General features: G+C 39.3%; 3 protein-coding genes across 3 annotated transcripts; 2 read left to right on the top strand and 1 right to left on the bottom strand.

Moving 5' to 3' along the window:
- Positions 1-1893: 1893 nt before the first annotated feature.
- Positions 1894-18231, bottom strand: CPAP (centrosome assembly and centriole elongation protein). The gene is made up of 16 exons (XM_074148183.1): positions 17721-18231; positions 15582-15705; positions 14524-14757; positions 13200-13344; positions 11563-11668; positions 9803-11444; positions 8259-8391; positions 7270-7435; positions 6241-6480; positions 5517-5616; positions 4140-4237; positions 3318-3416; positions 3077-3217; positions 2896-2980; positions 2678-2798; positions 1894-2086 (listed from the first exon to the last, which is right to left on the bottom strand). Exons 1-16 carry the CDS (start codon positions 18144-18146, stop codon positions 1894-1896), a joined length of 4053 nt encoding a protein of 1350 aa, XP_074004284.1. The 5' UTR covers positions 18147-18231.
- A 7872-nt stretch (positions 18232-26103) lies between these two features.
- PARP4 (poly(ADP-ribose) polymerase family member 4) lies at positions 26104-70160 on the top strand. Its single transcript, XM_074151136.1, is given in 34 exon segments — positions 26104-26229; positions 27493-27697; positions 28501-28624; positions 29729-29807; positions 30376-30489; positions 31236-31382; positions 32444-32581; positions 33510-33683; positions 35770-35930; positions 39036-39173; positions 40449-40547; positions 40759-40942; positions 41709-41871; positions 42405-42529; positions 43762-43893; positions 44060-44146; positions 44634-44798; positions 45599-45645; positions 47762-47843; positions 48263-48400; positions 50069-50264; positions 50517-50587; positions 52108-52295; positions 54765-54864; positions 56141-56311; positions 56716-56796; positions 58711-58791; positions 60173-60268; positions 62736-62879; positions 64467-65525; positions 66663-66764; positions 67609-67711; positions 68460-68592; positions 69559-70160. Coding segments are annotated over 34 exon segments (5304 nt in total). The 3' UTR covers positions 69710-70160.
- Positions 70161-72775: 2615 nt separating this feature from the next.
- On the top strand, positions 72776-98674 carry MPHOSPH8 (M-phase phosphoprotein 8). The gene is given in 16 exon segments (XM_074160233.1): positions 72776-73049; positions 77279-77434; positions 78361-79215; positions 82240-82336; positions 83453-83573; positions 83575-83706; positions 84032-84036; positions 84149-84274; positions 84362-84450; positions 85567-85707; positions 86503-86589; positions 88532-88686; positions 93101-93255; positions 94497-94624; positions 95346-95429; positions 96319-98674. Coding segments are annotated over 16 exon segments (2628 nt in total). The 5' UTR covers positions 72776-72794; the 3' UTR covers positions 96361-98674.
- The last annotated feature ends 11584 nt before the right edge of the window (positions 98675-110258 follow it).

Raw genomic sequence — 110258 nt, 5'->3', positions numbered from 1 at the left:
GGTTCTCAGACAGATCCATGATAACACCTGGATGTCCATACATCTAGTCAAACATGCAGTATTTTAAATGAAAAGCGTTACAGTATGGGTTATCTACAGAGAATACTGGAGACATGTTAAGTAGTCCCTTTCCCTCCCATTTCATGTGTTCTTTGAATGTTTTTACAGATAATGTTCCCAACACTTGGATCTTGAAATAGTGAAACTATATTCTCATGTCTCAATCTCCTTTGACCTTACAGCCTGAAGTATTGTTCTGTGATACCCTTTTCATAAGAGTAGATGGAATTAATGTCTAGTAGTAAAGAAATGGAGAAAAAGCTGTTCTAGCAAGATACTATAAGACTTGGAAGGTGATAGTTGTGTTACTGTGATATAACTCTTGTTTATCTTTCAAGTGTATTTGGTGACAGACTTCTCCAGGACCAGAGTCTGGAACATGGAGTGAACAGTTGGGGGTGGGGGAATGTTACTGTCCTTGTTGTGGAACATGTTTGCATTGCTGCTGTGTTCACTGTTTTCAGTCATGAGGAGATGGATGTGTTTTGGGTGTCCTTGCACCTCCTTCCTACTCCTGGAGCTGCAGTGTTCATTTGAAAGTGTTGGAATAAAGAGGAGCTTGTTTTCCTTTACTGCTATAGTATGTAAGGTTTCTTTGGATGTCTCTTTATTGTACTAGTGTAGTATATCCTTTAAATTCTAAAGCTCAGCCCCTTTCAGTCTCCTCATGGAGAATTTTGTCTACATTATCAAAAAAACCATATGTGATGAAGACTACACAACCTCTCTGGGCAACGGTCACTCTCAGAGTTTCAGTACGTATTCTGGTATTAATCAGATGTGTGATAACATGCTGTTGCAAATACCCTGTAGAGCTGTTATGTGCTTATCTTCAAAATATGTTTCTTTCCTTATTTTAATTTTAAAAAATAAGTTGTTTATCAACCATCTTGAAAGGGATTATACCTGATTACATAAGAACTGCTGTTTAAGACTGCCAGGACCTGCCTATCCACCCAACCAAGCAACTTCTAGGTGTGAGTGAGCATAGCTCTTAACTACTGCAAGCTGATTTACACCTTGAGTAAAAAAGGGCACAAGATTTCACTGAGGAGAAAGGGCAGAGGGGAAAAAAGTGAGTATCGTCTACTGTGCAAGAGACTGAAACAAATTTTTCAGCAGCTGCTAGAGTGGCAGTACCACTTTGCTTTGTAGATACTGCACGGTTTTAAAAGACAAGTCAGTTTATAAATGCCTGTTAAGTGGAGAATTGGACGAGATGACCTTTGTTGATTTCTGTTTCCTCCCCCATGCCTGAGTAATCTGTCCCACAGTCTCACTTGTCCTGGCTTTTGGAATATAGATAAGCAGTTAATAGAACGCTTTGGGCTCTGCTAATGCTGTTGCCTTCTAACTGTGAGATGAAGAATAAATAAGATTATGAAGAAAGAATAGCCTATGGCTAACTGGAAAGGAATGTTGCCATTCATTTATGCCTTTAAGTCAAGCAATGAGTAAACTGATACCCAGACTCTTACATCTGGGTGCCTGCTGTATTTCACCACAGCAGGGGTTCCAATAGCACTTTTTACCTTGAATTGAGTCGTCTTCTCTTAGATGTCTAAAGTAAAATAATCTACAGCTGATCTAAAAAGCACCCTTTAAACCACACATGAACAGAATACTGAATCATTAAACTGCTGCTTAAAAGTAGAAATGGGAAAAAGTTAAGAAAAAGCTCAGATGTAGTAACATCCACTGAAAAATAAATTTATTTTGCGAAAACTATAAACAATATATACACAATAAGCTTGAAGGGGTTTTACTTCTTGTTTACAGGAATGTACATTATTTTTGCAGATGTATTAACACTTCCTACAGTTTTGACATTGCCTACAACTTAGTGTCCATGATAATATTACCATCTTTGTCCTTCACTCTTACCCTCCCAGAGACGTACTTCGTTTCCTGTTGTCCATTCATGTACACAGTCTTGACAGTACCATCTGGGTATTCCCGTCTCTTGAACTCTGATGTGTGTAGTTCTCTCTGGCCATTATTGAATTCTATAGTTTTGCTTCCATCTCTATATTAAATAAATGCATATAAGTATTTAAAAAAAAAACCCTCGCACACATTAATCTTAAGCCTATGTTTAGTCCTTACAGTCTCAGAACAAACTTTAAATATGCAAGCCTAAGTGAAGAAAGAACTAAAAAAATTACAGTATTTGTGAAAAGCCTGTTTTTAAGATGTCACTCCAGCTGGTTAGTACTCAAAAACCTGTTTCTGCAAAACTGACATGACTTCTTTATACTTCAGAGCCTCTCCTGCACTTTCTCTGCACTAAATCTATTGCTGCAACAGTCCAAGAAGTTTAAAGCTTAATGTTCTGAGCGCTCTCAGTTACCAGCTGTTGGCCAGACCTGCTGCTCCCCCCATCTAGGTTCTCACGCATTCGCTAGAATTGTGCACAAATCAGAAAAGTCTCTAGGTTAAGGAGGCATTCAATCTCTGTCTCCTCCAAGCTACAAAAAAAAAAAATATTAAATTTCAAACAGTAAATACATGTTCACAGTACATTCAAATGCAAACTTTAGAAACAGGCCTCTGTCAGTGCGCCCTGGCTGCTACTGTCCCAGCAGCAGGTGGGGGTACCTGAAAAGAGAAAACTTACCTCTGAATACGAACAATAGTACCATCTGGAAAGATACTTTCTTCTTGCCCATCCGTAAATAAATTTTTAATAGTTTGATCAGGGAAGGTAATTTCTTTCTTGCCATCAGGATAATGCTTCTCTGAAATGTATTTTGAGACAATATGCTTATTACATAAATGCAGGTTTATATATGGACAGCAATTTTGAGTGTTGGTTGAGCGGGATGATTTCTTTACCTATTTGTCCGTTTGAAAATTGCAAGACCTCTAAGCCATCAGAATATGTAGTATGTGTAGTCTTAGCATCGGCATAGTAATAAATCTGCAGAAAACAGATTTAACATAACTAGTGAGAAGTTTTGTGTATGTGTACATTGCACATAAGTATAGAAAAATGCAGAAGATGCAAGGTACATACCACTGTTTGATCAGGCATAACCTGCTTCACATCCCCATTGAAGAAGGTTACAGTTACGGTCTTCCCATCAGAACCCACTTTTTTCCATGTCCCATTGGGGAAAAATATGAGGTGACAGCCGTTTTTCAAGACCTTTTCAACCTAATCAATACAATAGAGGTCAGTATTGAACCAACACACAGCTCCTTCCTCTTTCACAACAGCTGTTGTGGAATTTCAGGGTGCCAAGCTCTCATTTTACCTTTCCATCAGGATAAGCAGTTTCTCTCTCTATCTCTTCACTGTCTGTAGATGCAGGTGCAGATTGTAGTGACACATGAGCTTCTTGAGGAGAGCTGTCCTGAAATGACAACAATAATCTAAGCATAAACTCAAATCAAGTCTTGCCTTTATGCATGTTTTTTTTCCTAGGCTGACAGGTATTTTAGGATAGAAGAAGGAGCATCAGGGGACTAAGACAAGTATAGGAAGGCATAAACACAATCTGGGTTCTATGTAAGTCCTAGGTATAATTCAAGTGGTAAAAGAGACCGAGACTCAGCAATAATTGGTTGTCTGTAGTCAGCTGTAGTCTGGACTGAAGTGGAATTCAGTGATGTGTTGTAGCATGGTACACAACTGTGCTTTAAGTCAATCATATCAAGGTACTCAAGCATGAAGTCTCAAACCTAAATGCTATCTACAACAATTAATGTAAGAATTAATCCAACTATTTACAAGATTCTTGCATGGTTTCCCTACATGGAACATATCCATCTTTTTCCCCCTCCCTCAAAAGGTAAAACATTTTGCAAAATTCAAGGGAGCGGGAAAATATTATTTCATTTCATTTCCTCAGCCGAAGAATGTTGCAACTACTAGACACACGTAAAACATTCTGCATTGACTACTACATGGCCATTTTCTGTCATAACAATAAAATTGCAGTTGAAGAACATATCAGTTGAGTCAACAGCTTCACCAGTCACTTCCAGATACTCATTTAAGTACAAGTAACTATTGTTTTATTTTGGGTTTCCCCTCTCCCCTTAAAAATCAAATCAAATAAAAGTTGAGGACTTACTACCATAAAAGTCTTAGAGGAATCTTCTAGTGCCGTCATGGTCTCAGAGTTGGTTCTGTCACTAGCAGGTGCCGATGGAGGTGTTCTAGAAAGCCTTCCTACTCAGATACATGTAATAAAGTTAATTTGGACAGTAAAATTAAAGTACAGTTTTAAGTGTTACATAGGAGGTCAAGTTGTACCAGACACCTACATTTAAGTGCAGTAAAAACGGAAAGCAGCATATTTTATGAAAAGAATCAGCATAAGCCAACTCGCTCAGGTACGTCATTGAAGAGTCACTGCAATAGGTGGAATGCTTGCACTTCCCTATTTCATTTCTGAAGATTTACAAAGGAATTTTTTCCCACCCCTAGGGACCCAGACAACATTATTAGTTATGCCTTATAATGAATAAAGGAAGACTAATGTAACCTTTTAACAGGAACTGACTGGCAGACTTTTCCTGTGTCTCTCCTAGCGCACCAGACCGATCACCAAAATAAAACCAGCAAGGGCTTCAATTCTGGAACATATTCCCCTAACGGATAACGTAGCGGTTGTTTGAGCTGTCAGAGGTGTCAAAAAAGCACCCTCCAGGTACTTTCTGTATGTGATTATAGAATCATAGAATGGTTTGGGTTGGAAGGGACCTTAAAGATCATCTAGTTCCAACCCCCCTGCCATGGGCAGGGACACCTCCACTAGAACAGGTTGCTCAAAGCCCCATCCAGCCTGGCCTTGAACACCTCCAGGGATGGAGCATCCACAGCTTCTCTGGGCAACCTGTTCCAATGTCTCACCACCCTCACAGTGAACAATCCCTTCCTAATATCTAATCTAAATCTCCTCCCTTTCAGTTTAAAACAATTCCCCCTCGTCCTATCACTATGCTCCCTGATAAAGAGTCCCTCCCCATCTCTCCTGTAGGCCCCCTTTAGGTACTGGAAGACTGCTATAACTATGCATTAGGAAGGGGTGGAGCAGCCAACAGCGTTTGCTCCTAACCATGAACAAGGAACACCCTGCAGCATTGCCCGTGTGATTACAGACCCTGCTAACAGAAGATTCTGAAGAGACACAGCAGTTCCACTGACATCAACATAGTCATCTAGTCAACATCCATGGCTTGAAGAACGTCAATGATGAATGCCATTTTGGATTACAGAACGCAGCTTCTGGTATGCTCCAGAGCACCAAACATGACCAGAATGGTCTCATCACAGCTTTTGCCAGAATCTTACCCTGCAAGGTATTTATCCATATGCTCAACGAGTCCATTACAACCTATTCTCTACCTACTTCTAAGGTGGTGATGCGCTCTTTCTAATAAAAGCAAAAATCCACATGTTCTTTTAAAAAATTATCAGAATTCTCTGATTAGACAAACATTTATACCTTTTGCTTGTGAATAACTTTTGCCATTTATCTTGCTGCCCTTCTGTACTGGAGGAAGCAGAGATGCAGTTTGACTTTTTGGGCCTCTATTTGGTAGACACTAAAAGAAAGAAAGAAAGTTATTTGTGGTTTACGTGACATTTAACAATAACTCTTCATGCAGCGGCAAAAACTTTATACACCACACGACATGAAATTTACTGGGAGCTTTCTGCACAAACTACGTTTTTGAGATTCAGTCGGCAGAAAGGTTTATGTGAGGTAGCCCAAGCTGTACTTTGGAACTCTTCCTCTGTCTGCTGCCTCACTACCAGCAACGGCAGAATGTTAGTTTGGTGCAAGCAATCCAGAATAATTCTTACAAAATTTAGTTTCGAAACTAAATACAGCTGCTGTAGACAATGGTGAGCAGCCTGGTTTGCCTGGCTGATCCCTGAGGTGCAGGGGTTCACAGGTTAGATCCAATCTATGATTTTTCTCTTACAATCACATCATTTTGAATTTCTAAGATGAGTTCCTCAACAGAATGAATGCTGCATGTTGTGAACACTCACATTTGGAGAGAATGTGACGTTAACAAAATTCTGTGTCACCACTACTGGAGGCCCAAGATCAGTAAATGAAAAGTAAACATCTAGGTTGTAGCTACTGGATTCCGAGTTTATGATCCAAAACTCAGCATATTCACACAGATGAAATTAAGACACCAACATTAATAACTTACAGATTCTGCTTTTTTTAAAGTTATCCCAGAATGTTCTGTTTTCCTCTTGTTTGCAGCAGCTTCTACTTTCTTCCAGGCTTCTAGACGAAACCTCTCCATAATTTTGACTTCCTCTTTTAGCTCCATATTCTCATTTACTAAAGCTTCTATTTGATCTTTCAGGCGTCGATGAGTGGTTGACCATTTTGCCTCTTTTCGTTTTAAATCCTCCTGTAGCTCTGCAACCTGCTGTTTTAAAGCCTTAGAAAAATGCATGTTTATAAATTTCATTTTTTAATATATTAAAATATTTTAACGTTCTAATAGAAATACAAGCATATTTAAAATAAAAAGCACAAGAGTGGCAAAAAACCATGATCAGCTTAATGGGGCAGAGAAGGAGGAGGGTGGTTTTTTTCGCTGAAAGAGATATTATTTACTTTACCAACTTCATAAGCTCAGCTTCAATCACAAATGAAGTTGTTAGGAAAATTTGTAGGGAAGGAGGAGGGAAATCCATGTGATGTTTAATACAACTTGTCTGTGCACCTCGTGTACCATACATCCTGACAATGAAGAAAAATCTTGTTTCTTAGATCTCTGATACCTCTAGACCTATGAGTAATAACAAAATGTGACTTTGAAAATTGCAGAAGATTGCTACATTTACTGTACAAGTTATAGACAGAATAAAACTCAAGGACAGTTCTAGTTCGCACTTTGATCCACTACCACGAATAAAAACTTACAACTTAATATTAACTACAGTAGTTTTGTATCAAAGTTGAAGATAATTCTGCCATAGACATGAGCAGGTTTTAGTATGGAAATGTGAAAAAAAATATTTGCTCAGCAGGGGGGTTTGCCATAAAACCATCAAACAACATTGTGAAGACTGTAGTTCCTTCCTCAATTAGGCCTTGTCTACTAACCGTTCCCATCTTAAAATCACTTACAACCTTTCAATTAACGTAGAATTTGGTACTCAATTGCCTTTAAATGAATTTAAGTCTTCCTGTGTGGACTAGAAGAATAACATAGTTTTTATACCTGAATTTCATCACGTTCTTTTTTATCTGGAATTGCTCTAGCTTCTGTGGTATATTTTTCAAAAACTTTACGCTCCTTTTGCAGTTTTTTTATTTCCTTTTTTTTGTATTCTTCTATTTCAGCCAGTTCTTGAGCTTTCTGCTGTTGAAAGTCTGCAATTTCTTTCCTATAATTACGAAACAAAATTGTTGTTTTAGGTCAAAACTACTTCAAATCTGGATTTTAAGGAAGAAAATGAAAACTCTGTGGTCACTGATTCCAAGCCAGCATCTGTTACCTGCAGGAAGACATAACTATAAATGATACTACTAATTCAAGGAGTCAGAATTGTCATACAGCTAGCATTCTAAATCCAATAATTTCTATTTTTATATCTTCCAGTCATAAAAGTTATCCCAAATTTAACAAAGCTTTGGCCAAGATCTTCCAACACTCTTCAAAGCAGTAGAACAGTGTTCCCCCAAAATTAGTGGGGAAAGAGAATGTACTAACAGCAGGAGGTCACAAATTAAATATTAGCCAACAACACGATGCTGTTTCCAAACAAAACTAAAGTGACTTTGGTAGGAACAGGTGTGCCACATTTGAGTCAACAGAGATAATTATTCTGCTCTATGTGTCACTTATAATTCCCCCCAGTTCAAATGAAAATATTCTCCAATCCAAAGGTAGAGCATCAATCATGCTAGCATGAAGATCAGCTTTGCAAGACCAATTTAGGACTTGGAACAAAAATATACTAGTTCTCCCATTTATAGCCTTTAAGGGCATGGTATGGAACTAGCAGGGGTTCTTAATATTATAATTTGTGTGTGAGTAATAATTACAGTTCAGTATATACCTAGAGCAACAACCAGTTTCTTGACCTATGTCTCCACTGTAATTGAAACACAGCAATTATTTACCCGTGCTGTTGGTAACTGGACATTATGATAGTCTGGAACATACTACGTGGGTGAATACACCAAAACATTTCAATTAAAAATTACCTGATATTTGCCAAGGCATGCTCTCTTTCTTCACGAAGTTTACTTAGAGTTGAGTTTTCAGCTCTGAATTTCGCTATTTCAGTTTCCAGTTCAGTGAGTGTATCTCTCAGTACCTGGGATGGAACAGTGTTTCCTGCCAAAGAACAGCCAGGTACAAGTTATCTGAGCAGCATCCATCAGACTGAAGTAAACAATTATCACATACCAGTTAAAAAAAAAATGAAAAAAAAAAAATAAAAATCAAGTGATACTATTTTAGAGATAGTAGTAGTATTGCAAAAAAAATATACTATTCAAATAACAGAGAAGTGACATGTTTAAAGCACTCTGCACTATTTACTCAAATACCTCAAATATTGAGTATATCATCTTTGTAGAACTAAATCTATATTAGTAATTGGAATGTGAAGGGCTTCACATCAAACTAAAGAAATTAAATGAAGATATAAGGGCCAAGAATCAAACAGGGAAGTTTACGGCTGAAGTTTTTCCAAGTTTTATTCACAACAAAGTCTGTTCACACCCATCACAAATGTGAAATGTATTACAGAGGCCAATAATAAGATTTGTGGGCTTTTTTGCCATCCCAGTTTCCTGTTCAGTCACTACTTAATACTCCCAGGGTTTTAATAATCTGCTTCTGAGTATGCAAGGCAAGGGCCTAAATACTGATGTAGCAGTTGCCTCATTGACCCTTAAGTGCTCCAAGTTTCAGTAAAAAGCCCCTACCTCTCTTCCTACAAACAGCATCTAGCAGGCATCTCCAGATAAATCAATTCTCCACAAAACAATAAGCAGAAATAGCAGCTTTCATAGGAACTTCTCATAAAAACCTAAAGAAAATCCTAAACGTTCACTGGAGCAGAGTTTGAAACCAAGATCTCCCCACCTTACAGAGAAGAGATTTAAATGCTAGGCTATGCCATTGTGCTTTTCACTGAACAATTGCATTTTTAATGATCTCACATAAATGCAACAGCTTCAGCAGGAGCTATTAGGAGCAGTCTTTCCCCAGACTATAACCATGTGGTCGAAATCAACTTGGGTGAAGCAGAAAAATTAATCCATGATTCCCATATTCCACATGAATTCTCTAGATACTATACTACTGTCAGAAAATATGAACAGGGGTGCCACATCCTTATATTTTATAAGGAGAACAAGGTAACCTAACAGTCCATAGCACTACCCTACTGTGGTGTAAATGCACGCTGTCATTGGAAAGGGAGGTACCACCTCATTTTTGGCATGCCTTTGACACTTTGCTAGATTTGAAAACAGTGATCAAGCAGCTCCAGATTGTTAATTCAATGATCTGGTCTGACAGAAATCTAGCCTCCAGGGAAAAAAAATAAATAAAAAATAAAAAAAAAGGTTTCACTCATTGTACTCATTCTGCAAGTTGCAAAATTGTTAGATCTGACACCAGATGCAAGCTGAGAACGGGGCCATTCCCTGCAGCACCCTTTGGTATATATATCAGGTTGCAGCTTAAGTGTTAGAAGGTAAGACTTGTAATAGATGTCCTCTTCAACATTTCCTACCAGTTGCTGTTCTTTCAGCTGCTGGCTCCTGTTCCACGTTTGATTTGATGTCGGGCTCTGAGTGACAGCCTGCCTTGTGTTTCGGTTTCAGTGAAGGAAACAGTTTCATCATCAGGTTTGATACAGGAGGTCCATTTGAGTCACTGTCCACTGCAGACTCTTTGGACATTCCATCTCCCCTCTTTGAGGCAACTTTTCTCTTTATTGCTTTATCTGGGACAGTTGTATCATTCTTACTGGAAAAGTCCAGCTGTAAAGGTATTTTAGTATATTTTTCAGGTAAATCACTGTTTACATAATTTTCATCAAGATCGCTCCATGTTCTTTCATCGTCAAACTCAAACTTACTCCTACTTATATAACACATGCTTCTCTGGTGGTCTGAAGCTTTTCTGATCTTTTGCTTTGACAATGCACTGCAACCTTTGTCTGACAAGCCAAGGTCAGCATCTCCATTTTTGCTTTCTTTGCTGATGTCTGTAATAGAACTTCCATCATCAAAAAATTCTGGATCACTTTCTCTATGGCTCATAAAGGATGTCTTGACATTATCATTTTCATGCTTTAGTGTGGTCTCAGATTCACTCTCCGAATCTGTAGTAGTATCATCATCGCCCTCACCCTTATCTTCATTTACAGTCCATTGATTACTTTTTAAAGCAGGAGCTGCTGTCATGGAAGAAGCTGAAAACATTACACTGTCCATTTTATCCAATGAATCCTTCATTCTAAAAGCTGTTCCAGAATTTGAGACTGTATGCATAACTGCTCTATCATTTGTATTTCCCTGTGTCATACAGTCTGCCTTTTGATTTTTCCTATTTAGAAGTTCAACAGCCAGTGCCTTTACTTGCTGCTCTTTTGCCTTGATAGGGGTAGAAGACATTCTACGGCCTTTTAAAGTCTGCTGATCTTGATCTAAGATCCTTTGCACAAATGAGGAATTACTTGAGAAAGATATTTCATCTGCAGCTTGTTCTAGAAACAGAAATTCATCTAATTCCAGATTCTCTTTTTCTTTTTCTTTTTCCCAGTTTTCCAGTTTATGCTGAAATGAAACTTCAAAAGACAGTTCTGGGTCTTTTACAGAGTGACCTACAGGACATTTAGAATTAGAAAAGGCACTGGCCAGCTCGTGAGACAACTGAGGCTTTTCTGTGCCAGGTAATTTGTTTCCAATTTTTCCAGTGTTAGACTTAGCAAGTTCTTCTACATTCTCTTTATTTTCTATTTTGTTGTTAATTTCTGATGGGAAAGAATCTCTCGCCTGTCCATCACGATTTTTTCCCAGTTGCACTCTTGTTTCTAATGGTGAGATATTTTTTCCATTGTGACTCCCGAGTACCAGGGTCTTCTGAATAGGACAATGTTTTGCTTTATGAAGGTTGTTATACTTTTTACACGGTACAAAAGGCTTCTCAGAAACCAGTTCTTTGCCAGGAGCCATGGTTTTCTTCTGCATTTGTGATCTGTCCACTTTAATAACATTTCTGTCATCTGAAGCTCTTTGTTGAAGTTTTGGGGTGTTTTCTCCAAGTTTTGTAATTTTAGATTTGGCATTAGTGAATCTTGTTAAGCCTTCTCCTCTCTTCAGGAAAGGTCGTTTGACCACTGGTTTTTGAATGGCTGATCCATTTGTCTCCTGAAAACGGGTAAGAAAAAGTAAAAAGTTAAAGAGCCCCTTACACAGCTTGAAGATTTCCCACATGTGAGCAGGAATTTATATAGTGAACAATAAAGTTTAAAAAAAAAAAAAAAACCTGTAACTTCTGGTTTTGCTCCAGACGCTGCTCTTCTAGTTGTATCTGTTCTTCCAGGAATTCTTCAAATGTCTGTTTCTTCTCCTGAATCGCAGCTTTAATAGGTCTAGTGTAATTTTAAAAAAATCAAGTCTTACATTTCTGTATAAAATAACTGTGTTTAATGTCACTTCTATTCAAAGACTTGGGATGTAATTACATAAAAGATGACAAATTATGCAGTAATTTGGTCATTAAGTATCAGTTAATCTGAGAAATGCATTATAACACCTAGCTGTTTATCATTTGAGAAATGGTTTATCAAATCCCTGCTATAATTAATATACATATCTAAAAGATACTGTATGCAGGTTTTGCTGTTTCTTCTTTCACTGCTTTTCTCGGTGACCCTTTCTTCTGCCCAGACCACCAAACTTTCACTCATATTTTAGCCATATTGCCAACTTCTACAGTATTACCTTCCCACTTGGTAATGCTACTGAGATCGTGTTCCTTACCTCTCTCCCATTGATTCTCCTTCCTCCTTCACAGCCTTGTACTGGGTCTGGCTGGGAAGGAGTGAGCTTTCCTCACAGCAGCCCATATGGTGCTGAGTTTTGGATTTTTGACTACAACAGTGTTGATAACACACCAATGTTTTAACTATTACGCTGTGTTTCATTTTTCATGCTGCTCCCTCACACCCAGCAAGGTAGGCTGGGGGTGCGCAAGAGGCTGAGAGGGGACACAGGCAGAACAGGTGACCCAAACTGAGCAAAACAATATTTTATGCCATATAACATCATGTTCAGCAGTAAAAACGGGGAGCTTGGTCTTCCAAAAGTAGCTATTGCTCAGAGACCAAGTGGGCATCAGTCGGCCTGTGAGAGGTGGAGAGTGACAGCATTTGCATCATTTGGGGTTCCCCTCCCCCACCTTTCCTCTACTTTTATCTCAACCCAGAAGTTCTCTTGAGTTTGCTCTGCTGATACCCTCCCATTCTGCTCTGGGGGACAACGTGAGCAAGCGACTGGGTGGGTGTTTTGTTGCCAAGCTGGGCTCAACCCACCACAGCCTGAAATAAGTATTTTTTGTTTTTGTGATGACCTGGCAGACAAGGCAGAGCTTTAAAACAATGCCAACCACTACTTTTCTTCTACCAACTCTATAAAAAAAGCTTTTACCATACATGAGAAGGCTTCTACCACAAGCACTATTATTACTACTTAGGCATGAAGGGATGTTTAAGCAAACATAACTCCTGGTAATAAACTAAAAAGCCACAGCCTTACACTCCTCCTTCACATTACTACTTACACCACATAACAGTGGATAGGAGGTTGTAATAAATCTAATTGGGGAACAGTAATTATAACTGCTTAGATACTAAGCCTATACTAAAATGTGCTTTTAAATTATTATTACCCCCGGTCATACACACCTCTTCAGCCAATACACAACATCCCATCTTTCACAGCATAAGCAATTTCAAGCCAGAGCCTCTATTAACTACAGGTCTCCACGTTACCTAGCAAAATGGAATACTTGGTTGAGGTTACACAGCTTGAGAATATCAGACTCTTTCAAACAGGACTCAGAATTCAACCAAACTCATATTATCTATTTGATAAAAACTGCATGATAATGGCCCGAATTACCTTTCCTCTGTATTAGTCCATAAATCTTTTCCTCCGCTGGAGTTTTCAGAGAGATCTGCACTTTCCGCACATAAAGGATTGATGTGATGATCTTCACTCTCCATTAATATTTCCATCTTTTGTTCTGGACACCCCATGTTTTTCCCTATGAAATTAAAAGAATTTATTTTTTTTCCCCTCCCGAACAGCAAATCAGTTTTCAGCTCATACTTTAGGCAGGATTCAGGTCAGATTAAAACCAGAAGGGAGGTTCATGGTAATGCAGTCTGAATTCCTACATAAAATAGTCCAAAGATTTCCCCAAATTAATTCTTATTTGAGCATTCTTTTTAAAGGAACATCCAATTATGTATTAAATATTTTCCACAGACCTTAAATAAGCCATTCTGATTGTTAATTTATGGCTTAAAAATAAAACAACTGAACAAATTTCAATGCCTGCTCTGCTGAAGAGCTCTCATTGAGCTTCTGTTTCCCATGTATGCATATATAAATTAAGATCAATTTATACTTTCACATCCTCTTAGACCAAGCCATCTGATTAAAAGCTTTAAAGCTGGTATGAAGTATGATGAAATGCAATCTCATACCTTTTCCCAAAAACCTCTACAGATTTTCAGCAACCTTATTAAACTGCTGGATTAAAACCCAAACCACTATTCCAATCACAGCAGCATAGCAGTCATGTGGGTGCCAATGGTAAAACTGAGGAGGAAAAATAAACAACTCCAGTGAATTGCTTCTGATGTACAAATAATTTTTAGTCATATGACGGGATCTCTTTGTCAACCCATTTTGACTCCTAATTCCTGTTCAGTTACTAATCCTCACAACAGAGCTGATCTGAAGACGTTCCATATCCCTGGATAGATTGTTATTTTCCATTTGGCATGTGAAAACGTGGGTACAGTTCAGCCCAAACAATTCAGCTATCCAATAATTGTCATTATTTGCTATTTTCCCAGTATTTAACATATATAAGATTTAGCAGTAAAGATTATTTTTTTTCCAAAAACGGACAAGCATTTCATACTAACAGAAGAACTTTATTTTTTCCTCATGCTGCTTTTAACAAAATTCACACGGACATCAACAGGAACACTGAGGTCTGTAAGCTGTCAGTAAAGCAACCAACAAATTAAGCAAACCAACACTTGTATAAAATCTTCCTAATAAGTAAAAGAAAATTATGCTCAGTAACTACAAAGGGGAAAAAGAAATAATCACCACACACAAAGTTATCCTTCTATAAATGACTAAACAATAATATATTTGTCCTCCTCGTTTTTCACACAATTCTGCATTTTCAGAGGCACATACATACCTTGTTTCCCACAGGCAGACACTTCTGAAGGACTGCTCTTCAAAGTTGAGGTGCGTTCTTTGTTGTTTAACTTTTGTAAGAGATCACTGTCTTGTGTATGTGGAGAAATAATCGGAGCATAAGCTCTGTCTTCAAAGTGATTCTGATATCCAGATGACCCCAACTGGTGTACAGTTGTTGAGCCCACTGAATGCCCAGGTCTTAGCTTTTGACTTTCAGCCATTACAGTATGGCCTTGAAATTAAAAAAAAAAAAAAAAAAAAAGGCTGTGTTATTGTATTTGCATGACAGCATCAGCGTTCCACAGGAGAAAAGAAATGGTACTGAAGGGCAAGATTGATCATCCAGTCCCCACCCTTATGTTACTGAGCAAGAATAAGTGATATGGCAATCTGGATTTCGTTCTCCTAATGCTAAACCCTAAATTCATTTTTCTCAGATAGGCAGAGTAAAAGAAAGATATTCACTTAAGTCAGGTTGGACTGAGACTGCCAACAAAAGAAAATACTCCTGCTCAACTCTGAAAGCTTTTTCCAGCCCAGCACTGGCCCCTCCCTTTGGACACAGCAAACAAGGCTGGAAAACTGATACAGGTTATAAGTGTTTGGTTTTCAATACAGATCAGCTCCCAGTCTAGTCCAGTTCACCACCTGAACAAATTTGTGCTGTGTGAGCACAAACAAGGAGGGACCACTTCCTTTGGATAGAATAACAGCTTAAAGCAATCAAAAGTGTGAGAAACAGCTAATCAGAAAGGAGAGCAACTGTTTCTTTTACACTGTCTATTTATATTTAAAATATGTTCTTCGAAACAAGGGCTCCCATCATAGCACATATTAATCAAGTTACAATTACAGTTAGCATTTTATAAAAACAAAATAGTATTCCTTCTACAGTAGCACTCAACTTTCAGGCTCTGAAGTGATGCAGCAGTTTTTAACTAATCAAGTAGTCTTAAGATGAAGAACACTGAATACACTTTCAGATTTTAACTGGAAAATGAGATTAAATTCTTCAGTTTACTCAAAGTGCCTCATATACCTTCTTTCTCAACTTACCAAGAACTGCTGTCTGGCCAGCTACCATGCTAAGTAGCTTCTGCTGCTCTTCCATTAGCCTTTGAAGTTGCTCCATCTGTTGTTTCTTTAGCTGTTCCTGTTTCTGTTGTTGCAATTCCTTCAGCTTTTCAAACAAAAAAAAAAAAATGTATTAGAGGTTAGGTTTACTTAAAATGTACCACAAGATTAGAGTCATCAAGACAACTGGTATTTCTTGTTTTAAAGATGTTCCATTAGGTAAGTGTAATGTGAAGGAAATTAAGAATTTTCTGGCTATGAATGCACATGCAATTTCCAGTTTGGTCAATCAACAGTTCCACTAGTCTTTAATTGACCAATCTGTAAACAATAGGAATCAGAACACTCATTTCTACTGCATGGGAAAAATATTCAAATTCTGCTCTTTTAACATTAACTTCTACTATGACATGTTTTTATTAAAATGTGAAACACTTCATAATAATTAAAGCTTTAGAAAAAGTGTGGAGTTTTTTTTCTCTCCAAGATCTCACAGTGAACAGTACTGATACAAAGGACCAAGAGAGGGGAAAAAGAGCATCACAGAACATTAAGACTCATGAAGCTGCCAGAAAAAAAGAATTAAAATACTTAAATGCAGTAATCCAGTTTTCATTTTCTTGTGTAGCAGGAGTCCCTGACACTGCCTCAAGACCAGCCTTGAGGGCTATATGAAGGCAGGACACTCCACACCCTACCAAACCACCGCAATGGGCGGTGGGCCTCCATGTCCATCTCTGTCACCAACACATACATATCTACTAGATTCAGCTCCTCCAAAAGACAGACAGGAGGCCTGATGAAATCCTTCCACAGATGAACAACTGGACCACAGCTGTCATCCAACAGGAAAGAAAAAAATTCCCTTGTAGTTCCTTAAAATTCCAGTGAAAACACAAGTAAGGCACTATGCAAGTAGAAGCTATGAGCTAATGATCAAGATCCAAAGATCACCTAAGTCTCATCTCCAACCCCTTCATTTAATTAAATGAATCATGCTTCTACCTGTTCCTATAATAATATCCTCAGAAAACCAAATTGAAAACAAAATCTCATACATCCAGAACTACATTCGACATTACAAACATCAGATTCATTTTTCAGTAACACATTAGATTGTCAATAACTTTCTAAGACAGGAGACTTAAGAATTCCTCTTAAGATACTGTTAAACCAGCTGATATCAGTCATTTAGCCACGGTTTGATACTGCTAACAATACTGAAAAAGTGATTAAATATTTTCCTATCATGTAAAATAGAGGAGAAAACTTTTATAGCACCAGGTAAGTTGTGGAATTCTATGCTAGGGACTCACACACCCCCCACTTGAGTGAACAGACATAGGGATTTGTGCTGAGGTAGCTCTCAGCAGAGTGGACAGGGAGGTGAGCGAGTTCTTAATCCTTAACAGCAAGATCTATTAAAGTGCCTCTGAACACCTTCAGCTTACGCAGTGTGTATATAGCAATTGGGAAGAGGTACGAGCAAACATCTAGCCAGTAACATTGGGTTAACTGACATGCTTGCACTGGAAAAAAAAAAACCAAAACAATTAACAACGTTACAGCGTTGGAATTCCAGGACCTTTTTGTCCCAATGTCTTGGGTACTTCATCACATTCAACACTAACATCTCTCTTCCTCCAAAGAGAACCAGGTATATGGGTGTACATACCTACTTTGAGAACTAACAGAAGATGTTGCTATAGATACAAGAACATACAACTCCACCATGTTGTGAATATCTGTGGTGAAGATATTCCACTGCAACGACCAGCACCCCGTTTCCACAGCTTGAAGTGAAGAAATAATGGAACATTGTAAAACTGTGGGTACCTTCCCAGGTAAAAAGATTTTGAGAACAAGTACACTGCTACTGAATACCATTTCATTTTAAACTGGAACCTGTGCCAGCTGGAAATAACAGAAGTTAAGGCTCTCAGTAACTGCATATCATGAGGAGACCAATTTTTATACACACATAACTATGATGTAGGACTTGCTTTTTAAGCTTGACGTGTTCTGTAAGTTGCAAAGAGTTTGCTTACTCCCGGGTATGACAAATCATATGCAGAAACAAAATCTTAATCGATGTATGTCAAGGAATTCTAGAACTTATACCTTTTCAAGCTTTTGTAAGAGTCTATCGCTGTGATCAGATTTATTCTGACCATCCACTTCACCATGGACAAAGTCTGTTTCAGAAGCTTCTGCGTTATATGCTGCTGCTGGAAAAGATGTTTCAGTGGGATATTGCCGAAGTGTACAAGTGCTGCCTGACTCTTCCTCACACAAGGAGTCCTCACTTACAGAACAGCTCTCTGAAAGACGCGACACTTCAGCAGGGAAAGCTGTGATGTTTTCAGGTCCAGATAATACATTTACTTTGTTGATTTTCAAACCAGTAAAATTGGGATCTAATAAGACTCCAGCACGGGAACAGTCGGACATCCAATGTGCGATGAAGTTTTGTTCACTACTCGCATCTTCAACAGTTGGCATCTTGTAAATTGTATTCCAATTTATGTGCTGATATAGCATTAACATAACAATATCACATTATGTAGCGTTAGGACAGTAAAACTTTCAAAGTTCCAGGTATTTGGTACGGATGGTTACTGACTTTTAGTACCTAGATAGTAAGCAGATAAACAAAATAAGAAAATTATAATAACAGATTTCCAGTAAAAGATAGTTACTCTCTTAAAACCAACATAGAGTATTTATAAAAATAAGTCACAATCTACATTTCCCTAGGCAATAGGAACAATTTAGACAATTAGTAACGAAGACTTTCTGTGCAGGAAGCCAACATAAATAAACAGTAAGATTAAAAGTTGGATTGAGTGCAGCTAATATTATATCAAATTATGAAGCTGTGTATAATATTCTCTTCAGTAGTACAGTGAGGGATTCAGAGTTTTTCTTTTAAAGTCCCTGCAACAAAAGAAGAGCGGTGATTTGAGGAGTTGAAAGACAGACTTCCCGCCCAGGACCTTCATATTAATGCAAAGTTATGCAAATGCATATGTCCATCTACATACAAACGTTCCACTGCACATATTTCAATGCAGTACTTGTCATTTTTGTGTCTTCCTTAGTTTCTCATCGAAACTCTACAATCATACTGCCCATTAGCTTCTTCCTCCCAACAAACTTTTTTTGGGGATGGACTTAAAAGAAGCTGGACAACCGCAACAGTTTCAGTGATAACCAAATTCCTACAAGTGTCATAAAACATGAATGAATTCACATAGATGGGAGACCTAAAGTGATTTCCTCACTGAGGAAGAAAAAGAGATAGAACTGCTACCGATGATGATGTGGCAGCAAGAGCCTGACCACTCAGCCCCGCTACCTCAGACTAGTCCCGGGGCAATTAACCCTCTGCCTGTGCAAATGGGGTGTCATGGACAGACAATCGCAGCGGCCCAGGCTCCTGCTGCTCAGGGAATAATTTCTTAAAGCTTCCTTGTTCCCAAGAGATCAGTTCATACCAGCTCTCACTCAATATTCCTGCTGTAACGGGGCTTACACTTTCAATCAAAGTTTGAAACCATGACTGGGAGAAACAGAGAAATTCCCTTAGGGAAAGGTTTCTCAGCTGCCTTCTGTTTTTAGACACCAGCGGGAGTTTCCCAGCGAGGTACAGGTTCCTGCACTGGCAAATCCAAGCCTACAGGGCTCACACGCGATTTCTCCTGTCACCTTTGGAGACCCTTTGGAGGCCGCCCGCCGAGTGTAAAGCTGCCCCTGCAGCCCAAGGGCAGCAGCGCCTCCGCGCCAGCCGAAACAACCGGCGAGGGCTGAAGCTGACCCGTCCCGGGAAGACGAGGAGGGACGAAGGAATCCCCCCCGAAGGCCGCCGGTAGGGAGAAGAGTACAGCCACACTCTCCGGTCGAACCGAGGGGCCGGGCCCGGCGCCTCCCCTTCCCCACAGGCGCTGTCACCGCCACAGCCCGCGGCACCGCGACGCCCTCACGGAGACCGCCGCTTCCCCGGCCCCGAAGCACCCACACCGTGACAGCTCCGACTCACGGCCCCTCACAGGTGCCGGGGCGGCAACACCCCGCCGTCGCTCCTCAGACCGCTCCGCTCTGGCCGCCGCCGCCACCCCTCTCTTTCGATTACAAACCTGCCGCCATCCCGCAGCCTCCCGGCGCCACCGGCCGGGTACCGCCCCGGCGCTGGGCATGCTGGGAGTTGTAGTCCCAAGCGCTGCCTTCCCCGCCCAGCGGCGAGGCGGCACTCCGGCCCTCGAACTACATCTCCCGAGAGACTCGGCGGCGAAAAGGCCGTTGACGAGCACCAACAGGGAAGTAGCTGCCACTACCCCGGTTCCTGCCCGGGGCTGCCAGGGGCGGGAAGAGGCGGCGGGGATCGAGGCGGAGGGGTGTTTCTCCGGTGGCTGGGCCTGCCCCGCCCTCCCTTCCGCAGTTGGAGGTTGGCTCCGGGGCCCTTTCTGCGTCGCGTCCGGTGGCCCTTCGGAGAGACGGGGTTTCTCTTCGGGCAGGGCCGTTCCTGACGAGGCGGAAGGCTGTAACTCCGCAGAGTTCTCCAGCGGCCGTCCCGGCGCGGTGTGTGAGGAGATTCCTCTCTAGTGAGTTGTCACCAAGCCTCGCAGGGTGTGGGGGTTTATGCAGGGGTGGTGCTTCGGACTTTTACCGTGCTTTTATTGGGGCTAGTTACACCCTTTTAAGCTTTAAATAGCTGCAGTAAGGGAGGAACGGAGAGATAAATGAGTAAAAAGCATCCCCTGGCTTTCTGACATTTTGTGCTTTAGGCATGCTCTGTCTTCCCCAGCGAAGTTAGCGTTTTCCTCTGAACTCTACTGGGCGGCAGAGTGTCACCCTCCAGGACACTTGTGGTACTTCGCAGGCTGTGACCGTTTTTTGCAGCTTTTCTGGGCAGGTGCAAACCCGGGCTCCAGGCTGTATAAACCCAGGGAACCCTTTCCGTTGCCCACTACTAGTTTTATTTTCCGCTGTTAACTTTCTGTAGTTCCACGGGGCTCTTTCTGCTAAACTTCCCATTATCTTTCCTGCACTTTGATTTTGGCGGTTATGAATATGTTGTCTACGTGATGTCCTCAGGCTGGATTCTGCTTTAACAGTGGGAAGCTACTGTGATAGAAAATACAAGGATTTGAACTCGTGCTCTTTTAAAGCACAGCATCACATTTAGTCCCTTTCACATCTTTAATAGGAAAATACAGCAGAGGTTTGTTTTCAGTTCACTTGCACACTGAAGGCCTTGCAGGACTACAGATAGTTCATGGTCTGTTGTTGGACAATAAAAAAATATTTTTGGCTCCCTCTCTACTAAAAATATAATCCATTGCTAACAATAGTATTGTTACTACAACCCACATTTGTGGGTTGATCATGGAGTACAAGTTTCTGTGCTCTTGTCAAATCCTTGTGAGGCTATTGGGGCCTTACGGATTCCCACCAACATAAATTAAAATTGTAAGAATAAAAGCAGTGGTAGTTGTCAGCAGCTCCATTTTGTATCACTTCCTTATCTGGTGCTGCAACAACACAGTACTTCAGCTATAAAAGTGTTTCATCAGTAGTTAATTAATTCTCAACACACAGATTAAATACAATAGTTTTCTATTCTGATTTTGAATTTTGGAAAGTTGAAACTGTTAAAATGCCTTAAGAAGTTTGGTTCTCTAGGGAAGTAGGGGAAGAGAGGCTACTATTCAGTGGTAGCATTCATCAACAATGAAGGAGAATAAAACCTTCACTCAAGGGGGAGAAAAACTGCCGGGGATAGACTTTGAGCAGGTTTTAACCCAATTTCCTGCTCTCTGTCAGGTATTCCAAAGTTCAGTTCGGCTTTAACAGTGGCAATTTCCTTCTCCTTCCAAGCGCAGCAAGGGTTACTGCTCCTTATTGTGCAGTAGACTGCACTTTGCTTGGTTTTTTTATTTGACTGGGTTGCTGTCCCTTTGGGCATTTTTACAGGGAGGTATGGGTGTCTTCTAGCCCTTCCTACCTACAACACTTGGGCTCTCCAGTTGTACCTCACGCTGTTGAGGAAGCAGGAAGATCCTTCAGGGAGGGCAGCTGCCTGAGCGGGTGAGTGTAAATGATTTGGCCCCCTCAAAATCTAAAAAGAGGATTGGGATCAGGGGTCATTTCATACCTTGTGCTGGAAACAGAGAAGGGGGCGGGGAGGCTTTGCAGACAGACTTGCAGGAAATGAATCCCTCAAGTTTACACATTCCTTTCTGGTTACTGGCTGACCTACAGTTTATTTACAGATCAGTTCTTGCAATATTTTTTTTTCTCAGTTCTTAGCAGCTTCGCTTTCATAAGTGAATGTAACATAAAATACTTTGTGGAGTTTTGCACCACATGTAATTACCAATTTCAGTTGCTTCCGGTGTTTTTTGGTGTGAGATATGGATGTACAAGCAGGGCTGATGCTTGCAATAGGTTGCGTGTATTTCATTGACTTCTAATAAACTTTTTGTTTCGGCTGTACAAATAGAGTTCATTATTTCTTGAGGAGACAACTTCTGGTGATACTTCAGCAGTATCCAGAATCTGCTTCAGAGAATATATTGGGAAAACTAGTGCACGTAGAGCTCTAGTGAAAAGGGAGGCAGTGTCCAGATCTGTACAGTGGTTGTTATACGAAGCGTTTGGCACATTTGGCCTTAGATATCAAATTAATCTATCTTGTTCATGACCAGATTCAAAATAAAGTTGATAAAAGTAGCTTAAAATAAGACTTTATACCACAAAGTAAAGCTTCTTAAAGGTACAGTTTCCCACAGAGCTTAGTTAGAATAAGGCTGCATTGTAAAAGATTTTTATCGCCTCAGATAACAGTATTTTGTGAACTCTTAGTTAAAATATGGAGTTGTGGGGTTTTTGTGTGAGCAGAGAGTACTTGTATGCCAAAAGCACTGCTAATGCCATAAAAACAAAAATGAGCCACAAAATATAGGTATATGATGATCTCACATGCCCTTTGATCTGCTGTCTGCCTGACCTAAATGCACATATTATCATTACGGAGTTGCCAGTTCTATCGGATGTATAGTGTGGTAGATGGTTTGGGCCCTTCCTATAGATTACCTTTGTGAGATAAAATTCGACAGATGTGTTTAAAATTGTGTCTCATAGTGTTGATTTCCCAGGTTTTCATGAAACCCCAAATTCAAGTGAATTATGTTGCTCTCATAATTTAAGTTATTCTGTGGCCATCTGATTTCTTTTTTATTGCACTGAAGAACAACTTTACTTGCATACACTGAAAATCTAATAGGCCATAACAAGTAACATACTCTAAATCCCACCCCAACATTACCTCAAGCTACTGTGTTTTGGTTGTTTGTTTTTTTTTTAAAAATGAAACCTAATCCTAATCCTCTCCTCTGGATTTGGGTCCTTGAAAAATTAATCAAACAATAATCTTATATTAGATTGTGAAGTGCTGTTGTCAGTGCCTTTTCAACATTTCCTCTGCATTGTTAACTGTCTTTTGGTTTATTCACGCTCCACACTACAGTGGAATCTTTCTGCAGGGTTCATGTAAATATTTTGTTGACCTTGTAAATGCTTTGGTGCAATTTGACCAATGCTAATTTTTAAGCCAGGAGAACCTATTGGGTAATTAAATTCTTTATTTTTAGTCCTAAGGAACTAGTAAAGAAGCTATTGTACTAATAAATGTTTCTTCATTTGTACAAACATAGTGCATTAAAATGCGAAGTGGTAAATGAACACAAGTAGTTCAGACAGTGTCTACTTTTGGTTTTGAAGTCTTTGATGGGGGTTGTTTATTTATACAAGTAGGAGGCTAGAAGCTTAATCAGAATTTGCAGTCTATGTGGGATCTCTCAGTAAGTTGGAGAAAAGTCATTTTTTCTCCAAATGGCCTCCCCAAGGTAGAGGACACTGAATATCAGGTGTTTTTGGCTAACACAAGAACTGCTTTCCTTTCAAAGAAGCAATTTCTTATTTGTTCTACCTCATCCTGTGAGTCCGGGATGAATTTGGAGAGGCCAAGTATTCTGCTTGGCCAGAGTGTCATTTTTGTCCAGTTATCTCACAAATAAAATTATTTGGCCTTAAGTCACTGTGGAAAATTTACATCATCAAGTTGCTTTTCCAGAAATACAAATAGTTAGAGTAAAAACAAAGTCTTTATCACTGATGCTGATACTAACCTTCTGGATGAGATATGGACACTGAGTACTGGGATCCAAAGAATCATTGGTAAAAAGAATTTATGACCTGAATATTCTGTTTCATAAGCACATGTTCTCTTCTTGCTAGTTACTGTCCCGTTAGCAGTGCATCTGCATTAGCAGTTTGGCTTGGAACAGCAATGCAATTTTAAGCCAAATCTTTTGGTTGTCAAGAGCTGCCTTATGGTAGGTTCTCAAAGTGGTTTTGAGGTGTGCCATCTGAATGCCTTTCAGAGAAAACTAAACTGGGCAACCTGCTTCAAATAAGCTTAGTCCCAGGGGTGTTGGTTTTGGCTTCTGTCTGAACCAACCCACTCATAAGGCCCTCAGGCTCCTGCTTAACACTCATTTACTGCTGAAGGGCTTGGAAACCCTAAAAAGTCCATGACATGCTGAGGAGCTCATGTGCTATGTAAAGAGCTGGGTGCTCTGTATAGTGAATCATAGAATCATCTAGATTGGAAGAGACCCTTGGGATCATCGAGTCCAACCATCTACCCTACTCTACAAAGTTCTCCCCTATACCATATCCCCCAACACCACATCTAAATGACTCTTAAACACATCCAGGGATGGTGACTCAACCACCTCCCTGGGCAGCCTATTCCAATGCCCGACCACTCTTTCTGTGAAAAATTCTTTCCTAATGTTCAGTCTAAACCTACCCTGTTGGAGCTTGAAGCCATTCCCTCTCATTCTGTCATTAATTACCTGTGCAAAGAGACCAGCACCAACCTCTCTACAGTGTCCTTTCAAGTAGTTGTAGAGAGTGATGAGGTCTCCCCTCAGCCTCCTCTTCCTCATACTAAACAGTCCCAGCTCCTTCAACCGCTCTTCATATGATTTGTTTTCCAGGCCCTTCACCAGCTTCGTTGCCCTCCTCTGCACTCGCTCCAGCACCTCGATATCTCTCTTGTATTGAGGTGCCCAAAACTGGACACAGTACTCGAGGTGTGGCCTCACCAGTGCTGAGTACAGGGGGACAATCACCTCCCTACTTCTGCTGGTCATGCTATTTCTAATACAAGCCAGGATGCCGTTGGCTTTCTTGGCCACCTGGGCACACTGCCAGCTCATATTCAGCCACTTGTCAATTAGAACCCCCAGGTCTCTTTCTTCCAGGCAGCTTTCCAGCCACATTTCCCCAAGCCTGTAGCGCTGCTTGGGGTTACTGTGGCCCAAGTGCAGAACCTGGCACTTGCCCTTGTTGAAACTCATGCCATTGATTTTGGCCCAATGGTCCAATCTATCTAAGTCTCTCTGTAGAGCTTCCCTATCCTCCTGGGAATCAACACTCCTGCTTAGCTTGGTGTCATCTGCGAACTTGCTGATTTGTTCTCATTTACACTACATTTATCATTCTCATCAGCTTTTAAATTAACTTTACGCTCATAGGCATCCAGGAAAATAAATGCACGTTGATGATATATTCTAATAACTTAAACCAGATGCTGACTTTGTAATTTGTTGTCATAAATTCTACTCCTGTTTAAAAAAGACTTTCTCAGTCTCTCATATCTTAATGTAATCACAAGTGACACGCAGCTGATTTTCATTCAAGTTGTTTTACAGACAATTTAGGTTGACACCACTGAGAAAAGAAGCGGTCCCCCTACTTCCATCTCTCCCCTACCTCTCCATCACTTCCCCTGCTACACTATTCCTTTTTGTAAATATTTGCTGTAAGCCAGAGGGTGAATTCAATCAGAAAACAGATCTGGATTAAAACTAGCTTCTTAGTTTTGGGCTTTTTATTGTCATCAGGGTTTGGGTTTTTTTTTTTTTTGCTGTGTTAGGTTTTATCTGGATCAGCTTTCTGAAGTTCTTCTTAAATGTCGGGGGTTTTTTTATGTTTGCAGATTATAAATCAGTGAGTGGAAACATGAAAAGCTGTTTACACTCTTGAAAAATAGAGTTATTTTATGATATTGTGTGAACGGGGAAGTCAAAGAGAGGTTGTTCCAGTCTAAATTAAGATACTTTCACATTACTAACACTGTGTATTAGCAGCAAGAGATCAAGACAAGAGTTTGGCACTTAGTTCAAGCCATGTCTTTACTGAAAATGTAGGTCACACTAAATTTTCTGCATAATTTAAAAAAAAATAAATCCACTGATTAAGAGATGTTCTGGGTGGATTTGATTGCCATGCTAATAAAATGGGATTCATTTTGGAACTTTGTAGAGTTGCAAACAATGTATTTGGTGAGATACTACTTCCTTAAGTAGATAGTGAGAATGAAACTTTTCTCAGCCCAAAATAAAAATTTCTTTTCTCTTTTAACAGGAGGGGAATGGCAATCTTTGCAGACTGTGTGTTCTTTGTTAAAATTAAATACTTACCCGTTCAGGAGAAGAGCAGGCTGAAAGCATGCATACAAGAAAATGGTGGAGTAGTCAATTATGTGCTTAATCACAAGGTAAGTTCCAGATTTATTTCTGAGATCTTGGTAGGAAAATATGAAGTGGTGCAAATGTTGTAGAGTATTAATCTTGCCACATGTAGAGAAATAAGAAACACAGAGATTATGTCTTTGGTAAATATTTAAATGGAAATACTCAGTTTACATTTTTAATGCATCTGGCTTTGTAGTACTGAAATGTCACATAAAAGATGAAAAGCAATATCCTCCCTCCACAAAAGAACCAGGGAAGTATTTTTCCTGGATAAAATTGCCATGCTGTTTTAGTTCTCTCATCATCAGAGAGGGGAAACTCTGAATAAGGAGGCGCATCACTGATATTTCAATACCTAAAATGTGTGAGCTCTAAGATGCTGAGAACAGCAAGAAGTGGCCAACCTGTTTAGGGTAAATCTTACCCAAGCTTCAGAAGTTATGTTACGATTAAAAAGCGTCTCCTCTATCTCCAAATGGGAACGTCAGAACAGATCTGGACTCGGCACTGCTGGTTTTTTAAACTGCACTTTTGTCATATAGGGCAAATAAAAGTACATGCATTTATCATCCTGTTTCCAAGTAGAGTAGATCTAATTTCATTCTGGTGTAATAATCTTTAAGCATGCAAGAACTGAGGGACATGGAAAAATTAATGTTTACTGTTTGAGGTACAAAATTCACTGCCTCGTACTTATGACCATTTTATTTGATATGACTTCTGTAAATGGTTTTATTTTTCCTAACTATGCAGAAAGTTTTAATTTTCAGCATATATATGATTCCAGTAAAACAATGTATGATTCTTTATAAGGCTACCAAAGCTGCTTATGGTTATTCAGCATTCTGCCCAGCTTTTTTTTTCTTTTTTTAAAACACTCTTACTTAGCTTTGGGTTTGTACCGTGTTTGCCACAATTGAACTTGGCCCATTATTGGATCTCCTATGTGCTGCTAAAAGCTCTGCAGAACATGAGGCACCTGGTCACCTTCATATCTTCATAATAATTGCAGAAAAGTGAACACTCTAAAGATACACATATTTTAGTTGAACTGAACTGTCACCTGAAAAAGTCCTGCTCTCTCTGCTGTCTGTGGATGAAGTGCAGAGGTACCATGTTTCTAAACTGGAAGTTTTGATTCAAATATGGTCCAGAAAGGTTGTATGTTTTTCAGATGTTTCCTCTGGACTCTAGGATTGTACCAGTATGAATTGCAAATGCACAGTGTTTGGATTAATACTGTAGTTATGTGTGCAGAGCAACTGTAATTGTAACCTGTCTTTCAGAGTACACATGTTCTTGTGGATACTGCTGATGTCCTCAGCTGTCGTGATCGAAAAAATATTCAAAAGTATCAGCTACCTGTTTTATGTGCAGATTTCATTTGGAAATCAGCTGAAAAGGGGAAGCTTTTACAGATCAATGCATTTAAGGTTAATATATCACAAGATGACACTTCTGACCAAAGGCAGGGTAGGTGTATTTGACATTGTTTATTCCTCCCTCAGTTACTTCGGAAAATTATGTTTTAGAAGATGAATATTTAGAAACAGCTTTTAAGAAATAAGCAACCATAGAAACTGGCAATAAAGTTGATTTTAAAAAAAAAAAAGAATTTTGGGGGAAAGGAATATTAGTTCCATTCAGTGGGCTTTTTTCTTTAGAAATGTCAATAAAATACTAAAAATAACAAAAAATCTTCTCCAATTACTGCCTTTATTTGACTCCACTGGAAAAAAAATGCCAGTAACCTGGAATTTTTAGTTAATTTCAGCAGAATGCAGTGGGGTTGCAGTGTCTGCATGAGGAAGTGCTATGTTTTGAAGTCAAAATTATGAGAAAATAAGATAGCTAGTGAAAAGGTTAACATGGGCTAGAAATATTTAATGCAACTCAATTAAAATAGAAGAACTTCAAGGATTCCAATGCGTAACATGGTTCAGATGCAAACAACTATAACACTGTGTAGAAGGAAATAAGAAAAACATTCATTTTAATGCTGTGAAACAAGTGAAAGGACATCAGAAAGAGATGAGAAAGATAATTCTATTTAATGTGTACATTAAATAGAATTTAATGCCAGTGGGGCAGCTGGGGCAGTTGCCCTTCCATACTTGACTCCATATCCTGCCAGTTATACGGCTGAATAAAATGTGACCTTAGAAGCTGTTAACTTTTTTCAACGTGTAAAATATTTATGAATATTAAGTAGTAGTATTGTTTTTATTAATTATTCATAAATTAAATTAGAGAAAACAGAAATTATACCAGGTAAATAAATGTTTTGATTGCAGATGTGAAAAACCTGTCATCTCCTGAAAATAAAAATGCCACAAAGAAAAATGAAAATGACTATTCCAGCCTTACTGGTACTGAAGACAGTGAGAGAAGAATTGAATCCAAAGTGGGGACTCTTAGGTAAAATAAAACAAAACTAAAGATATATTTTGATATATCTATGTTGATATTTCTGTAAATTGAAAAAACCCAACAAACAAAAAAACCCCACTTCCCAGTCTGGTTCAGTGACTTCTGGAGATGGCTTGCATTATCTTAATGATGTAGTGGAAGATAAAATTATTCTTTCTTTGTTTTCTATATTCTGTGTGTATGAATTTGTAATGGCTTGTTTTTCTTTTTTTTTGACCTTCTGACCTTTTGACTGGAAATTTATTCTACGTTTTTCCATCTCAGTGGACACCTACAATCCAGCTCCCTAATATATGCAAAGCTTCTACCAACTCCTCAGGCATTAATATGGCTCATGCTTTATCGTTTTCTGATTGGTGCTCTGTTTATTATCACAATTTTTTTCTTTTCTTGGTTCACATAGGTTTTTCCAATCTGGTCCAATTCACTGTTTTTAGAAGCGCTGAGCATGTCTTTCTCCCATGAAAATTCTTGGGAGAAAATCAAGATACCTGAGACTGCTCTTAGTTGATAGGGAGGCAGTATTGTTATAATTGTTTCTAATTATTGAGTTAAAGCAACAAAACCAGCTCCAGCACTCTTAAATCTATTAACAAAACACAGCTTTTAATTTTAGAGACTGCTGTTCAGTCATAGAGAAGTTATTTAGTTACTTTGTGGGAACATACTAGAAGGTACACTTGGTCTACAAGTCCTGATGCGAAGAATATGACTACATGTATATATCCTGATGTAAAAGTCAAGAATAAGGGAGGAATTAGCCTCAGACAGCACAGGTAGCTGACCAAGCTATTAAGAAATTAACAAGTAACCAGGCAATGAAAATACATTTATTGTGCTGCTTCCATAGTTTTTCTAAAGAATGAAGATTGAAATCTAGTCTTCGGGTTTACACTAGACGTTCTGGCCTGTTAGCGCAGCAGCTTGTCCATGTGGGATTTTGTTTGACAACACTTTTGTTGTTGTTATTTTACTGCTGAAAAGTAGATTTATCTTCTTGCACTAGTTCTTACTTTAGTATGACATTGCAGCCTTTTACAGTACAGTATTTACTGGGCATATGTGATTTTAATTATTCCAATTCCATTCCAGATTTTACAGTCAAAATGATCAAGATACTCCTTTTTTCCCCCAAGATTTTGAAGTTGCAAAATACAGTGTCCTTGAAAAAGTAAGCCTTTCTGATATTGTGGGAGAATGCAGGAGGATCAGTAGATGAACAAAACATTTATAGTTTTAGATACATCAACAGTAACTCTTCTGTTATCATGTACAGCAATTCAAAGAGGAGTATTAAAAAGTACTTTAGCGCTTTCTGTCTTTCATTGCAGCATAATTGTACCCAAATAAAACTTTTCTATTACTGCTGTAGTGTTCTTGCCAAAGAAATGCAGTAGAATAGTATGTTTGCTTCTGACAAGATGTATGTTATCATGGCTTTTATGTGTTTAATCTGATTTAAATTTTGAACTTTCTGTATTTAAAAAATCTTTCAAAACACAAAAAAGATGCAAATATACAGCAGTCAGTACAGTGAAGCCCTGAGAGGAGCTTCTACTTGTTGCTGTGATACAAATAATGAATAATTCTGCTTCTGTTTTTTTACCAGTCATAGTGGTGCTAAATCAGGTGAAAAAATAAATAGGACAAGGGGAAGTACGTGGTGCAGTATCATGTGAATGAAACGTACTTCAGTGATAAATTGGGAATTGGGCAGCTTTATTTCTCTTTCCATTTAGGTCAACTCCAAGGAAAGCAAAGATTTTGTAGTTGTTGAATTACAGTGTTCCCAAGAGCATTGCAAGTTCCTGTTTCGACTATATGCAAATTTCAGTACATCAGATGGAACAAAGGTATGAACCACTCATTGACATTACCTGTTTGTCTCTTTATGCACGTTGAACCTACCTGTTCTAGAGACCTTCAGATGCTTTTCATTCTTACTTGTAGGCTCATCCTTAGATATAGATAATAGGAGGTCATTCTGTTAAGATTTATCATAAAAAATGTGATTTATAGTTGGCTCCTCTAGTCTGTGTATTATCTTACATGTTGCTCAAAAGAACTGTTTTGGGACTTGACAGCAGCACAGCATGGTCCTGGATGCACCTGCATCGTACTCACATAGATTTTCCTGTCGATATCTAAACTTATAAGGACTTGACTTTACATGCTGAAATGCTATAGCGAGTGATATTCTTGACATACTATTGAGAGACAGAAAAGCTTGTCCTGAGGCCAGCCTAAATGTATTTCTTGGTATACAAGTTATGGATGCACTCTGGTACACCATGTACAGTCTGTGTCATTGTAACAACACTAGATTCTAGTCAAAAGAGCTGCATCAGGGATGAATTTTGAATGGTTCGATTGATAAAACAAGTTATTCCAGCACACATTTAGATGAACCTATCTTATCGCTGTGGGGTGGTTTGTACATGGAGCCCATGAAGCCTCACAAAAGCTTTGCCTTGCCGGAAGCCTGTTAAATCACAACCCAGAACTTAAATGTGTCAGCTGTTAGAACAGTGTCTGGTAAAATTGATTCTTTATGTCTCTATATGGTTTCTTTGACTAACTTTACTCTTTCAATTTACAGAATAATAAACAATTCGTAACTAATACTGCTGAAGAAATAAGAAAAAAGTACGAGACTTTTATTGCAGACTTGAAGAGCCAGGATTTCCTGCTCAGAGAAACTTTTCCACCAGAAGCAGAATATTTAGCTTCTACAAAATTGCAACAGGCTTGTACAACTTGCATGTTTACACTTTTCTGTCCTTAATGATTTGCTTTAGTTTCCAATTTTCTGAATGGGGTAAAAATTGTCTAGATTACAGTGGTAACAGCTGTAGGTTAAGGGAAACTGTTTATATGTAAACATTTTAAAATTATTGGAATATTGAGTGAATATTCCCTGTACTTAAATACTAAAAGCAATTGTAGTCATGTTCATTATAGAGTTTTCTTTTCCCTCAGTAAATGCATTATCAACTAATGTGATACCTAAAAAGTGATGTGCTAATATAGACATAGATTATATCCAGCAATATTGAAAGGCCCACATATGTCCTCTAGTGATCTCAGAAGCTGTGTGGTTGACTCCATGTAAGCAAGTACTGTAGAATGTCCAAACCTGTGTGAGAATTATTTAATGGCATCAAGTTTAATGGCAGCTTCTGGTATTGTAGAACAGTGAGAAAAAGCTCAAGTAAATGCTTTAATAATGTTCCTCAGAAGAACATGAGAAGATCTGTTTTCACAACTCTTTTTGATGTATGAATTGCACCGATTTTCATGGCTTCTCTCTTCTCCTGTAGCTTTGCTGCTCCAATTTTTTTATTTTCACAAGAGTAATGTCTTTCCCACCAGAGCTTTCTGAACTAGACATCTAGTGTCATCTGTTTGAGATGTTATAAAACACTGGCCATTTTGAACTATGTGTTCTTTTACCAGCTGTGCAAAAAAGGAAGTGGCTGGGGTCTGCAGACTATTATGTCCATGTACCTGCTAGTACAATGTACTGATAAAGATACCAAACAAATCAACTTCCGTCTTCTCCAGGACTTTATGTCTCAGTTTTGAAGAGAGGTCATGGCCATCTGGCCTTCCATACCACTTGAAAGAATTTATAAAAGCAAACCTTCCCTTCAGTTCGATGGGACTGAAGAAATTATACCAAGCATAAGTGAGCATTGTGCACTGTGTTGTTTATGGGAATAGGAATGTTTAATTATTCGTGTAGGGACTTCACTGCCATGACTTGCTTCTTTGTCTTTTTACTGAATTGTGTTTATTTTACTACAGTTACATCTAGAAGAAGCCATCCATTCAAGTGCTATATGTCAGGAAGTTAGTGATTTTGTGGAACTGATCTGGGCAGAAGCTATTGGCCACCTGGATAGTTTACTACTTGAATCAGTAAACAACATAAGTTTAAATGATGTAAGTTAATTCTTGTTACTCTGTGAGGATGAATATGTAAATGCTGTTAGAATATTTTTTTTTTCCCAGCAAACATGTATGCTGTGTTTCAGATAGGGATTGGTAATTACACTTTTGATGCTCCTGCACTTCAAGAACTCCAGATTTTTGAAACACAGTAATTAAGTGGATTGCTGTTCAGTTATATTAACCCTCCATTTTTCTCCCAAAGGCATTTGTGAGACAGAGACCAGTCTTGGATCAGTATTGAACTGCAGTAAGATATTGCTATGCAGCCTCTAATGTCAACATTTTACTAGATGTTGCCTTTGGTTAATGTAAATTAAAAAGCATTTTGCCTTTCTCCTCCTCCTGCCTTGAAAAGGCAAAATAATATACAGTATTCTGTGAAAAATTTCCAATTGAGAAGGAATATACAGATAAATCTATCTTCTGTCTGTCTGGGCAAACTGTCTAAAATTAATCATTACTTTTATTTTATCTGTAAACTGCACTTTATAAATAGGACTTCTGCTCTGCTTTGTGTATTTTAGGATGAACAGACATTTAGTAAGAAATTTATTATCCTCTACTTTCTGTTATTTCATCAATGCATTAAAGCTGACGATATGAATCGACAAGATGTTAAGGGATGTTATCATTCAATCTGATTTATATTCCATTTTCTTTCAGGGAGGTTATTTTACTGTCTCTTAGCTCTGCTTGAGGTGCTTTGCAAGAAGCCCAGTACAAGGGCAGAATAATATCCAATTTTTAAGTACTGTTTTTATATCCTAGCTGCAAGAAATTATTTTGTGGATATTGCACTAACAACAGTTAAAGTTTTATTTCAGTGTGGAATTTAATGATTCATTTTCAGTATTTATTGCTTTGCGCTCTTTCTGCAATTTTGACATAGATTTCAGGTTAATAATCTCTTCCTTTAAAGGTGAGCAAAGCAGAAGGTATTTTACTCCAAGTAAAGAATGCACTGGATGAAGGAGCTGGCGAGATGGCACTACAAGAGATGATGATGGAATTCTATCAAGTTATACGTCACAAAACTGAAATAGACTATAAAGTTTCCAAAAAGCTGTTATCTAAAAAACAGGACCTGTGTCAGGTAACTTTTCCAGATTGCTCGTGAGCCCTGATCTGCACTGTGCTATGCTGGTTTTGAATATGCTCACTAGATAAATTGACAGGATGCTTTGCACAGCTAGTCACAGGCTGTCAGTTTTTAAAAAAAAATAATTAATTGGAATCTAAGGAATAGAGTAATGCTTATGGGGGGAATTCACTGTTTTGAACAAGAAGACCCGTTGCTGTCCAGGTCGTGAAGGGAGTTTCCATTGCAGTCATTGTTCTGGTGACATCTTCAGCTGGATCAAATGAGAATCACGGAACTGTTATCAACCAGCTTACATAGCTAGCCACTACTCCCGCATATATATAATCATTTTCTATTGATTATCTTAAAATATATGCAAAACACATCTAAGCCGTTTTAACTATATGCAAAGACCATTCTGTGTACCCTTTCCTGTATATGCAGGAACAGTTTCTAGAGACTATTTAAAATTAGCAGTCTGCGTACAGCTTGGTCTGCTTCTACTTTTGCAGCACAAACTGCCCGAGGGACTTCCTTGGGCTGTCTGGATTGTTAGTGCAAGAAAGGAGTCAGCACATCTAAACAGATAACATCTTTCAGTCAGTCTAAGCATAGCTGACCTGCCCAGGGGAATCTCCAAGGATCTGTCTCTCCCATAGCTCTCCCCATAGCTCTCCCCACAGCTCTTGCGTTACTTAGTCAGCTCCTTCATTTTTAGGCTGGCTGGGCGTTCAGTCAATCGGGAGTTCTGTTATTCCGCTGCAAGTCAGTACGTTGTCTCATCTTTGCAGGAACCAGCTGAGAAATTCTCAGCCTGTGGGGGCATTGCCAACGAGGTGTGCTGAGTGTGCGTGCAGATCCAGCCCTGGCACCCAGGAGCAAGGGTGGGTGGATGGGGCTTGGGGTGAAAGTGAGCAAGGTTGGGACAGTACACCACCGGCAGCGGCTCCAGTCCCATGGTATCCTAACAGGAAGAGCAGAGCAGGTGACAGTGACTGCTGGTGATAGTAGCCAGAGTCAGTCCGGATCGCCTCTTCATTATGGCTCGTCTGGCAGGTCCAAGGTCAAACCGGGAACTTGAGTCCACAGGATGTGGGTCAGGAGCAGGGAGGCTGGATGCAGGCTCAAAAGGAACATAGCTCAGCCGAGAGACCACGGGCAAGAGCCAAAGCTCAAAGGCATCTCTTGAGCAAAGGAGGGACAGGAGTCTGCTGAGTGTTCTCACAGCTCTCTTTCAAGGCTCCACAGCTGCACTGTCAAAGCTGACAGCTGAGCCCAAGCAGACAGGCTTTCTGGAGAGGCGAGAGGCAGTCAGAGATCTGACGGCTTCATCACTCTTTTAGCTACAGAGCAAACTCAGATTTCCTCCTTGTGTTGCAATTATAATGTAAAATCCATGGATTCTGCCAGAGATACCTTTTTTGGTAAAAAATATCCAGAAGTCAGTCTTCTGTAAGTTACAAAATGTAAAAGGGGAGAGGTAAAGGGAAGGAGGCTCCTTACTGTTTTAAAATTAAGAACAAATATTAATAGTGCCTTTAACCTTGGAAATCTTTTGACAATTAAAACCTTTTGAGATTTTTTTATATAAAAAAAATTATTATGCCTCATAAAGCTTTCCATGGTTTAGTGAAGTGTAGCATTACAATCTTTTCAAAGTTAGATGTCCTTCTTTCTCCTGATAAGAGAAAAATACATGTGTACCTTGGGCTATTGCCCTAGCTGGATAGTGGCCAAAAGCCCAAAAAGACAGATTCTAACACGTAAGAATTGCCTAATGAGCAAAATCAAAATGGTAACCAAGCACAAATACTGGTTTGTGGAGCTGTTATGAGCAAGCTCCATCCAAAGCTTGGTTTGGAGTTGTACAGAAGCAGTTTATCGCTATTTTTCATATACCTTGTTCTTCAGAATTGCTTTCATGGGATTCTACAACTGTTTGCTCTTGTTCCAGACTGTATCTAACAAGTGGAAATGTTCTTTTGAGTATTCCATTTCATTGTTACTACGCTGTAACTTCATATAATTTAGTCTGGTTTGCAAGTTTCCTTAATTAAAACGTAGCAAGTATTCACAGATTGCCGTCTGCATTTTCTAGCTAATCAGAGACATGCTTAATATACGTGAAACGAATATCTCCTGCCCAAACCCATCATCTTTGGCCAAATACCAGGCTCTGAGGTGCAAGATTGAAGCTGTTGACTCAAGGAGTTCTGAATTTCGCAATGTTGAACAACAAGTGTTAAAAAACAATTACAGGTAAGTTTTTAATAGCTATGCAATGATTCCAGTAAAATTCAAGGTATAGTGCACTAAATACCTCTAAAGAGAACTGAATGATCAGGTACTGTTACTGTGCAATGTTGATTGTGCTCATTGGATTGTAGGGCTGGCATATTTACCATAATCTATAGAGAACAAAATGGAGGTAAATATAAAAAAACCTGAAAATTATAATATTGTCAGTTTTGGTGGGGTTGTTTTTTTTTCTTAATTGTGAAGAGCTGTCTATTTATACGAGCTATTAAAGTAAGATATATGGAGTCTAGACTTCTTTACTCTGTTTCTCAGTATTTATTTCCAGGCATTTTATACAATAACTGAAAAGAAAATATAAAAGTAAAATTTTGGTTTCTGCCGAGTAAAACAAGTAATTTTTTTCTGTGTGAATAAACTTGGTGGGGGCAGGAGAGAATACCTGGTCACTTTTTGATGATGTACAGAGCTTGCCATCCCTTTCTAGTTAGCTTTCAGTTGTGTGAGAAAGACGTATTTCTGGGAATTTATTCTGCAGATTTGCCTGTAATTCTGTTTAATGTTTTTGACATTGGCTTCTAACTGGGCACCCTGTCTCTGTGGTTAATAAAATTTAAAAATAGGTAAATATGGAAAAATTAAAGAGAAGATTGTTCTAGAAATGTGATAATCAATGGTTAGATCATTAATACAGGGAATAATTAAGTGGGCTTCAATTATATATATATATTTACATATATATAGTCACTCCAAGTTTGTTTTTACTGAGTAAATATGCTCTTAAGCAGCTAAGGTCTAAGTCTCCCTAGCAACTACAGGTTACTAAGTGATTATACCCAAATATATACTGCTTGAGTACGGAAGGAGCACTGTGCTTGGAACACGCAAACTTCTGTTTGACTTCAGCAAAGTTCAGTAGTTGACTTTTACTTGACATTTTGTCTGAATTTTTAAGTCATTTAAAATTAATAGAACAATAGTTTGTGATTCAGTTCCACCTTTTAGTGCTTTGTGACAGAAACAATTAAATTTTGGGGAATTTGCTGTTACCTGAACCGAGGGGACTGCTCTTTGTAGCTAGCAGTTATCTGTGTTAGGGCCTGTATACTAATTCATAAACTAACTAATTATAGGGACAGGATTTTCCAGCAAAACTTTGACACTACTCTTACACAATAGGTAAGTGTAATGACATTGCAAGAATTGGAGCATATTTATTCCCTTTCAGTCTCTGCATTTGCAATCTTAGTTTTTAATCTAAAAACAATTTAGAAAAACCTCAACTGCAGTAGAAGAATGCTGAAGCATCAGAGTTCACATACAGTTCTTAAAAAGAAACAAAAAAACCCAAACAAACAAAACAAAACAAAAACCCACTTCATATAAGTTCATATAGCAGCTTCATAAATTAGGACATAATATATCTCTAATCCTCAACAAAAGAAACCACACTTCGTCAAGGTGACGGACTGTCACTCGGACTCGAGTAAAGTGTTCATAATTACAAAAGCAGCTAGGTCCTATTTGCCAATATTATTTTAGGATTTAGGAACTCAAAACTTGACTGAAGCTCAATGAATCTTGAAAGCATGAAGGTTTGATTTCTAAACAGAGCTGTATGCTTTTACTTTGCAGGTACTACCTACTTTAGGTACCAATCCGAAATTGTGATTCTTTAAGTCCTCTTCTCGATTACTTTGTAAATCCAGAGGTTCCTCACTGTGTGACTGTTAGGAATCCTAGAATCCTAAAATTGTCTTCTCGGTATTTCATAGGGTATCACTGTCTTTATACCACTAAGCAACACAGTACTTAGTCCAGAGTCGGTCATTTGAGGAGGTATATTCTGAGCATGTGTAGTGGGCAGCAGACTGCAGAGAGAAGGTGGTAGGCACACTGTTCTCCACTCAGATCTTTACATGATAGCTCAGTAGAGCATTCAGCTGGAAAGGATAAGAGTAAGAAGCAGTAAAGAGAGAATCTGAATCTTTTGGTTTGTGTAAACACAACTAGGGAGGAACAAGAATCTTGGTGACAGCTCTGTCCTGTAACTATTGCATGTAAAATTCATAACTCTTGCTGGAGGTGGGATTGCAACCCAAGTTTTCCTCCTCTCAAGTGTATTTCTTAATTGGGAGTTACTACCTCCAGGTAGCCTGAACTGCGATGCTAAGGTATTTGTAGTTCAGCCAAGACAGTGAAGTCCCTGAGTACATGTCCCTGGGCATGTTTAGTTTGGAGAAGAGGAGGCTGAGGGGGGACCTCATTGCCCTCTACAACTACCTGAAAGGAGGTTGTAGAGAGGTGGGTGTTGGCCTCTTCTCCCAAATGAATAATGACAGGACCAGAGAAAATGGTCTAAAGTTGTGGCAGGGGAGGATTAGATTAGATATTAGGAAGAATTACTTTACTGAGAGAGTGGTCAGGCACTGGAACAGCCTGCCCAGGGAGGTGGTGGAGTCGCCATCCCTGGAGGTATTTAAGAAACTTGTAGACATGGCACTTCAGGGCATGCTCTAGTGCTCGAGATTGTTGGTTTGTGTCTGTTTGTGGGTGGGTGTGGTGTGTGGTTGTGGGTGTTTGTTTTGTGTGTGGTTTTTTGTTTTTGTTTGTTTTTTGTGTTTGGGTTTGTTGGGTTTTTTTGTGGTTGGACTCGATGATCTCAAAGTCCCTTCCAACCAAGAAGATTCTGTGATTCTATGCTCAGTAAAAGAGTTTTTAGTACAAGATAGGTTTCCTGGCAATAATTTATATACTTACAGACTCAGAGCTGTATAGAGTTGTCTGGGGTGTTCTATATCACATCTTCGAATTTAGATCCCAAAATGTCAAATAAGATAATTTCATATGACTTTCAGCATGAAAACACATTTTCAGTTTCTCCCTAAAAGTCTAAATAGGTCTTGAACTTAGTCGTTTAGTTTTTAGTATGACGGGTGATTGCTCTCTTAAGCTATTTTTTTCTTTAATAATTGCCACCCAAATTGGTAACAAAAAGTTGAATGTTACTTTGAGATTTAGAATAAGGCTTTATCTTTTAACAGTGTAACATCTTAAATGCACTCTCTACATCATGAAATCTCAAAGATAATTTCAAATTTCTTGCAGTAACTGTCCAGTGAGAATTTTACAAGTGTATAGGGTTGGCAGAATAACTGAAACAGCAGAATTTCTGAGCGGTCTTGGAAACATTCGATCCTTATTCCATGCATCGTCTGTGCGCAACTTCATGGGAATTCTTTCCAGGTAAAAATTTGTGACATTGAATCCTTTTTTGTGACATTGAATCAGGCTTAACTATATTCTTAAATGTATTTTGACTTTTTTTTTAACCTCTTTTGCATTATGTTTAACCTAGTTTTTGTTATGTATGAATATCCTTATACTTCTACAGACGTCTGGAACGAAAATCAATCTTTTGTAGTAATAAATTTAATTACTTTCCAGCTAGATTAGATTTGAGATGTAGCTATTTGGTTATGATGAGGAGTGTGGTTTAAGTCCATGTGAAAGATGACAAAATGGAGAGTAATGGCTGTGTGGAAAATGTATTCTGTTTTAGGAAAGAATTGCATTGACAATGTCCTTCCACTTCTATGCAATGTTTCCCCATGACTGTTTATTTGGCATATTTGTAGATTATGATAATTTCCTGGAATAACAGAATATCTAGTTCTATGACTGAATACCATGGATTCACTCAGATGTGGTAATAATGCTAAAATACTATAACCTCTAGTAGCCTGATATATTTAAATTCTCATCATGGTATGTATGCAGTGAATACCAGCCACTGAAAATTTAAGGATATTTCAAAAAACATATCTGATACATAAAGCCATCAAAATTCAAATACCTCAAAAGTCATATTAGCATTCTGTTTTCCTCATACTGCAGATTTTAATTGTAAGTTACAAAACTGTTGAACTTATTTAAACATTTTGTCTTATTACATTCTTTATACATAAAATCTTTTCTGTGGGCATTAATCGGTAGTAAATGAAATGTCTCAAACGGTCTAAGAATGGTATCTTTACACTTAATAGGTTTGCAAATCAAACATTGGAAACGTTTCCAATTATCCATTCCACAGCATTCTGCCTTTAAAACTCATACTTTCTCTTTCTTAGATACAAAAATTTCATACAGTTTTGAATTGAATTGAACAGAAATTGAATACAGCACTGTTGCTAGAAATGTAGAAGTACTCATCTAATAACCAAAAAATTATTTTGAATGTTTGGCAATGAATCTGGAAAATGCATTGGGTTTCTGCTTAATGAAGAAAAGCTAACAGTCTTTATTGCTTATGTAATCGGTGTCTTGGTGATTAATATGACTTTGAGATTTATTTTTTTTATGAATAGACTTTATTTTCCTTGAGTGTCTATGGATGGTTACTCTAAAGTGTATTTTGTTTTAATCCTCTGTGCTTCATGACTGCACAATGTGTACTAGCCTACATGCTACATGCAAAAGTATTTTGTACTTCATTCATTGTGTGACCTTCTTTTTCTCTAGAGGGCTGCTATTGCCGAAAGTGGTTGTTGAAGATCACGGCCTGGAAAGAACTGACATTGGGAATCTGGGCAGTGGCATTTACTTCAGTGATTCTGTTAGGTCTGAATAATGACACTATTTCTTTATCCTTTGTGTATTCTTTTTACTTTTAAAATTAAGTAGATATAATTCTTAATGCTTTTAAGGTAATTTAATGATAAAGTTTATTCCTGTTCATCTGTTCAGAAGTACTTGTGTATCCTTAAACTCCTATGATGTTTACATTTATATAAATTATAGTAAAATGTGTCTGATCTTTCTTTACATATAGTGCCAGTATTAAGTATTCTTCACCCAGTGAAATGGATGGGACCCGGCTCCTGGCAGTTTGTGACGTGGCACTTGGATCCTGCTTAGATCTGTATGAGCGTGATTATTCATTAAATAATGCACCATCAGGTTTTGACAGTGTGCATGGAGTCCGTAAAACAGGAGACATCTCTTCAGACTTTGAGGTACTGATCCTGCAGTATTGGGCACTTGAAAAGGCACCAAATTTTGGATTTATTATACCATTGATAGATAATAAAATAAACGTAACCTGCATTTCGGTTCAGACACTAAATCACTAGACAGTAATGCATAAAATCACTTTTGTCTGTCTTGCAGCCTATAAAGTGCGTTTAAAAATTCTAAGCCTCTAAAGTGCTGTTTGTAAAGAATTCTTGCAAGAAAACACTACTTAAAAGACAGATGTAAATACTACATTTTATTATAACTGAATCATTGTATAAATATCCGTTCTGTGATATTTAAATTGTTAATTGGGAGCGATATTCTACTTTGTATGGAATAAGAAATCACTACCATGGAAGGTTCATTATTTTGTAAATGAATCCAGCTGATCAAAATCCCTGTCCTTATAGGTTGGTACTCTAAGGCAGGCATGAGAGCTGTAGTGGCGCACTAACAGATAACAGTTGCTCTCTACGTATCCACCAGGTTTTTTTGCTTTTCCTGTTCTTAGTTATTTTGAGGAATGATTGTGCTTTACGGAGAAGAGGAGATATAAGAAATGTGGAGAATACAAAGTAAGAAGACAAGAGATGCAACTGGTAGTGATACAGAGAGATTAGGGGAGTGAAAATAAACTGACAGATTCTTATCATATTTCAAGAAATGATGTGTCATTTAGGTACACCTCTTAATCAGTTTGCATTGTTTTAGATATTAACTACAGCTTTGTTTTTGTTGTAAAATACTTTTCTTTGTTTTTACCAGGATGATGAATTTGTTGTGTATGAGACCCGCCAGATTAAAATTAGATACGTTGTTAAGTTTTGCCTTGCTGAAGATCAAATAAAACAATTTCAGCCTGCAGTTGGGGTGGAACTGGAGCAAGATAACAGTGAGCCAGAGTCGCAATGTCATTTACAGAATGAGAGTAAGAAGTGTTTTCTGTTTGTATATTGAGTTGCTTCCAGAGTTTCCTAAATGCCTGTCAGAACCCTTTTTAGAGTACATGTATGAAGATAACATAATAAAAAATGATTTGTAGTTTTTTTGCGGATGTAACCAAATTAGTGATTATGGTGTGGCATCTGTGTAGCATCTGTTTTGAACACATTTCCTATAGGCATAATTACCACCAGCAGTTGCAACTCCTCCTGTGACAGTGTGTTTCAAGAGAAGCACAGGAAGCACTTTTGCATGAATCATCAGATGGTCTTTAAATAATTCAAATGCAAGACTCTAAACAAAGACCTTGTAAGACCTTCAAGAACTATCATGAACTCATGATTGCTCAGACAGGCAGCCTACAGCTCGGCAATTCAACTCCAGTATTCATAACAGAAACTGAGTGTTACTTGTGTGATGTGAATTGCATAAATAAACATGGGCCATTGATATAGGATTAGTTTCAGAATGTATATTTCAAAAAATATCTTTTTAATCTTTCGTAAACTCTTTGTTTAGGCTATGAATTACCAAATGCAAATCTTTCAAATTCTGTAAAAACTGGTCTTCAGGACAGATTGGGAAATCCTGTCCCTCTGGAAGGTATTTACATCAAAGCGAGGATAATAGACTTTGTAGCACAGGTAGAGTATGCTATTTATTGTCCTTTTCCATAACTCAGCCCTGAAAAATTAATCCATTTGTTAAATAGTGTTTTAGACAAAATGCTATTTAATGTTTAGTTAATTAAAAAAAAAAAAAAAAAAAAAAAAAAAGAGGGAGGGGGCAAGTCAGTCTCTAAATGAAAGTCCTGAAACTGAGTGGAAACAGTTTTCATTCTTAGAGACATATAGTCAAATAAATGCCAAAAGCTCAAAAACTCTTTGGACAGTGAAAAGCTTGGCTTTATTTTTAAGTCTGTTTTCTGCCTATGTGTAATCAAAGCCTTGAAAAAGAAAGCAGGGGAGAACAGGAGAGAAAATGGTTTGAAACAATTGACTGCAAGTGAGTCTGTGCTTAAGCTATTTGGACACTCAAAACTGTTGTCTGATCAGTTTCATTCCTTTGAACAACTGTTCTTCTCATGAGGGATTGGGGTTGTTCTGTTTGGTTTTGAGTTTGTATTGGTTTGGGTTCTGTCTGGTTTCTTATGGAATGAATTACTATCCAGTGGCATCTGTTCTGTGTCCCAGTCCATCAAAGCAGAAAACAGTCTATAAGGCTGAGGTACAGAGCATAAACCAGAAATGATCAGATGCCAAGGGGCAATAAGAGTGGCAGCAAAGGAGAATGAGGAATTGCCAGAATTTTGTTATGACACATGGGAAGTAAACAGAAGAGCAGATGTGAGAAGAAAGTCAGATGCAATCTGACACCTCAGAGACAGAAATTCTGTCATTACAAGATGGATACTATACTTATAGAAGGAAAAATGGGCTTTTCTAAACATCCCTTTTAGTATATTGTACAAATAGACCAATTTTTTTGTGGAGGTTTATTCTTCCTTCTTGTTTAGTCCTTACTGGCTTGAAACTGTTATTGCAGTGGTGAATTCTGTAGGCAATAGCTTGACAGCTCCAGCTCTCCAGTATATTAGATAACCTTTAGAAGGTGGTGGTCTACTTTTTTCTGGAAGAGATTTAATTACTGATTTAGAGATTTAAAGTTCTACAGCTCCTTGCATGTTTCTGAAGATGCTTATTTGTCAAGCACTGATGAATGTTATACCTTAATTTCTAAGGTACAAATGGAGGTTCCAGTGGTGGCATACCTATTGATGTTTTGTGGTGCAAAGCAGTTATGCTGTTATACTTACAGTATTGATGTTTTAATCACATTTTAACATCACAGTTACACAAAAAAATATTCATTTCAGGTAGTAATGTTTCAGACCTACACCAATCAAAACAGTAAACCGATTGAAGCTAAATATGTCTTTCCTTTGGATGATAAAGCTGCTGTTTGTGGGTTTGAAGCTTTTGTCAATGGAAAACACGTCATTGGAGAGGTAAAATGTTATTGCACTTTGCCTTTGATGTAGTTCCTTCAATCTGAAGATCCTTTGTTGTTACCACTTGCCTGGATTTCAAGGTAGTCATGTCATTTAGGAGACTATTGGTTAAGTTTTCTGTCTATAGAGATGAAATGACTTATTTTGGAACAATTTTTCATAGGTTAAAGAAAAGAAACAAGCACATAGGGAATATCGGAAAGCTATCAGTCAGGGTGATGGAGCTTATCTAATGGACCAAGATGCACCGGTATGTTGAATATCGTGGTTTAGTACCTACTTGGAAATTTTGCAGTTGTCCAATTATAGATTTGGTGCTGAATCGTGCCTTTGTTGGGAAACTCATTTTTACTATTTGGACCTTATTTGGACCATACATTTGATCATTTTTAAAAACAGCTATTGTTTCTTTAAATGTGTGCTATGGCTTACATAAAACAGCTATGTCTCTCCCAGGTAGTTTCCTTTCTCTTTTTTTTTTTTTTTTTTTTTTAAAGATTAATTTACTTAATTACTATTGATCAGTTTTTTGCCAGAAATTAAGGAATTATTGAAAGTTTGACATTTCATATCATAGTCCCATTTTTCCTTAAACTTCACCAAAACAAAATAATAGTTTCTGTGTTAGCATTTGGTTTCAGTTTTAATTAAATTATTGTTTTGGAAAGCATAGGCTTTAATGATGTCATTAAAGCTAGTTTGTGCATTGTGTTGTTGTTGTTTGGTGTTTTTTTTAGGATGTTTTTGTAATAAGTGTTGGAAACTTACCTCCAAATTCTACAGTTGTGATCAAAATCACCTATATCACTGAACTGAGTTTTCGGCATGGTTGCATCACCTTTCATCTGCCTGCTTCTGTGTCACCATGGCAACAGGACAAAGCATTAAATGAAAAGACACAGGTTTGTTAAAATACAATCTTAAAACAGCATCTTCTTGCTTTGAAGCAAAAGTTCTGTGCTTGGGGGATTGAAGTTACACAAAAGGCTTCAGTAAGTTTGTTTTAATTTCTTCTCTTTTGTTAGAAGGTAACTGGTTATATCTATTCTTGTCATAGAGCAACGTGAACACAAACAGGAATGCTGTGCTTGGTAGAAAGCCTCTATCTATCTCTGAGGATGTATTTGCTCCTGCAGGACTTAGAAAGTTGTCTTGAGCTGGCACATGTTAGATCTTGTATTTTGAGTCACCTGCTGTTTCTGTGCTGCTGTTCCTGCTTTGGCTTGCAAAGACATTGTATTATCTCCAGCTGAGCATCTGCTGAACACTGCTATTATCCTTCTCTGCTTCAGGGACAAGGTTGCCCATACGTTTCTTTGGATGCCTTTGATGGCTCCTGAATTCTCCAGGTGGGAGGGGAGGTCAGTTCTGTGTTAAAATGCTAGCAAAGAGCCAGAAATGGTCCTTGTGGTCCTAGTCCTGTGAGATCATATAGCTGTATTGTATGTCTGACTGTTCAACAATCATGCCTTTGAACCTGTATTACACTGAGTTCTGAAGTTCACTGTCTTTGGGAGAGAAACATCATACATTCGTCTTAATTTTAGCTGCTATGATGCTCAGATTACAAATCTATACGATTAAATAAAGAGGGTTCCATGCAATCCTAACTTAGTAATAAAATAAGAGAAAGGAGCTCCAGGGTGATAAGTGTCAGGAATTTCATAACTGGTGCAGGTAAATATTTTTTTTTCCTTTATAGGATACAATAAAAAAGGTTTGTGTTAAACGAGTAAAACCACAGAAAAAGTAAGTTACTTTCATTAATATTATCTGCTTTATTTTATCAATAACTTACATGATTAAGTTAAAACATCAAATGTATTGTTTTTCTATTTATATGGAATATTTGATGGTAAGATGCATTATCAAGAAACTAGTTCAGTTTCACCTTTCACTCTAATCTGCTGTTATCCTTAGATGGGTAATATCATAGTGGAATAACTTTTACTTATTACACTCTTTTTCTTCACTAAAAGAAACTTCCTTTTGTTTCAGAAACATTTCTGTTACTAAGGATTATATATAAATTCTTAAGTCACAAAACTTAATAAGACCATGATCTACATTTTTTTCAATATCACTGCACTTAATATTTTATCCTTCTTTGCATTTGCATTTTAAATAAAACAATTACAATTATCTGAAACTGTGATGTTGCTGGTAAAGTAAAACTTCTTGGAAACTAAGTGTTATAATTTTATTCCCAGTAACATTTCTGTATATGGCTGTTCTCAACCTGAATAACAAGCAATGCAGGTAGTAGTAGCAGTAAATGTGTTAAAACTTAGTGCTCTTCATATTTCCATATTAAAAACCGTGAAAAGTGCTTTTATGGGCATGTCCTAGTTTCTTCTCTTTCTGTCATCAAAGCTGGCACAATCCCACATCTGTTATAATGTTTTTAAAGTTATATTTAATCTTGAAATCGTGTTTCCTGTTATTAACTTGCTTTTATTCAGTACAGTTACTACTGATTAGTAAAAATACTGTATTGATCAGCTAAAGATTTGATTGCTTTGTCTGCCATATATGAGGAAATATGAATAAAAATTGGGAAGCACTTAAGAATAGTTTTTGTGTGAGAATGGAGATCAGGAATCTCTATCTCACTCTTTCCAGCTTCAGGTTCTAGAGGCAGCAGCACAAAGACATCCAAGTTAGCTGCAAACTTATTAATGTTATATCAATAACATAATGTTCTGGCTGCAGGCTGGTTCTCTCTGCAGATACTTTGAGGCTGTCCATATGTATTGTATCCACAGTCATCTTAAGGATGGTGGAAATGTGGCTGTAAATAGAAAATAGAAAATAATTGCCCATATGATATGCAGAAGATGATACATTAAGAATAATTGAGGTTAGGACTCAGAATAGTCAAGAATATTAAAATGGGCCCATGTAACAAAAATGCTGTAAAACTGAAAAATGCAAGGCTACACACAGATGAAATGATTGCGGCCCTACGCATCTACATCTTGGGAGATTATATCCTGGAATGCAGTGCCTACCAATAACCCAGGGTTTATTACTCACCCAGTAAGTCAACAACCTGGAATGAACAACCACTGTGAGCATTATGGCAGAAATGGCTAATACATCCCCAAAATATACAAAATGTGAAATAGTGAAGAGATTATTTTACTTGTTCAGGCAAGACTGACTGAAATTGGCAAAATGCCAATCTGAAGACCTTAAAAAAATAAAAAGTAAACCAAAACATAAAAACCACAAAACCCAACAACAACAAAAATGAGAAAAAAACCAACAGCCTCAAGGCCACAGACATTGACCTCTGTCTGCATAATGAGAGGTGATTCCATGACATTGTATGGTATCTTGTGTCTTCTGTGTATCTTGGATTGTATCATTGCACCTATCAAATAATGTCGTTACAGAAATAAATTAAGAAGCAAAGACTAGAAATTACAGCTGAAAAAAAGACATGTAGTTTTAGCAGTGAGGTTTTGAACAGTTAGCCAGGGAAAATAATGAACTTGCCTTCTCTGAAATCCAGTTTGGCTGTCTGGTATGAAGCTTTGCTTTAGAAAATAGAATATTAGGTTAAATGAAGAGATAACTGGCTAAAATGTTAAGTAATGTGTTACAGAGGAGATCACGTCAAATGGCCTCTTGATCCCTTCTAACCTTTTAAACTATGAATAACCATTGTGAATCAGCATGGATATTCTTTGGGTATCCTGGGGACAGAAACATGTCTAACTACTTCAGTGTTCTCCACTTTCATCCAAAGAGTTAAAAAAGGCAGGAAATATAGCTCCTTCTCATGGAGATGTCATGGTAGGCAGATTAAACATCATCTTCCTTGTAGTGCCATTCCAGTTTTTTTTTTCTCTTTTTTTAGTGGATTTTCCGTGGATATGTCTATTGAGATGCCATCTAGTATTGAACGTATACATAGTTGGACACATGAACTTAAAATAAAGGTAAATTAATTTCACTGTAACTATGTCTCTGCCTTGGCAGTTTTGCTGTGTATTTAAAATGGAACTTTTATCCTAGAAGACTCTTGTGCCAGATCCATCTGGCTTTGTGTGCTGCTCATTCTGCAAACAGCTTGGTCCTCAGTTTCTCTTGGATAAAAATTTCTGTTGTGCTTGAAGCCTTTCTGGTTTGGTTCTCTTCTTATTTAAAAGTACATCCAGGAAAGAGAATGATGTTGTAAAGAATGTCATATGTAAATAGAAACTGTACCTTGTAAAATTTCTATACACTTTTTGGCAAAAAGGTTTGGGACTACTCCTGTTAAATCTGCTGTCATCATTCCCTGTTCCCATAAAGTAAATTATGTTCATGGTATTGTTATTAAATAAATATTTAAATGCATATTTTTCTCCTCTTCTAGAAAACAGACTGCAAGGCTGTAATTAAGACTGTGGAGAACAGCTCTTTGGACGTTAGTGGCTTTGGTCTAGATATCTGGATTTCTCAGGTCTACCTACCTCGAATGTGGGTAGAGAAGCATCCCAACAAAATGAGTGAGGTACTGAATAGCTTGTACTGTTCATGAGGTAATACTGAATATGCTTAAACATCATAAATAGAAACAGTTTGGTTTTGATGGATAAAAGATGAAGAAAAATTTCACACCATGGACGGTGGTCAATTTGATCTGTTTTATTAAGCTGAGTATTCTCCAGAAATTAGTTTTCCTTTCAGTTGCACAGAATCTTGTTGCTTTTGTTTTATCCTCTGCCTTGTAAGAGAGTAACTGTGTTTCAACACAGTGTCCAATCATTTCTGTTAAAACACTTTGTGCTGCTGTTTGTATTTCATAGAACGTCACTACAGTTTTTCAGAGGGGTGTTGCATTTGCAGCAGTGGAAGTGAACAAATAAGTCATGGCTGGGGCTGGAATCAAAATTTTTACTGATTAAAAATAAGTAACATTTTAAACCATTAAATTTGTAGGGCTGTATTTACATCTTACACACAAATATTTATAGAATCTGTCAGTGTTTTATTTTAAGGCATCTGGCCTTCCTAGAAGATCTTACATTCTGTTGTAGTTATTACTGCTGCAGTGATTATTCTCAAAGCTATTTGAATCTTTCACTTTTAAGTAAAAAAGAAAAAAGACATAGCTAGCACTTCTAGCACTCTGGGATCACTCAGAAACAGAATCCAGCTATGGCTGTGTCACAGAAGAGCTCATTGTCACCACTGGAAAACATTAATAAAAGGTTAGGTGAGAAAGGAAGGATCAGTTCAACCCTTTTTACCTTCACCCACAGTAACTCCTTGCCTGAGAAATACATTTGAAACTTAAATACGTGATTCCAGGTTATTAGAAACTGTTTCATTCTCCCACAGTTTTTATGAGAGTTACATTTTTAGTTATATTCAGCTCCTTTTTATATTTTCTTTTTCTTAAATAAGGTAAAATGCTGCAGAGGTGAAACGTAAAGTATTGGTGTTACCAGTCTGTCAATCCAATGGTGAAATTGATTAAAAGAAGTAAAATGACAGATAAGATTGTTTTCCTTCTGACAATGATGTCTTCTATTTTTCTTCCTTTTGATCAGAGTTGGTTAGCTTAAATGTATTAGTTTAGGGATTTCTTTCTGATGACTGCAATAATACTGCTATTCCCCTAAGGAAAGAAGAAACAATAGAGATTCCTATTTGAGTTTCCAAACTGCAAACCTTTCCTTCTCTATAGGAAACACTTTCACTCCTTCAAGCATTTCATTGTTCCGCTTTTCAAAGCTTTTGTTTTTTATAGCATCACTGTTCACAGCGAGGACAGTATGCACTTCTGGTTTACATATTTTTTTAATTCTAGCACTTCTTGCAAACTGATGGTGGTGGCAGTGATAATTGTAAAAAATTCTATCAGTGATTTTTTTATTGTTTTTTTTTTAACTCTTAGAAAAGAATCCAGTGCTGTTTGCAGAAGAGTGAATCAGATAAAACATGAAACCACAAAATTCCTTTTTCAGTTTTTCGTGTGATACCTGGCATATAGATAAAGGACAGGGCAGTTGCACTTTTCAGGCATTAAGAGTAAATGGCATATGTTTGTTAAAATTTTGAAATATGGCTATATTCTGCTCTTATTCAATAATAAGAAAAATGAAGCTATTTGGGTACACTTCTAATGAAGTAGTATTTGTCCACTGTGATGATGACTTTGTTTCTCCCTCTATAGGCCTGCATGCTTGTATTCCAACCAGAGTTTGAAACAGCACTTGAAGAAGAGCACCTGTGCAGTGAATTTATTATTTTATTAGATTGCTCGAATTCTATGGCAGGTCCAGCTCTACACCAAGCAAAGCAGATTGCTTTACGTGTTTTGGAACTGCTTGGTTTCAGACAAAGAGTGAATGTAGTCAAATTTGGCACAAGTGAGTTTCTTTATTTCCTTTTTACCTGTGAGGCACCTTTTGCCTTCTTGTCATGGCTTAATTTTATGCACATCATTATTATCCAACCAGCACTGAACATAATACACCAGGAATGTGGCGCAGTATGGAGTACTGCTATAGTGTGGAATACTGCTACTCTGATATTCCAGTCCTAAAACTTAAACTTATGTTTCCGTATTGTTGCTACGTGCTTCATATTTTAATGTTCTGAATATCAATCTTTATTCACAGATTTCATAGAATTTTCTTCTTTTTCAATGAATATCATAAATGATGTGGAATCACTGAAGAAGTTTATTACAGTAAGTAAATGAGTTTGGTTGTATTGTAAAGAATACTTCTTTGTATAGGATGCTTATCGTTGCAAAACTCTGTTATGCAACTTTTCGTCTTTTTTCTTTTTCTTTAGGCCAGCTTCTAAGATTTTTCTGTAACTTGGTTTGTTTGAAGTCTGTTTTCCCTAGTAACAAGCCCAGCCACATCTGAATACTAATTCCAGTTTGGTTTTAAGTGATTGCTTAAGTGGAGCTGAGCAGCTATCAGTGTTAGGAAATTTTTCAGTGTTTCCCCCTAAATTTATCTTTTGGAGTCTCATACCTCTCATTGCGTGCTCACAGCAAAAAGAGAGGAAATTATTTACTTCCTTCTGGAAATCTATAATTTGTAAGCAAAGGCACCACTTTACTTACGCAGTCCATTCATTGAAGGGACTTTCAGTAAAAAGGAAAATGCTTTTGGCACCAAAAGATCAGAGGTAGACTATTCAGGACAGCAGGTTTTGGTTAGTACCATATTTTGTCAGTGCCAGATGCAGGCTTCTCAGCTGTAACTAAAGCTCCTTGATGATAGCATAATGCTTAAGATACTAATATAATGGATGTCTTGAAAATGGGATGGTAAGATGCAAATGGCGATCAATGCAGAGTAACACAAAGAGGAAAACAACACTAACTAAACCTGTACAATATTGGGGTTTAACCCAGAAAAGAGGTACTGGAGCCATTGTTAATAATCCGTTTTAAATGGTAGCCCAGTGTTCAGCAGTCAGAAAGGTAAACACTTAGGTAGCTGTATAAAGCTGTATTGCTACAGCATCTTGAATATTGTACGCTTTTCTGGTCACTGCCATCTCAAATTGAAGAGCTAGGGAGACAGAAAATAAAGTCGGCCAGATACATGGAAGACCTGCTGTACAAGGAGAGGACTCATCCTGATTTATTTTTTTTAGAAGCTGTTGAATCCTAACAGAGTAATAATCTCTTTTTCCAGGATAAACAGAGGAAAAGGGGAATAGGGTTACTTGCTGTTTCTCACCTCTTAAAGATCACAGGATGCCTAGCAAAATGATGAATCAGCAGATTTAAAACAAAAAACAAACAGTCCTTTTCTTGCATAATAAATAGTGCAACTTCTTGCCATGCTTGATGATGAGGCTAAACTGTAATTCAATTCAGAAAGCGGATTAGACAAATTAAATGTAACGACTGTAAAAGCTTTTAGATGCAATAGTCTGGATGAACACTCCAGTTCAAGAAGTCCCCAAACCACTGACTACTGAAAGCTCTGAAAACAATGTAGGAATAGGATTTACCATTTTTCTTATTTATTTTGCCTAAGACAGAGAAGATACAGGACAAGATGGACCTTTAGCTCTATCTCTAATAGTAATTATAGAAGAACAGGAACAAATAAAACTAAGAATTAATTTTTTATATTTGGAAACCAGGAGTCATGTATAATGAAATAAAGATTAAGTTATACATTATATGTTATTTTAGGAAAAAATAAATTCAAACTAAAATTGTAATATTTTACTTTTCAGTCTGCTACTGCAACATTGGGAAACACTGATTTATGGAAGACCTTACGTTACTTAAGTCTGCTGTTTCCTTCTCAAGGACACCGGAACATTCTTCTTATATCAGATGGGCACATTCAGAATGAGAGTGTGACCATCCAGATTGTGAAAGATAATGTCAAACATACAAGGTTATTTACATGTGGCGTTGGGTAAGTACAAAGTTAGTTAGCTAGCAATTGCATTTGTTTAAAATCACTGATCATTTATTTGAAGTGAGAGGTTAATAAGCTGAGAACTGTCTGATGCCTGATTGTACTGTCTTAAATATATATGTATGTTTAGATTAAATGCAGAAATGTTTGCCTACCTTTAATAATGGAATGGAAAATCTGTAAGGAATGTAAGATGCCTACAATAACGTTAATTGTTTGTCCAGGTCTTACCTATTCATATCTTTGTTCATTAAAATCATAGAATCATAGAATGGTTAGAGTTGGAAGGGACCTTAAAGATCATCGAGTTCCAACCCCCCTGCCATGAGCAGGGACACCTCCACTAGAGCAGGTTGCTCAAAGCCCCATCCAGCCTGGCCTTGAACACTTCCAGGGATGGGGCATCCACAACCTCCCTGGACAACCTGTTCCAGTGCCTCACCACCCTCACAGTAAAGAATTTCTTTCTGGTATCTAACTTAAATCTACCCTCTTCCAATTTAAAACCATTACCCCTTGTCCTGTCACTACATTTCCTGACAAAGAGTCCCTCTCCGGCTCTCCTATAGGCTCCCCTCAGATATTGGAAGGATGCTATGAGGTCTCCCCGGAGCCTTCTCTTCTCCAGACTGAACAACCCCAGCTCTCTCAGCCTGTCACTATATAACAAAATAACTATACTATTTAAGAATATAATTGGAAAATACTAGAGTTAACATTTTGACACGTTGCATTTTACGTTTTGGTATAGTCTTATTTTAATAGTGCAATTTCATTGCAATGCTAGTAATCGTATAATTTTATTATTTAATATTAATTTGTAAGGTAATTACTTAAAGACAAAGTAAGCACTAGACTTCTCAATGATCAGAGGAACAGGCAAAACCTCACTGAAATTCATTGCAATGTAGTTTGACTGTTTTCAGTCAGTTCAAAAACAAAACAAAACTGGGTTACAGCTACATAGTTTAGATTGCGAGGCATAAATGGGAAAGGGTAAGAGAGGTGTTAGGTTCTTACCATGTCCTGGGAAGGTTGGCAAGAAGACATCAAAATAAAGACCAGTGGTGATGGTCTTGTTCTTCTAGGACTGTTTTTTTTAATGACACCTTCACCATAGCTCAGGCAACATTCCCCAGATCTCAGGGCTGTGGCCCGTCTCCCAGCACTTGGGCAAGAACACCCTTCGGGCCATGTACCAGACATCCCAGAGCTCTTCCAGAGTAGTCATCTGTTCTGACTATAATAGAATTTGCATCAACGCACAAGGCACTGACACCATTTTCAATATATTTACATTCCTGTTATGTTCATGTTCAGCATATTTACATTCATTGATTAGTGGTTATTGATACTATGGAACTAGGCCTGGCGATGGATAACCTCCTCTGGGAGGGCATGGCTTTTAATGGTTCCTCTATACCACTAACATGAATGTGCTAATGTGCAACAATCTGCTCTCAGTAGGCAGGATCTGTATCTCATGTGTTACATTGGTAAAGTAGTAGTGGTGAAGAGGTGTAAAAGAGAAGTTTACTCTGGTTTATACTCTTGTGTAGACAAAGGGAGTGTTTTTGTTGAAGGCTGAATTAATACATCTGTTTTATCTGTGATAATTCTGTGCGAGTAAATGAAAAAATATTTTTGAATAGTGCAAGATTTGTACTTTACAGAGTTGTACAAGGCAGCAAAATCTATAAAAGGACTTTTAAAGGAGCAGTAAACCTTAAACCCAAGATGTTACATGTTCTTAGCATAGATGCAATTGTACTATTTAATTCTACCTTGAGGGGTTTTGGTGAGGATACACTAGGTCACTAAGACAGTGGTATTGTCCTGTTGAGGAATGAGTCTACTTTCTGTCCGACGAAGATTCAGGATATACTGTGCTGTTTCTCTCCCAAAAGAATTCTCATCTGCTTAATTGTTCTCCTTTAATCCTCTATAAAGCTCTCATTTGTGCTTATACCTATGAAATATCTTCATAGCAGTCAGACGGTGAGCAGAGCCTGATGTTCTGTCAGGCTAATAAGCGATACCATATTGGTTATATCCGTGTTGTTCAGACAATAACATTCCCTTGCTGACACTGGATTTAGCTGTAAGATAGCTATGTCCATGCTAAATAGCTCTACTGAGATTGAGGTTAATTAGTTCAACATCGGGATGGTTTTGATGCAGTCTTATTGGTGTTTGAACCTAAATTAATTTCTCTGCACAGCTCTGCACTGTGACACGTAAAAATTTGTGTTCCATATAATCTCCTCAAATGTTGTTAGGAAATTTCTAATAGAGCAGCACATTCATTGGCTCCATTGCTTTCAGTTGGTCTGTCCCCTGAAAAAGGGATAGAATTTTAAAAATTCAGGTTTAGAAAGCTTGCAGTACTAATTAAAAAAAAATATTTAGAAATAGTATCAGATAAACAATTGAATCCAATAATTACATAAAGAACTTTTTTGTTAGTTCCACAGCAAATCGACACATGCTGAGATCTTTGTCCCAATATGGTGCTGGAGCATTTGAATACTTCGACCTGAAATCAAAGTGTAACTGGGAGACAAAGGTACATTTATAAATCTTGACCGTGTTCACTCTGTCATCGTCTGCTATATCAGTATCTGCTACTGCATAGCTTCAGTATCTCAAAATGGAAATTACTACTTTTCATAGTATCCTGTGGCTTTGCTATTTCAATAAGATAGTTAAGAAACATTTGATAGAAGGTGGAAGAATAAATGCCTGTTAAGCCTTCTTTTATTTTAAATATAAATTGATACTAAGTGAGAAAGAGAAGTCTTTAGTTTGAGTATTACAAAGGTGCCTTATTTTCAGCCGGAACACATGTGCTATAGGAAGGGATATGTGTCCTGTGGAAACCCCCTCAGTTCTTTGATCAGGGAGGGAATTTGTCACTGTAGTTGCCCTACCTTCTCATTCAGATTGGTCACTGAATGTGTAAAAGAAAACAAGAAAGCCATGACTTGTTTTATTTTTTTTCTATTATTTTTGAGAGAGCTCTGGTACTTTCCTTGCTAAGTGCAATAACACCAACTTGGAAAAAGTTTTAAAAAATGTCAAGCTGTATAAATAATTGTCCCTGAATGGAAAAACATGGCTTTACTTCTGTCAGAGGCCACAGTCCATCTACGTTGTCCTTACTATAGTGATGAAGCCTGTAGCAATTGTATTCTGTAACTTTTGACTGTTGGTGCATCTAGAAGTTTCAGGCAATCTAGGACCCAATATGCAGTGCTTTTCAGTTTCCCTTGATAGTTACGTGTCTACAGCACTATCCTATGCCTTGAATCTCGTCCCTCCTGGAACAGTGACAGTAGAAAAGGTGCTGCAGTAAGGCTGGTATCTGGCACATTTTTGCCCAGGGGAATGGATGAAAGCTTAAGATTTCTCCTCTTGCTGTTCTGGCTGTCATTTGAGTGCAGAACTGTCCAGAGCAGGCCATGGAGATGTGCCGAACTGTTTGCGTATCCAGAGTTCACATGTAGGAGATGGTGCTAAGTTTAGCAGGCTGTATTCCCTAGCCTGTTTGGCAACGCTGATGGATAAAAACTTTATTTTCAAATTTCAGCTTTTACTTAAAAGAAGTCTCATTATTCCAGAAGCCAGTAAAATAATATCTGAGTGATTCTCCTTAGTACCTCCAAACATTAGACTCATTTTTATCAGTAATAGTATGTGGCTTGTTTTAGTTGTTTAAAAAAAAAAGAAAAATAAATTAGTTCCATTCACATGGGAAATATGTTATTTTCTATTGAGAGATTATGTTTTCTTTTGAAAGCCTGCTAACAAACAGAGCTAATTTCTTTTGCTTCTTTGTACAGATACAGAGCCAGGTCTCTAGAATACTGTCTCCAGGATGCAGTTCAGTTTCTATTAAATGGCAACAGTTTGATACAGGTGCACCAGAGCCAATGCAGGCTCCTGCTCAAATACAGTCTTTATTTAACAATGAGAGACTTCTTGTCTATGGATTCATCCCTCACTGTACTCAGGTAAAGACTGGAATGCACATGCACTACTGGATAGAAATTCATATGTAAAACAATCTCAAAGGAATCTCAAACACATTATATTGTATTATATATTCTCTGTACAGCATGCACTTAGCTCCTTTTTCATTGCTAAATGTAATTAACTTACTCTTTAATTGTCATTATTAATCTTCCCTCTAAGAAGTAGAGAGTTACCTAATTTAATATTCCTATCATTGTGCTTTGGTAAATACAGGATTCCTTTACTTGTGACTGTCCCCTTGTTGTAAGGGGAAATATTTATAAACCTAGACATACAAAGACTTAAGGATTTGAGTTATATTCGGGAAACAGAACAGCATGCGTGTGTGCTGATAACATAGCTTGAGAGAGAAGGAAACAGTATTACTTTTTTTTCCTTTTAGGCCACCTTAAGTGCAATAATAAATGATCAAGAACTACAGACTGTGGTGTCAACTACTGAACTGCAGAAGACGACAGGAACAGTGAGTTTGGCCAACATTGTACATGCCATAGTGAGACAAGCTGCTTGAAACAACTACATGCTGCTTCATGCTCTTTTGAAGGAATTGAAAATCCTGTTTTCAGCAGCTCTTGCACTTACACTTAGGCTTCTGATGTTTTAAAACAGACCTTCAGTTTTCAGACTTTTAAATGGAAACTGTTTTACATAGAAGTTGTCACCTTTCTCTGTGCTTTCTAACATAAACCTGAAGCTTCTCAGAATACAAAGTGCTGCTTCTTATTTTGGCAGCCTGTTTGGGCTCTAGCTTTATATTTGGGTTGGCTGTTCTTCAGGTTATTTCTGTGAAGAAGCTGCTGCAGGGTTCTCTTTTGTGTTGTAAATTGTTGCTATGTGGAACATCTCATCACTAGTCTGTCATCTCTAGGAATGTATGGAAAAAGAGACAGTAGAGTGTTACTGGCCTTTTCTCTGCTTCAGTAACAATCAAGTAAGGAGTGTTTAGGCAGAGGGAAGCACAGCACCCATTTTGAAGAGGAAAACAAGCTAAAAGAACCATTTATTAAATCTAACAGGTGTCTACACTTGAAAAAAAAATCAAAAGAATAGTCAACCTGCAGTAATAGTTCTGATATGACTGTCACCTCTTCCCTGTTAAGGGAAGCTGATTTGTTTTCAAATGGAAATGATACTGTTCCCTATTTAGTGTAATCTGCTTTGAAAGCTACTATTATGGTTGGTTTCGATGGACATGTTGTTTGTGTTGGTTTCTGTAAGGACAGTTGGTTTCCTCAAGGACAGTTGGTTTCCAGGGATGTGCCCCCTACAGGCAAATAAAATTGGCAAGCAGAAGCAATGTGTTTGCTTGCCATAATGAATTTTTGCTTTTAGAAAAATACCTCTACTAAAAATTCCAGTTGCAGCTAAAAAAAGAAAGTTTTGAAAGGTGTAAACTGAAATGGCTAAATGATAAAAAACAAGGTCAAAATTGGAAAAAAAATGTTAATTCTTGAGAATTCCTACCTGTTTCTTTTGCCAATCTACCTTAGCTCAAAAAACAACTACTTGCTTAAGAGATTTTCTTCAGAAATGGCTCTCTTTGACATCTATCATATTCCCCCAAAAATGAGCCAGTGGGAATGTTTTGGCAGTTGGAACAGGAGTACAGCTGGACTTTACCACATTGCCCCCACAAAGCTCACTCTCTTTGTTAGCTTTAGCATACTGAAGAGACCAAAATTGTTTTTCTTTTCTATGGAAGAATGGTTTGATTCAAAAAAGTAATTACTGGTTAGTACAGTTCAGTATTTCCCTTTTCTTTGTACAGCCCCTTGGGTCAAAAATTACTCGATTATGGTAAACCTAATGATTTTTTTAAAGTTGAACACTCTAGACTCACTTTTCTCCAAAATTCTGTATTTTTATGGACAGGATTAATTTGCCTAACTTAAAACTGTATAGATATTTTTGGTTAAATTTTTGGTTAAATTGGTATAGATATATAAAACCTATATAGATATTTTGGCAAGGTAGTTGCCAGGCTCTGTGTACAGCCGCTGGAGAAAAATGCGTACATCCAGAAGGGGCATTCTTCCTACCTGTTTTAGTTAGCAGTTTCAAGTTGGGATTAATTGCCTGGTGAAGTTTTTGTTTGTTTACATGCCTGCTTTTCTTTCCTTACCCTTGACTCTAGAGAGAATGTGCACAACAAGTGAAGATCTGCATATTTTTGAATTTGCTGAAATTAAGTGAAATGAAAATGTACCATAGGAGCAGGTTGTTCCTGCTTTTCAAATGGAAAATTAGCTTGACCCTTCCTTAGAGAATGGGATTCTGTGTAAATGTGGAAGCTAATTGCCTGAAGCTGGACCTCATAAATGAAGAATTAAAAAAAAAAAAAGCTACTGCTCTTATCATCAGTTTATTTTCTTTGTAGGTTCTGCACAAACTCGCAGCAAGAGCTTTCATTAGTGACTATGAAGATGGGATTCTTCATGAGAATGAAACAGAACATGAGGTTTGATAACCTGAAATAAAAATTACACGATTAAAATGCTAAATATCAAACATTTCAGTGGGATAGAGAAGATACTCTTGCTTTGTTAAACTGAACTAGAAGGTTGCAATTCTAATATCATTTTAAGGTTAAAGTCACCATATAGTAATGTTGTGGTTTAATCCCAACTAGTGATTAGAACCATATAGCCGCTTGCTCCACCTCCCCCACCTCCCCGAGTTTGGATGGGGGAGAGAATCAGAAAAGTGAGAAACTCGTGGGTTGAGATAAAGAGAATTTAGTAAGTTAAAGAAAAAGCCACACACACAAGCAAAGCAAAGCAAGGAATTCGTTCACTACTTCCCCTGGGCAGGCAGGTGTTCAGCCGTCTCCAGGAAAGCAGGGCGCCATCCTGGGTAACAGCTTTCAGGAAGAGAAACTCTGAATGTCCCCCCCTTCCTCCTTCTTCCCCCAGCTCTATATAGTGAGCATGATGTCTCATGGTATGGATTATCACTTTGGTGAGTTGGGGTCAGCTGTCCCGGCTGTGTCTCCTCCCAGCCTGCTTGCTGCGTCCCCTCTTGTGCCCCCCAGCCTGCTCACTGGTGGGGCAGTGTGAGGAGAAAAGGCCTTGAATGCTGAGCAACAACTGAAAACACCAGTGTGCCATCAAATCTATTTCTCATCCCAAATCCAAAACATAGCACTACACCAGCTGCTAAAAAAAAGTTAACTCCATCCCAGCTGGAACCAGGACAAGTTATGTCCTCCCAGATAAGATTTGGAAAACTTCTAGGACAGTCTCTTCTTCTTCCCCAGGGTAAGAATGTCCTCTATTGGCATAATGTGTGCATATTTTTCCTAATCTATACTCTTGTCATTGTAGGCTGTTGGTGATTCTTCTTTTTCTGTGACATACAACATTTTAGTTTTGTGTAGATCAATACGTATCAGTCCAGCTACAAAAAAGTAGCTTTTGTGTAGGATATGGTGGAAGATAGACCTGTGTTTAAAGATAAACAGACTTAACGATCTGTTAAAAAAATGGCTTTTAGCTACTTAAAAACTTACTGTATTGCCATCTTGGCTTATTTAAGACTTCAGACTAATTCTTCTTATAAAATACAGCTGCTTCTTACACTACCAGAAGGATAGAACCTAAAGAAGTCTAACTAGAGGAAATGCGTATCCTTGCCCAATGTTGAGTGAAGGAGTAGAAAAAGTTAGAAAGGAGTAGACAGTTAGGCAGGCCAATATATTCACATGAGCTCTTCCTTTTACATGTCCCTACTTAGAGCGCGTAAGTGTGTTTATAGGTATGTGTTCAGTTTTGACATCAATGTACCTTTTAGCTGATTGTGGTTTTTCTACCTGTTCCTTTTGTTTATACTTAACAATATAGATGAAGAAACAAACCCTGAAAGACATGATTGTTCAGCTCAGCTTGGAGAACTCAATTATAAGCCAGTTTACAAGCTTTGTTGCGGTTGAGAAAAGGGTATGTTTTCTATATGATACCTTGTTTCCACTCGCTTCTCTATTAAAAGACTCTAAATTCTGTAACTTTGTACATATCAAAACCAATCTTCCTTTTGCTGAACAATGGCTATTCTTTTCCAGTAGAGCTAAAACTATTATTTTGACATTATTTTGATTTCTTCTGCATTATAGCAAGTTATTTTCCATTTCTGTCTCTTATATTCCTTGTCCCTACTTTACAATCAAAGTTTGTCAATCTGTGTGTTCCTGTTGTGATTTGATACAAGGGCTACAATTCCAGATAGTGCTGTAGGAGCCAGACAGGTCGAAGGACAAGGCCAGATGAAGAATCCTGTTGTGATTTGATACAAGGGCTACAATTCCAGATAGCGCTGTAGGAGCCAGACAGGTCGAAGGACAAGGCCAGATGAAGAATACTCTTCAATCCTTGGTACCTAAGCCACAGAACCCTTTCTCATAAAGAGTAAGGATGCCAAACTATAGCAAATGGGCCACTCTAGCCATGGATTGCTGAAATAATGGATTTTGTATTGGCAAAAGTTGTTCTAGGGAAGTCTCAGGTGGGAGTCACAAGGAAAGCAAAGCTTGAAAAATCTCCCTTTAATATTGCAGTAAACTATGGAACTTTTTCATTTGTTTTCAGTGTTAGAACAGTAGTAGGAGAAGCAAAAGCTTTGCAGCAAACGGAAGGTAATACATATAAACAGCAACCTTGAAATTCAAGGGTTAGTAAGAAGAGTTTTCGAACAGAAAGCTGTATTGTGATAAGCAAGATGATATCAGTTGGGTTAAGTATTATATGGAGCACAGAGACTGGAAATTCATCTGACCAAATACATGTGTGTACATTTAGCAATAGATCAGTCACATTTGCCTTCCTCTCATGGTAATGGAAATAAATAGATTTTTCTAGAGCTTGATTCATCTCATCCTAAAGTTAAATACCTAAAGCAGTTCAGATTAATTTTCTCAAGATGTCTGTTTCTGAGAACTGATTATAGGGGTTACTTGTAGTCACTATTCCAGATTCAAGGATCACTTCCTCCAGGCTCGAGAGCAGACTATCCCAATGAAAGGAAGCCAGGCAAAAATGCCAGGAGGCCAGGCATGTACATGGAAGAACAAGGAACTCTTGAAAAAATTCTAAGATAGAAAGGAAGTATACTGACAGTGGAAGCAGGGACAAATAACCTAGAAGGAATATAGAGCACATATCTGAGCATGCAGAGGCATCATTAGGACAGCCAAAGTCCACATGATTTTCTTTTACTTCAAACTAGGACAGATGTTAATATAAATAAAAGTCAGCCTGAATGAAGAAATCAGTGGAAATGCTGGATAAAACAAGGATACCTTCTTCTGTTTTTACTTTTTTGTCTTGATGTCTATGTTAGTATGAAAGAACCAATACCAGTAGCATATGTACATTATAAGAGTCGGATTTTTCTGGAACTGCTGCTTTCCTGAGTAACAACTCCAACATTTGCAATTAAAAATCAAAAGACAGGCATGCGTTCCAAAAAACATCTCATTAAAAGCAACTATAAAATACAACACTGTGAAGTTATTAGCTATTCCAAGGTCAAGGACTACTTTTCAAAATAAGATAACTCAACTGAGTCAATTTAAATATCTCTGTAACGCACCTGAATATTCCATCTGGTACGTAACAGAAACAATATTCAGAAGAAAAAATGTGTTGCAGATTAGCAAGGATCACCTGTGTGATTTAATGAACTAGTTGCTTACAAAGGGTGTTCAACAAATTATTATCTGTCATTCTGATTTTTCTGTATCTGGTATTGCAATTCTGCAAAAGATTCAGTTTACACGTGTCAATATGATATCTCCCAAGAAACAGACTTCTAGAAGGTTATGTTTTAATTATGTCTGTAAATATAATAGCTTTAATCTCATTTCTAGTCTAGGATGACTTTTTTGTCCCACTGGAACAAAAGATTGCAGACATCTTAAGGCAAAAACACCTGCACCACACAATGCAGAAATATCCAAACTAGCCCACTCAGCTTGTCACTGTATTATGCTACCTAATTTGTCTTCTTAATGTGATTTTGCACAATGCAAAGTAATTTAAGCACATCTATAATAATGCTTACGTTTGCTTTGCTTTAAAGGGTAGCAGTAGGATTCTGAGAAAAAGAACTGCACAAGACTTGGATTTTATTTCAATTATGGGGATTTGAACAAATTACACATACAAATATATACTGTCCACCTTTATATTTCATGTGAATCTAATTACTGGCAATACGTTGCCCCTTAATATAGTAAAAAATGTGAAGTTACGTTTTCTGGTTTTTCTTGTATATACTGAGTTTTTTAATGTACTGCATTGTCTGCTTATTCCCTGTTTTCAACACCTTTAAAACTCCCAAAGAAAAACGCACTGCCTCTATAATGCCAGAGAATTTTCAGCTTCGTAACTGTGATGCATTTTAATTTAGGATGCTAATGAAACTTGTTCTGCTGATGCTCCAAACATCCTGGAAATTATAGCTCGAGAAGATGTAGATTTTTTACCTTACATGGACTGGGACCAAAAGACAATGGAATGTGACTCCTTAATTGGAGGCCTTGCCTTTGCCTCGGTAACTACATTTATTTTATGTTCTTTTTGCTAACATTTTTGGTATATTATCCAGTTGTGGTGCTGTATTGTATGTGTAAACATCTAGTAATTGTTCATGAATTGTTCAACTTTTAAGTATTTTGAATATAATTAATGCTACACAAGTACTGTGTGGAATTTTACTACACATGAAAATTTGGAGGAACCTGTCCCAAAAAATAAAGTTATACTTAAAACTATCATGAGCAGAAGTTTTGAGAGACAATATGATAATACAGACTTTTTCTTCCTTCCAGAAGAAACTAACACATTAAAGAGTTCTTCCATAAGAATATGCTAGCATAGGTGAAGTCTTAAATGCAACTCTAAGAAACACGGGGAGGAAGGAGGAGTTTCAAGGAAAATCAAGGTGTTGATCCTTAACTAAGTCTCCACTAGCAGAGAGGTACAGCCAAAGCGGAGAGACCACTGGGAATGGGGATAAGCATGACTGGAAGAAGAGAGCATATTGCTAGTGTGCAATGGGACAATCTCTGGGATGAGGGAGGAGCAATGAGAGAAACTTGAACTAGGGAAATGGGATGTTTGCTAGTTATGGTAGCTCTCTCTTGACTTTGGAAACTACAGGAGATGCCTGCATCAGTTAAGTCAGCAGGTATAATTGTGTCAGCCCGTAAAGTCTTAACAGGTTAAAGCTTTACATCTCCAAATTGTGTAGGGGATTCAAGAAAATTACTATCTGTCTATTAAATTATGTCATGCATGACCATGATGTGCATTTAATACAGCTTCAGAGCATCATCTCAGCCTGTAGTCTGTAATGTATTAAGATTGTGAGCTATTGACAACAGTATCTGGGTGTGTGTTCTGTAACTTAGGTCAGCTCCTATAAAGCCATTTTCCTGATCCTTTGGCCCAAGAATTCCTAGGCAGAAGAGTACCAAACATCTGCGTTGGTGTATGGTGGCAGTATAGCCTTGGCTCTCTAGCTTGCATGCAGCAGCTACTGGACCTCAACTGGTACATGTCCAGAACTGTAACACAGGCAGGATCTACGCTTCACTTTGTGTAGATCTGTCTTCTCTGTATGTACAACAGTGTTGTACAGTGGAACTTCCTTGGCTCATAATCATCATCATGCTGATCATCACATCTTTACTGTGAGGGTGGCGAGGCACTGGAGCAGGTTGCCCAGAGAAGTTGTGGATGCCCCATCCCTGGAAGTGTTTAAGTCCAGGCTGGATGGGGCTTTGAGCAACCTGCTCTAGTGGGAGGGGTCCCTGCCCCTGGCAGGGGGGTTGGAACTCGATAATTTAAGGTACCTTCCAACTCTAACCATTCTATGATTCTATGATCATATGAATCATTTTTATCTTAATAATGCTCATATTTTGTCACAGTCAAATTTTCCTCTGAATTTGCCCAGCGTAGGGTAGAATAGGGTAAGAAATTTTTAGTTTAGCTGATATATTACTTTCATTTTGGACATATGAATGACAGTATGATACTGCACACAGTATAAGAAGAAATACTGTTTTGATTAAAAAGATAGAGGTATCTTGCTAATTCTGGAGTTATTTTGTTTCCTTGCAATTTTACGAAACAGGCATGTTTCACACAAGCAGACGTTAATTCATCTGTTTGCCTAAGTGAGAAAGATGAACCTGAAAGCTTGCAATTGCAATCAGAAGAAGTTCCTGTTAGTCAAAAGAGCGTGTCACCAAAAAACATGGCACAGGACTCTGTAAATATTCCTGAACTTGAAAGTAATATTTGCAGTCTCCAATCAAATTTCAGTTTTGATAGAGATATCACAACGAAGAGAACATCGTTGGGAACAACATCACCTTCACCCCAAGAGCTTTGTCTGCTCAAAGTTGCTAAACCTTTCAAGTCATTTGGTTTTAAACCTAAGCCAGGAGGAGGAATTAATCTGACTCAACAAAAATCACTTCGGTCACCTGCACTTAAAAAATCAGATATTCGTCTGGATTCTCTTCAACATGCTAGTATTCCTCCTCCTCCTCCCCTTCCTGGTGGTTGTCAGATATTAGTGACAGGCATGAAACAAGCTGATTTTTCTGGTGCTGCTCCGATGCAGGGTTTTGGACTTGGTTCAGCTCCCTGTCCTCCTCCTCCTCCTCCGATGCCGAGTGCTTCGTTTGGTTCAGCTCCCCCTTGTGCTGCTCCGATGCAGGGTTTTGGACTTGGTTCAGCTCCCTGTCCTCCTCCTCCGATGCCGAGTTCTTCGTTTGGTTCAGCTCCCCCTTGTGCTGCTCCGATGCAGGGTTTTGGACTTGGTTCAGCTCCCTGTCCTCCTCCTCCGATGCCGAGTTCTTCGTTTGGTTCAGCTCCCCCTTGTGCTGCTCCGAAGCAGGATTCTGTATTGAGTTCAGCTCCCCCTTGTGCTGCTCCGAAGCAGGATTCTGTATTGGGTTCAGCTCCCCCTTGTGCTGCTCCGAAGCAGGATTCTCCATTTGGCTCAACTATCCCTGTATGCACAGATCCTGGAAAGACTAAGAAACGAGTTGCTCTCAAAGTTCCTTTTACTCAAGCTAATATAAAAGAATCATTGCACCAGAAGACACGCTGTAGGCAAAAGGCACTATGTCAGCATGACGTTATGGCTCCTGAAGAAGAATCTACTGAGGATTTTAAGGTTGTGGTAAGTTTTCCATCAGTAATCATTCATATAGAGCATGCTACACATGTCACTTTGAAATACAAGCTGAATTCAGCTAATGAAAGCTGCCTTAAATTATTTGCATTTCAAGGTTCATGGATGTACAGCCAAAAAAGAACATGGTACAGCCACATGACAGTGCTCTCCAATTCAAGAAATATGAAACTGAAATGCAGAAAGCATGTTTTTTGTTTGGTTGGGTTTCAGTTATTATTTTTCAAAGTGATAAATCTTATACTCTGAATTCTGCAACTTTTTCCTTACTGCTCTAATAGGCGACTTTTAAATGGAATTACTTTGTATCATGAGTAGTAGCTATATGGGTAATGGTGGTATAATAAGATTCTTAATGGACATTACTCTGTTCAGGAACAATCTTGCTGTTTTATGCCCACGCAGAAGATTCAGCAAAACCTTCTGTTCAGTTCAGTAAATAGGAATGAAGTTCTTGAGCTCCAAAATGGAGGGCAGTGCCCATCCTGTATTCACGCATTACCTAAAAGTAAGATATGAGTAGAAGGAAAACTTATCTTCAGCCCTGCCCTGAGGTTAACATTTTAGAAATTATTTTGTTTTCTTTGCTTTATAAACTGATTTTATAAAGAGCATGATGACATGAAAGTCATGCTATTTTTTGTCCCTTTCATGGGCAATCCATTATGCTTAAGAAGCAGTATAGAATCAGAGCCAGCAAGTGGTGATAATACCTCCAGAGTCAAATCTTACTGTGGATTTGGCCAGTGTAAGGAAGAACAGGGTAAGAAATTTTTATTTTAAAAAACACATTTTTATTTTCATTTTGAACATAGAAATGACAGTATAGTGATAATGTGCATAACACAAGACAGTCTTGATTAAAAAGAAAGTCTCACTAACTCTGGAATTATTTCATTCCTTGTAATTTTGCTAAACAGGAACTTTCTCCAGCTGTAGCTGATGTTTGTGCAAATGCTTTCCTAAGTGGGAGAGAATGAACCTTTTTCAACCAGAAAAAAAAAGATGTTTCTTTTTAAAAAGAGGAGTGGTTTTTAAGCTTTTAAATGCAATTACTTTGTATGATGATGTAGTAGCTGCATGGGTAACTGCGGTAAGATTCCTAGTGAATATTATTCTCTCCAGGAACAATCAAGGTTCTTTAAAACGACAGAGAAAGACAAGATTCAACAGAGAAATGAGTTGACTTCTGCAAACTGGAAAGAAATTTTTGCGCTCCAAAATCAGGTACAGCACCCATAATCTATTTGTGCATTACTTAAAAATAAAATATAAGTAGAAGGAAAAAATATTTTTACTTTAGTCGTGTCCTGAGATAAAGTAAAATACATTTGTAAAATCTGTTTAAAAATATTTTATAAGGGTATGATGACATCAGTCTTGCTATGTTTCGTTGCTTTCATGGGTAACTCGGCAGGGGATATGTAAGGAACCAGTATAAAATCAGGGCCAACAGGTAGTAATACACCTCTAGAACTTGTTTGCAGCTTGCAGACTTCCTGGGACAAGTATAAAAACATATAGGGGAAGCTAAGTGGAAGAAGTGGATGCAAATAATGCACGTTATGCGAGAAAATAAAAAGTAGTTGGGTTTTAGAGGATTGGACTGAGAGATGTTGCAGCAGGAATTTCCCCTGGGTAGTCAGATGGATTGCTGGGGAAGCTAAATGAAACGGTACTGTCCTGCAGGCAGGAGTTTAGCTTTGTTGTTTTGGTATGTCCCTTGTGGTGGGAGAAGTCCCTGTTCTGCATAACCCATCACCAGTTCGGTAAGCTTACCAGATTAAGGGGTGAAGTCGTGATCAACAGTGAGATATTGTGGGTCACAACAGTCAGTATCTTAGTAATTAACAAAAGCAGGTTTTCAGGAGTATTACATGACCCAAGGGAAGAAGCCACCGTGGGATGCCCTCAGAGGAGACTCCTGTCTTATATGGATTTCAGTTTTTGTGTTTATGTAAGCTTTTAAAAAAACATTTGAAGTAATTCCCCTCTGTCTATTTTGTTTTTACCAAATACATTTTCAGTGTCCTGAATCTTTGGCTTATCCATATCTTTGTTTATCCCATAGGATGGCTCTTGGAATCTCAGTCTACAGTTGGGAAAAATCTTGAAATTTGACGCTGATGATTTAATTAACAATTTCCTTATTAAAAAAGGCATTCAGTCACTTGGTAAATACTTTTCTGTCATTAAAAAGCAGTACATTGTATTATATTTCCTATTTGTATGTGTTATTATTCAATATGTCTAGTGTAACTCTCAATAAGATATGCTCAAAATTTAAATGGATCTCTTAATTTGAAGTTTTCAAAAGTGCCTGATTTTAATAATATGGTTTCTTCTCAGCTTCTCTCACAATACAGTGTCCTGATTGCTAAGGACAATTCCTGGAGAAATAATGTGGAGGATGTGAGAGATATTTGGAGTAGCAACAGAGGTTCTTTTAGCTCAATTATTGTATGTGCTATATTAATATCTACTGAAAATAAGGGAAGAAAAGTCTCTCCTAGGAGGGAGGCAGAGATCACTTCTGCTTTTCACATTTCAAATAATATGAATAATATTTATACAGTTCTTCCCTCCTCCCCCCACTGTCTTCTGCAGCATTCAGTACACACTCCGCCTGTACACACTTTGCTGTTCGATTCTGTCAATTGGTGCTCTTTGCTGGCAGCAGACCAGAAAACTTGGGGCGGGGAAAAGGCAATTCCTTCTTTCTAAATTATTAGAGGGCACAATGCTTTATCAAAGGACAAAAATCTTACAAGTTTCCCATTATTGCATGTATTATAATCAAAGTAGATTAGAACCCAAGAAAACACAAACTGCAGAAATTCTAACAAAGCATTACCAAGTTTAAGTTTAAAAGTCAAGAAATCATTTAAATTGTAATACTGCTTCCCTTTTCTTCTTCCTTAGGCCCAAATGGAAAAGAAAAGCTACTGCAGTTGATCGCTACTCTTCTTGTGCTACAGTTCATACGCTGCAGAAAGGAACTTAAAGGGATAGTTTTCAAAACTCTGATGAAACTGGATGATTCATCTAATTCAAGGTGTGCTTTTAAATAAAATCTTGTCATTTAATGTAGCAATATAAATGTCAACATATGGAAGATTAATTTCATTATGGAGAGTCAATGACTACTACAGGATATGGCTGTAGAAAAGGGAATGGAAGGTATTAATCATATTGGTGGCATGTGGTTTCTTTTAAGAGGATGGATGGAGGAAGGAATACTTTGCAAAATGTGATACAATATATGAAAATACGATACATCCCATGGTATAGAATATCTCTTTGGTCAGTTGGGGTCAGCTGTCCAGACTGTGTCTCTTCCCAGATTCTTGTGTCCCCCCAAGCCTACTCACTGGTGGGACACTGTGAGGAGCAGAAAAGGCCTTGAGTGCTGAGCAACAACACAGGATCATGGAATTGTAGGGTTTGGAAGGGACCTTTGGAGATCACCTAGTCCAACCCACTGTGCCAAAGCAGGTTCACCCTGAGCAGGTTGCACAGGAACACATCCAGGAGGGTTTTGAATATCTCCAGAGACAGGACAAAGAAACAGTAAGGAGAGCCCTGGAAATCCTCATCCCTCTTTCGAAACTCCTCGACAGAGGGAAAAATTGATTGTATACTGTTAGGTACTGTAGGCAGAAATACAAATAGAATTGCCTTGACTTGCTGGATGAAAGCAATTCTAACACGTGAACGTAAAAAGGAGTCCAGTTTGCCTTTATGAAATGCATAGTACTTCACCGCAGTGATTGGAATAGCGTAAATAAATGCAAGTAATGATTAAGGGTCAAAACGCTTCCCATGTGGAAGATTCTAAAAAGATAGGGCAGCTCAGATGATGATGTTTTCTGCATCAGATAATATTTTATACAGGCTGGATCATCGTACTATAGAAAATGTTCTCTTTCAAATAATTATCGTTAGAAGAAATTATTTTCTTCTTGCTCCTATGGTGGCTTTGAAAGATTTTATTATAATAAAACTTTATTTCTACACACAGTGGTGTTCATTGGGCTTGTGACTCAATCAAGAAGGCAGTCGAGTGGGTAAGAAGAGCTGAAAGGCGATTTCCATCTATTTGTTATCGACTTGAACTTGGGAAAGACTGGGATTCTGCCACCAAGAAGATACTGGGTATCAAGTTTATCTAACATCAATTCTCTTTCTACTGAAAATATTTAATCACATAATTCTTTAAGATAATACCAGAGTTAGCTTTATTTGCAGTTTTACATAGGATGTTTAAATTGAGAACATTTGTTCTTATATTATTACTGAATAATAATTCTCATAGTCACAGATGAAAGTATAGAAATGAGTCTTATAGTTAATAAGTCTTGATTTTACAAATATGTAGTATTTTAGTTGTAACTGTTAAAAATACCTTAATATTTCAATTTTTTACAGTAGTCTCTTCGGTTCATTGCACATTATAAGAAGTCCTTTTATAATATCTTTGTTTTAATTTCTCCTAAAATCTTATGTACTTCTTTAATGGCACAGTAAAGAAAGCATAATGTAGTAATTCAGTTAAATATGGCAGATGTTTTGACAGATACAAGAATGTGATAAACAAAGAACTAATAAATATTATCATAACATATCAGTGTTTTCCCTTGGATGGTTTTGTACAGTGTGCCTTGAAATGCAAACAGCAGAACAGTTATTTTTCTCCTGCACTGCTTTTCTTATCAGTCATAGGTCAATTACACAGAATCATAAAATGGTTCAGGTTGGAAGGGACCATAAAGATCATTGAGTTCCAACCCCCCTGCCGTGGGCAGGGACACCTCCACTAGAGCAGGTTGCTCAAAGCCCCATCCAGCCTGGCCTTGAACACTTCCTTGGGCAACCTGCTCCTGTGGCTCACCACCCTCACAGTAAAGAATTTCTTCCTGGTATCTAATCTAAATCTCCCCTCTTCCAATTTACAACCATTACCCCTCATCCTATCGCTACACTGCTTGATAAAGAGTTGCTCTCCATCTCTCCTGTAAGCCCCCTTCAGGTACTGGAAGGCCATTATAAGGTCTCCCTTTTTGTATTTTTAGGTATTTGTGAATAGATAGGTCAGTTTTGTTAGGAGGAATGAGTTCACTTTTTCTTTTTTTTTTTTTTTTTCTGCTGTTACTTTGTATTCTGTTTTTATTCTGGTGAAAAACTGATGAGTTTTATTTTATACCAGACCAAACACCAAAGCTTAGTAACAAAACCAGACTCAAAGTTATTTATTTTAATTTAATGGGCTTTTCACAGGTGTTTGGGTGAACACATTACCTCTTCTAAATTAAGGAGCTGCACAGAATCACACTTTGTGATCTGAGGAAATGTAATTAGAGACTTAGTACAACTGCTTGCACTGGGGCGGGATCAAGCGTGTACAGAACATACTCTACACTTGTTTGTCCAACCATTGAAAATATTCAGAAGCAGGAGATTCCACAGCCACCATAGGTGATCTGCTGCACTGCCCTGCCAAACAGAGGATGCTACTGAGCAGTAATACCAAAGTGTTGTAAGAGGCTACTAAGGAAAACTGTGGAATCTCTTTCATAGTAGTTTTCCGGACGATTTAAGCAAAGATCTGCCAAGAATGGAGCGTACACCCTTGGTCTTGTAGAGGAGGTTGCCAAGAGGGATATCCTGAGGTCCTTCTGTTTCTAAGGTGGTCTGAATCCTTGTTTTCATATGTGTAAGATAGTCTCTTTTTAGTAAACAATATAAAGGAAAGATTTGTATGACACTTTCTATTTGAGAAGAACTAGGATGTGGGTTTCTTAAGATCTAGAAAGACTCCTTAATGTGGACAATGATAAACTCACTTCTGAATCTGCTGTTAAATCTTTGTATGGTCAATTGCTGCATTACTAGAGTTACTTTTGAAAGTGCTGGCAAAATCATAAATAAAAGAAATATAATTTTTTTTCCTTCACTGCAGTTAATTATTCAAATAGTTTGGTGTTCACTTCCAGTTCACTGTTGCAACAATACATCCCGTACAGGTATGTACAAAAAGTATACGCTCACTCTAAAGCCTGAGTTTCATTTCAGTTTCATTTCTGAGATACAACATATTAACACATTGGCTCTAGCAAGGGTAGTTGAATAAGCAAATAGGGTGTGGTTTATTTGCTTTTTCTTACAAGACTGTCTTTTTTTTTTCCTCCTGCATGTTACATTTAAAAAAAAAAAAAAAAAAAGCTGTGCTATTATTTTCATAAAATCATAGAATGGTTAGAGTTGGAAGGGACCTTAAAGATCATCGAGTTCCAACCCCCCTGCCATGGGCAGGGACACCTCCACTAGAGCAGGTTGCTCAAAGCCCCATCCAGCCTGGTCTTGCCAGGGATGGGGCATCCACAAGTTCCCTGGGCAACCTGTTCCAGTGTCTCACCACCCTCACAGTAAGGAATTTCTTTCTGGTATCTAATCTAAATCTCCCCTCTTCCAATTTAAAACCATTACACCTTGTCCTGTCACTACTCTGCCTGACAAAGAGTCCCTCCCCATCTCTCCCGTAGGCTCCCTTCAGATACTGGAAGGTTGCTATGAGGTCTCCCCGGAGCCTTCTCTTCTCCAGGCTGAACAACCCCAACTCTCTCAGCATTTTAACATGCAAAATACTCTGACAATTAAAAGGTTATTTTCTCCTAGAGAGAAACCCCATTCCCCAACAGGACCTTGTCACGAGGTGTCCATCTACATCTTTCCTGTGCATTTCCCCAAAACTTCATCCAGCCGAGGGCAAGGAACACCTCTGGATCGGACACTCCGCATACTCCTGTCTTTTTATTCGCACAAGCCAGGTCCCCCCGGCCACCGCACCTCCCGCCAGGCAGGTCAGCAGCGCCAACGTGCCCTCCGGCGCCACCGGGAACCGCCTCCCTTCTCCAGAGCGGGGCTGTGAGCCCGGCAGCGAGACCTGACGCGGGGCCCCGGTCAGGCTTCGGAGGCAGGGGGTCCCGGGAGACCCCTCGCTGACAGGACCGGGGCTCCCCGCCGGGCCCAGGGCCAGAGGGCAGCCCGCCCCGGGGCTGGCCCAGCGGGATCCCGCCGCCCCGGCGGGGCCTCCCGTCGCCGCTGAGAGCAGGGAGGCCTTCGGGCTGGGGGCCCCGCCCCTGCGCGTCACGGGCTGGCGGGGCGCTGATTGGCTGGGGCCGCTGCCTCGCTCCCTCCTGGCCCGGCGGTGGATGTCGCAGCCGCTTTTCACCGTTGTCGTTTGAAATTCGGCCCAAAATGGCGGCGGCAGCGGCCGGGAGCGGGGCTGAGGCGGCGGCGGCCAGGCTGGAGGGGGCGGAGGAAGAGGAGGAGACGGCAGCCGCGGCAGAGGATGAGGAGGATGGGGATGAGGAGGAAGACGGCAGCGAGGCTGGCAAGGCGGCGGGAGCGGCGGCAGCAGCCGGCGGCGGGGAGGCCAGCGGCGGCGGCGAGAGCGAGGAGGAGGAGGACGTGTTCGAGGTGGAGAAGATCCTCGACGTGAAAACTGAGGGGGTGAGTGTGCGGCGGTGGCGGAGGGTCCCTCAGGGAGGCCGCGGCGGTGGGGCTGGTGGGCGGCCCGGCCGCCCCCTGAGGGGACCCGGCGGCTGCCCGGGGGGTCGGGTTTCGGCGGCTCCCCGGGGAGGTGGCCTGGAGCAGCAGGGTGGCCCTGGGTCCTCTCCCCTGGCTTTCCTTGCGGGCAGGCAGCGCGGGCTGCCCGGGCAGGGAGATTTTCCTGGACCTACCACACCAAAATAGTAGTTCCGTTATAATTGTGACTTAAAACATGTTGTGCGTAATTTTGCAAGGAAGCTTTTTGTATCTTATAGCTTTGGCTAAAGAGGCTAAACCTGTGGTATCTTTACTGTTTCGTTTGTTTGTTTGCATTGTTAAACTACTCTTTGCTCTTCTGGCTAAATTGCAGTAGTGTTTTGATGTAAAGTGAGTGCAGAAATGGGCAAGATTGAATATAATGGAGAGCTTGGAGGTGGTTTCAGGGTACGTTTAGTGAGACTGTTTGCTGGCTTATAAAATGTGTGAATACCTCTTAAAAGAAGAAGGATTTCTTCCAATTAAAATAACTAGCTGTAGTGGCCTTTGCTCCATTTATACAGAAATACTGTACCTTTTCTTTCTTTGAAAGCAGCTTAGACTGACTGAAGTTCTTCTAAAATTTCCTAAACCTCAAATACAAAAAATAATAAACAGCTTTTTTTAAAAAAAAAAAAAGTGACTGAAAATTTTTTATTTTAATTAATTCATAGTTGTTATTTTAGGCTTCAGTCAGGTACATGACAGTATAGAATTCTGTCTGTTTAGTGTAAAATGTCTGGATTTTGAAACCCTTAGGTTGGAGAACCTTCAGATCAAGAATTCTGAAGATATTTGTGGTGCTATCATGATTAGGTTGCATCTTGGCCAATATATCTTGATGGCTTACAAATGTTACACTTTTGCGGTAATAAGGTATTTACAGCTTTGCCTGTATCAAGTGTTGGTCAAAATAATCAATCAGGCTGAAGGCAAGAGGACTCCTTTTTTTCTTTTTTTCTCCCTCTTCTGGCGGTGGAGCCTAAAATCTCTATGCTTGTGGGAGCAGGAGGGGAGTCATACCGTTCCACCCACTTCTAAAGAGTACCAGAATACATCAAGTACCGGCTCTTAAAAATGTCGTTTGCATGTGCTGGTAAAAAGGTATTTTGCATCCCCTCTTTCTGTCGTCATCCTCCTCCAAGCAGTCCATTTTACAGCAGGTTCTTTGCTGTCTGCACTTGACGTTTCCAGGCTCGGTCAGTGTAATTAGCTTTACTTTCTTCATGTGCCTTACCTCGTACACATTGGTTGTACCTCTGTAGCATGGGCTCCAATCACATCAGCTCACCTTTCTGTTGCTCTTCAGTGGGGGCTGTGCTCCCGTACTTCACAAATACAGGGCGAGACAGATACCGGCACCCAGTCACAGCTGCTGAAATGGCTGGAAAAAGCTGTGTGTTCCATCAGTGGAGTATATTTTATGCAGTCTGCTTTAGACTAGTGGTTCCCAGCTTGCAGATTCCCAAGTCTGATACAAAGTCCAGGCAGATACAGGGAGTTGGCCACTGTCCGGCGCAGCGTAAGTCCAGTTGGTGTGTTCTTGGGTCACAGGTGCAGAAGCAGCAGAGCTGGAGAAGCTCTTGTCATTTGCAGTCCTGGTGTTGCTGGAGTTGGTAGTAGTGGTAGGATGAGAGACAGCGCTCCTGGGATGGGTCTGGGCTGGGGTGTGAGACTTACTGATAAGTGAAACATTGTGTCCTACTTAAGAAAACAAGCAATAAAAGGTTGTAAATATTTCCTCTGAATATATCTAGAGAGCCTTTCATACTGCACTACAGTTATACTGAAACAACAGGCTCGTGACATTCCCCAGGGGAAATGGGTAACCTTAACTGCTCTTTAATGACATGGTGATACTCCTTTCCATAGGAATTGGTTCTAGCCCATCACTAGTTCTTGTAGAAGCTACATGAGTGTAAAAATGCTTGAAAGTGTTCTATTCTGTAAGTGATACAGAGGAAAGAAATAACAATGTTGAGTAAAATAATGTTGAAAGGTTAATGTGTGTATGTGTACACACATACATATGCTGTCTGTGTAGGCTGTGCATGTATCTTTAGTATGATGATCAATCTTCTGTCTTCACTTGAGCTACATTTTTGTGTCACTCTCTATGTACTGGATGTAGAGCCGTTAAAACAGCCAAATACTCTTACATTTGCATTAGAATTTATTTTATCCAGGTCTCTCAATTAATTAAAAAAGGACTTCTAACTCATTTTGTACCTGAATTACAAGGGTGTAATGGTGATTCCACAGGGAAGTCCTGCCTCTGATGTGGCAGAGCCCTGTACCAGCAGAACACAGATGAGAGCCCGCTGGCTGGGAAGCAGATGTGAGGGAAAGGAGCTGGCAGTGCTCACAGACGTGAACACAAGTCAGCGGTTCTTGCAGCAAAGAAGACACACACCCGAGATCGTGGCCAGCAGATGGAGGGAGATGCTTCATCCTCTCTTCTCGGCACTGCTGAGATGCACCCGGAGTATTGTGTCAAGTTCTGAGCTCCCTGGACAGAAGAGACATGGACGTGTGGAGTGGAGGATTATGAAAACAGTTCAGGGAGCTGGAGTACAGGAGGCTGAGAGAGCTGGATTTGCTCTGCCAAAAGAAGAGAAGAATCAGGAGTGATTGTAGGGGTATCTGTATCTGCTGAATGGGAGGATGTAGAGAGGACGTTCAGATCCTTCTCAGAGGTGCACAGTGAAAGGGTGAGAGAGACAGTGGACACAAGCTGGGACACAGGGAAATGAGTAGATATGCTTGACCGGGCAGGTTTCTGAGCAGCCTGATATAGTTGGTCGTGCTTTGAGCAGGGCATTGAGGTCGCTTATAACCTCAGTTATTCTATGACTGTAATAAGAAAGTCACTGGTCGTTTATTTCATGAGTACATCGATTAGAAGAAAGACAGACAAGTGAACATGATTTTGAAAACTAGTTCCTAAATCAAGAGTGTATGGTTAAGCTAAATTGTAAGGGGAGAAGTATTACACTAATGTATCTGATTATAGGCTATTTTTATGTCTGTGAAGCAAAATACAGAAGATTGCAAGTCGAGTTGATTGCTAAAGTTTAATGGCATATATACGCTTGGTCAAAGGTTAATGGTGCTCAGGCAAAAACAGAAATTTATGGATATAAATAGATTCAATATTAAGTGTCAAATGACAGTTCTTTTGAAGCTTTCCTTCTCCGGGCTTGGTGCAGGAGGCCCTGAGTTGCCACTTGTCTGGCTTTATCAGCAACATGCTGAGTCCAAGCTAATAAGCCTGGCGTCTCAGCAAGAAAAGGAGTCCCATCTTGAGAAGCTTTCAGACTTCTTGAAGACTTCAGAAGCTTTCAGACTACTTAATTTACTTAGGAGAAAGGCAAGAGATAATTTGGTGGAACACTTTTTTTTTTTTTTTTTAATGGTAAAAACCTTCCTTATCTAGTGAGAAAACAAGATGGAGACTAAAAGGTGCAATTTCATCCTACGGTGAAGTTAAATGCTGTTGAAACAATTGGTCTAGAACTTTCGTATGTGATCTTTTACCAAAATTTTTGTAGCTAACTCCACTGAGATGTGCACACTCAGATTTTGTCTAGGTTTAACTTAATCTCATTGGTGGGTTTGTGGGTTTTTTTTCTAATAGTTGGTATTTCAGTTTATCAAAAGTGCCATTGGTTACTAATTTAACATAAGTTAACAAATTCCAATATAAAACTAAGTGAATGGTGTTAATGCATTATCAATCTTAAGGTTTTATATCAGCTTCTTCAGCAAAGAGAAGCAATTCAATCTTGAATTTTTTATAGCAGAAATACTAGAACTTAGGCAAAAAAAGTCTTGTAACTGTCAGAAGATCTATTTTAGTAAGATGACCGTGAATTTATTATTTGTACATTGTAGCTGTGATTCTGAGCAAATTTTAAATATTACAAATATTTTGGATAAAACCACTCCAACTACTGAATCATTTTACAACCTACTTAGTTCAGTACGTGTTGCAGATGGAAGTAATTCTGGGAATTCTTATGTCAACATTGGGTTGAACTGTTATATTCATTTCTATATACACGAAATGATATATCCACTGAGATCCCCAAGAATTGAGCAGATGATGCAATACTATGCTGTGTAGTATTAAATGTTGGGTTTTTTTCTTACAGGGTAAAATTCTCTACAAAGTACGGTGGAAAGGATATACCTCTGATGATGATACCTGGGAGCCAGAAGTTCATTTGGAAGACTGCAAAGAAGTGCTGCTTGAATTCAGAAAAAAAATTGTGGACAATAAGCCTAAACCTGTTAAAAAAGACATACAGGTGTGTTTCACCTTTTAATGTCTTCTGCTGAAGACATATTCCCTATCTAGGCCCTGCTAATGGGAGGAGAGAGAAGGGAAGACATTTGGGATATGCAATTAAGAAGACTTAAAGAATCTCTTTGATCCATAAGTGTTTTGTTTCATGTGAAACTGAATATTGTTGCTGCTTTCTGGTTAGGGATTTTTTTTTTTTTTATTAATTGACAAGTTTGCTTGTAGACTCTAAATCCTTCTAAACCTTATTTCACTTTTTAATGGGACTTTATAAATGATGTATGGTGATTTTAGTTTGTTTTTGACAACATAAACAACCCCCTTTCCCTACCCACATGTACAGTGTCTTGTCTGTGAAGCTGGGCACTGCTCGATTCACTCTCCTGTGTTGTGTAGCAGATTGGTGAGTTTTGGTTATGTGAACCATTAAACTTGCTAGTATAGGAACACAGAAAAATTAATTGCAAGAAAGCAGCATCTGGCATTTTCTTTTCTTTTCTTTTTTTAACTGCTCAGTCAGTTTGAAAATGAAGCCTGAGAGTCTTTTTTTTTTTTGAAAACTGGTACCCTACTTCTGGGAAACCTGGAGGTAAATTTTACAAAATCAGGTTAATTGTTTTTGATGTAAAATAGTTCAGATTTTGTTCTGTTCTGGAATATGATTGTTGGATCTCTGATAGGTTTCCTTGACTTGTTTATGTTATTGATGCTCATCCAAGCAGGTAGTAATGTAATTTAGGTAAGTGAGCTAGAATTGTATTTAGAAATTTTATGATTTGGCAATGAAGAATGATGTTTGCAGTGACAAAAAGATTGAAGTGCTTAAAAATTTACTTTTAAGCACCACCACTACCATTTTTGTATAGTTTACACCAAGATGATACACCTTAATGGAGAAAGAAATCTTTTCTTTTTTTTGTTACCTTTTAGAAACTGTCTCTAAATGATGATGTATTTGAAGCAGAATCTGACAGTGACTGGCAAAGTGAAACAAAAGATGATGTTTCACCAAAGAAAAAAAAAAAGAAATCAAAAGATGGAGAGGATAGAAGTCCAGATGATCTGAAGAAGAAAAAGTCCAAGTCTTCAAAACTCAAAGAAAAAGCCAGAACAGAATGTGGTAATTCCTCAGATACTTTTGTTTCAGATTCAAAACCAAAAAAAAGGACTTCAGAATCCAAGGAGGATTCAAAGGACCCAAAGAAGCAAAGGAAGGAAGATACTAAAGAAATCAAGAAAAAGAAGGGAGAAGTTAAAGATTTAAAAATAAAATCTAAAGAAGATTCTAAAGAAAATAAAAAGTCACGGAAGGAGAAGCATGGAGATGTTCAGTTTGACTCAGAATCAAGTACTCTAGATGATATATTTTCTCAAGGAACTGATAATGAAAATTCAGACTTAAATTCTGAAAATAAAGATGAGAAGCAAAAGATAGTAAGTGGAGAAGAGAGATTGGAACAAGAAATCACTGAAAAAGATTCCATTGCTGATAAGCATCTTGATGGATCAGCAAGTAATGAAGATGATAGTATTGATGTTAAGGTTAAAAGAAAGAAGAAAAAAATTCAGAAAGCTGAAGATTATAAAGAGGAAGGTAGAAAAGTGGAAACTCAAGATACCTATTTAGAGAAGAAAAGCATGCACAAAAAGCAAAAAGGTCAAGAAAAAGTAAAAATGGTACCAGGAGAGTTGGAGAAAGTGTCGCCTGCTCCTTCAGCAGTGCGGAAGGGTTTGAAATTGAGCGCTGATGAAAGAGGATGCAAGTGCACTGATTCGGCTGGGGAGGTAAGCAATGCTGAGGCTTGGGGTTAAATTAAACTCCAAGGGTTTAATTTTACCCCTTGGGGTTAAATTAAACCAGGCAAGGGTGGGGGCTTGGGGTTAAATTAAACCTTTAAGGTACAGATACCTCAAAAGGCTTCTGTTCATGGTGGCAAAGAGGAAAACATAAATTGGAGAGTTTAATGAGTTGAATTCTGCTAAAGAAAGCCCATTGCATAATGTAGAGGAGAGACTGAAAAAATTCTGGATTCTGAACGCTCTAAAGAAAGGAACACTTTAGGGGAGAAGGGTGCCTTTAAATATGAAAGTATGAATTTCTCCTTTTTGTTAGGTATACTTACTTAGAATGAAATTTATTGTTCCTCCAAAGCATGCTGTCGCTTTTAGCTTTATTCTCCCCACCTTTAACAGTTGCCACAGTTTGACTTTTTTCTACTTGTCTAGTAAGACACTGAGTCTTGAGCAACTGTCCATCCAACGTGGCACAATGAAGTGCACTTTTGAGCTAAAACACACACTTGATCTCTGTCAAAAGGCAGCCGCTCCATTATACTGTACTTGTGTTAGCTCTTACCTGAGAATTGCTGAAATCGCTTCTAAACCCAAGTCTCCCAGATAATTGTACTGCTGGCTTGTCTTGTTGTAATTCCTGGGGTGCTTATAGAAAATGCTTAGTTGCATGACGTGGTTTGATATTAATTACAAATGCTGTACCTGCTCTAAGAAATGAGGTAAGCAAACACCGGAATATTTATTTTTCTTATTTAATACAGTAGTGTTTTAAGAAAAGCGGGATGGTAGGGGTAAAAGAAAAAAAATAGAAAAAAAACCGCCAGTATTTCTCAAATGTTTCTGAGAATATAATTTCTTTCAGCTGCTTCAAACTGTTCTAATACAGTTTGCAGTTTGTAAAACTTGGGCTGCTCGGAGAAACCCCTTTCTGATTTATAACAAAATTGCAGCCAAAACACCTTGATACTTACTGGATTATATCCCTCTTCTTCTGAGGCTGTAATTCTGTGGTGATGAGTTTCTTCTGTAAGTTCAGCTGTTGTCCTCTGCTTAAGATTGTTGTATGTATGGAATAGGCCACCTTAGACATAAGGAAGTTCATTTTGGGGTAGAGAATTATGTGGCATAATCTCAGAGTAGAGCTACAAAAAATAGTGTTTTTGCAGGAGCTTAGTGGTGAAAGCTCTTGTAAACAAAGTTATGCAATTACTATGAGGCATAGCCCAGTTTCAATAAGTTATTTAATTATCTGAAATGGTATGTCCCTTTATTACTCGAGTATTTTCTCGTAGTTCGAGGCTATAGCGTTCATGAGAGGGAGACATCAGCGGTGATAATCAGATAAATCTTTGGAATTCTCTCTTATTTACAAGTAGCGTAAAAATCCTGTCACCCCAAACATGAAGAAATGAACAGTTCGCTTATAGCTCTGCAGCCAGTGCTCTCAGTAAGTTGTCTGTGTGCCTTTCTCATGGTTGTGTTCCGTGGAAGGACACACTCCAAGGTACAAAGGAAACTAAGAACACATTCTGCTTTTTTTTAAGTCTAGGAGGTTTAAACAGTGTTTTCTGTGGTTTTCCGTGACTGGCTAGTTATTCTCCAGAGTAGCTGTGGACTTACGTGGGTGGGTTTGGTGGAGAGTTCTAGGGGGTTTTTGGCTTCACTGAACTGTTGATCCAAGCAGATTATTCTTTTCAAATAAAATCACTGCGTATGTTTCAGCTACCTGTCTTTCCTTGTGTGGCTCTGATTACAGAACACTGTCATGACAATTTATAGTACAGTATTCTCTATTTGGAGGCAGTTTGCACACTGAACCATTCTTTCCATTCGATTTGCCTCCAAAAATAAATGCGCAGTGTACATTGTGCATCTGATCAGTATTGGAAATCTGCAATAGAATTCAGGATTACTGATTTTAACAGCCTCTCTGTGTAGCAAATATCTGGTAATCCCTTTAAGTAAGTGATGGGCCGCCTCCTAAATACTGAGCATCTGCCAGGATCAACAGCTGTCTGTGCTACTAGTTAATCACGTCAGCGATCAAAAGCTGAGGTTTTGTGGGGGAGAAAGGACGAGAAAAACAGATTAAGTGTCTGTCTCAGCTCTGCGAACACATTATGATACACCAAAATCATCTATTTTAATTGACCTTTTTCCTATGTCAAAGAGATGGTAGCATTTAATGATAAATTCAGTCTGTAGTTCTTGTGGGGACTTCTTTTGGGGCAATTTTTCAGAAAGTCAGGCTGTTCCATGTACCAGGTTGGTGTCAGAGGCTGATACAAAACCTTGCTAAGGAGCCTTGTCCCACCTATTCTGCAGCTTGGAATTTGCTGGCTGAATGGAGAGCGAGGATGAGATGGTTACAGGAGGAGAAAGGCAACCTTTGGTGGAGGCAGCTGAATTCTGTTTTGGCTAATTTGATTATATATCTACATCTGCCATAAATTTCTTCTGGGATATTAGATATTGCCAAGCTTAGTCTTCTGTGGAGATATGGTGGGTTTAGGTGGATTTTTCTGAGTGTTTGTCACAAATGACTGTTGCTGTAATGTTCTGTATATGTAAATTGGAAACCTTGGAACCTGTATATAAATGTCAAGTTTTCTCAGTTAAGGTTCAAGTCGGTGCTATCAGAACTGCTTTGAATATGGTGCTTCAAATACTTTGAAATAATTACATTCTATTCAGGTTTCATATTTGGAACAAATGAAAAGTTTTGGCATATCTGCACCTCATGCCATAAAGTACCTTGCATGGCTGGGATTCAGTAACAGTCTGAATTGAAGTTGTTTCAGTTTGGAAATAGCACTTCTTCTCTTACAGAAGAAGCCTTCACAGACTTAACTCCTGCCTCACCTGTTTAATTCTTTTCTTAGGAATGTCCACATCTGTTACATACAGGTTTCAGTAGTTTTAATTTTAAATATATTTTCTTGTTGGAGTGTTGAAAGAACTTTCTTTTCTATTTTTTCTTCACAACTTTAATTTGATCTTTGTTTTCAGTATCAGGAGAAAGAAGTAATGAAAACTGAAACAAAAGAAAAATCTCAAAAAAAAGAGTTTGAAAAAGAAGAAAAGAGTGGGAAAGAACAAAAGGGCCTAAAAAGTAAGTGCTAACTCCTTAAAAGAGGGAAGGGAAAGACCCTTCAGGACATTCTCCTATTATTTCTACAAGAGCGGGTATTGTATAGTTTTGTACCACATACCAGAAACAAGAATTTCTGGTTTTATTTTAGGAAGCAAAAGTCTACTGTTTAATGGCTTTGTTAATATAAGCTTCATGAGAATGCTCTACTTGCATGTATGAAGTGTGTAAGTGTATGGAAATTAACATTTTTGTAGACAAGATTTTGCCCTTTCTCATTTAATATTGTCAACTATTCTTCTGTGACATGCAACGGTAATCTTATTTTAGAGAAATTTATCCAACTAGTGGCTATTTCCAGAAGTGTTCTGATGATATTATGAATACACACTTTATATGTTTAGAAAAACTAGTAGAGGTTCCCATCAGAGAAACTTCTTGCCTCTTGCTTTAGCCACAATGATGAGTTACCTTGTACAACCCTTAAAATATCAGCAAAACTGGATGATTTGCTACGCGAAGGAAAACGTCTACATTGTGTTTCTATTCTTAGTGGTATAATGGAGTATTAATGTTACCATTCTTGATCTCAGTAAAATTCTGAACGATTTTGTTCAGAATAAATTCTCTCACTAGTCTGATGAGGATGAACTGAGGAAAAATAGGTAATTCCACCTTTGATAATCATGAATGGTTACAGGAGGAGCTATGATGCTTCAAATAGCTGTTGCTATTTGAAAGTAGCAAAGATGCTGACAATGCTTAAGAGAAGTAGTAACAAACAGAATTATTAATTATTTTTTCCTTATACAGTGTGTGTCCTCTCTTCATCATGGATATTGAACCATATTTTCAAAGTGGTAATTTATGCATAATTCTAAACCACATTTCTTAAAAAGAAGATGGTAGCGTGTTGGAAGCAGTCAGAACTTGGACTTGTTCAGGGTAGCTGGAGGTTAGCTCTCCCCAGTTTTTGGCTTCTGTTGTTAAGGTTGCTGCTATGTTTCAGCAATTATTAACTTACGGAAAGAGAACAGACTTTTTCTAAATGGACTCTGGTCACTCACTTAAACTCTGTTAAGTAATAGTCTTCAGTGGCTCAAGTAGCCACTCTTGGTAACTGTCTTAATATTCTAGGCTTTAAGGACGTCAAAAGCACATTTGACTTGTTTAATGTAGCTTCAGAAGAAAAAAGTGAATATTCTCAGAATAACTGCAAAAGGGAAGAATCTTTGCTAGAGTATAAGTTCATAGAAGAGAAAATCAAAAGACAGTGAAGTGTACGAGGGAAGGAGGAAGGTAAGAGATGGAACAGAGATGTGGACTTACACTGCTGTAGAAGTTGATGGAGGAGGAGAAGATGTGTGTCAAGTGGAAAGCTCTGATGAGCAGTAGAAACAAACGCAGGGGAAAGTTGAGCACTGGCAGTTAATATTTTCCCCATTACTGTTTGCATCTTTTAGCACTCCAGTTCTTGTCTCCCCAGGAGGCTGAAATGATATTTTCTTTTGAAACTCACTGATAACTTCTCAGTGTGTTTCCAGTGTGGTTCTGCTAATATAGTAATGGAATGTTCACCATCTGGTATCACTTCAGCCTAATTTATTACAACAAATAAGCAGTTTCAGATAAAAGCTTTTTGTTTCCATTTGTAACGTAGCGTTCATTGTTTGGAACTGTTCCACGCTGACTTCCAGAGTCTATTTGAATGAAAAGTAGTAGTACGTTAAGCTGCTGATCATTGAAGCAATGGCAAGCAATGAATGGTTTGGAAATTTATGAAGTTACTTATTACTTATTTTTTCTTCTTCCATAAAATCAAATACATGATAGATGGCAAGCAGCAAGTCTTGAGTTTGGGTATGGACATGCAGTTGGAATGGCTGACACTAGAAGATTTTCAGAAGCATCTTGATGGAGAAGATGAGAATCATGTGTTAACAGAACCAGTATCAAGTAGTGAGTAGTTGCTGGGAGGAAGGGGCATTTCTTAGCTGGCATTTCAAAGTGAAATATCCTATTGACTTTATTGAATTTATTTTCTAGCTCTCCTGAGGGATGCTGTTAAAAGTGGAGATTATATGACAGTAAAGATGGCACTTTCTTCAAACGAGGAATATAATCTGGATCAAGAGGTAATTTTTCTGTAGTAGGAGTATTGGAGGGTGTGGGAGGGAAGAATACAAATTTGGATTTGAAAAGTTTTCCCTTCTTCCTAGTAGCAGATTTCTGTCTCACTTGGAAAAAAAGCACAAGGTGAGAAAAGGGAGTACAGAACTTGAGGCTTCAATATTTGTTACTCTCTTCTTCCAAATTAAAAATGAAGTTTGGTAGAAGCATCCCAGTAGCTGGATATGCAGCACATTTGCCCCCTGGATTTAACTGAATGTTAAATGTGCAACCTTACATGGTGTAAGGAGTGATGATGCCCATCAGGTCAAGTGGCTAAGCTATGTAAAGCATCTGTACATTTTTTAAAGATTAAAAGTAAAAATTGAATGTTCTGTTTGACATGCTGGGACTATTTCACTCCATGAATAATTGCTTTTCTGCCAGTTCTTCATCAGCTGTGTTCTTACTGTTTTTTCTTTCAAGGATCTGTTTTCCTGTTAAGTAGTACTAAAGTTCCATTTTTGAGGATTAAAATCTCTGATACCAGTATTTTCATTGGTGATCTTGTGTAGTTGCATTATGTAGCATTTTGAGAATGATACGTTATGCTAAGACTTAATGCTAAATGAACGACTGAGGCCAGCATGTAATCTTTAAATTGTAGCATCTGGTGGAAAATGCAAGGAGTGAGGAGACTGGCCACTCACAGAACTCTCTTCATACTCGTACTCTGATAAAATCCAAAAGCAGTGTTGCAGTCACAGCTGTCTCGAGCCGTTGTGTTTTTCCTCCAGTGGCTGCTGATTCCTTTTTCCACTGTCTTGCTGTCTTCCCCTCCCTCAGATACCGTGATGCCTTTCTTCCTGGCTTATTCTGGTTTTCCTCCTTCTTGTTCTGGTCCTCAGAATGTTATGGGTTTTGCAGATTAGGGAGCTCAGAGTGTGAGCTCTGTGGACAAGAGAAGTGGGAGGTGATAGTTTGCCAGTATCTGGCAGCCACGTGTGAATTCTCCTGCCAGGGAGGGGAATCTTTGAGAAACCTGCTGACGCACTTGCAATTTTTGTCTTGCAGCTTTATCTTAAATATTTGATTTTTTTTTATTATTTTTTTTTTTTTAATGGCAATGATTCTTGTTGCAGGACTCAAGTGGAATGACCCTAGTAATGCTTGCAGCTGCTGGTGGGCACGATGACCTTCTCCGGGTCTTAATCAGGAAAGGAGCTAAAGTTAATGGTAGACAGAAAAATGGAACAACTGCATTGATACACGCTGCTGAAAAGGTTTGCTTGGTTATTGTTGTATTTGTGGTTCTTGGCTCTTTTACTTATGTTTAAAAGTGGTGCATCATTTTTTTTTTCCCTTGGGTGATGCTTAAAAAGTAGTTAGCAGGATATAGCAGGGTGACCTTAACTGCACCATTTCAGCAGCTGTGGTTACACTAGCATAAATAAATTTGGATCACAAACCCTACCCTGAGTAAAGAATATCATAGGGCTGCCTAGAGGGAAAGTGGAGGCAAAGGGTATCTCTGGATTTCTCTGTCGGGGGGACTGAAATTCTTGTGTTAGAATTGCTTGTTATGATCTCAGGCTACACAGGATCCGAATTTGGAGACTTTGAGAGCAAATCACTGATTAAGCAGGGTTTCCTTTTTGAGAGTTGGAAGATGGAGACGGTGGCAAGCACTGCTCGAACTATGACAACTCAGCTATTAAGATAGAGGGCGTTTTGGGGGTGTACTCTTCAAGTTGGTTCGTTTTCCTGTGTACAGTAGATACAAGGCGAAAAGGGAACTTGATTCCAGTTTGGTGATTAATGCAAACATACTGTGTTCTTCCTGCAGTGCTCACTATTGCAAGGTTTAGAAAAAAAGTAGTAATTGCAAGTACTTATGGCTATCTACTTGCCTGAGCCTGAATTGCTCTTTGCTAGCCATGGGAGAGAACAATGTTAATTGTGTCATGCCTCATGCTTTGGGTTTTACTGTTGGATTTTAAATAAATGTCACTATATATTCTGAAACAAATCCAGAATATTTTCCTCTTATTTGTCTTGTGGTTTGTTTGTTTTTTCAGAATTTTCTGACAACAGTAGCTATTCTTCTGGAAGCTGGGGCATATGTGAACATGCAGCAGAGCAGTGGGGAAACTGCTTTAATGAAGGTAAATTTAGTGTTTGTCCTGGCATGGTTTAATAGTAAATACTTTTGGCAAACTAATAAAACGTAAAAGCATATTTGTAGAATTGATTTAGGGAAGATGTACTATATTTGAAGTACAAATACTACTCTTAGCTCCTCTAGATAATGTTTTAATCCTTTTTTTTTAATGTACTGTTATATCTAAACAGTAAATGCAGGTGCTGTCAGCACACAGTGCTATATGTGGCTCAGCATCCTCTTCCATTGTTTTGCTCAAAGAAATGCACGTGGTCTTAAATACAAGAGATAATCTGGTTGTCAGCAGGAAGAGGAAAATTCCAGAAAGGAGAATCTTTCACTTGGGTGTAGCTGTGATTGACTTTTGTCATTTCATTGCAGGACAGAAATAAAACAACTGGTTTGCAGTCTCCTTCTGCAGAATGCCTGTTCTGCACCCTTACTCCCTGCCATCACAAAGGAAATTTTTTTTTTTATTTTGTTGTAATGGGAGAATTCTAAGACCCTTAAAACAGTCTTTGATCCTCTTAATATTTTTTTTTTGTTTATATCAAATAATTCCATCGAAGTTACAGTTCCTGATAAATGTACTGTATTTGTATGTGGGCTGTTAAAGGGAGTTTGTTTGCAGAAGAGGTTATAAAAGCTTTTCTTTCCAAGACAATGGGGTATTGTTTCTCTTCAGTCCTCTGCAAGGATTAACAAGTGTGGGGAACCCACATCTTCTGTAAAGAAAATAACACACTTGTGGTTTCCTCATCCACTTCGGTCCAAAATCCCTTCATAATTTGGCTGCCTCTGTGAACTGCAGTTTTTGACCTTCATTGTTTTTAAAGGTTTTACTAGTATTTGATGCACAGCTGTACATACTTTCTAATTGGCAGCCTACAGCGACTTATTCTGGATATTTGTTTTGCTGTGCAGATACAAAGAGTAGCATCTTCATTTCCAGTAACTTTCTGGAACAAGTTTAGCTGTGTGTGGATAGGGGTATAAACGTGCTTATCAGGTCACTATTATTTAACTGTAGGAGTTGGATCATATTTTTTAAAAGATGGGGTAGGGTGGTGGGGGGAAATTCTTGACACTTAATTCTTTTCTCTGAGGTGGTGTGTGATTTTTGTGGGATTTTGTTGGGGAGGTGCAGGTGGTTTTATTTATTTATGGAAGATTATGGATTGAAAGCACAGATGAAAGTTCAGAGCTGAAACAAATTTCAGAAGTTTATCTTCATGAAGCCTTTCAGAAGTTGAAATGTCTGTGTCTTCTGCCTTTCCCTAATTTGTCTTGAGCATTTTAAAAGCAAGCGACCAGGAGCATGCGTTTGCATTCTTCAGTAAAGCTTTTGTCAGACTTTCCTGTACTTTTGTCAAGTTTTTGGATGACATGCTCTGAAATTCTTGCTGTAAGTAACGTTGAACAGCCGTGGACACTTTGGCAGTTGGTGACAGTGACTGTCTAACATTGCTAAATAACAATCTGGGGCAAATTCTGGTAACATGAAATACCACTTGAACAGAGATTCCTAGAAACAGTCACTTGGAAGTGTTCCTTTAGTCATTCTGAATATTTCTGCAGAAACCCAGGTAAACAATCACAAGAAAGTTTACGGTTACCGAACTCCAGCAGATTAGATGTTTTCACAGAACTTTGGGGGTTTGTTTTATCTATTTTTTTAATATTTTTTTTTCCCTAATTAAGTCCACTTGGTAATCCTGAGTGTTGCTGCTTCTGTGGGACCAGATGTGTAGTGTCGCCTGGGTAAAGATAAAATATTTATGCAGTGTGATCATGAGTTTCAAGTTGTGTTAGCGTTTGCAGAGCAAATACCTAAGCTTGTTTTCTGAATTTTTGATTTTAACTAAGTTCTGCACTTCTGCTTACTTCAACATTATGCTCCGTTCTAACGGGGAATTTGTCATTTCCATCTTCTCACTTTCTCACAGGCTTGTAAAAGAGGGAATTCTGATATAGTGCGGCTTATGATTGAAAGCGGAGCAGACTGTAACATTTTGTCAAAGCACCAGAACAGTGCGCTGCATTTTGCCAAACAATGCAATAACGTCCTGGTGTATGAGCAGCTCAAGAGTCATTTGGAAACGTGAGTAAACTGTACTTTGAAGTTTGTTCTGGTGAAGTTTGCAATACCAGGCATGTCATAATTTTGGTTTAAATCAAGGGGAGAGGGGGAAGATTTTTAGGGAAGAAAACAGATCTGATTTGGGCAGAAAGCTAACTAATAAAACGTGAAATGAAAATGATGTGAGGTAACAGAATTAGCAGATACTTGCTTAAACACTGAGTAGAAAGGTGAAAAGGAGAAAAAAGGAATTACTAGGTGTGAAAGATTCCTTAAGCTAGAAATACAGCAGCTGGGAAAACTTAAAGTGTGTAAGCACTGGACAGTTGAATGTAAACTCTTATTAGCGCATGCCAAATAAAGTACTTTGCTAAAAACATCGGAAATAACCAAAAGAACACCAAACAAAAACACCATGAAAAGTCAGTGCAGATCATTAGGGTGTTGTTGGACCCTTAAATGTCAGCTGTGAGCTGAGAGAGCCAGGGTAAAGCTTTCATGCCAGTAAGTGATGGAAATTAAGATCTTCATCGCGCAACAGAATGACTGAAGTGCTGTGTATGTGGTATATGAAGCATTCCCTTCATCAGGTCATGTAAAAATAAACTGAGCTGATGAATATGGATGCTAAATGGAGACAAAATAAACATAAAGAGAAGGAGCAAGCTCTTTAAATATCAATTTGGAGGAATACTGATAGTTAGCGTGTCAGGGCAGAAAATCGTAACCAGCAATCTCTGGACTTGGAGAAGACTCGGGGAGAATCTCAGAGCTTCTGCATCAGGTGAGATTTTGCCAGGAATGTGCAGTTAGTGCTGGAGGAACACTGTCTCGGCACAGGTTCCTTTTACTGATTTATGATGATGTTTTCCTAACGATTTATCTATAAAATAGAAGACAGACTATCAAGAAGTTGGTAGTCCAAGATCGTTCTCTTTTAGCGTTTAGAACGCCATGGCTGTTTTCTGTCTCTGATCTCTTGAGGTTCCCATCAGCAAATGTCCTAAATCTGTCTGGACAGAAGCTGTCTTGTGATGGTCACTGGTATGTGCTGTAGTACTACCAATATTCTTATCCTATTTTAAATAGTTATTAGTGCTCTTTCCTTTAGAACCTCATTAAATGCTAAATTTAAGTATACTAAAAAGTCTGAGAATTAGACTAAGTCTAATAAGTAAGATCTATAAGCAACCACTCCCATGTGATCATTGCAGCGGTGGGCATAACGGAGGTTAGGGAGTGCCTCTCTAAGGCAGAAATTTGTGGAACGTTTGCAAAGTGAAATGTCTGGTAAAAAATGTTTTAGTGCAAACCAGTAAAATACAGATAAATACATTTCCAGGGCAAGGTTGCATTTGCCTATGAATTCTAAAGTAACTCAGTTACAAAACTACAGAGACACAGCAACACAGAATGGTTAAGGTTGGAAGGGACCTCTGGAGGTTCATCTTGTCAGACCCCTCTGCTCAAGCAGGGCCACCTAGAGCTTGTTGCCCAGGACCCTGTCCAGATGGCTTTTGAGTATCTCCAATGACTGAGACTCTGCAACCTCCCTGAGCAACCTGCGCCAGTGCTCAGTCACCCTCACAGTAAAAACGTGTTTCCTGATGTTCAGAGGGAACCTCCTGTGTTTCAGTTTGTGCCCTTGGCCCCTTGTCCAGTCACTGGGCACCACTGAAAAGAGCCTATCTCCATCCTTTTCCCACCTCACTTCAGGTGTTTATTGATCTATTGGTAAGATCCCACTGAGCCTTCTCTTCTGAACAGCCCCAGCTCTCTCAGCCTTTCCTCGCATGTCAGATGCTCCAGTCCCTTCATCATCTTTGTGGCCCTTCCATTGGGCTCTCTCCAGTATGCTCATGTCTCTCTTGTAGTGAGGAGCCTGGAACTAGGTGTAGTATTCCAGGTGTGGTCTCACCAGTGAGGAGTAGAGGAGAATCCTCTCCCTTGGCCTAGTGCAGCTGAGCGTTGTCTGCCTTTGCAGCAAGGGCACGTTCCTGGCTCATGTTGACCCTGTTGTCCACTAGGTCCTTTTCTGCCAAGCTGCTTTCCAGCTGGGTGGCCATCAGCATGTACTGGTGCCTGAGGTTGTTCCTCCCCAGGTGCAGGACTTTGCACTTCTTTTGAACTTCATGACATTGCTCTTGGCCCATTTCTCCAGCCTGTCAAGGTCCCTCTGGATGGCAGCACGACCCTCTGGTGTGTCAGCCACTCCTCCCAGTTTTGTATCCTCTGCAAACTTGCTGAGGGTACAGTCTGCCCCATCGTCCAGGCCATTAATGAAGATGTTAAACAGGACCGGACCCAGTATTGACCCCGGGGGTACACCAGTAGTGACTGGCTTCCAGCTAGATTTTGTGCTACTGATTTGTGCTGAACTAATGGGTTCTGATCCAGTTTCATACTGGGAGGACAGTATTGTCATGCCAGTATTTGTAATGCACTGTGAAGCTTGTCTCTGAGGTATTGCAGATCACGGCATCGAATGTCTGTCCTGAGCAGAGAGAAGCTATAAGGAATCTTTTCTTCTTACAGCAGGCTAAATGGAGAAAAAAAAAAAAAAGTGCTAACAGCATAAAAACTAATAATAATTTTTCAAACATGGGAAACTTGTTAAAGTCAGTTGGGGCAGTTGAAGCGGATAAATGGAATATGCTGATTTTCCCCGAGGGAAGGAAATCGTGACTTGTGAGTGACAGTTTTGAAGGCAGCAGCGAGGATGCAGATAAAAGTGATCTGGTACCTGCTGTTCAGTGCTTTGAAACTTTGTCACTCATTCACTATTTGATGCCTTTTCCAGTTCGTTTTCTATTTAAAACCTGTCACCCTCAGTTTTGGCTAATCTGACTAATGAGTTTTGGATGATATTGAATGTGTAATTTTGCCAGTGAAATGGCAGTTGAAATTAAATACTGATAAATGCCAAGTGATTACCACAGTGATACCCCACGGACATGTGAGTTCCACAGGAGTGACACAGCTCCTCCCAACTGAGGAAGCTTCTTGGACTCATTACCTGAAAGTACCAGTTCAGTGCTTCTTGTCAGTCAGAAGGAAAGGTGATAGAGTTGTAGTGGATCTGAATATAAAGCGTAAATCCATGGTGTCCAGATGCCTTAGTTAGCGTGTGCCGTTCCAGTTACCTTACTTCAAAAACAGGTGAAGCAAAAAGGAAAAGTAAAGATGATTAGAGATACAGGGTAGCTTCTGTGAGTACAGGCCCAGCGCGGTGATACACATCACCTTGGGACAGATTAAAAGGTCAAAATTTAAAATAAAATGGGAGAACAACAACAGCAAATAGCCCAAAGCCAAGAGGCAGGTTCTGCAGGCCATCCCGTTGAATGATTTAGTGATAGGTTTGAAATGGAGTAATATTTTTGCACAGAAAAACTGAATTATGGATCTCCTTGCTGCAGAATGCTGTGGTCACAGATGCATGGGATTTTAGAAGGGATTAAGTAGATGTAAGGAGAGGTGTGATTTGGCTGCAGTGTCTAGTTTTGGATGCCTCTAAATCAGATTGCTGGAAACTAGGACAGAAAAACCCTAACTGTTTAATTTCCCGTATTTAATACGGCTTTGTGTAGCATCTGGAAACTGGGCTAGATGGGCTTCTGGGCTTGCTCTGGTGCAGCAGTTCTTACGGTTTCTTCCTGTCAAAGGCTTCAGTTTTAGGTTCTGCGGGTGGTGGTCTGGGCTGGTGTGGAGGGGAGCGTGCCCTGAATAATTGCTGAAAAAGCCATAAAGCTGAGAGTCGGGACCTTTGCCTCGCAAAAGGTTTTAAAACCCATTTGTACCAAAACAGCTTTGTGAAGAGGATTACTCAGTAACCTGCTTGTAAAGGTGCCAAACGCTGCTGGGGAACGTGGTCTGGCTTTGAAGGCTGCGCTACTCGCTTGAATTAAAACACCACTACCCCCAACCCAAAAAAACAAACAAAAAACCCCAGTTTGGCTGTTTAATGGTAGCGTAGCTACTTTTTCACTGAGTTATTAGTAGAGTTTAACTGGGACCTGCATTTTTCTTACAGTATTGCCAGTAAAATTATACAGTGATTTATTTGTTTATTTTTACATTGTACTTGCGGTCAGATTGGTGAATCGGGGACATCTTCCTACATAAAGAGCCTTCAAAATATGTGGCTAGTTGGAATGGTTTTTAATCTGCTGCAGTGCATTTGTCTCAGCTTTTTATTATTGTGGACCCGATAGATGTATTTCACAAACAGATCACTGGTAAAATGTTCTATTAAGAAAGTATTGGGACTTGGGGTTCATCTATATGTAAATGAAGTGACGAAGGCATTCACTCCTGAAAATCAGCAATCCAGAAAGACTTCGTGAGAGCTGACGCAAAAAAGGATCCCAGATTACCTTTCTGGTGAAGTAATTTTACAATGTGAAGTACAGGCCTCACTTGTTTGGTCTTTCAGGCTCTCAAGAGTAGCAGAAGACACCATCAGGGATTATTTTGAAGCTCGTCTTGCTTTGCTGGAGCCAGTCTTTCCAATCGCGTGTCATCGTCTCTGTGAAGGGCCAGACTTTTCTACGGATTTTAACTATAAACCTCCCCAAAATGTGCCAGAAGGTAAGGTGGGGTGGTAGTGGTGGTGGGTTGGTTTGGGTTTTGGGGTGGTGGGTTTTTTTTTTTTTGAGGGGGGGGAGGAGGAGGAGGAAAGGGGAAGGTAGAACAGTGTCTTAAGAAACTGCCTTGTAAGTATGTCTTGAAATGTGTTATGCAAAATTATTTTTATATGACTTACTATATTGCAGTACATTACCTTAAGGATACTCCAGTTATGGAGTAGAGGGAGAATAAATCTTAGGAGGAGCCGCTGAGGGAGCTGGGGTTGTTCAGCCTGGAGAAAAGGAGGCTGAGGGGGAGACCTTATCACGCTCTACAACTCCCTGAAAGGAGGGTGTAGAGAGGCGGGGGTCGGTCTCTTCTCCCAAGTCACAGGCGCTAGGACAAGAGGAAACGGCCTCAAGTTGCGCCAGGGGAGGTTCAGATTGGATATTGGGAAGCATTTTTAGACTGAAAGGGTTATCAAGCATTGGAATGGGCTGCCCAAGGAAGTGGTTGAGGAACCATCCCTGGAGATGCTCAAAAGACAGGTTGACATAGTGCTGAGGGACATGGTTTAGTGATGGGGTTTTTTTTATCAGAGTTAGGTAGATGGTTGGGCTAGATGATCTTACAGGTCCCTTCCAACCTAGACGATTCTATGATGCTATGAAAGTGGTTGTGTCTGCCTGGTTTTCTGGTCATTAAGAGCTGTAATATAAGTCTTCCAGTTCTTGATTATTGGTATCCTTTAGAGAATTAAGAAGCCTTATATAAGTTTATGTATTAAAATGAGGCATTTGTGGGTATTGAAGACTGTTGCTTACTGAATTTCAGTGCAGTTCATAAAGATCTATAACTGACGTTGCTCGGTTGTTCCTGCCAAGAGAACAGACAAACCAAACCACATTAAATTCCATAACCCTCTTTACGCAAACCTGAAACCCCAGAGCTGAACTGCACCGAGGATCGCTGTGTTCCCTTTGCTTTCCTTCCCAACAGCCAGATCACACTCTTGCTGCTGCCAAAAGACCTCAAGTTAGTGACCAAGTCAGTTGTGTTCTGTGCTGGGATCCACTGGCTTGCGAGATCGGATTTGTGCATGTTGCTTTGATACTCCGTTGGTGTTTAATATATACTATATAATATTTATATTTTTATATATATATTTGTACCTAACTGTCTTCAAACGTTCAGTGTATGCAGTTGTTGTAAATAATGCATCTCATTTCAAATCCATGTGACTGAATTGCCTTCCCTTTCAGGATCTGGAATTCTTCTCTTTGTTTTTCACGCAAATTTCTTTGGTAAAGAAGTCGTTGCTCGGCTCTGTGGACCATGCAGTGTACAAGCTGTGGTTTTAAACGACAAATTCCAGCTCCCTGTATTTTTGGTAAGCCTTTTCCTATAACTGATTGACTGTAAAACTGCTTTATAAAGTCTTTATGGAGCAGCCTGGGAAATCTTAGTGCCTTAATTTGGATTTTCAGCATTGTGATGAAGCATTTTTTTATCATGTTAGGGTTGGGTTTTTTCAAATTAAACTGAATTCTTCTTTATATGTGGAGAGAACTACAAACCCTGCATACACCAAACTCTGTAAAAACTTATGCCTTAAGAGGCAGGGACATAGTACTGGACAACCTGCTTCTAGGCCCTGCGTGAGCACCAGATGGTGCCTGGTTGGACTGGATGACCTCCAGAGGTCCCTTCCAACCTTAACCCTTCTGCTTTGAGCAGGCAGGTGGGAATTCTGAATTTAAAGCTGTTTCGCTTCTCAGCTTCTCCTGGCCTCTCAAATTTTTGACCCAAGCAAGTTCTTAAATATAACTAACTTTGCCTTGTTTTATTAACCTACCTCATATTTCTGATGATTAATTTCTATTTTTTGATTATATTTTTTTAATCTATTAAATGCATCACTGTGCATGCTTTTTCAAGTCATAGAATCGTAGAAGTCATTTTGTTTTCTCTGTGGCAGCACCAAAGGTTCTTTGCAGGGTATGCAACTCTTTCAAAAAATGTGTAGTTAAAATGTGGTCTGTAATTCCGCTCAGATGGGACTTTCAGCCATATCCTGCCATTAACTGTGTCCGTTTTGGTTTTCCTTTTAGGACAGTCACTTTATTTATTCCTTCAGCCCCACTGCAGGCCTTAACAAGCTTTTTATACGGTTGGCAGAAGCTCCTACCGCCAAGGTACAGAATGCTCTCAAAATTAAATGTATATATTAATTTTTTGTACAATTATTCCATAGTCTAAACGTTTCCTACTTGTATGTTGCAAATGTAAAACTAAGGACTTCCCACGGTCTCCTCATCCCAGTTCCCATCAGTGGAACGTCTTAGGAATGCTGCCAAGGGTCTTAGTTCTGTCGTAATTGAATGTTTTTATCCTGCAGTCAGAACAATTCGTGCACCAGGATAAAGGAATGTTACAGCTAAATATTTTCCCCATTCTATATTGTGAATTTAACGACTAACAGATATGTGGAGTGTCAGTTATTTTTTGCATACAGATGGTTTTGTTTGTGTGTTCAGGAGAACTCGGGAGTATTTACTAGGATGTACGGTCTGCTTTTCAGTAGGCTGTGTAGGCTGCTGTGTTTCCCAGGTGGTTTGGGCACCAGTCCCACTACATGTTGCAAGATGAATAACAGATCCTGTTCTGGTGGCATTTATTTTTATCCTTGGAAGATGTAGCAGTAAATTTTCCAGATCTTCAGATTTAAAACTTTTATCATTAAATGTTTTATTGTGCCTTTTTTTTTTTTAAGGGGAAAAATTGGACTTGTATTCAGATGAAAGTGTGTGCGCGCGCGCGCGCGCCTGGTTCAGACTTGAGATTAACTTGCTCAGACCCCAGCCCCTGCGCTCGTAGGCTGCTTGAGTCCTTTCACGGGCCACTCCTCTTTCAGTAGAGCTCCCATGAACTGATTTTATTAAACACGCATTGTCAATTCCTTTTTTTTCCCTTTAGTCACTAGCGATTGTATGACCTTTCCCATGCTTTTTTATTAGAAGAAGTGTTTAACGCAGTAGTTAAATGTGAACGAGCTTTATAGGAAACCTTTGTGTGCTTTTCCAGGTGAAGCTGCTGATAGGTGCATACCGAGTGCAGCTGCAGTGACCCTACAGCCGGGAGCGTGTTGAGTGGACTGACACGCTTTTGGAGACACGTCTGGTTCCTCTGGCTAGAGACTGACAAAGCAGTTTGGAACTTTTTGGCACCACGCTCTTAAGACTGAAGTTCCGGTCTCGCTGTCCCTCGCTGGCAGTCACGTAGGAAGGTGTGTGTCCGAGCGCAGTTCCGTGTGCTGTGCTGGTGGGACAGGGTTGTCAGCTTTTTTTTTTTTACTTTGTACAGATATAGATGTAAGTATTTGTGCCAATACATTTAATTCTGGTTTTCTTTAACTTGTGGAGTCCAGACTGCGTATTTCAGTTTTTCCACAATGTGGAATGGTGCATATAAGAACTATTTAAGGTAACTACGTGAAATGTCTTTTTTAATAGAAAGATCTTTTCAATTTGTAAACTAAATTTTTCTACTTACTCTAACTGTAATGTTTCTATGTAAAATGCAGAACTGTCATATTCTTGGAGCCTTGGGCATAAATTACACTTTGAAGTCACTGCATTAGATTTAACTTGGAATTGCTGAGGGCTGTGTTTGAAACTTTTCCTGCCGTTGTCTCCCGGTGAGAAAGCGGTTCCGCGGAGGGTGATTCCCTCTGACGAAACGCGGTTGGGGCTGCAGGTATGAACAAAGACGTCTGAATAGGCTCAACTCACACAGGGTGGCAAGCGACGTTTTAAAACTGCTTTTGTGTTAGAGGAGCAACTGCTGATAGTTTTACAGACATCTCAACTCTCGAGTTCTTAGTCAAGTGACGTAGGAAAACAGATGTGAGCTGAGAACAGCAAACGAGGAAAGTTGTAACTGCCGTGAACGTGCCGGCAGTGCTTTTCCTAGGCAAGAAGCTACAGAGAGGATTTCAGATGGTCTCAACCTGACAGATGAGAACACGTCCTGCCCTTCGGTGCAGAAACTCAGTTCCTCAGTGCAAAGAGCTGCTATCTTTTTTATTATTATTATTATTTTATTTAAATGACCCATTTTATCAGGTGACAGCAGTTCTGTAATGGTCCTGTGCTATAAAATACAAATGTAATACTTCTGCATGAAGTATAGAATATTTTTCTTTGTAAATTAGCCATCACCTTGAAAAGCAAAAAAAAAAAAGGAAAAAAAAAAAAAAGAACAAATCTCCAGATTGTGCCTTTGCTGTTCTGGTTGCCACATGTAGTTTACACGCCACTATGTGCCTGTCCTATTAGCAAAACTATTGTGGATAAATTCTTAATGTATTTGCTCACCATCAAAATGGTGCAGATGTAGAAATTATCCTTTTAAGAACTGTGACTTTTTAATATAAAGTTCAATTAACCAGTTTTTAATTTCTGGTTCTTGAAAGTTTAAAACTTTCATAGTTAAGAGATGCCAAATGAGCAAGTAACAAAGCACACTGTTTCAATTTTGTGGAATGTCACATTAAGCTCTATAAAACTACACCAGCAACACAACATACAGCTACTCCCTTCCGGTTCGATTAGAATAGTTGCCTTTCTTTTTGCAACCAGTATTGATGGGATGTGAACAAGTCTGGGTTTTGAACAGACTTGGTACCTCCACCTCTCGGAAATACACCAGATACCTCATTTTGCAAAGTGTGACCACCCGAAATGCGTGAAAAGCACTGGCTGAGAATCGGGAATGTCACTACCAGCACTTAGGACTTGGTGTAGCTGCTTTTTTTTTTTTAGTCACTGTGCGAAACGTTGGAGTGACGGTTTTCATGTAGGTGGCAACCCCTTCCTCAGCTACTCCTGCGTTGTGCCCTCGAGGGTGTCGTTTGGGTGTGTGAAGCTCTGTACAGCACATGTCGGTGGGAAATGTTTGAGCTGTTCAAGGTGAGGGGGACAAAATGTTTTTGAACAAATGTCCGTATAATATAGACGCTTTCTAGAAACTGTTGTACAGTCTAACCTCAAAATGTCTGGTAATGCTCCAAGAGTTGACATAGCAGGTAGTTTGTCAAAGGCTGTTGATTCAGGGGGGGTTGTTTTGGGTTGTTTGTTGGTTGTTTTTTTTTTTTCCTTGAAGCATTTGGGAGAGAGGGAGGAGTTTTGCAGGACATGGGGATAAAATTTGGGTTCATGATGCATTTGAGGGATGGATTTTGCAGTCATCGTTCTCTCTTTAGTTGGTGATAGAAATCCAGAATCCCTCCTGAAGATGCATAAAAGACATATGAAATGATGTTTGAAGCTGGTTTTTGTCTGATCTTGTTATATGGGTTTTATCCAATTGCTAAAAGGTTTTGGTGGACAAAGGATGAAGAGAAAGTAGCTTCAATAAAAAATCCACTTCTTTAGGAACTGTGGAGAAATACCTTTGAAGTACTTGCTCAGTTTTTTTCTTGCTGCTCCCTGTCAGCAAGGCTGAGCGGCTGCGGTTCCCACGAACGGCAATGGCAATAAATTGTTCTGAAGGCTTGGATTCATTCTTTTTCACTGCCACATCATCAGTACTTGCGTTCCTTGTTTCTTGTATGGATCCTGAAGGTTAGTGGGTGATGCAGCTGACTTCATCACAGGTTCTCTGTGCTTTCTGCACGCATTTTTCAAAAACAAGATGTGTTTTGATCAGTCTGGATGGAAGAAAGCTGTTTATGGAAGAGAGTGCAGCTGCCAGCTCGGGTTGCTCAGGGTGCCTGAGGGCCATCCTAAAATGTCCTGCCTGTCTGTACCTGCTACAGTTCCGTTCTCAGCCTTTGCCTTCCCATGCAGTACTGGAAAACAGCCCGTGTAAAATCTTTTTCCTTTAGGTCAGTCTTTCGCAGCAGCAGCAGCGCCAGTAGGATGGGAGCTGAGACCACAATGCTATGGGAATGCGCAGTGCAGGGTCCTTAGGTTTTGCTGGAGCTGCCCTCTGTAACAGAGTCTGTATCGGAGAATACAAGAGAACTGTAACAGCCACCTTTTTGTAAGCACTGCAGCCCCATGGCTGAATCCTGACACAAAATTCCTCAGCTTTTCAGTGTCCCACATAAATGGGGAACTTGTCTTAAAATGTTTGAGTGAAAGGCAAAAACAAGGGTTAGAAAAAAAAATACTCAAAGCAGCCAAAAGACAGCACGGTGACGTGCGGAAAGCAGACTCCACAACCTGTGGGCTTGTAGGGTAGGTATGTTTATTCAGCGCCGGGCAGCACGGGGGGTCACCCCACCAAAATCGTGCGCACCCACGGCGGCAGTTAGCTTAGGATTTATACAATCAGATCTTACATATTCAAGGGGCGCCTATACATATCCATAACCTTTCCCCGAAAAGGCGGTCTTTATTACAATGAGTTACGAGAAATCATTTCCATGGTCTCCGCCTTTAACTCCTCCCCATTGCACATGCGCAGTGTCTCCTGGTGGTCGTGGGCCGGGGTCTCGGGGATGAAGGCCGTGTCTTCCTCGCTGTGTACCTCTCGCTTTTACTGTTAACGTGTTGCTCCAGGCCACGGGGTTGGGCAACCATATGATCACTCTGTATACCAATTGTTCCCTTATCTCCCATCGAGGCCGATGTGACCACTTTATGGTTTCAACACATCCTTTCTTTTGCCTAAATACCTTATCAATGGCTTAAGGCGATGGATACACAGCTTAAACCAAGCAATGGCCCTGCCATTAACCTTTGAGTGTTATCTCCCTTATCAATGGCTGACAAATTTGAGCAGGACTGAGGCAGCAGACAAAAATAAGGTTAAAAAGGGTCTCTTAAAAAAAAATCTGAAACACCTCAGGTATAGCAGCCAGGAGGAAGGGACCAGGCCGATCATTCTTTTTTATTTCAAGTCAACTGTTTCTCTGCAGCAAAGTGTCCCCTGTTGTGCAGGATGGCTACAACTGATTTTTTTGCAAGAATTTCTGTAATACTTCCTAAGTGATTTGAGTTGTAAGGAACGCCTCTGTGGTTAGTTACTGTTGGCACAGGCTCATTGACAGTAAGTGGCTCAGAGCGTAACGTTGCCTCCTCCTCTCCTGTGTGTGCCGCTCCTAAAAACCAGGGTGGGGACAGTTCTGCTTTTAAGACAACTGAAACCATTGTCACCGCAGCCAGGGCGACCCCTGCCTGCTCCAAAACTGGATTAATCACAACTGTTCGGGCATGTTCCAGCAGCACAGATGTTTTCAGCCACAGCTGGAGGACAGGACTACCCATGTGGTGACATCTGATCGTGTGTCACAAACCCTCACTGACAAGAAGCCTTGTTCCCTGGAGCTGTTACTTGTACAGACTTTCAATAGCCAACTGCAGAGAATGTGAATTTGCGGAAGAAAAGCCCAGTTGGCCTGTTACAGCAATTGCGCGTTACACTGACCACAGTCATCCCTATTACGGGGGAAAAACTGCTCTCCCTGCCCCAGAGAGTAACAGCCGGAGCCCCAGCCCGCAAAGGCTGCGCTTACCTGCATAGTTACTTTTTTTTTTTTCAAAAAGGCTTCACCAAGCTGGTTGTGACATCCTGTCTGGAAAAGTTTGCATGGGAGATGTGTGGGCATTCGAAGTCTCCCTTGCCTGAATTGTCAGCTCTGCTTGTCTTAACATTCAACAGTTCATATTTCTGTCAACAGAAGGATGAGGATCCCCAAACCACAACCTAATCCCTAAACCCACCCCACCCCCAGCCTGGCTGCCCTGCACTCACCCTTCCCAACGCAGGAGGGTTACCAGGAGCTCCCAGTGGCTGCGCGGTAAGTACAGCATCAAGTACAGCAAGCCAGCACTGATTTGTGCTATTGTTATTAGTGGTATGACGCAACACTTACATACACTGAAAATTATACAGGACTGCCTCATTACTGTGCACCTCAAAAGATGGGCCTGGCTCTGTTGTCTTTTCTACTTTCTTCCTTTTCCTACCCCCCAGCCTCCTGTTTTCCAGACTGAACAAACCCCACTGTCTCTCCCCACCGCCCCTATGCTCTAACCTCATCGTCTTGGTGGCCCCCTCTGGACTTGTTCCCGTATGTATCTTGTCTTCAGGAGCCCAGACTGGTCACAGCACTCCAGCTGCAGTCTCGGAAGTGCTGAACAGAGAGGAGAGATTGCTTTCCTTGCCCCGGCTCAGCTGTGCTCTAGAAGCCTTCATCTTCCCTCAGGGCTCCCAGATCAGCCTCTGGAAAGCTGCTTTGCAACCAAGTCTGTGCCCAGGCTGCACAACTGCATCGAGTTATTCCGTACCCGCTGCAGGACTTTATATTTGCCTTTTTTGAACTCGGTGAGGTTCCTGCCAGGCCCTTGACTTATGTTCGCTGCCTTGTTGAGTTCAGGAAATAGAATATAAACATCCTGTTATTCACTGACTAATTTTAAACAGCTTTAAAATAGATATAGAAACCCTAAAAAAAATGGTGATATATTATAGTGCAATTGTCATCACATCAAAATTCATATTTCATTATTCATTTCACTTTTTGGTCTTTTTATTGGGCTACTTGACTGCATGGAGAGTGAAATCTTACTGCAGCTTTGAGCTCCCCGTTGGCTAACATTTCCTTCCAGTCCTTTCCAGCTGTTGCTGGTTCACACAATTTTCTCTAGGTAAGTAATACTTCTGTACTTTTTAAAACTCTACTGCAATGTAAACACAATCATTTTTTCTTTAAAGGCATCGATTTCCTATCTTTTGTCACATATTTTAGTGCTTGAAAATATTTTCTTACTAATTTCAGGTGTTTTTTTTTTTAGTTCAAACATAATCGTTAAACAAAGGAGCAGTCCTTTAATATATCAGTTACTCTGATTCCTGTTGTAGCACGTACAAACTTTCATCCTTTTATCCACACCGTTTCCCACCATTTGTATCAGAGATCCGGAAAGCGAATCTGCTTCCGGTACAGTCTAGATGAGAAGGGAGTCAAGGCCTCAGTTGCAGACCAGAGCTGGCCAACGTCAGCTTTACTGCAAAAATCTCAGCAGGCAGGTACCACCTTCTCTGCCGGAGGCTGAAGAGCTAACGTCACAAAAGCTGTAACTTGTCCCCTCCTACAGGAAAAGGCATCTTGAACATCGTATCCAAGTTCTTCTGATGGGTCCTTTTCCCATCGGGGGTGCTGGTGGGGGACACACCGCCTCCCTGCTGGTCCCTCTTCCCATCACTTCAAACGTCCTTGTTCCCTCAGGTCCCACAGGGCAGGCCCGTCTACAAAGCAGAAAGGATACAGCTAAAGTGAGAGTGATTTCATCCCTCTCCACAGGTTTAGTTACTGTTTTATTGGATAACAGCGTTATTCTTGTGCCCAAGGGCATAGAGAGCAACAAAGAAAAAAAGAACACTGGTTGAGCACAAAATGAATGCAAAGAGAGTGATAAGCGAGCACAAAGGGAACAGATTACATCACAAAAGTCACAACCGCTGTTAAGTGCTCTGATGAGTGACAGTACGATTGTATTCTCCTCCCGATGGTCTTTGCGATTCCAGCTTGAAGAGCAGTACTTTGCACATGATGAGGGTGTAGCAGAAAGCCATCTTCAGTTCTGCGGGTGTAGAGCCACCGGGGGTTTCATTAACACCTAATGCAATGGAGAACATTTTCAGGAAATAAATATGATTCAGGTGAGGAGTAACAAGAGACGCTTAAGCGGCAACTTCCTTCAAAACGTACTTCTGTCAAAGTCCAGCAAAGTACAAGAACTCAAATAGCAACCGACAGAGCAATGCATTAGCAAATATAGTTGGATAAAGAGCTGGGAAATGCTAATGCTTTCCCAGATAGCCCTTCCAAGAGGTTCCCTGGAATTCTCTACCACTTTTCAGGAGCCCCAGCAGCAGCAGCCTGACAGAAGGTTTTGGCTTGGCTACAGATGAAATGGGAGCCCAGTGCATTTTCTGGTTTAACACAACTGTGTGCAAATTTATTTCGGCGTTGCAGAGGGGAATGCAGTGACGCAGGGAGGCCGGATCTCAGCTCTCAGCTCTGCAAAACGCTGCTCAGCAACAAGGTGAAAGGAAGATCAAACTGAGCAGGTGTAACTTTTTTTTACGTGACTGATGTGACTCACTGTCCCAGAGTCTTTTGTAATTTTTTCTGTTTGCTATTGCACACTCTGCCCCAAATACAATGCAATCCACTCACACTTTTATCTAATCTTCCCTCAATCTTTAACACCATTTTATTAGGCCATTAGGCTTTGCCAGTCAGGTTCACGCCCCAATCTGAAGCGCGCGCACACACAAAGGAATAATGGGGAAAGAGAAAGGATTTTATCAACTCCGCTGAGACAAGGAGTCATTATTTAGCCAGTCAAAGAAACACTTGTATCTCTAAGGAAGCTTGGCCACCAGCTCTTCCCTTCGCAGGAAGGAAGCTGTATGTTGAGGACAGAAAAACTCTGAGACACCTGGGAAAGCTGCCAAACACGGAGGCTCCCAAATGGCTCTGTCGCACAGGGGCACTCTGATACGTAAGGACAAGCGAGATGGCTGAATTCCCAACAGCTACATAGTCAGGACAGAATGTCAGCTGGATAGAAAAATCTCTTTTGGCTCAAACTTTGAAAAAATTAAGTGTTTTTTTCTGTTACTACTTCTTTTCTGATAGTTTTTAACTGTATTGTCGTTTTTAGATTTTGTGAGTAAATGCCTGGAGCTTGCTTATTTCCGTAACCTGGTGTATCTTACACATTATTGTGTGATTATATTACAATTTTATTGTGATTTTACTATAACTAGAAAACAACGGGGAACTCCTTAGTAAAGGGCGATACAAAACCAGGAAACACGGTGTGCCATCAGTTTTCCCACCTCCTCAGCCCCCCTCTTCAGTACCGAATAGGTGACAGGGTCCAGGTCAGGGAACACTTAGACTGGACACACCTGATGGGAAGCAGCCACGAGTGCCAGGGGAGCTGGCTGCTGGTGCTGCAAGGCCGCTCTCTTGTTGGTAAAAGGGCCTGGAAAATGGAAGAGGGGTGCGAGGACTGCAGGAAAGCAAATGTCACTCCAATCTTCAGGAAGGAAGACCCAGGGAACTACAGGCCCTGGAAAGGTGACGGACCAACTACTCCTGGAAACCATCTCCAGACCAAGAAGGACAAGACGGTAACTGGGAGTAGTCAACATGGATTTACAAAGGGGTCATTTGCAAATCCTTAAGGATCCTAACCTGATAGCCTGCTGTGATGAGGTGACCAGTTCAGTGGATATGGAGAGAGCAGTGGTTATTGCCTACCTTGATTTCAGGAAGGCTTGTGACACTGTCTGCCACAGTATCTCCATTGACAAGCAGTTAAGTACAGGCTCAGTAAGGGGACAGTGAGGTGGACTGAAAACAGGCTGAACAGCTGGGCCCAGAAGGTTGTGATCAATGGCACAAAGTCCAGCAAGTAGCAGATTACCCCCAGAATCAGTACTGAGGCCAGTCCTTTTCAGTATCTTCATTTATGACCTGGTTGATGGGACAGAGTGCATCCTCAGCAAGTCTGCAGGTGGTACAAAGCTGAGGAGAGTGGCTGATATGCCAGAGGGTCATGCTGCCACCCCAGAGGGACCTCGACAGGCTGGAGAAATGGGCCCACAGGATCTCATGAAGTTCAACAGAGGGAAATGCCAGATCTTGCACCTGGGGAAGAATAATCCCAGGCACCAGGACAGGCTGGAGGCCAACTGTCTGGAAAGCAGCTTTGCATGTAACGACCCGGGGGCCCTCATGAACACCAAGTCCAAGAGCAAAGAATGTGACCTGGCCACAAAGGTGGCCAATGGCATCCTACACTGCATTACAAAGAGAGTTGACAGCATACGGAGATGATCTTTCCCCTCAGCACTGGTGAGATCTGGACAGGGACATCTTTCACATGTCATTAATAAATAGCTCAAAATATCTTGTTCTTTATGTATATAGGTCTCTATTTACTGTTAACACAGCTACAGACGCAGCTCTGAGTACCTTTACCAGGCCAAACAAACACAGCGGAGAACTAACCCAAATTCCTCTTGCTTTATCAGTAGAATTTACACATCTCGGTGAAATTCCATCATTATTTAAATTCCATCAGTATATAAAATTACATTCCATCAGTATTTAAAATTGTTTTTACTTTGTAAAAGCAACTGATATTTTGAAATTTCAAAACTATCAGAACTACCAAACCAAGTTGCATAAATCTCCCTTTAAAACCTTCAGATCCATCAGTCCCAGAGAGATGCTTCCAACACCCAGGGTAGATGACACTACATACTTGTGTGTACGCAAACAGAATTCGACTGCAGGTTTTACAGAGTACGTGGACACAGCTTTCCAGACCAAAACCTACCGGCTAATCCCGATGACTGTTCAGAACTGGAACCTACAATCTTACAAACTGGATTCTGAGTGCAATGTATCAGTAACATCCAGTAGCTCAGACACGGCATCATAGTAATGTGACACTATGGTTTTTGGATGCAAGACACATTATGGCCAGCCAGATTTTGAGCTGCCTGCAAGACTTCAAGTCCTTTAAAAACACGTTAATATACGACAAGAATTATGCAAGGAATTAAATTGTCTGAAGGCAAGTATTAGTTTGAAGTGTAGAAGCAGAATTACATCAAATTGCAAATGTGAACAAGAAGAGGGCTCCTAATTTCAGTAATTGCTGAATAAAGCCAAATAGCCTAATACGTACCTTGTACTAAATATTGGTTTAGGATTCCCTGTTGTATGCATAAGATCACAGAAGGATTCTGCACAAGCCAGTCTTCATCTGCATTTTAAGATTTTAATAGTAACCTAAAAAAATAAAAAGACAGTAAATAACACTTCAAACTAGAAAATACAGTAACTTCTCTTTTCAAATACCCCTAAGTATTAAATGGAGAAATAAACCATAATAAAACTTCACATTACCAGAAAAAAAAAACATTTATTCTCTACCCATTCTTACTACTTAAATTGTTACTACACAGATTTCTCTAAGGATTTTAAATTTGATTTTACTACCTCAGCAGTTAAAAAACAGCTGTTCCAAGAACATTAACAAGTTCCTACATTTTCATACTTCTACTTGGGGTAGATTAAGTGCAGTTCTGCGCCGAAGATCCCTAAGTCATTTCTCTTTGGAGGGTTTTTAAAACACACATAACACACACAATACTGTCATCTTCTGGGCCTGCTAATGCACGTGGCCAAAGTGACATCTTTTTCCTTCTCATACTATTGCCACTAAAAGAATTAGGATCCCTGCACACAACACAGTTATTAATGAAACTTGAGAACTAACGGCTCCCACTGCAGTTGTACTGAGGGTATGGAAGCACAAATACAGTCTCCTCCCCATTCCGCAGCCTACTGTGATACAGACATTCAACAGATACTTAAAAGGGGCAAAGCTATATATGAAAACAATACAACTGAACTAAAATGTTGTCCTACTTTAGAGTAATAGAACAGAACTGCATACAAGTCTCATTAAAATACATTTTAGTATTAAAAGCATTAGAAATTTATGCAAAAGTTTAAGACTTGTAATTTTAAAACTTTGCAACAGATCTGCTTGCATTTACAGTAAGTGCAGTTGGAAGAACAAACAGCAAGTCAGAGCACAATTTTATTCCTATTGCATTTGTTAATTCATAATTAAAACTATTTTAATTATATTTTAAAAGGCCCAAATAATAATTGAAAGTGTTAATAAGAGTATTCACCTTGAACTCTGTTTTCTTCCAGAGTCTTCATGCAAAACAATTACCCAAAGTGTTTAAAATTCAAGAGCTCCAGCCACTCGGGCTTCAAAACAGCTCTTACCCATGTGGGCACATTCCTTCCTCCTACCCCGCCCCCAATGAAAATCACCTCTTCAAACACCTCTGCTTTAAAATAACATGCGAGCGTGGCAATGTTTGATAGATTTAACATAATCCATTACTTGGGCTGGGGAAGCAGACACTGAAACATGTTCCACAGCCCAGGGCCCCAGAGTGTCTGTAGAGAGGCAGACTGCCCGGAAAGCCCCCGATTACAGCAGCGCGAGGGGATGAAGAACTCTGTACGCTCTCAGATAAAGACTTCTTAAAACAATTTACCAGTATCTTGAGGTCTTGTTTGATGATCAGAAAACTTAGCATGCCCTGCAAAGTATTTCTTACAGAAAAAATTACTTTGGAAAGCCACACACAGATTGCACCTTTTGGACTAGCTTTGCTTCAGAACAGCCCCAAAAAGCAACTCAGAAGTGACATATATGCAAACTGCAACACAACCACAAACACTTACAATAAAGATAACATCTACCTTATCAGATACAGCTGAAAAAAGGCTGAGACTAGCAGCTCAGAATAAATATGATTTCAAAGTTGGCACAATTTAATGCCTCAGTCCTATTAAAAGTGTTGTTAATTCATCAATTCTCCCATTTGCTTCCTTTTAATCCCCCCCCCCCCTTGCCCCATGGTGCAGCTTGCTAAATATCCAGTTTCAAAAGTTCTGTTACCTATTCCGTTACGCAGACATACAGCTAGTTGGTACTTTCTTCCTAAAGCAGAGATGGCAGAGCACAGCCTACTAACCCTTTATAACTAGAGCTGTAATTTTACAAGTGCTCGTATTAAAATCATTTAGCAGGTCAAATACAATAATGGCTGCAGTGATGACTGTCAGCCTCGAGGACCAGGCTGGAATTGTCATCTGGACAAATATTAGTGTCCTGGGATATGACTCCCACATGGTGAAACTAATCCAGCTATTGATAAGTGTGTAGCCATCTCAAAGAGAAGCTACAACTACAAACTGCCCACCTTCCAGCCTGTATTTTAATATTATGCAAAAAAAACATAATAATTAGGCTTTTCTTCCTTTTTTCCCCCTATCTTATAAAGGGCAATGCTAAGACCTCCAAAGGCCTGATGCAGTCTCTCCAGTTTCCTTAACAGCCAGTGTATGTCATCCTCTCGTTCTTGGCCACCCAGATTTACTTGAAGAGAAAGCCAGATTCTTGGCAACTAGCAGGTATGAGTGACACAACTGCAGCCAAATAAATCTGGTATGTTTTTGAAGACAACCCCTAAAACCAGCCAGTAAGACCATACGGTAGTTTTACTAATTAATCATTTACCATAACTCAAGTACTTACAAAGTGATTACTGTAGTGGGGAGGCGGGGGGTGTTTTAAGCAGTATGTTTCTGCCTCCGCAGTATTTCATCAGGATTCTCTTTCTACAAGAAATTAAGATCATTCCAAGCTCTCTACCTTATATAACCCCCAATGTTCACGATTAACAGTAATTAGTTTGTTAGACCTGAATGTATCCTAGCAGCGAATGCTGAAAGAAGGGATTTTTAAGAGTGTGCAGGAACCCAGCAAATAGATATTTTTAAGGTAACAAGACTCTGAATCGTCTTCATTCATATTATAAACCTTTTCTCTAAATTAAAGCTCAAAGTGGGTATGGTGCCAAGTAAGATGAATCTGAAATATTCTGAAAGGCTAACAGCACGATAAACATGCCTATTACGAAGAGAACAGATGGTCCATGCACAAACTGACTGATACCGTGCGCCAGTATCAAGGAAAGCTGAAAACCAGCTCCTCAGTACAACCTGTTTCAAGTAACAGATATTTAGCTTGACAGAGTACTCTACTCGCCACTCCTGTCTTTCCAATGCAGAACTGCTATGTGAGATGAGCTCCAAGGCGCTAGAGCAGCACACCAGGCAGAAACAGCCACGACAATCTACATCACTGAAGGATGTTATACATTTACCTTGCACACTGATGCTATGCAGCTTCACTGGCTTCAGGGACAGAACGGGTTGGGTTTGGTTTTGTGGTTTTTTTGTTTTTTTTTTTAAATTAACAGGATTTTTGGTGGTTACTATAACGATGAGCTTCCCCCCCTCCGTTTCCCCCTGTATTTCATTTTTACTTTAAAAATTACCTAGCAACACAGAACAGCGGCACAGGTAAGTTTTGACTCCCACTGAAGTGGACCATAGGACATTCTGCACCAGCAGGCAAAGGCAGCGCTTTGAGAGCAGCAGAGGCACTATCCATCACAGAAAGGAAGAACTCCAATGCCGAGCTGTTCCCAGGAAAACACATAATCCCTTGTGGCCATTTATTTAGGGTTTCCAAAGGGAACCCGAGAGGATCCGCAGAGCTGTGTTCATGTTTGCATTTGTTCAGGTTTACCTATCAAAAGGTAACAGATAACAATGTTGGCTGCTGACATACGAAGAGAAGACACAGTGCTAGACATTTTTTAAATGGCCAAGCAATCTTTTCCTCCCCATTCTTCTCTTAGGTTTCACTCAAGTCTGGCCAAACCTGCTCACCTTAATCATGAAGAGCCCCTGCTGAGGACGAACGCACACATTTGCAACAATGAAGTCATGAGAGAGTAAATCGTCACTTGGGTGTCATTGCATGGCTGCCAGCGATTACAGCGGACAAATCTCAACATAGCTTTTCCCAATCTTAAGTTCCCCAAATTCTCTCATTAAGAGCTTATACTTGCAGACAGCTAGAAGCAATTAAGTATTTAAGGGAAAAAGTAAACATTACCATATTAAGGCTCAAAAGGAAAATGAAGTTCCTAGAAACGAAAGGGCAAATACTACTCAAACTGAGCCAGGAAGGCATTAAATTTCCTTAACAAGACTATTAAAAATATTATCTATTTCACAGCTTTCAAGGTATAGGGTACCTGAAGCTAGGATCTTACACAGAACGAGGAATGTGAATGCAGCAATACTCCTCTTCTGGAATCAGTTTTCAAAACAAGAAAAAAAAACAGTGGCAGTTACTAGTGGCAAGGTTAATAAACCCACCCCAGTGACAATACTACAATCAAGGACAATTATTCTTCTGTTTTGCCTGGATTGCAAAACTTCACTCATGCAGAAGTTAAACTATTTTTTCAGTATTTGGGGAATCATGAGCATGTCTAAAATTATTTCAACAGAAAGGAGAAAGATCTCATCTGTGCAG

This window comes from Numenius arquata, chromosome 1 (assembly GCF_964106895.1).
Source record: "Numenius arquata chromosome 1, bNumArq3.hap1.1, whole genome shotgun sequence".
Classification (NCBI taxonomy): Eukaryota; Metazoa; Chordata; class Aves; order Charadriiformes; family Scolopacidae; genus Numenius; species Numenius arquata.
Note: the sequence above shows the minus strand (reverse complement) of the source record. Positions and strands in the feature narration are given on the sequence as shown.

Coding starts and splice junctions, on each gene's coding strand:
- CPAP (XM_074148183.1), bottom strand. CDS start 18,146: ATGTTAATGCTATATCAGCACATAAATTGGAATACAATTTACAAGATG. Junction 11,669..13,199: donor TGGACTAATACAGAGGAAAG/GTAATTCGGGCC, acceptor AAATTACACTAG/ACCTATTAAAGCTGCGATTC. Junction 3,417..4,139: donor CCTCTAAGACTTTTATGGTA/GTAAGTCCTCAA, acceptor TTGTCATTTCAG/GACAGCTCTCCTCAAGAAGC.